Genomic DNA, 113,818 nt, shown 5'->3' with positions numbered 1-113,818 from the left:
CGGTTTTGGAGCAGTGGCTTCTTCCTCACTGAGCGGCCTTTCAGGTTATGTCGATATAGGACTAGTTTTACTGTGGATATAGATACTTTTGTACCTGTTTCCTCCAGCATCTTCACAAGGTCCTTTGCTGTTGTTCTGGTATTGATTTGCACTTTTCGCACAAAAGTATGTTAATCTATAGGAGACAGAACGCGTCTCCTTCCTGAGCGGTATGACGGCTGTGTGGTCCTATGGTGTTTATACTTGCGTACTGTTGTTTGTACAGATGAACGTGGTACCTTCAGGCCTTTGGAAATTGCTCCCAAGGATGAACCAGACTTGTGGAGGTCTATAATTTTTTTTCTGAGGTCTTGGTTGATTTCTTTTGAAATCTGTCTGTAAACAATTGTTGGGAAAATTACTAGTGTCATGCACAAAGTAGATGTCCTAACCGACTTGCCAAAACTATAGTTTGTTAACAAGAAATTCGTGAAGTGGTTGAAAAACGAGTTTTAATGACTCCAACCTAAGTATATGTAAACTTCCGACTTCAACTGTATATATACATATAACTATGTTACATACTTTAAAAGGGTCAGCATTGCTTTGACTTTAGTGTCCTGTGGTTATCCCCCCCCCCAAAAAATGTAGTACTGTGTTTACTGGTGATAGGTGGAAAAGCCTACAGGGATCTATGGAAGAGCCCCCATTGGCATGAAGGCCATTCGTTGGCTTGGTTTGAATAACACAAGACTGCTCTCTACTGGCAAACATGGTGTATTGCAATAGACAACAGGTTCTTGAGATAAACAAGGTTGGAAAAAAGTTTAGTTCATACAATTCACTGGGTGTATGCTTTTGTGTGAATAAGAACCATCATAGCATAGACCTGCAATAATATGTTCCCTATTGTTAAAGAGTACATCACTGTATTGTTTTCCTAATGTTAAGAAGCATTCCCAGTCACTAATCAAACTTTCTGATGAGAGGATATTGAAATAACATTGTTTAGTTAACCTTTATTTAACCAGACAAGTCAGTTAAGAACAAACTCTTATTTACAATGACGGCCTTACACGGCCAAACCCTAACGACATTGGGCCAATTGTGCCCCGTCCTTTGGGACTCCCAATCACGGCCAGTTGTGATACAGCCTGGAATCGAACCAGGGTCTGTAGTGACCCCTCTAGCACAGTGCCTTAGACCCAGAGAAGACATAGGTAGTAGCCAAAGGCTGATGAGTAAGACATCACACATGGTTTGATGTGTGAGACAATCCTGTCTGAAGTCACAGAGAAGAATGCATCTCTCGTCACGGGCAAGTCAACACCTGCATTTGGAGTGACTGCTCTGTTGACTGTTTTTTGTTCTATCTCAGCCAGGTGAGATGATGACGTACTGGGACAGAAATCACAAAACCAGACAGGATCTGAAGTCTGAACCACAGCTAGGGATTTTAGGTTCAGTGAAGACAATTATCTTAAATCTTAAAAACACCAGAATCGTATTGTCTCTACCCACCAGGTGGCGTGTAGTAACAACAGGTAGGATTATCTGAGAGGATCAGGAGACAACTGTAATCCCTACTAATCCTGCTAAGAATCCCAGGGATTTTAATGTTATGTTTGTATGGGAAACAAATGAATGTGTGGGGGTATAGCCAATGATCATTGGGTATAGCCCTAATGATCAACTGGTTTATAAAGTCAGATATAAACTAACGTGAGTCGTCCACCTTAAATAAAAATAACAATAATTGACCCTTTATCAGATCACTTTATAAAACTCATGATTAAGCTGCTGACTTAATTTTCTTATATAGGATTATTGAAGTATTCAAAGTGCAAATTTTAGGACAGTTAAGAATAAAGTGTTATGTTATTATGGAAACATTATGATAGCCTATTTGAACTGAGTCTCAATTGCAGTAGCCTATAATAGGCAACTCTGTAAACGTGAATTTTCCATGATCTCGGCGCAGTCCTTGCTATTTGATAAAAATCACAACATACCTTACATATTTCAATATTTCTGTGTGCCTGTCATAGCCTATGAGCTGACAATGCGAACTCTAAAACGTATGCGTGACAACGAAACACTCTTGAGAATAAAACAAAAATGATACTTTCAAGTGAAGAACCACAGTTTGTAAGATATAAGGTAAATTAACGCAACGTGAAATATACAGGAAATTAACAAATCAAGACCTTTGAAAGAGGCAAAGATTTGCCGAAAAAAAGTCTACACAAAGAAATTCGTCCAAATTCCAACACATGCGACAGCTTCCTTTCCCTGACTCTGCGTCTGAGGTAGACAAGACTAATCTTATAGGTCAACGATCTGAATTCGGCCTTGCCTATAGGCTGACGGACATGTCACATATCAGTTCTTCCGCTATCGAAAGCTGAAGACGCAAGACAATCTTTGACAATTGTTAAAGTTCATGTTGGCGTTTACAAAGGCATTGAAGAGACATAGAAGGTATGTTGAATGTCGAAGATAAACTTTTATATTATTATAATTGGCCAGACACTCGAATCTGCACAGCTACGTTGTAATAACTCCTATAATTGTTTGTCCTTAAATGACTATGGCTTTTCCTCAGTAGCCTATACAATTAAACTGAGAGAAGTAAAACATAGAATGAATGAACATTGATGCTCAGTACCTGAACTAAACGAAGAGGAGTTTTATAGCGTCTTCAATGTTTTTACACTTTCAGATTTATCTGAATGATTTGGGAAAGTTCTAAAATATCCTGAATCATAGCCTATAGTCAAAGATTGGCTGATATAAATATCCCATCATATTTGATTCATGCTTTATTCTGGTTTCTCTGTTTTATGTATCCTGATTTGGCAGACATACTAGTCTGTCCTTAATGTACTGATCTGAACCAGGCTATACGACGTGAACCAGGCTATATGACGTATACCAGGCTATATAACATGTACCATGCTATATAACGGGAACCAGGCTATATGACGTGAACCAGGCTATATGATGGGAACCAGGCTATATAACGGGAACCAGGCTATATGACGTGAACCAGGCTATATGACGGGAACCAGTCTATATGATGGGAACCAGGCTATATGACGTGAACCAGGCTATATGACGTGAACCAGACTATATGACGTGAACCAGGCTATATGACGTGAACCAGGCTATATGACGTGAACCAGGCTATATGACGGGAACCAGGCTATATGATGTGAACCAGGCTATATGACATGTACCAGGCTATATGACGGGAACCAGGCTATATGACGTGAACCAGGCTATATGACATGTACCAGGCTATATGACGGGAACCAGGCTATATGACGGGAACCAGGCTATATGGCGTGAACCAGGCTATATGATGTGAACCAGGCTATATGACGTGAACCAGGCTATATGACGTGAACCAGGCTATATGACGTGAACCAGGCTATATGACGTGAACCAGGCTATATGACGGGAACCAGGCTATATGACGGGAACCAGGCTATATGACGTGAACCAGGCTATATGACGTGAACCAGGCTATATGACGTGAACCAGGCTATATGACGTGAACCAGGCTATATGACGGGAACCAAGCTATATGACGGGAACCAGGCTATATGACGGGAACCAGGCTATATGACGGGAACCAGGCTATATGACGGGAACCAGGCTATATGACGTGAACCAGGCTATATGACGTGAACCAGGCTATATGACGTGAACCAGGCTATATGACGTGAACCAGTCTATATGACGGGAACCAGGCTATATGACGTGAACCAGGCTATATGACGTGAACCAGGCTATATGACGTGAACCAGGCTATATGACGGGAACCAGGCTATATGACGGGAACCAGGCTATATGACGTGAACCAGGCTATATGACGGGAACCAAGCTATATGACGGGTACCAGGCTATATGACGGGAACCAGTTTATTTGACGTGAACCAGGCTATATGACGGGAACCAGGCTATTTGACGGGAACCAGGCTATATGATGGGAACCAGGCTATATGACGTGAACCAGGCTATATGACGTGAACCAGGCTATATGACGGGAACCAGGCTATATGACGGGAACCAGGCTATATGACGGGAACCAGGCTATATGACGGGAACCAGGCTATATGACGGGAACCAGGCTATATGACGGGAACCAGGCTATATGACGGGAACCAGGCTATATGACGGGAACCAGGCTATATGACGGGAACCAGGCTATATGACGGGAACCAGGCTATATGACGGGAACCAGGCTATATGACGGGAACCAGGCTATATGACGGGAACCAGGCTATATGACGTGAACCAGGCTATATGACGTGAACCAGGCTATATGATGGGAACCAGGCTATATGACGGGAACCAGGCTATATGACGTGAACCAGGCTATATGATGGGAACCAGGCTATATGACGGGAACCAGGCTATATGACGGGTACCAGGCTATATGACGTGAACCAGGCTATATGATGGGAACCAGGCTATATGACGTGAACCAGGCTATATGATGGGAACCAGGCTATATGACGTGAACCAGGCTATATGATGGGAACCAGGCTACTGTATATGATGTGACTGAACAAGTCTTTTCTACAGTCTTGTCTATTTATTGTCTGGTGATGTTTATCTAACATATATAACATCACACAGTAGCATTTTACATTGTAACATTGTGCCAACAAATAGACAAGAGCACACGCCTAGACAAGACTACACGCCTATCTTATCCAATTGTTTTGATGTATCACAGATGGGTAGCTAGTATTTCATTAAGCTGTCAACGTAAGGTCCGAAATTAGATTAGACTTTATGGGAATAAACCAGTAGGAAATCAATGAATTATAATGACTTTGTAGAAGGTGTTTTTTATTTGTAATAGCACTGACATGATACTGAAAATCAAATTATTGCACAGCACACCCCACACAGACAGCATGCTGTAGACTTAAAAAATGACTGTCAGTTATCACTTTGTAATCTGATCGAGTCTCTTGATACATCTCTTTATACAAGGAGTTGTCTGTTGTCTGTTGTGACCCACAGTGACTGACTGAGTCATTCAGACAGTGTGCAGCAGGCCAAAGGGATTTCACTAATTAGTCCCTGGCATCTGCTATTTGTGTGCTATGAGAGAGAAAGAGAGAGGGAGAGAGACAGAGGGGGGTGGGGGGGTGGGTGGATGGACAGACAGACAGAGAGCCTCCGAGGTTCAGTCAGAAGTTTGTTACATGGGGAACATGGCTGACTAGGCTTAAAACAAACAAGGATAAAAGGGATTATAGACGCAGGCAATTCTTTAGGAAGCGGAAATGAACGAGTGTGGGAATATTTGGATTTCCCATGCGTTCAATAACATGCCCATGCTATATATTTGAATAACACATTACTAGTGAGCTTACTTTCAGTCATGTGTTTTCAAGAACAGGAGATTATAAAAAATCATTTTAAATGAACAGGTGGCGTTTAGTAACGTGTGAAAATCACATGTAGGCTATATCTGGCCTAACGTGTTTCAAATACAATAAGAACACATTTTCAGACAGGTTACAAGCGGCTGTGAAATTAGCGAGGCTGTAAAAGCAGACTGAAGGAGGTGGGGATTTCAATTGGCATGCTAGCCATGTGGTCAGAACACAAACCAAGCCATGAGGGTCTGGAGAAGACCCATCTACAGATCATAGATCTTCTACGGTACATTGTGTGCTTGGACCTGGGATGAAACTGCCAGAATGAACCATAATGTATTAGAGTAATAACTGTGTGATTAGATTCAGATCAAGCCATGCTATTTCTGCTGATGCATCCTTTTCTACTGTCCCAGAGCTCAGAAAAGTGAATTGATTCATATCCCGTAGAGTCTAGAGTCAGACTATGTCCATTCAGATATTTCAAGCGACTAGTTATTGGGATGCTGGGAGAGCTTCATAGCCCCCATGATGCTGTACAGTAGCTGCTCACAATCAAAGCCCCCTGGGCTCCCATCTCAATATGCAATGCTCTGAGCTCCGGCTGGCCCCTCCTGATGACTTCACGATGTGGAAACTTCTACTGGGCGACCACAGAACTCGTATAGGAGCAGGCCTGCTGAATGCTTAGTGGTCAGAGCTGGGGGACTAATAAAGTCGAGAGACTGAGGAAGGCAGATTATACGGAGGGTATTAGGTCTTCTGCTTTTGCCGTGGTTAATCGGATATGGGAATGCTGATTGTGGGAGGTGACACTATTGTTTAGGAGTTGATTAGGTGTTTTTCCTGGTCAGAAACAACTGGCCCTATGAACATAGGTTCATCAGCATATAAGATAAATTATTTTCAAGGATCATCCTATATAACTACTGCTGTACACACCTTTTCTATTCATATACTGTCCATACTGTCTTTACACACCATTATATTAGGGCTGTCCCCGACTAAAACAAATCTTGGTCGACTGAGAGTCGTTTGACTTTCGACCAATCATTGGTTGAAATTTTAGAACATGCATTTTCCATATATAGACACACCCTATGTTTGAATAAAATCATCTAGGCTACTGAGCTTGTCTGATGCTTTAAGCACTGCAATTAAAAATGCACACACACAAATTACTAAAGAAGGAGCCAGAGATCAATATAGACTAACCAGAAGAAAAAACCTGTTCCCGACCCTCCTCCTCCCGCTGCCCTCTGCTGCTGGGCTTCGCAGATTCGGCCGTTAAAGGCGCTGCATTGTCATTCTGCCGTCTGCATTGGCCATGCAGCATTTAGAGTGATGCGGCCTCTGCAGAAGTCAGGGCATTCATACATCTTGCACTTCACTGAGCAGCACAGAGCTGTTGTGAAGGAAGTTGTCAAAGGAAGTGAGTTTGTGTTTATACAGGACATCCCGCCCTCACCTACCGTCAACCAATCATGTCAATCCAGAGCTATAATTGCCCTCCTCATTGTTAAACATTTTTCGAGGCGCACGGCAATGTGATACGGAGCTCAATTTGGCCTCTGCATGCCTCCGGACTCCTCGCAATTGCATCACACCATCCATATGACGCTTTCGATCACATTTTCGGATCAAGCATAAATTGGCTCTTACGCTCCTGAAGTTGGCTCTTGCTCCACTAATAGGCTATGCCAGCGGTCAGAAACCTTTTCCATTTGGAGTGCCAAGTTATCGTACCATTTCTACTGATCTGCGTGCCAGTCATGATTTCCATTTGCACTTTTTCATGGAACAGTTTCATTTCATTTTTAATAAAGTTTTCATATCTCAAAATCAGTATCATGTGGTTAATCAATATTTGATCTAATTTAAAATTATACAAATCTAAAAGTAACTTCTATTGCCATTGCCAATATGTAAAAATAGTCTACAGTGGCAAGAAAAAGTATGTGAACCCTCTGGAATTACCTGGATTTCTGCATAAATTCATCATAAAATTTGATCTGATCTTCATCTTCACAACAGTAGACAAACACAGTCTGCTTAAACTAATGACACACAAACAATTGTACATTTTCACGTTTTTATTGAACACACCGTGTAAACATTCACAGTGTAGGGTGGAAAATGTATGTGAACCCTTGGATTTAATAACTGGTTGACCCTCCTGTGGCAGCAATAACCTCAACCAAACATTTTCTGTAGTTGCGGATCAGACCTGCACAACGGTCAGGAGGAATTTTGGACCATTCATCTTTGCAAAACTGTTTCAGTTCAGCGATATTCTTAGGATGTCTGGTGTGAACTGCTCTTGAGGTCATGCCACAGCATCTCAATCGGGTTGAGGTCAGGACTCTGACTGGGCCACTCCAGAAGGCGTATTTTCTTCTGTTGAAGCCATTCTGTTGTTGATTTACTTCTGTGTTTTGGATCGTTGTCCTGTTGCATCACCCAACTTCTGTTGAGCTTCAATTGGTGGACAGATAGCTTTACATTCTCCTGCAACATGTCTTGATAAACTTGGGAATTCATTTTTCCGTCGATGATAGCAAGCTGTCCTGGCCCTGAGGCAGCAAAGCAGCCCCAAACCATGATGCTCCCTCCACCATACTTTACAGTTGGGTTGCGGTTTTGATGTTGGTGTGCTGTGCCTTTTTCTCCACACGTAGTGTTGTGTGTTCCTTCCAAACAACTCAACTTTAGTTTAATCTGTCCACAGAATATTTTGCCAGGAGTGCTGTGGAACATCCACATGCTCTTTTTCGAACTTCAGACGTGCAGCAATGTTTTTTTGGACAGCAGTGGCTTCTTCCGTGGTGTCCTCCCATGAACACCATTCTTGTTTAGTGTTTTACGTATCGTAGACTCGTCAACAGAGATGTTAGCATGTTCCAGAGATTTCTGTAAGTCTTTAGCTGACACTCTAGGATTCTTCTTAACCTCATTGAGCATTCTGCGCTGTGCTCTGGCAGTCATCTTTGCAGGATGGCCACTCCTAGTGAGAGTAGCAACAGTGCTGAACTTTCTCCATTTATGGACAATTTGTCTTACCGTGGACTGATGAACATTAAGGCTTTTAGAGATACTTTTGTAAACATTTCCAGCTTTATGCAAGTCAACAATTCTTAATCGTAGGTCTTCTGAGATCTCTTTTGTTTGAGACATGGTACACATCAGGCAATACTTCTTGTGAATAGCAAAATCACATTTTGTGAGTGTTTTTATAGGGCAGGGCAGCTCTAACCAACATCTCCAATCTCGTCTCATTGATTGGACTCCAAGTTAGCTGACTCCTGACTGCAATTAGCTTTTGGAAAAGTCATTAGCCTAGGGGTTTACATACTTTTTACAACCTACACTGTGAATGTTTAAATGATGTATTCAATATGAGCAAGAAAAATAAAATTTGTGTGTTATTAGTTTAAGCACACTGTGTTTGTCTATTGTTGTGACTTAGATGAAGATCAGATCAAATTGTATGACTCATTTATGCAGAAATCTAAGTAATTCCAAAGGGTTCACATACTTTTTCTTGCCACTGTACATAAAGCCAACAAATAAAAAACATTGCAGCCCGCAGGTGGAAAATATCCTGATAAAAATAAATATCCTATAAATCACATTGGCTACACATGGCCTGTCTGCGAGGAACTTTAAATATTGTATCAACTATCAACTTGGTCTGGCCAGAAGCTCTGCTAGCCAACTTGCAACACTGTATAAAATATTCGGGGCCCTCAGAGTTTCCCGTGCAGACAAGTAATCAAGTAGGCCTATTTTATGACGTTTCCACCGGATCAGAGACGGACATTTTTCCCCTTTCATGCTGAGTGGTTATCGGAAGGGAGAGAGCTGGAAAGATTTTTCAAATAGGCTACATTGAGGAACTATTGTCATTTTCAATGGATGTAAAAACAGACTTTTGTTTATTTGCGCTCTGCAAACAACGTGTCCACTCCTACAATGTCAACTGTAAGATGTAATAATAATAATAATAATATATTGAATGCATTAACAGAAATTACTGTAACCAAACAAACATTGTAGATGAGAAATTATGGTAATTAATGGTAAATGTACTACTGGTGATACTGGTGTGAATCAGACTGGTGTCTCATGTGCCATACATTTTTTTATATATACATTTGCAACTGCTCGACTAAAAGAATCTTGGTCGACCAACAGCCTATCAATCAAAAAATCGACCAGTCTACTAAATGGGGTCAGCCCTACTGTCACGCCCTGACCTTAGAGAGCCTTTTTTATTCTCAATTTTGTTAGGTCAGGGTGTGACTTGGGTGGGCATATCTATCTTTCTATTTCTTTGTTGGCCTAGTATGGTTCCCAATCAGAGGCAGCTGTTTATCGTTGTCTCTGATTGGGGATCATACTGAGCCTGCAGAACTTTACGTTCGTTTTGTATTTTCTTTTTTTTGTCGGTGTTTATCAAATAAAAGAAAGATGTACGCTTACCACGCTGCACCTTGGTCTCATTCCAACATCGAGCGTAACAGAAGATCCCACCACCAAGTGACCAAGCAGCGTGGCCAGGAGGAGCCGACATCCTGGACATGGAAAGATATCCTGGACGGTAAGGGATCCTGGACGTGGGAAGAGATCCAGGCCGGAATGGATCGCTGTCCATGGGAGCAGATGGAGGCAGCGAGAGAGGAACGGCGAGGAAAACAGGAATCAAGGAGACGACGGAAGCCCGAGAGGCAGCCTTGGGGGAGGCACATGGGGTGGCGAGCGGAGCAAAGGTGGGAACAAGAACCAACTCCCCGTAATAACGATGAGGAGTTGGTCACGGTTCAGAAACCATGCTTTGCAGAGATACGCAATGTGTCTCCAGTGCGCATCCACAGCCCGGTGCGTTCTGTGCCAGCTCCTCGCACTTGCCATGTGAAAGTGAGCATCCAGCCAGGACGGGTTGTGCCGGCTCAGCGCTCCTGGTCTCAGTACGCCTCCTCGGCCCAGGATATCCTGCGCCGGCTCTACGCACTGTGTCGCCAGTGTGCCTTCACAGCCCAGTGTGTCCTGTGTCAGCGCCGCGCATTCGCCGGGCTAAAGTGAGCGTCCAGCCAGGACGGGTTGTGCCAGCTCTATGCTCCAGACCTCCAGTGCGCCACCACGGCCCAGTATATCCTGTGCCGGCTCTATGCATCCGGCCTCCAGTGCGTCTCCCCAGCCTGGTACGTCCTGTGCCTGCTCCATGCACCTGGCCTCCAGTGCGTCTCTCCAGCCTGGTAAGCCCTGTGCCTGCTCCACGCACCCAGTCTCCAGTGCGTCTCCCCAGCCTGGTACGTCCTGTGCCTGCTCCATGCACCTGGCCTCCAGTGCGTCTCTCCAGCCTGGTAAGCCCTGTGCCTGCTCCACGCACCCAGTCTCCAGTGCGTCTCCCCAGCATGGTACGCCCTGTGCCGGCTCCACGCACCAAGCCTCCAGTGATGATCCATGGCACGAAGCCTGCAGTGATGATTCATGGCACAAAGCCTCCAGTGATGATCCATGGCCCGAAGCCTGCAGTGATGATCCATGGCACGAAGCCTGCAGTGATGATCCATGGCACGAAGCCTGCAGTGATGATCCATGGCACGAAGCCTGCAGTGATGATCCATGGCACGAAGCCTGCAGTGATGATCCATGGCACAACGCCTCCAGTGATGATCCATGGCACAACGCCTCCAGTGATGATCCATGGCACGACGCCTCCAGTGATGATCCGTGGCACGGAGCCTCCAGTAATGATCCGTGGCACGAAGCCTGCAGTGCCGATCCATGGCACAGAGTCTACAGCGACGGTCGGCAGTCCAGAGCCTCCAGCGACGGTCGGCAGTCCAGAGCCTCCAGCGACGGTCGGCAGTCCAGAGCCTCCAGCGACGGTCGGCAGTCCAGAGCCTCCAGCGACGGTCGGCAGTCCAGAGCCTCCTGCGGGGGTTCCCAGTCCAGAGCCTCCGGCGACGATCCACGGTCCGGTTCCACAGAAGTGGGGGGAGCCTCAAGCGCAGCGGGGTCTGCGTACCGCACCGGAGCCTCCACTGAGAGGAGATGCCCACCCGGACCCTCCCCTATAGGTTCAGGTTTGCGGCCGGAGTCCGCACCTTTGGGGGGGGTACTGTCACGCCCTGACCTTAGAGCCATTTTTATTCTCTATTTTGTTAGGTTAGGGTGTGACTTGGGTGGGCATATCTATGTTTCTATTTCTTTGTTGGCCTAGTATGGTTCCCAATCAGAGGCAGCTGTTTATCGTTGTCTCTGATTGGGGATCATACTTAGGCAGCCTTTTTTCCCACCTGTGATTGTGGGATCTTATTTTTGTATAGCTGCTGTGAAGCCTGCAGAACTTTACATTCGTTTTGTATTTTCTTTGTTTTGTCGGTGTTCATCAAATAAAAGAAAGATGTACGCTTACCACGCTGCACCTTGGTCTCATTCCAACATCGAGCGTAACACCTACATTATATACACTGAATAAAAATATAAACGCAACATGCAACAATTTCAAATAGTTCACAACTTTGACATCAGCAAACCGCTCGCCCACACGACGCCATTCACGCTGTCTGCCATCTGCCGGGTACAGTGGAAACCGGGATTCCAAGAGTGTGCAAAGCTGTCATCAAGGCAAAGGGTGGCTACTTTGAAGAATCTAAAACAGAACATATATTTTGATTTGTTTAAAACTTTTTTAATTACTACATGATTCCATGTGTGTTATTTCATAGTTTTGATGTCCATACTATTATTATTCTAAGTAGAAAATAGCAAAAATATATACACACACACACACACACTTCGTCAGGGTGTTCCACAGGGGTGCTGGCCCATATTGACTCCAATGCTTCCCACAGTTGTGTCAAGTTGGCTGGATGTCCTTTGAGTGGTGGACCATTCTTAATACACACGGGACATTTTTTAGCGTGAAACACCCAGCAGCATTGCAGTTCTTGGCACAAACCAGTGCGCCTGGCACTTACTACGGTACCCCGTTCTAAGGCACTTGAATCTTTTGCCTTGCCCAGTTACCCTCTGAATTGCACACATACACAATCCATGTCTCAATTGTCTCAAGGCTTAAAAATCATTTTTAACCTGTCTCCTCCCCTTCATCTACACTGATTCAAGTGGATTTAACAAGTGACATCAATAAGGGATCATAGCTTTCACCTGGATTCACCTGGTCAGTCTATGCATGGAAAGAGCAGGTGTTCCTAATGATTTATATTCTGGACTCATTTCTTTCTTTTTGCTTTTTGGATTTTGTGTGTATTGTTTTGTGTTGCTAGGTATTACTGCACTGTTGGAGCTAGAAACACAAGCTTTTAGCTGCACCTGCGATAACATCTGCAAACTTGAGTGTGTGACCAATAGACTATTATTTAGTGTTATTTTGTCAAGTCTGACAGTCTCTTTCCAACTTACTAATAATATCCCAATGAGCTCACCATGAGTTTCTCTAAAGTCTTTTAAGGATCCCATTGCTTAGTGTGATACTGAATGAACTACACTGATTCCAAAGCCTGGCCTGCATGTGTTGGCTGGCCAGAGTGTGGTTGTATGTTTGAGGTGTGGATACCACAGTGTTGTCAACAGACCCAGGGCAGCTGCACCAAGTAAAGAATGCATGAAGCCTGCAAAGAGACCACAATGCATCTCAAAAATTCTTTTAACCACTAATTCTAAAGGGGTCCAAACAAAAGTTGGAGGGAGAGAGGATCCCAAAGCACAACTTGTTGAGTCTCGATATGAACGAATATGGGAATGAATGAGGGCAAACAGCTCATTGTCAGTTACTTAATATATTTTTGACAACTATGTGAAAAATCTGTATATATACGGATTGGGACTGAGAGTTTCCGTCTCTGTCTGCTCACCATATGTTGGTGTATTGGTATTTGGTATTTTATTAGGATCCCCATTATCTCTTGCAAAAGCAGCAGCTACTCTTCCTGGGGTCCACACAAAATCAAATCAAATCAAATGTATTTATATAGCCCTTCGTACATCAGCTGATATCTCAAAGTGCTGTACAGAAACCCAGCCTAAAACCCCAAAGAGCAAGCAATGCATGTGAAAGAAGCACGGTGGCTAGGAAAAACTCCCTAGGAAAAACTCCCTAGAAAGGCCAAAAACCTAGGAAGAAACCTAGAGAGGAACCAGGCTATGAGGGGTGGCCAGTCCTCTTCTGGCTGTGCCGGGTGGATATTATAACAGAACATGGTCAAGATGTTAAAATGTTCATAAATGACCAGCATGGTCAAATAATAATAATCATAGTAGTTGTCGAGGGTGCAACAAGCACGTCCGGTGAACAGGTCAGGATTCCATAGCCGCAGGCAGAACAGTTGAAACTGGAGCAGCAGCACGGCCAGGTGGACTGGGGACAGCAAGGAGTCATCATGCCAGGTAGTCCTGAGGCATGGTCCTAGGGCTCAGGTCCTCCGAGAGAGAGAAAGAAAGAAAGAGAGAAAGAGAGAATTAGAGGGAGCATATTTAAATTCACACAGGACACCGGATAAGACAAGAGAAATACTCCAGATGTAACAGACTGACCCTAGCCCCCCGACACATAAACTACTGCAGCATAAATACTGGAGGCTGAGACAGGAGGGATCAGAAGACACTGTGGCCCCATCCGATGATACCCCCGGACAGGGCCAAACAGGCAGGATATAACCCCACCCACTTTGCCAAAGCACAGCCCCCACACCACTAGAGGGATGTCTCCAACCACCAACTTACCGTCCTAAGACAAGGCCGAGTATAGCCCACAAAGATCTCCGCCATGGCACAACCCAAGGGGGGGCGCCAACCCAGACAGGAAGACCACGTCAGTGACTCAACCCACTCAAGTGACGCAGAACATGAAACATAATACAGAATGACATAATACAGAACATCAAAAGACAAGAACAGCTCAAGGACAGAACTACATGTGTGTGTGTGTGTGTGTGTGTGTGAGGCATTTGTCTCCACATGTATGACATTCACAAGCTCCTCACAAAGACAAGTGAACCATGAGAGTGAATGGCAAATACAGTGCTTTTCTCTCAATTTACCAACGCTTTCAGCTTTTATTAACGAAGGTACTGGGCCTGGTAAATGCATCCAGTGTTTAAATAGTGGACCTCTTTGTCACGTCCTGACCAGTATAAGGGGTTATTGGTTATTGTAGTTTGGTCAGGACGTGGCAGGGGGTATTTGTTTTATGTGGTTCGGGGTTTAATGGGATATGTATTTATGTAAGAGGGGCGTTTGATTTATGTGTTCCGGGGTTTTTGGGTAATGTTCTTGTTTTGTATTTCTATGGTTTTCTATGTTGTGTATTTCTTTGTGTTGGCCTGGTATGGCTCTCAATCAGGAACAGCTGTACATCGTTGTTGCTGATTGAGAGTCATACTTAGGTAGCCCTGTTTCACCGGTCCCTTGGTGGGAAGTTGTGGTTGCATAGCTGTGTGTTTTAGCCTGCAATCCTGTTCTTTCGATCGTTTTCTTGTTTTGTTTATTACGTGTTCAATAAAAGTCTTTGAGCACTCAACCCGCTGCGCCTTGGTCCACTACGTACGACGACTGTTACACTCTTAGATTGAAATGTTGCCTGATATCCAAGTCTTTGCCAGATTTGTGCTAATTTCTGCACTGTTAAACGTTTATTCAAAATCTATAGTAATCCACAATGACTGTCACGAATCCCACCGAAGGCGGCTCCCCTGCCTGTTCGGGCGGCGCTCGGCGGTCGTCGTCGCCGGTCTACTAGCCGCGGCTGATCCCTTTTCCTTTTCTGTTTGTTCGGTCTTATTGGTTGCACCTGTTCCCTGTTTAGTTTCTTGATTTGTGTTTATTTAAACCTGTTAGGCCCGCCCAGGTTTGTGCGGGATTATTTAACTGTTTGTTATTGGATGTGCTGGCTGGCGCATTATTTCTCTACGGAATGTTTTGCCCTGTGTTTTTGGGCTGGTCTACTTTGTTACGCGCCCTCTGTTTGTAGGCGTGACCGTTTTGTGCCGGAGAAATAAAGACGTTATACTTACCCTCTGCTCTCTGCGCCTGACTCCAACCACCACTCCTAGGAATCCCTGACAATGACCCACAGGACTCAAGGGTGCTTTAACTTAAGTACAGTATTGGCCATGATATCCAAATATCTTGTTCATACACAAAGAAAAAAAAAACATTTTCATCTCATGCACATAACTTCCGTGTTGTTATATTATAATGTATTGACAGTGTATGTCATGGTACTGACCCAGCTCCTCTCCCCGGCATGCCCATAGGAGTCCCAGATGAACATGGAGAGCCTGAGCAAGCCAGAGCTGCTGATGCTGTTCAGTGTCCTGGAAGGAGAGCTGGAGGCCCGTGACCTGGTCATTGAGGCCCTCAGGGTAAGAGCTATCCTTCTCCCCAGTCTTTTCCCTTGTTTCATTTCCAGGCAGGGCCCCAATACCCCTCAATGATGCCACCCATTGACTATAATGTGAGGTCTTAGATATAGAGATATAACTATGATTTATATTTATGTCCAAGGAGTTTCCACGAAGCACATGAAACAAACGAGAACATTGGTTCGAGTTGCGCATTCTGTTAACTGACAAGAGGACTGAGAGATAGCAGGTTGGGCAGGTAACATGTAGCTAGAGTGGAGCTACACCTGGGAGATTGCAGGTTGGGCAGGTAACAAGTATCCTACAACACCGCTTCTGACACTCGTCGGATGTGGCAGGGCTTGAAAACTTTTACAGACTACAAAGGGAAACCCAGCCATGAGCTGCCCAGTGACACGAGCCTACCAGACGAGCTAAATGCCTTTTATGCTCGCTTCAAGGCAAGCAACACTGAAGCATGCATGAGAGCACCAGCCGTTCCAGACGACTGTGTGATCACGCTCTTGGTAGCCAATGTGAGCAAGACCTTTAAACAGGTCAACATTCACAAAGCCGCGGGGCCAGGCAGATTACCAGGACGTGTACTCAAAGCATGCGTGGATCAACTGGAATTTTCAACTGGCAGTCTTCACTGACATTTTCAACCTCTCCCTGACTGAGTCTGTAATACCTACATGTTTCAAGCGGACCACCATAGTCGCTGTGCCCAAGGAAACAAAGGTAACCCTCCTAAATGATTACTGCCCCGTAGCACTCACGTCGGTAACCATGAAGTGCTTTCGAAGGCTGGTCATGGCTCACATCAACACCATTATCGGGGAAACCCTAGACCCACTCCCATTCGCATACCGCCAAAAAAGGTCCACAGATGATACAATCTCTATTGCACTCCACACTGCCCTTTCCCACCTGGACAAAAGGAACACCTATGTAAGAATGCTGTTCACTGACTTACAGCTCAGTGTTCAACACCATAGTGCCCACAAAGCTCATCACTAAGCTAAGCACCATGAGAGTAAACACCTCCCTCTGCAACTAGATCCTGGACTTCCTGACGGGCCGCCCCTAAGTGGTAAGGGTAGGCAACAACACATCTGCCACGCTGATTCTCTACACTGGGGCCTCTCAGGGGTGCGTGCTTGGTCCCCTCCTGTACTCCCTGTTCACCCACGATTGCGTGGCCAAACACGACTCCAACACCATCATTAAGTTTGCTGATGACACAACAGTGGTAGGCCTGATCACCGACAATGATGAGACAGCCTATAGGGAGGAGGTCAGAGACCTGGCAGTGTGGTGCCAGGACAACAACCTCTCCCTCAAGGTGAGTAAGACAAAGGAGATGATCGTGGACTACAGGAAAAGGCGGGCCGAACAGGCCCCCATTAACATCGATGGGGCTGTAGTGGAGCGGGTCGAGAGTTTCAAGTTCATTGGTGTCCACATCACCAACGAACTGTAATGATCCAAACACGCAAGACAGTCGTGAAGAGGGCACATCAACACCTTTTCCCCCACAGGAGACTGAAAAGATTTGGCAATGGTCCCAAGGTCCTCAAAAAGTTATACAGCTGCACCATCGAGATTATCCTGACCGGTTGCATCACCGCCTGGTATGGCAACTGCTCGGCATCTGACCGTAAGGCGCTACAGAGGGTAGTGCCGTCAAAGACTCCAGTTTCCAAAGTCATAGACTGTTCTCTCTGCTACCGTACGGAAAGCTGTACCGGAGTGCCAAGTCTAGATCCAAAAGGCTCCTTAACAGCTTCTACCCCCAAGCCATAAGACTATGCATAGGCATAGTCTTATGCATAATCTATGCATAGGCACTTTACCCCTACCTACATGCTACTACCTACTACAAAATAACTTGACTAACCTGTACCCCCGCACATTGACTCCCCTTGTATATAGCCTCGTTTATTTTTATTGTGTTACTTTTTATTTTTATTTTACTATTTTTACTTTAGTTTATTGAGTAAATATTTTCTTAACTCTTTCTTGAACTGCATTGTTGTTTAAGGGCTTGTAAGTTGGCATTTCACAGTAAGGTCTACACCTCTTGTATTCGGAGCATGTGACAAATAAAATGTGATTTGATTTTAACAAGTAGCTAGAGTGGAGCTTTACCTGGGAGATAGCAGGTTGGGTAGGTAACAGGTAGATCGAGTGGAGCTGTCACGCCTGCTCCCGCTCCCCGTCATCATACGCACTTGTTTCAATCATTACGCGCAGCTGCGCTCATTGGATTCACCTGGACTCCCTCACTTCGTTGATTGCCCCTGCATATATGTCTGCTCCTCTGTGTTGTTCCCTGTAGCACTGTAGCATTGTTTGTCGTGTCGTGTTTATGTCCAGACGCTGTTCCTGTTCCGTTGCATGTCCGTCTAAATTAAATGGTTCACTCCCTGTACCTGCTTCTCATCTCCTGTGTTGGTTCCTTACATAATGATACTACCATTACAAGAAGCATCAGGGAGTTTTTGGGGGTTTTGTTTTGTTGGTGACGTCAGACCTGGGGGCCGCCACCGATGTAACCAGGGGGTGCCTAAGTTGGCTCATCGGGCCGTCATGCCCTAGCTGGCGCGAGAGATTTCCTTGCCCCAATTGGCTCAGCAGGTTCTCCTCTCACGTCATGCTTCAGCCGGCTCGTCGGGCTCTGAGTTTCCCCTCTCCCGTCATGCTTCAGCCGGCTCGTCGGGCTCTGAGTTTCCCCTCTCACGTCATGCTTCAGCCGGCTCGTCGGGCTCTGAGTTTTCTTGTTTTGTTGGTGACGTCGGACCCGGAGGCCGCCGCCGATGGAACCGGGGGTGCCTAAGCTGGCTCGTTGGGCTTTCACGCCCTAGCTGGCTCGAGAGGTTTCCTTGCCTCGGTTGGCTCAGCAGGTTCCCATCCCACGTCATGCTTCAGCCGGCCCAGGGGGCTTCTACTCCGCAGCGGGATCATTCGGCTCGCCCAGGGGGGTCGCCGGCTGGCACCCCTAAAGGGGGGAGGGGTACTGTCACGCCGGTACGGTCACGCCTGATGTACTGCCACAACGCTAGCCACTTAAGCCAATGTATGTCCATGTGCCTGGGATGAAAGGCTATCTGGCTGTGGAAAGAGTATCCTTTATCTCTCTGCAGTCTGAGGATTGTCTCTGGCTATTAATCCACATATTCTACTCATTCACATACTGTACAAAACGTGGCGTACAGACAACAACAGAATTCAAATCTGCCTAGACTTCTGGGCTCATCCTAATATGTCGTATTGAGAACTGAGTGCATTACAAAGTAACCTGGGTAATATAATAAACTATACCATATCCAGGTGAACAGAAATGTCAGAAATCAAGGCCCCCGAAGAGCATTCTTGTGTTGTGTCTTGAACTCATTCCAGACATCTACTGGGCACTGGCCATCTAAGGCAAGGCAATTTAGTGCACCCTGCTAGGTGGGTGGAATATGACTACTGCAGTGTGATGGGTGGATAGAAGATGACTACTGCAGTGTGATAGGTGGGTGGAATATGACTACTGCAGTGTGATGGGTGGATAGAAGATGACTACTGCAGTGTGATGGGTGGGTGGAATATGACTACTGCAGTGTGATGGGTGGGTGGAATATGACTACTGCAGTGTGATGGGTGGGTGGAATATGACTACTGCAGTGTGATGGGTGGGTGGAAGATGACTACTGCGGTGTGATGGGTGGGTGGAATATGACTACTGCAGTGTGATGGGTGGATAGAAGATGACTACTGCAGTGTGATGGGTGGATAGAAGATGACTACTGCAGTGTGATGGTAGATAGAAGATGACTACTGCAGTGTGATGGTGGATAGAATATGACTACTGCACTGGGATGGGTGGATAGAAGATGACTACTGCACTGGGATGGGTGGATAGAAGATGACTACTGCAGTGTGATGGTGGATAGAATATGACTACTGCACTGGGATGGGTGGATAGAAGATGACTACTGCAGTGTGATGTGGATAGAAGATGACTACTGCAGTGTGATGGTGGATAGAAGATGACTACTGCAGTGTGATGTGGATAGAAGATGACTACTGCAGTGTGATGGTGGATAGAAGATGACTACTGCAGTGTGATGTGGATAGAAGATGACTACAGCACTGGGATGGGTGGATAGAATATGACTACTGCACTGGGATGGGTGGATAGAAGATGACTACTGCAGTGTGATGTGGATAGAAGATGACTACAGCAGTGAGATGGGTAGATGGAAGATGACTACTGCAGTGTGATGTGGATAGAAGATGACTACTGCAGTGTGATGGTGGATAGAAGATGACTACTGCAGTGGGATGGGTGGATAGAAGATGACTACTGCAGTGTGATGTGGATAGAAGATGACTACTGCAGTGTGATGGTGGATAGAAGATGACTACTGCAGTGTGATGTGGATAGAAGATGACTACTGCAGTGTGATGGGTGGGTGGAATATGACTACTGCAGTGTGATGGTGGATAGAAGATGACTACTGCAGTGTGATGGGTGTGTGGAATATGACTACTGCAGTGTGATGGGTGGGTGGAATATGACTACTGCAGTGTGATGGGTGGGTGGAAGATGACTACTGCAGTGTGATGGGTGTGTGGAATATGACTACTGCAGTGTGATTGGTGGGTGGATGATGACTACTGCAGTGTGATGGGTGGGTGGAAGATGACTACTGCAGTGTGATGGTGGATAGAAGATGACTACTGCAGTGTGATGGGTGGGTGGAAGATGACTACTGCAGTGTGATGGGTGGGTGGAAGATGACTACTGCAGTGTGATGGGTGGGTGGAAGATGACTACTGCAGTGTGATGGGTGGGTGGAATATGACTACTGCAGTGTGATGGGTGAATGGAAGATGACTACTGCAGTGTGATGGGTGGGTGGAAGATGACTACTATGTGAGAGGGAGTGTTGGAGTGAACAAATAAAGAAAGGCCTTAACTGGAGCGGTGAGAATGTGTGACTTAACTAAATCACCATGATCTGTTAACCCAATGAGTCCCACCGTAACGCCGGCGCATTTTGGACTGCTAACCCTTTTAAAATATTGAGCTACAGACTTCTGGGTTGTTGGATTCGTCAATTTCTTCTGTATCCATAGATACCAACCATTCATATGTGTGATCGACGGGGGCTGAGCTAGAGCGTTGTTTGTGAGACAAAGGAGAATCCCAAAGGGGCCCGGGGCCGAGTCTGAATGGTTTGAGCTTCAAACGGAATGGTTTGAGCTACAAACTATTAAAAGCTGAGACTGTCACAAACACTCACGTTTTTCTCTATGACACTCACAAGGTACACAAGAGTCGTTAGAAGGTAAGGGGTTCTTCTACATAGAAGATTGTAGGAAATCCCAGGACATAGTGTCTATAATACTGTATTAAGCTCACAAATAAGCTCACAAACTCCACACAGTTGGCACTGACTAGTTGGATATTAATTTCGCAGTGAGCAAACCATTTCTGTACTTACAGCATTCATATAAATTCATTTTTATCAGGTTTTTGCTTTGGCGGACCTTCTTTTTTTATTGACATTTGTCAATAAAACTCATGAATGCAATTATTTATGTCAAAATTGTTTTGTGTTCTTCTTGTAGCCCTGGTTGTCCTGAAAAGAACATGGTCAAATACTTAATTGTGAGGCTAAATATAAGGGTTGGACATGCAGATAAATGAAAAGACGATTTTTGCTTAGATCTCAGGACTGATAGGGTTAACTCAATCCTTGTTTGCCTCAGCAGTAGTCTTTTGTGGCCTGCAAACACAAGATTTAGTTCTGAGAACCTCAGTATTGTACACTGGAATATGGAATCCCTTCTCACTCTCACTTGAAAGAAAAATGAACAACATTACAATGGATCCCACAGTTACTCAAAGTGAGAAAGGCTTAGACTTAGAGGGCTCGACCACCGAGCAGCTTTTCATCTTTTGGTTTTCAACAGATTTAAGTGTGTCAAATTACTGTGTCAAAGAATTCTGTGTCAGGTAGCATATGAACTCTCACCAACATTTCGAGCAAGAGATCATGTGAAGAAGTCTCATTGCTCAGGGCACTCAGTCTCATACTACAGTCAGGAGAACTATTCAGTACGTGGTTCTACAGAGCAGCCACAAGCTGCCACTGATGTGGAAACCTACTGTATGGTGGTGTGTCACTGTCAGCCACAGAGTGTTTTCCTATTTCCATTTAGTCTGAAGGGTTAAGGTTTGTTAAGTTTGTTTTATTCCCGTCTTGTTCCTCATTTCTTATAATAGCATGATTTGCTGGGAAATGAAGTTGAGTTAATGTGATTATATAACAGATATTTCTGTGTTCTGTTTATACGATATTTGATGATGGCTAAAGCTTTGCTCACTGTTAACCAGTACACATCCATGACTCATCTTGCCTGCTTCTCCTTATGCTGTGGCACGAATTATAATGTTGTACCCTAGCGATGCCCATATTTGACACACATTGGGGAAAAAATACTTTCCCTGGTTACTGTAAGAAGCACAAAATATGACTGCCTACTTTCGGGCCTGTTAGCATGTTAGCAGCGCCACATTAGTGCAGGAATGACTGAATAAGCATTGGTTGACCTGGCTGTTAAACATAAGCTACTTCAGGAATGTGTTTTATGTCAGTCCTCCTCCTCAATTGCACCACTGGAACACCAAACCTCCTCCCTGTGCTTCGTATGTGTGTGTGTGTGTTTGTGTGCATGTGTGTACTCCTTGTTTACTCTATGAGAGGTGACAGGTGTTAGAGCAGTCCCTGAGAGAGCTGGAACAGACAAGGCCTGAATGGATGACAACAACGGTCGGAAGACTCATTCAATCCGTAGTGGTGAAGATCCGCTTTGTAGCGCGATTGACAATTAAAAGCAATGTTCAATGTTCCCGCGGTCGCAGAGACTGCATTCACGGTAAACGCTGCATATGTCAGATCAATTGGAAATTATCTTTACATTTTAACGTGGATCTTCGGTGATACTTTGGCGATACAGATTGAATCCAGCCCTTAGTTAGCTACAGCACATACAGCTCTGGAACCAGGCTTGGCGTTTGGTGCAGGGACCAGGCTTGGTGCTTGGTACCCTGTAAACGCTCAGGCTTGGCGCTTGGTGTGTGGACCAGGCTTGGCTTGGCTTGGTGCTTGGTGCAGGGACCAGGCTTGGTGCTTGGTGCGGGGACCAGGCTTGGCGTTTGGTGCAGGGACCAGGCTTGGTGCTTGGTACCCTGTAAACGCTCAGGCTTGGCGCTTGGTGTGTGGACCAGGCTTGGCTTGGCTTGGTGCTTGGTGCAGGGACCAGGCTTGGTGCTTGGTGCGGGGACCAGGCTTGGCGTTTGGTGCAGGGACCAGGCTTGGTGCTTGGTACCCTGTAAACGCTCAGGCTTGGCGCTTGGTGTGTGGACCAGGCTTGGCGTTTGGTGCAGGGACCAGGCTTGGTGCTTGGTACCCTGTAAACGCTCAGGCTTGGCGCTTGGTGTGTGGACCAGGCTTGGCTTGGTGCTTGGTGCAGGGACCAGGCTTGGTGCTTGGTGCGGGGACCAGGCTTGGCTTGGTGCTTGGTGCGGGGACCAGGCTTGGCGCTTGGTGTGTGGACCAGGCTTGGCTTGGTGCTTGGTGCAGGGACCAGGCTTGGTGCTTGGTGCGGGGACCAGGCTTGGCGCTTGGTGTGGGGAGCTTCACTGGATTGTTGTATTGTAATGTGGGAGAGTGAGGATTGTTCACCGTCTCTCCTGGGTCACACATGTCAGATACAGGACCAGGGTATTGGGTCATTGGTCAGATACAGGACCAGGGTATTGAGTCATTGGTCAGATACAGAACCAGGGTATTAAGTCATTGGTCAGATACAGGACCAGGGTATTGAGTCATTGGTCAGATACAGAACCAGGTTATTAAGTCATTGGTCAGATACAGGACCAGGGTATTGAGTCATTGGTCAGATACAGGACCAGGGTATCGAGTCACTGGTCAGATACAGGACCAGGGTATTGAGTCATTGGTCAGATGCAGAACCAGGGTATTGAGTCATTGGTCAGATACAGGACCAGGGTATTGAATCATTGGTCAGATACAGGACCAGGGTATTGAATCATTGGTCAGATACAGGACCAGGGTATTGAGGCATTGGTCAGATACAGGACCAGGGTATTGAGTCATTGGTCAGATACAGAACCAGGGTATTAAGTCATTGGTCAGATACAGGACCAGGGTATTGAGTCATTGGTCAGATACAGGACCAGGGTATTGAATCATCGGTCAGATACAGGACCAGGGTATTGAGTCATTGGTCAGATACAGGACCAGGGTATTGAGTCATTGGTCAGATACAGGACCAGGGTATTGAATCATTGGTCAGATACAGGACCAGGGTATTAAGTCATTGGTCAGATACAGGACCAGGGTATTGAATCATTGGTCAGATACAGGACCAGGGTATTGAGTCATTGGTCAGATATAGGACCAGGGTATTGAGTCACTGGTCAGATACAGGACCAGTGTAATTGGGTCATTGGTCAGATTCAGGACCAGGGTATTGAGTCATTGGTCAGATGCAGAACCAGGGTATTGAGTCATTGGTCAGATACAGGACCAGGGTATTGAATCATTGGTCAGATACAGGACCAGGGTATTGAGGCATTGGTCAGATACAGGACCAGGGTATTGAGTCATTGGTCAGATACAGAACCAGGGTATTAAGTCATTGGTCAGATACAGGACCAGGGTATTGAGTCATTGGTCAGATACAGAACCAGGGTATTAAGTCATTGGTCAGATACAGGACCAGGGTATTGAGTCATTGGTCAGATACAGGACCAGGGTATTGAGTCATTGGTCAGATACATTGGACCAGGGTATTGGGTCATTGGTCAGATTCAGGACCAGGGTATTGGGTCATTGGTCAGATACATTGGACCAGGGTATTGGGTCATTGGTCAGATTCAGGACCAGGGTATTGAGTCATTGGTCAGATACATTGGACCAGGGTATTGGGTCATTGGTCAGATTCAGGACCAGGGTATTGGGTCATTGGTCAGATTCAGGACCAGGGTATTGAGTCATTGGTCAGATACATTGGACCAGGGTATTGGGTCATTGGTCAGATTCAGGACCAGGGTATTGGGTCATTGGTCAGATTCAGGACCAGGGTATTGGGTCATTGGTCATCATGACTAGCTGTCAGGCACTAGACTGTGCCCACTGTGTGTTTCAGAGTCATGTCTTCTGTCTCACAGGACTCCTGTGCTTTCCTGCCTCTCCAGATGTTCTATCCTTTTTGATCTGCCCTCTCATATCCCAACGGACCAGATGGAATAACAGCATGAATAAAACTTCACAGCCTCTGTATACCAATCAGTGGAGGCTGGGGGAAGGAGGCAAAGGAGGATGGGCTCATTGTAATGGCTGGAATGGAATAAATGGAATGGAATCAAACATGTGGTTTCCATATGTTTGATACCGTTTCAATTATACCATTCCAGATATTACAATGAGCTATAGCTCCTCCTCCTCCGCCATCCTCCTCTGATCCCAATGGATAGATATTAGAAATTACATTGGCTTTTGTTTGGTTCCAACCTAGCAGATACATGCCTGACTCTACTAGCTAATAATCTTGAAGAGTTTGACTACTTAAGGTGTGTTTAAAAAAGCAAAACAAAGCAAAAGCCTGCCCAGCAGAAACAAAAGTGACCGTCAGCGGTTAAGAATGGCCATCCCTGGTGATCAGCCATTGATCCTCTTTGTTACTAGACCAGTGCCTTGTTTCCCTACAACCACTATATTGACACTTCCTAGGTTCATTGCAGCTCAGAAGCAGTCGCTGAAGTCACCTAGACTCCCATTGTTCCCTATGCACTGGTAGAGTAAAACAGAGGTCTAGTCAGACCTGGCCCTGGCCCCAGCAGCAGCCACAGCTGTCCCAAACCCTGTAAAAGCTCTGACTGAAGACAGACACCATCTGTTGCTTCTTCCTCTCTCTCTACTGCCCTTTCCTCTTTTGCCTGCTGCCTCTCTCCCTCTCTCCCCCTCTCTCACTCTCCTCCTACTCCCTCCCCCTCTCTCTACTGCCCTATCCTCTATTGCCTGCTCCCTCTCTCTCTCTCTCTCTCTCTCTCTCTCTCTCTCTCTCCTCCTAGTCCCTCTCTCTCTCTCTCTCTCCTCCTACTCACCCTCTCCCTCGCTCTCTCTACTCCTTCCTCTTTTGCCTGCTCTTCCTCTTTCGCTCTCTCCTGCTCTCTCTCCCTCCCCTCTCCCCATCTTTCTGGTAGGGATAGGAATCCCCACCCCCATAGAAAATATGGTTGATGTTTCTCTTGGCATGTAATGTTTGCAGCTCTGGCTGACTTCCTGTTTAGCGGGCAGTGGAGTGGAAGGAAGATTCCTGCAGCAGGCCTGAAGGGAGAAAAAGAGCAGCATGTAGAAACTGAAAAAGAAACAGATTATGTATTTTAAAGTTACTGGGAAGCCAGGTTAAACTTGTGTATAGTACATGTTTATAGTGCTAGTTAGCGAGTGTCTGATGATGAGATTGGTTGATTTTCTTACATAGTTACAAAACTGTAAAATATCTCCAGTAAAGAGTGTGTTTATTTAGGTAGAATCTTAAATGAGCATCACAGTAAGAGCTGACAACCATCATCCTACACCATATAGCCCATGTTGACACATACAGTCTACACCATATAGCCCATGTTGACACATACAGTCTACACCATATAGCCCATGTTGACACATACAGTCTACACCATATAGCCCATGTTGACACATACAGTCTACACCATATAGCCCATGTTGACACATACAGTCTACACCATATAGCCCATGTTGACACATACAGTCTACACCATATAGCCCATGTTGACACACATGCAGTCTACACCATATAGCCCATGTTGACACATACAGTCTACACCATATAGCCCATGTTGACACATACAGTCTACACCATATAGCCCATGTTGACACACATACAGTCTACACCATATAGCCCATGTTGACACATACAGTCTACACCATATAGCCCATGTTGACACACATGCAGTCTACACCATATAGCCCATGTTGACACACATACAGTCTACACCATATAGCCCATGTTGACACACATACAGTCTACACCATATAGCCCATGTTGACACACATGCAGTCTACACCATATAGCCCATGTTGACACACATACAGTCTACACCATATAGCCCATGTTGACACACATACAGTCTACACCATATAGCCCATGTTGACACACATACAGTCTACACCATATAGCCCATGTTGACACATACAGTCTACACCATATAGCCCATGTTGACACATGCAGTCTACACCATATAGCCCATGTTGACACACATACAGTCTACACCATATAGCCCATGTTGACTAACATACAGTCTACACCATATAGCCCATGTTGACACATACAGTCTACACCATATAGCCCATGTTGACTAACATACAGTCTACACCATATAGCCCATGTTGACACATACAGTCTACACCATATAGCCCATGTTGACACACATACAGTCTACACCTTATAGCCCATGTTGACACATACAGTCTACACCATATAGCCCATGTTGACACACATACAGTCTACACCATATAGCCCATGTTGACACATGCAGTCTACACCATATAGCCCATGTTGACACACATACAGTCTACACCATATAGCCCATGTTGACACACATACAGTCTACACCATATAGCCCATGTTGACTAACATACAGTCTACACCATATAGCCCATGTTGACACACATACAGTCTACACCATATAGCCCATGTTGACACACATACAGTCTACACCATATAGCCCATGTTGACACATACAGTCTACACCATATAGCCCATGTTGACACATACAGTCTACACCATATAGCCCATGTTGACACATACAGTCTACACCATATAGCCCATGTTGACACATACAGTCTACACCATATAGCCCATGTTGACACATACAGTCTACACCACATAGCCCATGTTGACACACATACAGTCTACACCACATAGCCCATGTTGACACACATACAGTCTACACCATATAGCCCATGTTGACACACATACAGTCTACACCACATAGCCCATGTTGACACACATACAGTCTACACCATATAGCCCATGTTGACACACATACAGTCTACACCATATAGCCCATGTTGACACACATACAGTCTACACCATATAGCCCATGTTGACAAACATACAGTCTACACCATATAGCCCATGTTGACAAACATACAGTCTACACCATATAGCCCATGTTGACACATACAGTCTACACCATATAGCCCATGTTGACACACATACAGTCTACACCATATAGCCCATGTTGACACATACAGTCTACACCATATAGCCCATGTTGACACACATACAGTCTACACCATATAGCCCATGTTGACACATACAGTCTACACCATATAGCCCATGTTGACTAACATACAGTCTACACCATATAGCCCATGTTGACTAACATACAGTCTACACCATATAGCCCATGTTGACTAACATACAGTCTACACCATATAGCCCATGTTGACACACATACAGTCTACACCATATAGCCCATGTTGACTAACATACAGTCTACACCATATAGCCCATGTTGACACACATACAGTCTACACCATATAGCCCATGTTGACACACATACAGTCTACACCATATAGCCCATGTTGACACACATACAGTCTACACCATATAGCCCATGTTGACACACAAACAGTCTACACCATATAGCCCATGTTGACACACATACAGTCTACACCATATAGCCCATGTTGACACACAAACAGTCTACACCATATAGCCCATGTTGACACACATACAGTCTACACCATATAGCCCATGTTGACACACAAACAGTCTACACCATATAGCCCATGTTGACACACATACAGTCTACACCATATAGCCCATGTTGACACACAAACAGTCTACACCATATAGCCCATGTTGACACACATACAGTCTACACCATATAGCCCATGTTGACACACATACAGTCTACACCATATAGCCCATGTTGACACACATACAGTCTACACCATATAGCCCATGTTGACACACATACAGTCTACACCATATAGCCCATGTTGACACACTTACAGTCTACACCATATAGCCCATGTTGACAAATATACAGTCTACACCAGTGTCTCTCAACCCTCCTCTGCTTCCTCAGGCGCAGCACAGAGACACCTACGTGGAAGAGCGGTATGGGAAGTACAACCTGAGCGACCCGTTCCTGGCTCTGCAGAGGGACAGCGATGCCTTGGGAGGGCAGAGCTCTGGGTTCCACCAGGCTGCAGCATGCTCCAGCCCCCTGGCTGTACTCAAGCTGGTGGTCACCCACTGCAGGAAGATGCAGGAGAAGATGCTGGCCCAACTAGCTGCAGCTGAGAGCAGGCACAGGAAGGTAGGTCTGGCGCTGGCGCTGGTGCAGTGGCTGGAGCTGGGGTTGGGACTGGAGCTGGGGCTGGGGTTGGGACTGGAGCTGGGGCTGGGACTTGGGTTGGGACTGGAGCTGGGGCTGGGGCTGGGGCTGGAGCTGGGGTTGGGACTGGAGCTGGGGTTGGGACTGGAGCTGGGGTTGGGACTGGAGCTGGGGCTGGGGTTGGGACTGGAGCTGGGACTGGGGTTGGGACTGGAGCTGGGACTGGGGTTGGGACTGGAGCTGGGACTAGGGTTGGGACTGGAGCTGGGACTAGGGTTGGGACTGGAGCTGGGACTGGAGCTAGAGCTGGGTTTGGGACTGGAGCTGGGGTTGGGACTGGATCTGGGGTTGGGACTGGAGCTGGAGCTGGGGTTGGGGTTGGGACTGGAGCTGGGACTGGAGCTGGGACTGGGACTGGGGATGGGACTGGAGCTCGTGATGGGACTGGAGCTGGGGTTGGGACTGGAGCTGGGACTGGAGCTGGGACTGGAGCTGGGACTGGGGTTGGGACTGGAGCTCGGGTTGGGACTGGAGCTGGGGTTGGGACTGGAGCTGGGGCTGGAGCTGGGGCTGTGGTTGGGACTGGAGCTGGGGTTGGGACTGGAGCTGGGACTGGGGATGGGACTGGAGCTGGGGTTGGGACTGGGGTTGGGACTGGAGCTGGGACTGGAGCTGGGGTTGGGACTGGAGCTGGGGTTGGAGCTGGAGCTGGGGTTGGGGCTGTGGTTGGGACTGGAGCTGGGGCTGGGGTTGGGACTGGAGCTGGGACTGGGGATGGGACTGGAGCTGGGGTTGGGGCTGGAGCTGGGACTGGAGCTGGGGTTGGGACTGGAGCTGGAGCTGGGGTTGGAGCTGGGGTTGGAGCTGGGGTTGGGACTGGAGCTGGGGCTGGGGTTGGGACTGGAGCTGGGGTTGGGACTGGAGCTGGGGCTGGGACTGGAGCTGGGACTGGAGCTGGGGTTGGGACTGGGACGGGTTGGGACTGGAGCTGGGACTGGGGTTGGGACTGGAGCTGGGGCTGGGGTTGGGACTGGAGCTGGGACTGGGGTTGGGACTGGAGCTGGGACTGGGGTTGGGACTGGAGCTGGGGTTGGGACTGGAGCTGGGGTTGGAGCTGGAGCTGGGGTTGGGGCTGTGGTTGGGACTGGAGCTGGGGCTGGGGTTGGGACTGGAGCTGGGACTGGGGATGGGACTGGAGCTGGGGTTGGGGCTGGAGCTGGGACTGGAGCTGGGGTTGGGACTGGAGCTGGAGCTGGGGTTGGAGCTGGGGTTGGAGCTGGGGTTGGGACTGGAGCTGGGGTTGGGACTGGAGCTGGGACTGGAGCTGGGGTTGGGACTGGAGCTGGGACTGGAGCTGGGACTGGAGCTGGGGTTGGGACTGGGACGGGTTGGGACTGGAGCTGGGACTGGGGTTGGGACTGGAGCTGGGGCTGGGGTTGGGACTGGAGCTGGGACTGGGGTTGGGACTGGAGCTGGGACTGGGGTTGGGACTGGAGCTGGGGTTGGGACTGGAGCTGGGACTGGGGTTGGTACTGGAGCTGGGGTTGGGACTGGAGCTGGGGCTGGGACTGGGACTGGGGTTTCGACTGGAGCTGGGGCTGCAGCTGGGACTGGGGTTGAGACTGGTGATGAGACTGGGGTTTAGATGCCAACCCCTCCACTCTTGATTAGATTAAAGATAAACTAGCTGGCTACCAAAGCATAACTAATCAGGAGGGGTTATTTTCCACCTTGACTCAGGGAAGTATTTAGTGAGCAGAATATCCTAACCTGAGAACTGATCATTTCTGTGTCTCTGTCTCCCCCCTGGGGTTGTGTCAGGCCATTGCAGATCTGGAGGAAGAGAGGAGAAGGCATGCAGAGGACACAGCCGAGGGCGATGATGTCACTTGCATCCTGGAAAAGGAGAGGGAACGCCTGTTGCAACAGGTAGAGTTAACATCAATATCTGAGTGATGGTAACTGCTATGGGCTATTTAGTTTTTATCCGTTGTAACCTATTCTATTCTGTGCCTTTAGCTGGAGTTTGAGCGAGGCCAGTTGTGTCGTCTGGAGAAGGAACAGAAGAACGTCCTGGAGCAGCTGGAGGAGGAGCGGGTGCAGCACAAGCAGCTCTCCTCTGCCCTGGCCAAGGAGTGCAAGTGGGCCAGCCAGCGGGCACTGGAGGAGGGCCACCGCCTGGCTGAGGCAGGCCGTAGGCTGGAGAAGGAGCAGGGGGAAGTCCTTGCCCTGAGGGCTGAGCTGCAAGAGGAGAGGAGGAGGGCCCTGCAGATGGAGGCCAGGGTGGAGGAGCAGCTGGCTGAGTTCGATACGGAGAGGGAACAGCTCCGCTCCTGGCTCAAGAAAGAGGAGGCCCAGTGCTGCCAGCTGCAGGAGCAGGTGGAGGCCCTGAAGAGAGAGCTGCAGGGAGAGAGGGGAGCTGAGGAGGAGAAGAGAGAATATCCTGTGGACACCAGTGGAGGGTCACCACCACCACCTCCACACCCCAGCCAGGCAGAACGGGACGAGACTGAGGAACCTAAAGTCAACGGGCACCATGACTGCCCCAGGGAGGAGCAGGTGCCAGCCCTTCCAGACAGATTGGGCCAGGACAACTGCAGTGAGAACAGCAGCTCTGTCCTGGGGTCCCCTGCCCTCCTGACCAAAATTCTATCCCCCTGCAGGACGGGGCCCTCCTCTGTCACCTCCTCCCCCTGCTCCTCTCCTCAGCTGGCCACCAGCCCCAGCTACCAGTCCTCCTACCAGGTAGGCATCAACCATCGCTTCCATGCTGCTCGCCACAAGTTTCAGGGCCACACTGACCCAGAGCAGCAACAGCAGCAGCAGCAGGGTGGAGGAGGGGGTGGTAGCCTGCCTCACTCCCCCAGAGACCTGTCCCCAACCCCCAGCCCATCCCCTGAGCCTGTCTCTGTCCCTGTCCACAGCCCGGCCAAGCAGCTGGCCCGCAGCACCGTCACCCAGGTCCTGTCCCGCTTCACAGTCCAGCAGGGGGCCAGACCTCCACCACCCAACAGCTCTCCCTTTGGCACTGACTACCGTAACCTGGCCCTGGCCCCCTCCTCCCCAGTCATCCCCAGGGCCTCTGGTGCTGCTCTGCCTCTGGGGGTCAGCTCACCTACCATCCCCCGAGCAGAGAGGGGCAACCCGCCCCCCATCCCCCCTAAGAAGCCTGGCCTGGCCCAGTCTCCAGCGTCGCCCATCCCTGGTACCAGAGCCAACCACTTCCCTGAGCTGTCAGGAAGCTGTGGCCTCACCAGCAGCCAGGAGAATGTTAAAGAGCTGGATATGGTGGTGTCCTCCACCAGCTAGTCTAGCCTGCTACTGGGTGCTACTAGCGCTGTGTTCTTTTATACTGCTCACACCTTTGTATGCAGAGAGACGCTCCAAAACACTGTCAAGTTAAATGTATTTATTGGAATTTTTTACATGCGGTCCATTTCATTCTTCTATAGCACTATACACTGAGTTGACAAAACATTAGGAACACCTTCCTAATATTGCGTTGCATCCTCTTTTAGCCCTCAGAACCGCCTCAATTTGTTGGGACATGGACTCTACAAGGTGTCGAAAGTGTTCCACAGGGATGCTGGCCATGTTGGCTCCAATGCTTCCCACAGTTGTGTCAAGTTGGCTGGATGTCTTTTGGACCATTCTTGATACACACTGGAAATGTTTGAGCATGAAAAACCCAGCAGTGTTGCAGTTCTTGTACCCCGTTCAAAGGCACTTAAAACTTTTGTCTTGCCCATTCACCCTGTCCATGTCTCGATTGTCTCAAGGCTAAAACATCCTTCTTTAACTTGTCTCCTCCCCTTCATGTACACTAATTTAAGTGAATTTAACAAGTGACATCAATAAGGGATCATAGCTTTAACATGGATTCACCTGGTCAGTCTATGTCATGGAACAAGCAGGTGTTCCTAATGTTTTGTACACTCACTGTAGATATATTTGTATGTATCCATTTTTTGCTTTCTGAATCGTAATAAATAAAATAATAATAATAATAATAGCATAAGTTTATTCAGTAAAATGGTGAAAAACAGGCAAAATGCATGTCAGTTGCTGCGTCCAGTCATGGGACAATCAAACCTATCTCTGCACTACTTCTAATCAGGGTTGGGCTCAATTCAGGATGTTGGAATTGACTCCCATTCAACTCATGAGTTGAAATTGAAATTGAATTGGCCATACCCCACAAGATGTAGAATTTAAGGGAGTGACAGGAAGTGGAATTTAATTCAGTACAATTCAAAGAAATTCCACTCAGTCATAGAACATGAGAGTTTCATTGAATCTGACAGGTCACATTTCCAGACACCAAATAATATATCACTTTTCTCTGGAAACAGTGTTCATATACCTTCTTCACCTCTGTGCTTAGAATAGCCAATTATATTTCCACCAAGCATTTCATTTGTTTGGCTTCTTTTTGAAGGCCTCAGGGTCAACTTGATGGATAAACTAATGCATTCTGGGAAATGTATTTTCTCAATATTTAACAACATTTAAGTGATTAATGAAATACAGTTTGTCCTGAAAATCAATTGTTTCAATAATATTTTATATTCATGTATATAATGGCATGTTTAATGTACAAGATGTACAGTATATTTGTATAGACTACACCCAATATAGAATAGGCATTTGAATTGCATTGAATTTCCCTGAATTCAATTCTATTTCCTTTCATTCAAATTAAAATTGAAATTCTGTATCCTGTTTACTACTTCAATTCAAATTCAATTCAAATTCAGTAATTGTATTGGAATTCATGAGACGTTCTCAATTACATTCTGAACTGAGTCCAACACTGCTTATAATAAAGCATCTGAAATTGAGTTAGTTAATATGCATATCTCTAAATCAGGATTTGGATTTAGCGTACTTTGTTGTTCTGGAAATACTGAATAAAATAAGAGAGTTTATCCTGAACTTCAGAGTTTAACAATGAAACTGGCCGGCTTATAAACACGTTATATTTCCTAACGTGGCACATGATTTCAACATTCTGTATCTTCAAGTCTTGATCAGTTGACAATATGTATAATGTATACAGTATTATTATTAATATAATGTATTATGTGTATAGTAATTACTATAAAATATATATATATATATTCTCTCATACCAATGGTTAATTTGGTTTTTATATGGTACATCAGCATTAAATGTTACCTTAGTATATCACTTGACTGTCAGGACTGGTAATCAGCACTGCTGCATGGTTTAGTAAGACAATCAAGTATTATATTATAGTTATAGTATTACATAGAATTTACTGTATTATAATTTGTGTTATTTACCCCATAGCTATTCTGGCAATGATGAGGGGGTAGTTGTGGAGGAAAATATCAAAGTATTATACATCATAAAAATGTAATATATTGTATTATCGTCACTTAATTATTTCTGCTTGCATTTGCTGTTCATTTCATTGAATATGATCTTAAAGGTCCAATGCAGACATTTTTATCTCAATATCAATGAATTACTGGGTGACATTTAAGTACCTTACTGTGATTGTTTTCAATTAAAATGTTCAAAGAGAAACAAAAAATTGCTTCTTAGCAAAAAGCAATTTCTCAAGCAATAATTTTACAAGGACTGTCTGGGAGTGGTCTGAGTGAGCGGCCTAATTGGACTAGCCTAATGGGAGGGACATGTAACCTGAAAACTAGCTATTGGCAGAGAGGGCAAACTCTCTTTGTTGTTGGTCTATTAATTATACCGCCTGGTGATGTTGCCAGGCAGTCCAAAACCGAACCCATGCAAAACAAGCTGACATTTCAGGCAGTCTTCTAAAACAGCTCTTACACTTAAAGGGCACTATCATAATTTTCACAATTGCACAGTATTATTCCAACCTCAGTGTGGAAATATACACTGTAAATATAAAAGTATGTGGACACCCCTTCAAATTAGTGGATTTGGCCTTTTCAGCCACACCCGTTGCTGACAGGCGTAAAAATCGTCTGTCCTTGGTTGCAACACTCACTACCGAGTTCCAAACTGCCTCTGGAAGCAACGTCAGCACAATAACTGTTTGTCGGGAGCTTCATGAAATGGGTTTCCATAGCTGAGCAGCCGCACACAAGCCTAAGATCACCATGCGCAATGCCAAGCGTCGGCTGGAGTGGTGTAAAGCTCACCACCATTGGACTCTGTAGCAGTGGAAACACATTCTCTGGAGTGATGGATCACGCTTCACCATCTGGCAGTCCGACAGATGAATCTGGGTTTGGCGGATGCCAGGAGAACAATACCTGCCCCAATGCATAGCGCCAACTGTAAAGTTTGGTGGAAGAGGAATAATGGTCTGGGGCTGTTTTTCATGGTTCGAGCTTGGCCCCTTAGTTCCAGTGAAGGGAAATCTTAACGCTACAGCATACAATGACATTGTAGATAATTCTGTGCTTCCAACTTTGTGGCAACAGTTTGCAGAAGGCCCTTTCCTGTTTCAGCATGACAGTGCGCCTGTGCACAAAGCGAGGTCTGCACAGAAATTGTTTGTCAAGATCGGTGTGGAAGAACTTGACTGGTCTGCACAGAGCCCTGACCTCAACCCCATCGAACACCTTTGGGATTAATTGGAAAGCCGACTGCAAGCCAGGCCTAATCGCCCAACATCAGTGCCCGACCTCACTAATGCTCTTGTGACTGAATCGAAGCAAGTCCCCTCATCTAGTGGAAAGCCTTCCCAGAAGAGTGGAGGAGGCTGTTACAGCAGCAAAGGGGGGACCAACTCCATATTAATGCCCATGATTTTGGAATGACATGTTCAACAAGCAGGTGCTTTTGGCCATGTAGTGTATGTATACACAGTGCAATTCACAGCACAATTCTATTTTACAGTACTCAAATTATTATGTATTGTACTGCATTGCATAACCTTTTAAACTTCCATGCATATGATTATGATGTTTTTTTTATACCATGCTAATCATATGATTTGTTACAGTATTATCCATGATGGATATAAAATGAGTCCGCTCACTTCCTCGCCCTCACTGTATCTATTTATATATCTATTGATCAATAACCCTGGTCTGGTAGTTTCCAACGCACATTAAAGGATCTGACCATGCTTTCCTGTTTTTACTGGTTGTCCATTGCTTTCTTCTGGTCTATGAGAGAATGTCAATTGCATTTCCTTGATTCCTTGCGTCCTCTCTCCTCGTGTCATTCACAAAAACCATTGGCTGAGAAAGTCATAGGGGCGGGAACTCTAACCTTCTGATCCAATGGATTTTGAGAAGGAGGTGACGAGAGAGAAGGTGAACAATCAAGCAAATGCATGCAATTGAAATTGTTCCTCTTTTGAATCCCACTGATTGTGGCCCTATCCAGCAGGTGTCACTGTTTCATTACGTAGCAGGCAAAGGTACTCACTCTCGCTGTCTCTGGTATAAAGCCCCCAGCCAGCAGATAACACTGGAAAATCACTGTGTACACACACCTCTACTACACACATAATGAATAGCGCTCACTCTAATCACAGCCAACAGAAAAGGATTGGACTTAACAGCTCTGGTTAAAGTTAAATAAAGGTTAAATGAAAATAAAATATATAAAGTTGTAATTACCACACCACTTACAACTTTCCCATGAATAAGGCACTGATGCTTCAACCCAAAACATGCATGTTGTATTCTTCTGGTATGTGTTCGTCTTTTGGGTGTTGACAAAATCAAGAGTAGCACAAAGGCAGCCACCAGCTGTTGTGAAATTGCAAATAAAATAAAGAACAGGAAGGCCTCTACACTGTTTATGCTCCCAATTCAAGCGGTGAATCTTTTCTGTTCTTCACATGTATTCTTTATTAGCCCAGCACCTACGTTTTTTAAGGATTTGAGTATGACCACAAACTTTTCAATTGAAATAGTGTAATTTTTTTTTCAACTTGTTTCATACAATCTGTGGTTCGAAATGTTACAGTGAAGTAGATGTATACAATTTCTGTCTCATCCAAAGTCAGTCCATTAGTAACCCAGCGCTCCGTTGCTCATATTCAACATGTCTCCTATATGGTCCAACATGTGCCTTACTATGGCCCGGTATCTGAAGCCAAAGTTAAGTCATTTCAGAGTGAGTGACCTTATGAAGTGTGGAGCAGGTCAGCATGCGCTGACCAACCGACCGGGGTAGCAGACCCGTTCCTCAGCAGACAGGCGGTTCCTCCTCTCCTCTCCTGCCTGCATGGGAACAGAGCGGGTCACCTCCCCTGCTCCACTCACCTCATTAACATTCCTGTGTGGGACAGCAGGGCCGCATTGCGAGGCCAACACAGACATGTCTGGCCTCCAGCAAAGCTCTCTCAGTAAACACAGTCCCTGGATGATGAGCTGTGAGTGGCCACATCTGAGCTGCTGTGACAGGCTAGGGCTCAGGCAGGTCCTATCTGCCGGCCCGGGCTGAGGGCAGCTGAAGGCCAGAGCGGACGCAGACTAAGCTCCCATGTCTGATGCCAGCCCATCACTTGACCTAGAGGCATTTTACTGTCCTCTAAGACTAGTTTGCTAATGAAGCACTTTTTCTTAGAAAAGAAAGTGGTTCTTTAAGTAGAAATAGCACTAGAATAGCACTATGTCTGTTACCACCACAACCAGGAGGTTCTACAACAGACTATGCTGTAAATCGTTGTGGTACAGCATGAGAGAGCCAAGGGATGTACTGTAGCAAGGTACAGTAATAAGACATGGAGTAGTTAGTAGGATGTGATATGATATCATCCTCAACTACCGGTAGGTATGTTGGACAAGGTGTGAACAATATTCATGCCAGAGAGGTCAAGGTGAACACATTAGCCATTGTGATTTACAGAGAGAATTTACAACCCCTTCACAGACCTCCAACCACAAACTATCCTGAGTGACTGTTCGCACTGTCCCGACCCTGTAAGAGGAGATCTATTAACACGCCGAAGGAAGTGACACGCGGTAGAGGCTGGCTATGTCATCATCCAGGCCAGGACAGACATCTGATGGGACAGGCACAGTCTCTCCCCTGCCACTGTCCTCCCGTCCAAAATTAGCCTGGACCATGAGCCTGGCCCAGAATAGGAGGAATGGTCGCATTGTGGCATGGTGCTGAGCGCTCAGACTCCACAGCTGGAGCGTTCTAGACAGGGGGCCCAGTGGCCCATCACCTGCTTCCTGTAAAGCAATTTGTTATAGAGTTGTCACTGTAAAATCTACAGCCCGTCCGGGAGGTAAAGAAAGACAGGGTCACACGTAATGAGGACACCGCAGCCTCGGTCTGGCTGTGACGTAACCAAAGGAAGGACAAACACTTCAAGCTTAGCCAGTAGCTGTGGGTAGACACATCTTTTTATGTACAGTGAAGCATGTATGCTCCGTGTTTTAGAATAAAAAGATTTGTGAGGCCAAAAACAACCGTGATGTGTCATGTCATATAATTAAGCAGACAATAATTTCATTAGGCTTCTGAATCCCCCTGCTCCCCTGACTCCCAGGAGAGACACATACTGCGCCTCAGCTGTCCATGTGTTGGTCATTTTAGGTCACTACCAGCATCACCTCCACTGTCCATGTGTTGGTCATTTTAGGCCACTCCCAGCACTACCAGCATCACCTCCACTGTCCATGTGTTGGTCATTTTAGGCCACTCCCAGCATCACCTCCACTGTCCATGTGTTGGTCATTTTAGGCCACTCCCAGCACTACCAGCATCACCTCCACTGTCCATGTGTTGGTCATTTTAGGCCACTCCCAGCATCACCTCCACTGTCCATGTGTTGGTCATTTTAGGCCACTCCCAGCACTACCAGCATCACCTCCACTGTCCATGTGTTGGTCATTTTAGGCCACTCCCAGCACTACCAGCATCACCTCCACTGTCCATGTGTTGGTCATTTTAGGCCACTCCCAGCACTACCAGCATCACCTCCACTAACCATGTGTTGGTCATTTTAGGCCACTCCCAGCACTACCAGCATCACCTCCACTGTCCATGTGTTGGTCATTTTAGGCAGCTGCTGTATTGTTGTTTGACCTTTACTTAGGTCTCTGACTAATGCTTCTGGATTTGTGCTGATTATTATGACCCAACACATTCACACATGCTCCCATTGTCCAGCAGCCTCTTCGCTAGCTGCTCACACATAGCACCTAGCAATTACAAATGAACTGTGATAAGTACAAGGCCAGGAGTGTCCTTGAACATAGCTCTTTGTTTCCACATTAGCCAGACGAGCTGATGAGTACTATCAGGCCAGAGTCATGTCTGTAATGAGAGTAGGATACCATGCACTTCCATTGAATAAAAATATGCTGTGAACCTAAACTGTGATGTTGAGTACTGAGTCGGCCACTGGGTGTTTGTTTGACAGGTAAGTGGCTGTAAGTCAGGAGAAGTCCATGGATCTGACCTGAAGGTCAGGTTGAGTTTTTCATGACCAGACCTAACTGAGTACAGCGGGCCGGCAGCGACAGAGCTTCTCTGCTCTTCTTCTATATACAGACCCAGTATATACACTTCTTATTCTATATACAGACCCAGTACATACATTTTATATTCTATATGCTGACCCAGTACATACATTTCTTATTCTATATGCTGACCCAGTACATACATTTCTTATTCTATATGCTGACCCAGTACATACATTTCATATTCTATATGCTGACCCAGTACATACATTTCTTATTCTATATACACACCCAGGACATACCTTTCATATTCTATATACAGACCCAGTACATACATGTATTATTCTATATGCTGACCCAGGACATGCATTTCTTATTCTATATGCTGACCCAGTATATACACTTCTTATTCTATATACAGACCCAGTACATACATTTCATATTCTATATGCTGACCCAGTACATACATTTCTTATTCTATATGCTGACCCAGTACATACATTTCTTATTCTATATGCTGACCCAGTACATACATTTCATATTCTATATGCTGACCCAGTACATACATTTCTTATTCTATATACACACCCAGGACATACCTTTCATATTCTATATACAGACCCAGTACATACATGTATTATTCTATATGCTGACCCAGGACATACATTTCTTATTCTATATACACACCCAGGACATACCTTTCATATTCTATATACAGACCCAGTACATACCTTTCATATTCTATAGATAGACCCAGGACATACCTTTCATCTTCTATATACACACCCAGTACATACATTTCTTATTCTATATACACACCCAGGACATACATTTCATATTCTATATACAGACCCAGTACATACATGTATTATTCTATATGCTGACCCAGGACATACATTTTCCTGACCTTAAGGTTCAACTTCTCTTGTTTTTTCCCTCTCAACCTTTATGATCTCCTGCTCTTCAAATAAATACACCTCTACATGTTCTGTTTTGACCACAGTCTCTTCTCAAGAGTTATCAAGATGACCATGCTACAAAGAAAAACACTTACTTTATCCTCACAATTGATATGCTAAATCCATAAGGTATTTTCTCTAAAGTTTGAAGGTTATATAGGTGAGGTTACTGTATGGGTTAGGGTTAGGGGTATAGCGTTTAAAATCATATATTTGAGAGACAGTGTACTCCGTCCTTTGTAGTAGACTATGGTCTAATAGTGAAGGGAAAACAGTCAGTTGCACAACTGAATGTGTCTTCCGCAGTTAACCCAGCCCCTCTGAATGTGTGGTGGGCTGCCTTAATCGACGTCATCAACGTCTGGGGAGCAGTTGTTGTTGGCGGTTAACTGTCTTGCTCAAGGGCAGAAAGAACGGCAGATTTTTCCACCTTGCTGGCTCAAGGATTCAACCCATCGACCTTTTGGTTATTGGCCCAGCGCTCTTAACCACTAAGCTACCTGCCACCCCATGATGACAACCATTCACTATCAAAGGCATCCAGCTGGAATCCAATGGCAGGCCAAGCATGTGCTGAAACAGCTAACCAGGCCAGGCCAAGCATGTGCTGAAACAGCCAACCAGGTCAGGCCAGGCCAAGCATGTGCTGAAACAGCTAACCAGGCCAGGCCAGGCCAGGCCAAACATGTGCTGAAACAGCCAACCAGGCCAGGCCAAGCATGTGCTGAAACAGCCAACCAGGTCAGGCCAGGCCAAGCATGTGCTGAAACAGCCAACCAGGCAGGCCAGGCCAAGCATGTGCTGAAACAGCCAACCAGGTCAGGTCAGGCCAGGCCAAGCATGTGCTGAAACAGCCAACCAGGTCAGGCCAGGCAAAGCATGTGCTGAAACAGCCAACCAGGCCAGGCCAGGCCAAGCATGTGCTGAAACAGCTAACCAGGCCAGGCCAGGCATGTGCTGAAACAGCCAACCAGGTCAGGCCAGGCAAAGCATGTGCTGAAACAGCCAACCAGGCCAGGCAAAGCATGTGCTGAAACAGCCAACCAGGCCAGGCCAGGCCAAGCATGTGCTGAAACAGCCAACCAGGCCAGGCCAAGCATGTGCTGAAACAGCCAACCAGGCCAGGCAAAGCATGTGCTGAAACAGCCAACCAGGTCAGGCCAGGCCAAGCATGTGCTGAAACAGCCAACCAGGTCAGGCCAAGCATGTGCTGAAACAGCCAACCAGGTCAGGCCAGGCCAAGCATGTGCTGAAACAGCTAACCAGGCCAGGCCAGGCCAGGCCAAGCATGTGCTGAAACAGCCAACCAGGCCAGGCCAGGCCAAGCATGTGCTGAAACAGCCAACCAGGTCAGGCCAAGCATGTGCTGAAACAGCCAACCCCCCCAGATTATGAGGCCTTTCAGTCTATCTCTATGTAGATACCAAGTTCCTAGTTAATGATGTGTCAAAGCATGAAAGCTTGACCTCTCATAGTTGAAGGTGCCCCAAGTAAAACTTTCTCCAGCGCTTGGTGTGCTGACACAATGAAAGTCCAGACACATACCTGTTTTACTCCCACATCATAGTTTACAATGCTATGTGCCAAATGTAAAATATCTAGATGAGGCAAGTTGATGTCATCTCAAGAAAATCAAGAGATGAGAGTAGTTACTGATGAGATTTATGGTTAATATTCACCTTTTTGCCTTGTTTAAGCTCTTGCATGTGCACTAACTGCCTTACAATACACTGTCAATAATGGTCTGTTTATTCAGTCATTTCTGTTTAATTGGTCATTTCAGATACATTTCATAGGCCTAAGCAGTGTGCAATGTCATCTCCTAAAATAAACTACAGATTGTGTGGTCCCAGCCATCGCACCATGTGGTCCTCATAGTAATGGTTTTTGATGGGCTTAACACAACACCATAATGCATATGTAAGCAGTGAAATATGTTACAGTTTTGAGTTGTTTCTTAGATTGCTATGTATTTGTATAACACATATAGAAATGTATTTGATCTATTAGTCTGTGTTTCATGAGGAAAATAGTGGCAAAGGAAATGGAAGGCAATGGGATGAAAAGGACACCAACACCAAACAACATGAAACTAGAATTTCACCACTTTCATCCATCCATAAATTACTGAACTCATTTCTATAGTTTTAATTTGGTTGGAGCCAAAACATAGGCATTGTATTATTGGTTATGGAACGCGCAAAGAAAAGGGAGCGCTTATTTTATGCATGGTCAATTCTTACCTGAGCACATAAAAAAATAGTTATTAAATATTTAATTCAATCATTTCCATATGACTTAGTTAAGTTCATGAAAAGTCATTGAGATGAAAAAGTACTTGGTTCATTTCCTTCATAGGGCACATCGAGACGCGTTATCATCAGTCAATGAGAGGTCACCCCTTTACATTTCTGTGTATTAGGTAGTTGTTGGGAATTGTTAGATTACTGTTATAGATGTGTGTGTATTAGGTAGTTGTTGGGAATTGTTAGATTATTGTTATAGATGTGTGTGTATTAGGTAGTTGTTGGGAATCGTTTAGATTACTTGTTAGATATTACTGCACTGTTGGAACTAGAAGCACAAGCATTTCGCTACACTCGCATTAACATCTGCTAACCATGTGTATGTGACCAATAACATTTGATTTGATTTGTAAAATTATTTTCAATATGGGGATCACCAATATAAACGGCTATGTAAAGTAGATAACTTTCACTTGTCGATATCTAAATATAACGTCCCTGACCTCACCGTGCACATACCGGTGTTTGTAATTGTCTAACAAAAGGGGGGCATGGACAGCTGACGTGCTGGTGCAGTGTTTAGTCCTGCGGCGCATCTTCAGTCCCGACTGAGAAGAAGACCGCGGCGTAGCTATCTGTCTCATCCTCGGACAGATGAGTGACTGACTTTACCTACCAGGGACAAGCAGGGGTTTCAGTGCCATCTTTTTTCACAGTCTGTGATACCTGTGTTTGGGTTTGCAACTTCTTCAGTTTCACCTGTTATTCACGTCGAATGTCAAACAAATAGCCTTGGCTACAAAAACAATACGCAACAACGAGGAAAAGTGTTATCGTTGGCCACCCGAACATCTGGCTGGACATTTGTGACAGTTTCTCAGAAGATTTATCTTCATTTGATTTACTTTTACCAGATTGATTTTTGATGAGCACTGCCTCGTCTCGAATAAATCAGAGACAAACAATGGCATTAATGAACTGACAAGATATCAAATTAGCCTTTTGAAACAGGATGGATAGAATTGTTCAACTTCTATAGATAGGCAGGTTTCACCCAATTATGAACAGCAAACCATCGCCCAGGACTTGTATTCTTCATTTTATATTGTATGCCATCTGTTCATGAAAATAGAGATGTTTTGTTTCTTCAAACCCCGAGGATATTCCAGGACCAGGACTGGGTCTCGAAATGGGACAATATCCCGACACTCCTCCAACTCAACCTCAAGGCTATACTTTACCTTTATTCTGCTGCTTCTCATCTTCACGCCTAGAGTGGATTCTTCCTGGTGGTGAGTGCTTTCTTTCATGTGCGCTTGATCCTGCTGAAATAATCATATCGTTTCTATCCAAGATTACATCTTTCATTTATGTCTAGGAGAGCTCTGTCATTGATATCCAAGATTAGATCTGAGTTTCCAGTGGTTTTGGATGACCAGTTGTCTTCTAAATGAGCTAATTCTAGAATATTCCAAGACCTTGCAAAAGCTAGCCCTATTTATGTTGGCTATTTAGGAGTCGAAAATATAATTGCGGAGAAATCATATTGCCTAATGCATATATAATGGATAAATATGAATGTAAGAAATAAAGACATCATTATAAACTCATCATTAAATATGCGAAACGTCTTGAACAAAGTCAAGATCAAATGTAAAGCATGTTTGGATTTCAATTAAGGATTTAGGGAAATGGTTTAGGCCTACAATCAAAAATTCTGTAATAATAATAATAAATTTTGTAAGAGTATATTCTGAGTAGGCTACATTTGCTTTTCACTGAAACCTGAGTTCATGTCTATGTTTATCCCAAGCCTGAGATTGCCAATTATGTCTTGAGAGATTTGAATTATTCTCGGGATGCAGGAGATGGGAACAATAACAAACACTAAATGATAGGCTATATCACTATTATGTGGCAATTGAAACACATTCAATTTTCAAATAGTTTAACTCAATACACTCTTTGAAGTCTATACCTCCATCACACCTTAGAATTAGACTTATACCCTGCTGGAAACTGTAAAGAAATCGCAGCCAACTCCAATTCAAACAACCACAGGGGGATGGATGTGTGTGGATTGGAGTTTTAAAACATCAATACAAAGAACGGCACACTGTGTTCATGAAGATACATGGACTGAGGGACTTTCCACTATCAATCTTGCATATTGGAAATGGCAGATGCAGGCAGCGGTGCATGAAAAAGTGTTCCTTGATGATTTATCTTGAGGGTAAGATCCCAGGGTGTATAAAGGAAGTGCCTACCTCCAACACTCCAATCTTACTGCGCAAAACATGATACATCAGCTTTTGGCTAGGGTCAAAATCTTCATTTTCTATTCTGTTTTTATAGTTGAACTAGTTAAAGTGGATTAAATAATTCAAGTGGGCTCAACTCAAAAATTCATTTTATGTAAACAACACTGAGGAATTGCATGACTGAATAAAAATAAGGCAGTGGGTGTAATTAAAACAGTGACTTGAGGCAGAGCGGGGAGACATGGTAGCTCTCTCCAGACCAAGGGTCTAAATATGATTTATATAGTCCAGTTTTTTTCTCTCATCATGATCATGATCATTCAGATAAGCAGCAACGTGTTCTCTGGTGTTCTGGACTGATTGTCCTCCCTCCAAACTACGTGTTAGGCGTAGAAACAGTCAGGGTCTTTTGGCTCAGCTCTCTACTCTCTCTATGGAGAGAATAAACACTGTGTCTCTGCTCTGCTTTCCTGCTCAGGCTCTGGCAGCAGGGAATGAAGGCAGATTGTTGGGGGGAAGGGACAGGGACAGCCATAACTGGAATGAAAACCCTTTTCTGTTGCTGTCTCAGTGGCACGACACATAATGTAGCTGTGATTAAGCCTGGTAGTAATGATGTTCGGTCATCGTCGGGAGCGGGAAAGTTAGAGGAGCATGCCAGCTTATAGGAGACTGGGGACTTATAGGAGACTGGTCACTCATAGGAGACTGGCGACTTATAGGAGACTGGTGACTTGTGGGAGACTGGAGACAGGAGAATGGAGTCTTATAGGAGACTTATAGGAGACTGGACATTTATAGGAGAATGGAGACTTATTGAAGCCTGGATTCTTATAGGAGAATGGAGCCTTATAGGAGCCTGGAGTCTTATAGGAGACTGGAGACTTATAGGAGACTGGAGAATTATAGGATACTGGAGTCTGATAGGAGACTGGAGTCTGATAGGAGACTGGAGACTTATAGGAGACTGGAGACTTATAGGAGACTGGAGACTTATAGGAGATTTATAGGAGACTGGAGACTTATAAAAGACTGGAGACTTATAGGATACTGGAGTCTTATAGGAGACTGGAGTCTGATAGGATACTGGAGTCTTATAGGAGACTGGAGACTTATAGGAGACTGGAGTCTGATAGGAGACTGGAGACTTATAGGAGATTTATAGGAGACTGGAGTCTTATAGGAGACTGGAGTCTGATAGGAGACTGGAGTCTTATAGGAGACTGGAGTCTTATAGGAGACTGGAGTCTGATAGGAGACTGGAGTCTTATAGGAGACTGGAGTCTGATAGGAGACTGGAGACTTATAGGAGACTGGAGTCTGATAGGAGACTGGAGTCTGATAGGAGACTGGAGTCTTATAGGAGACTGGAGTCTTATAGGAGACTGGAGTCTTATAAAAGACTGGAGTCTTATAGGAGACTTATAGGAGACTGGAGACTTATAGGAGACTGGAGTCTTATAGGACACTGGAGTCTTATAGGAGACTGGAGTCTGATAGGAGACTGGAGTCTTATAGGAGACTTATAGGAGACTGGAGTCTTATAGGAGACTGGAGTCTTATAGGAGACTGGAGTCTGATATGAGACTGGAGTCTGATAGGAGACTGGAGTCTTATAGGAGACTGGAGTCTTATAGGAGACTGGAGTCTTATAGGAGACTGGAGTCTGATAGGAGACTGGAGTCTGATAGGAGACTGGAGACTTATAGGAGACTGGAGTCTTATACGAGACTGGAGTCTTATAGGAGACTGGAGTCTTATAGGAGACTGGAGTCTGATAGGAGACTGGAGTCTTATAGGAGACTGGAGTCTGATAGGAGACTAGAGTCTTATAGGAGACTGGAGTCTTATAGGAGACTGGAGTCTGATAGGAGACTGGAGTCTTATAGGAGACTTATAGGAGACTGGAGTCTGATAGGAGACTGGAGTCTGATAGGAGACTGGAGACTTATAGGAGATTTATAGGAGACTGGAGTCTTATAGGAGACTGGAGTCTGATAGGAGACTGGAGTCTGATAGGAGACTGGAGACTTATAGGAGATTTATAGGAGACTGGAGTCTTATAGGAGACTGGAGTCTGATAGGAGACTGGAGTCTTATAGGAGACTGGAGTCTTATAGGAGACTGGAGTCTGATAGGAGACTGGAGTCTTATAGGAGACTGGAGTCTGATAGGAGACTGGAGACTTATAGGAGACTGGAGTCTGATAGGAGACTGGAGTCTGATAGGAGACTGGAGTCTTATAAAAGACTGGAGTCTTATAGGAGACTTATAGGAGACTGGAGACTTATAGGAGACTGGAGTCTTATAGGACACTGGAGTCTTATAGGAGACTGGAGTCTGATAGGAGACTGGAGTCTTATAGGAGACTTATAGGAGACTGGAGTCTTATAGGAGACTGGAGTCTTATAGGAGACTGGAGTCTGATATGAGACTGGAGTCTGATAGGAGACTGGAGTCTTATAGGAGACTGGAGTCTTATAGGAGACTGGAGTCTTATAGGAGACTGGAGTCTGATAGGAGACTGGAGTCTGATAGGAGACTGGAGACTTATAGGAGACTGGAGTCTTATAGGAGACTGGAGTCTTATAGGAGACTGGAGTCTTATAGGAGACTGGAGTCTGATAGGAGACTAGAGTCTTATAGGAGACTGGAGTCTTATAGGAGACTGGAGTCTGATAGGAGACTGGAGTCTTATAGGAGACTTATAGGAGACTGGAGTCTGATAGGAGACTGGAGTCTGATAGGAGACTGGAGACTTATAGGAGATTTATAGGAGACTGGAGTCTGATAGGAGACTGGAGTCTTATAGGAGACTGGAGTCTGATAGGAGACTAGAGTCTTATAGGAGACTGGAGTCTTATAGGACACTGGAGTCTGATAGGAGACTGGAGTCTGATAGGAGACTGGAGTCTTATAGGAGACTTATAGGAGACTGGAGTCTGATAGGAGACTGGAGACTTATAGGAGACTGGAGTCTTATAGGAGACTGGAGTCTTATAGGAGACTGGAGTCTGATAGGAGACTGGAGTCTTATAGGAGACTGGAGTCTGATAGGAGACTGGAGTCTTATAGGAGACTGGAGTCTTATAGGAGACTGGAGTCTGATAGGAGACTGGAGTCTGATAGGAGACTGGAGTCTTATAGGAGACTTATAGGAGACTGGGGTCTTATAGGAGACTGGAGTCTTATAGGAGACTGGAGTCTTATAGGAGACTGGAGTCTGATAGGAGACTGGAGACTTATAGGAGACTGGAGTCTTATAGGAGACTGGAGTCTGATAGGAGACTGGAGTCTTATAGGAGACTGGAGTCTGAAATGAGACTGGAGTCTTATAGGAGACTGGAGTCTGATAGGAGACTGGAGTCTTATAGGAGACTGGAGTCTGATAGGAGACTGGAGTCTTATAAAAGACTGGAGTCTTATAGGAGACTTATAGGAGACTGGAGACTTATAGGAGACTGGAGTCTTATAGGACACTGGAGACTTATAGGAGACTGGAGTCTTATAGGAGACTGGAGTCTTATAGGAGACTGGAGTCTTATAGGAGACTGGAGTCTGATAGGAGACTGGAGTCTTATAGGAGACTGGAGTCTGATAGGAGACTAGAGTCTTATAGGAGACTGGAGTCTTATAGGAGACTGGAGTCTGATAGGAGACTGGAGTCTTATAGGAGACTGGAGTCTGATAGGAGACTGGAGTCTTATAGGAGACTGGAGTCTGATAGGAGACTGGAGTCTTATAAAAGACTGGAGTCTTATAGGAGACTTATAGGAGACTGGAGACTTATAGGAGACTGGAGTCTTATAGGACACTGGAGTCTTATCTGAGACTGGAGTCTGATAGGAGACTGGAGTCTTATAGGAGACTTATAGGAGACTGGAGTCTTATAGGAGACTGGAGTCTTATAGGAGACTGGAGTCTTATAGGAGACTGGAGTCTTATAGGAGACTGGAGTCTGATAGGAGACTGGAGTCTGATAGGAGACTGGAGACTTATAGGAGACTGGAGTCTTATAGGAGACTGGAGTCTTATAGGAGACTGGAGTCTTATAGGAGACTGGAGTCTGATAGGAGACTGGAGTCTTATAGGAGACTGGAGTCTGATAGGAGACTAGAGTCTTATAGGAGACTGGAGTCTTATAGGAGACTGGAGTCTGATAGGAGACTGGAGTCTTATAGGAGACTTATAGGAGACTGGAGTCTGATAGGAGACTGGAGACTTATAGGAGACTGGAGTCTTATAGGAGACTGGAGACTTATAGGAGACTGGAGTCTTATAGGAGACTGGAGTCTTATAGGAGACTGGAGTCTGATAGGAGACTGGAGTCTTATAGGAGACTGGAGTCTGATAGGATACTGGAGTCTGATAGGAGACTGGAGTCTGATAGGAGACTGGAGTCTGATAGGAGACTGGAGTCTTATAGGAGACCATGTCACACTGTATGGCTGCTTCACTGCACTCTGTGTTCCTATTCCAGTCTCAGTGGTCAGGGGTCACTCTTAGTTAACTGTGTGGACTCTTACCTGTCTGTGAAAGTGCTTCTGAAGATCTCACGTTTCATAACACTTTTATGGCATGTTTCACAGCGTTGGATTACAATGAAGTGGGACAGAATGGTTAAATACACACTTTGTAAGAATTCCTGCTGTTCAATAGTCAATTAAACTGACGATGAATACCCATTGATTCTTGAAGAATATAGCTTGTCACGCATCTGACTGAACCTGACTTCACAATATACAGTATCTTGTCCTTCAGAAAGAAAACTAGATAAAAACACATTTGTTTTTGCATAATAATCGTCCCTGGAAGTTTCCCTGGCCTCCCACTGACAGTGCACCTGTCTCTCTGATCTGCAGGTACATTGGAGCCCTGGGTGCACGGGTGATCTGTGACAACATTCCAGGCCTGGTGAACAAGCAGCGCCAGCTGTGCCAGCGTCACCCGGACCTCATGCAGTCTATTGGGGAGGGTGCCAAGGAGTGGATCCGCGAGTGCCAGCACCAGTTCCGGCACCATCGCTGGAACTGCAGCACGCTAGACCGAGACCACACCGTCTTTGGCAGGGTCATGCTGCGCAGTAAGTCTGTGTGTCCTCGTTTGCGTCTGTGTGTTTCCATGTGTGTGTGTGTGTGTGTGTGTGTGTGTGTGTGTGTGTGTGTGTGTGTGTGTGTGTGTGTGTGTGTGTGTGTGTGTGTGTGTGTGTGTGTGTGCGTGCGTGCGTGCGTGTGTGTGTGTGTGTTAAGAGGTTTAGTATTCGACCACTTGAATCTTGGATGTAACATTCACTACATGAATTTGATACAGTACATACAAGTGATGGATTGTTGTAGACTATTACAGAACTATAACGGGGCCGCTCAGTTTCCTTTTAGACTTACAGACATCCCAGCCTTAAAGGGAAATGTCCAACAATATTCAACTTCATGTTCATCATCTCCAGCACCACTCTAACATCAACATACGTGAAAATGGCATGTTTCTATGTTTTGTAGTAAAAAAGATAGAGGAATATGTGTTTTTCCAATGACATCATCGGTGTGCATCGTGTGATTTTTACCAATTATGAGGAGTCATTGCCTACTAATTGTCTAATAATTGCCTACTAATTGCCTACTAGTCTACTGATTGTCTACTAATTGTCCTGTTATTGTCTACTAATTGATTGATGTCATTGCAAACACAGATCTTCCTATATCTTGTTTTCTACCAAACATAAAAACATTATATTTTCACATATGTTGATGGTGTGAAATTTCCCTTTAAGGGTATATGCATGTTATATACATATCTCAGTTCAACACTTCATACAACAGTTTATCATCTCTATGTACAGATGCGGTCAAATATATTGGCACCCCTTGCACTTTACAATTGAGTGCAATGTAGCAGAATATTCTATTTTCTCTTTTCAATGGAATGGCTATTTTTACCCTGTAAGCACCTGCAACTTACCACAGGTGAGATAAATTACACAGTAAACGAGATAACTTGCCTCCAACCCAATGAATTTCAATTTTGAATAATTTCACAATTTTTTACTATGAAGTGAAAAATCGCAAATTCAGTTTAGGTCATTTTTTCTTGGTCCAGCATAAATCAAACAAATACAAAAAATGTGAATATCAAACGTTTTTTCAATTTCAACTTCTTTTAGAAGAAATAGATAATCGTGCAAGGGTTCTGTCTGCAATAAAGCCCTTTTGTGGGGACAACTCATTATGATTGGCTAGGCCTGGCTCCCCAGTGGGTGGACCTGGCTCCCAAGTGGGTGGGCCTATGCCCCCCAGGCCCACCCATGACTGCGCCTCTGCCCAGTCATGTGAAATCCATAGATTAGGGCCTAATTTATTTATTTCAATTAACTGACTGGACACCTGGTGAAACTAAGGAGTATTTAATACTCCTCAGTTTCATCAGCTGTCCAAGTGGCTGGTCTCAGACGATCCCGCAGGTGAAGAAGCCGGATGTGGAGGTCCTGGGCTGGCGTGGTTACACTTGATCTGTGGTTGTGAGGCTTGGATATACTGCCAAATTCTCTAAAAAGATGGAGGCGGCTTATGGTAGAGAAATGAACATTCAATTCTCTGGCATCAGCTCTGTTGGACATTCCTGCAGTCAGCATGCCAATTGCACACTCCCTCAAATCTTGAGACATCTGTGGCATTGTGTTGTGTGACAAAACTGCACATTTTAGAGTGGCCTTTTATTGTCCCCTATACAAGGTGCACCTGTGTAATGATCATGCTGTTTAATCAGCTTCTCAATATGCCACACTTGTCAGGTGGATGGATTATCTTGGCAAAGGAGTAATGCTCACTAACAGGGATGTAAACAAATGTGTGCACAACATTTAAGAGAAATACGCCTTTTGTGTGTATCGAACATTTCTGGAATCTTTTATTTCAGCTCATGAAAAATGGGATTATGTTGTGTTTATATTTATGTTCAGTAATAGTTTCACCTTGTCCAGGAATGAGGAGAGTTGTAGAAAGTTGGTATTCTCTGAAGACAGGTAGCAGATAGAGAGATCCACATGGTGATGTCTAAACAGTAATAGGAGATGTAAATATTTGGGTAGATGTTTCTGGCAGGCAGACAAAGCCGTGCTCCCTGACATATCGCCTGTGTTCTGGTTCATTGCGTGAGGAGGAATGACAACTAGAGGTGGGTGCGAAAAGCAGACCAAATAACCCTGAATCTGCTCTCCTCTCAGATGAAAAGATACCTAGTGACTGAGAAAGCTTCCATCTGTGCAAATGAAAAGGTGAAAACGAGAGGCACCTTAAATGGGCTGCTGGTAGCCATGTTTCTTTGTTCTAGCTATCCACCATAGGCCTGCTGTACATGGGCGGATTGTACAGGAACATTGTACAGAGACAAACATGCCCAAGTTCCAAGGACCGTAGACACTGTTTAAATTCAGATTTCATGGGATATAGTGCACACAAACAGATTTTAATCAAATATAGGCATGTTTGTTTCTGTGCAATGTCATCTGGACTATGCAAGTCGAAAGCTTTCAGTTGGGCATATGTTAGTGTTCAAAGCATGAAGTTGGCTCTAGACTGATGTAACTACAGGTTAACGACATGATTACTACAACAAAACAAACTCTGCTAGTATAGTGTAACCGCCTGTTTAAGACTGACTTTGTTTTGCCTGTTTAAGACTGACTTTGTTTTGCCTGTTTAAGACTGACTTTGTTTTGCCTGTTTAAGACTGACTTTGTTTTGACCAAAACAAACCAAAGAGAAAACAGCTCCAGCCTCACTTCCACCAATTCAGACCATCTATTTCTATTGTGAATTGGCCTTAACCAGGGACGGCCAGCTCTGTTCCATGTGGACTGTCTACGGTTTTTCCTACTCTTCAACTTGGTGATTGATTATAGAACTGAGAAATGAGGTGTGTGTATTCTCAATCCATTCAATCAATTCCATAATAAATGACATTCATGAATCAGGGAGTGGAGACAATTCCAACCACTGAATCCTGCAAGATACTGTTCTTAATTATACAACTACCTTTTTTTGCCAAAGCTGAGATGCCGCAAAAAAAATGTTGCCCACGCAACAGAGGTCTATATTGGTCCACTAATACAGGACTAGTAAAGGCCCAGTGCACTACTTTTGTGAAAAAGTATATTTTTCAATTCATTTAAACTTTTTTAATAAAGTTATTATTATTTGTTAAAAATTCTGGGGGTGCTGCACCCCTACTTCCCACAGCTATGGGAACACATCTGCCATCCCTTCCTTGACCTTAACAGAGGCTATATAACGATGACATCTTCTAACACATAGTCTCCTCCATCCTATCACCCCAGGTAGCCGGGAGGCAGCGTTTGTGTACGCCATCTCCTCGGCAGGCGTGGTGTATGCAATTACCAGGGCCTGCAGCCAGGGGGACCTCAAGATCTGCAGCTGCGACGCCCAAAAGCGGGGCCAGGCTAGTGACGACAGGGGCGAATTTGATTGGGGCGGCTGCAGCGACAACATCAACTATGGCATCAAGTTCACCAAGACCTTTGTTGATGCCAGAGAAAAGATGGTGAAGGACGCTCGGGCACTGATGAATCTACACAACAACCGCTGTGGACGAATGGTGAGCAATGGCGTAGGGGTTAAGGGGCATTATACTTTTGAAATGTGCACTGTGATGCATCTGGACTTGATACACACAGCTAACTGGCTGACAGGCAGTCCCTTTCAACTAACAGAGCATGCTATAACTACTGTGTAACAACATGGTTACTACAATGGAACAGACATTGCTGGTAAAGTTCAAGCCACTGTTGAACAGACGTTCTGTAAATGCTCCAGAATAGTGACTGTACTGGGTTGGTCACAAGTGAGCCTGTGTCTTAACCACCAATGACATTATCCAACCATTTCAATTTCAGGCAGTGAAGCGCTTTATGAAACTGGAGTGCAAGTGTCATGGCGTCAGCGGCTCCTGTGCCCTTAGAACCTGCTGGCTGGCCATGTCGGACTTCCGGAGGACCGGAGACTACCTCCGGAAGAAGTACAACACGGCCATCGAGGTGACCATGAACCAGGATGGCACCGGGTTCATGGTGGCTGACAAGGACTTCAAGGGAACCACCAAGAATGAGCTGGTGTATGTAGAAAACTCCCCAGACTACTGCCTCATGGACAGAGCAGCAGGTGGGTCAACTCAAGCAGTTAAAGGTGTTAGGTAGGGCCAGGAGTTTTTCTTCAACACATGACCTGACAGAAAAACACAGATGTTTTAGCAATGGCTAAGAGGAAATCTCTTTATGCAAAAATGTTAGTATATGATTCGGAATAATATCACATTTAGTCATACATAGTTTGATGGATGTTATTCAAGTACTTATCACCAAATGTATATTTTGCCATCAGAAACCTAGTTGCTCTGAGTCAAGGGTGTTACCCAGAAGGTAGATAATACAGCGGCCTACTCCTCAAATACGTCTATGAGAATACCAGACTCATCTGCCGAAGGCCTGCATACCTGCATAGCTTAGAGTTCAATTATTTGACCTTTAACTTCTTTCTAATTCCAACTGTGTTTTCTCTGCCTTGGTAATCTCGGTTTCTCACGCCCCTCATGTCCTATCCCTTCAGCAGAGAGTTCAAAGAGCTCTAGAACAGCTAACAGGCTCTGGTTATGATACTTTGGATGTATTGTGTGTTACTGGTATCATCCTCATCTCTGTTAGACCTATGGTTATAGGTTGACACATAGTGAACTGATGTTAATTAAGAAGAGAAGCTACACTACGCCCCTAGACTACTTCAAGGTGCAGCAGGGCTGATTTTAAAGGGCTTATAGCTCTCTTCTCCGCTAATCTCTATTGTATAGGAATTTACACCCTAAGGATACAACAGGGTAATTTTTTTTTTAAGCTCCACTCCCAAATGCTCAAGGGGAATACCTCCACTCACACCCATTCTCACACCCCTTCACTCACGGGCCAGCTTGTCTTTAACCATGGCGTCTGTCTTGTGCCCTCTCCAAAGGCTCCCTGGGAACGGCAGGGAGAGTCTGCAACAAGTCTTCTAGAGGCACAGACAGCTGCGAGGTCATGTGTTGCGGACGGGGCTACGACACAATGCGCGCCAAGCGAGTCACCAAGTGCGAGTGCAAGTTCAAGTGGTGTTGCGCCGTGGAGTGTAAGGACTGTGAGAACACTGTGGACGTTCACACCTGTAAGCCCCACAGGCGACCCGATTGGCTGGACCAAACCAGACGCTGAGGCCCATTCTTTCAAAGGACGTAGCAGTGGCCAGCTGCATTGTGGGATATGTATTTCCTACCCCTGACTCCTTTCGGACCTCCATTACCTCTGACAACCCCTTCTAAAGTGACATCCTAAAGAACCTTTCCCAACTTGGTTTGGATGGTGCAGTACTGTATGGGACTGTTCTGTGGGAAGGCTGTCTAAGAGAATGGTTGGGTTGGGAAAGGGGATAGTTCCTATTTATGTTTTTGTTTGTTTGTGTTGATCGTGTGCTGCTGAGGACACTATTTTTCTACAGACATTCATTCACACAGTATATGTTGTGGAAATGCAGAACGGGACATTGTACTGTGAGCACACCAGAGATTGAGTTAGGATTGTTGGCTGGTGTATGTGTTGTTGTTTTTTTGCTTTGTTTAAGTCTATGTTCTCTTTCTAAATCTGTGGTCACTATGTTCAGTGTTTCATTGGCCTTACAATAGAAAGAGATGAAGAACTGAAATTGTACTCTGCTTGATATAATGGAAAGACTGACTTGTATTCAGTTGTTAGGAGTAAAAGTGCAGAAAGTCTAACGATCAATGTTTACCGCGGGCCAGAGAGCTGCTCTATAGACACTAATGTAAAGTACCAGTCAAAAGTTTGGACACACCTACTCATTCAAGGGTGTTTCTTTATTTTTACTATTTTCTACATTGTAGAATAATAGTGAAGACATCAAAACTATGAAATAACACATATGGAATCATGTAGTAACCAAAAAGGTTTTAAACAAATCTAAATATATTTTATGTTTGAGTTGCCACACTTTGCCTTGATGACAGCTTTGCACACTCTTGCCATTCTCTCAACCAGCTTCACCTGGAATGCTTTTCCAACAGTCTTGAAGGAGTTCCCACATATGCTGAGCACTTGTTGGCTGCTTTTCCTTCACTCTGCGGTTCAACTCATCCCAAACCAATTGGGTCAATTGGGTAGAGGTCGGGTGATTGCGGAGGCCAGGTAATCTGATGCAGCACTTCATCACTCTCTACCTAATGGTCAAATAGTCCTTACACAGCCTGTAGGTGTGTTGGGTCACTGTCCTGTTGAAAAACAAATGATAGTCCCACTAAGCACTAACCAGATGGGATGGCGTATCGCTGTAGAATGCTGTGGTAGCCGTGCTGGTTAAGTGTGCCTTGAATTCTAAATAAATCACAGACAGTGTCACCAGCAAAGCACCCCCCACACAATCACACCTCCTCCTCCATGCTTCATGGTGGGAACCACACATGCAGAGATAATCCCTTCACCTACTCTGCGTCTCACAAAGACACGGCGAATGGAACCAAAAATCTCAAATTTGGACTCATCAGACCAAAGGACAGATTTCCACAGGTCTAATGTCCATTGCTCGTGTTTCTTGGCCCAAGCAAGTCTCTTCTTATCATTGGTGACCTTTAGTAGTGGTTTCTTTTCAGCAATTTGACTATGAAGGCCTGATTCCCACAGTCTCCTCTGAACAGCTGATGTTCACACGTGTCTGTTACTTAAACTCTGTGAAGCATTTATTTGGGCTGCAATTTCTGAAGCTGGTAACTCTAATGAATTTATCATCTGCAGCAGAGGTAACTCTGGGTTTTCCTCTCCTGTGGTGGTCCTCATGAGAGCCAGTTTCATCATAGCGCTTGATGGTCTTAGCGACTGCACGGATTGACTGACCTTCATGTCTTAAACTAATGGCTGTTTTTGCCATAATATGGACTTGGTCTTTTACCAAATATGGCTATCTTCTGTATATCATCCCTACCTTGTCACAACACAACTGATTGGCTCAAACGCATTAAGAAGGAAAGAAATTCCACAAATGAACATTTAACAAGGCACACCTGTTAATTGAAATGCATTCCAGGTGACTACCTCAATAAGCTAGTGGAGAGAATGCCAAGAGTGTGCAAAGCTGTCATAAAGGCAAAGGGTGGCTACTTTGAAGAATCTCAAATATAAAATATATTTTGATTTGTTTAACACTTTTTTGCTTACTACATGATTCCATATCTGTTATTTCATAGTGGTGATGTCTTCACTATTATTCTACAACGTAGAAAATAGCAAAAATAAAGAAAAACCCTGGTATGAGTAGGTGTACAAAATTCTGACTGTTACTATAGCTAAATACGGAGCAAAGAAATTCATTTAAACAAATGTTTCTGTTATAAGAGTTAAGTGAAACAAACGTTGTCGACTGAGATGGATAGTATGTCTCCTCTCTCTTCAGTGTGACAGGTACTCTTACAGTATGTGCTATCAATCTATTATTGTACGTGTTCCTAAATGGATACGGTGTGATGGATGGGAGCTGTCATCTCTTATTATTTATCACTGGTTTCCAATTACTGAAGCTGCTAGCTTCTAATGTGTATTCAGAAAGTATTCAGACCCCTTGACTTTTTCCACATTTTGTTACGTTACAGCCTTATTCTAAAATGGATGAAATCTATTTTTTTTATTATCAATCTACACACAATACCCCATAATGACAAAGTGAAAATAGGTTTTTATAAATGTTTGAAAATGTATTACAAATAAAAAACAGAAATACCTTTTTTACATAAGTATTCAGACCCTTTGCTATGAGACTTGAAATTGAGCTCAGATGCATCTTGTTTCCATTGATCATTCTTGAGATGTTTCTACAACTTGATTGGCATCCCCCTCTGGTAAATTAAATTGATTGGACATGATTGGGAAAGGCTCACACCTGTCTATATAAGGTCCCACAGTTGACAGTGCATGTCAGAGCAAAAACCAAGCTCTGAGGTTGAAGGAATTGTCCGTAGAACTCCGAGACAGGATTTTGTCATGGCACAGATCTGGGGAATGGTACCAAAAAATGTCTGCAGTATTGAAGGTCCCCAAGAACGTAGTGGACTCCATCATTCTTAAATGGAAGAAGTTTGGAACCACCAAGCCTCTTTCTAGGGCTGGCCGCCCGGCCAAACTGGGCAATCGGGGGAGAAGGGCCATGGTCAGGGAGGTGACCATGAACCCGAACCTTCCAGAAGGACAACCATCTCTGTGGCTCAGTTGGTAGAGCATGGTGTTTGCAACGCCAGGGTTGTGGGTTTGATTCCCACGGGGGACCAGTACGGGGGAAAAAAATGTATGAAATGTATGAAAAATGTATGAAATGTAAGCATTCACTACTGTAAGTCGCTCTGGATAAGAGCGTCAGCTAAATGACTTAAATGTAAATGTACCAATCAGGCCTTTATGGTAAAGTGGACAGACGGAAGCCACTCTTCAGTAAAAGACACATGACTGCCTGCTTGGAGTTTACCAAAAGGCACCTAAAGGACTCTCAGACAATGAGAAACAAGAATCTCTGGTCTGATGAAACCAAGATTGAACTATTTGGCCTGAATGCCAAGTGTCATGTCTGAAGGAAACCTGACACCATCCTTACGGTAAAGCATGGTGGTGGCAGCATCATGCTGTGGGGATGTTTTTCAGCAGCAGGGACTGGGAGACTAATCAGGATCAAGGGAAAGATGAATGGAGTAAAGTACAGAGAGATCCTTGATGAAAACCTGCTCCAGGGCGCTCAGGACCTCAGACTGGGGCAAAGGTTCACCTTCCAACAGGACAACAATCCTAAGCACACAGCCAAGACAAGTTTCTGAATGTCCTTGAGTGGCCCAGCCAGAGCACGGACTTGAACCCGATCAAACATCTCTGGAGAGATCTGAAAATAGCTGTGCAACCTGTCAAAGCTTGAGAGGAACTGCAGAGAAGAATGGGAGAAACTCCCCAAATACAGATGTGCCAAGCTTGTAGTGTCGTACCCAAGAAGACTCAAGGCTGTAATTGCTGCCAAAGGTGCTTCAACAAAGTACTGAGTAAAGGTGTCTAAATACTGATATTTAAGTCGCTCTGGATAAGAGCGTCTGCTAAATGACTTAAATGTAAATGTAAATTTCAGGTTTTTATTTGTAATATATTTGCAAAAAATGCTAACAACCTGTTTTTACTTTGTCATTATGGGGTATTGTGTGTAGAATTTCATCAATTTTAGAATAAGGCTGTAACGTAACAAAATGTGGAAAAAGTAAAGGGTCTAAATACTTGAATCTCCCAAGTTATCGTTCTCACTTTGGGGCACTTTTATTCTGCATCCGTATGCAACTCTACAGCCATTTCACTTTCAGGGTTGTGTTGTAGGCTACAGGTTGTTCTGACTGATCTGGGAGAAATTAAGTATTTTCTTAAACTAGTCCATGATGTTACACAATGTAGAGGAGCTGAGAACCAGAATTGAACATTAAAATCAACATTCAGAAATGCATGTAGGACACAAGATTGAACAAAAGCAGTAAAATCCATGTGATGATCATAACTACTTTTTAAGCTGAATGAGGTGTCAGTTTATGTTAAAAAGATCAACATTTTCAAATGTAAATGGTAACTGATATGATTTTAATGCAATGTTCTCGAACGGTTGGGAGTGGTGGGCCAAGTTGTATTGTAATGTTAGTTGAAGGGTTATTGTCACCTTGGGAAGACCCCAAAATACCACACGTGTTCTATATTAAACCTTGTTGATCCTTCTGTCATTCACATCAGATTTCTTCCATCCTCATACTGCTGCCCATGTCACTGAGATACAGGAGCTGATATTCACTGAATGTAGGCTACTCCACACTGTTCTTGAGTAATTCATTAAATTCAAATGGATTAAAAAATCCTCCAAATGTCAGCGCCAGACTCAGCATTCGCCAAATCCGTGGTGAAGGCCCTCCAATTACAACAGAGTACTCCTCACCAATGCCAGAAGTTGGAATTATTTCTCTATTTCATAGACTTTATAAACAGGGGATATTATGCAGACTGTTTTCTTTACACAGAGCATTATTGTAAAATGATTAGTCATATTAATCACTTTCGAAAAAAGCTTTTATTGGTCTCTAAATCTTTTTAAAGGGCAGTGCAGCTGTGTCCTTGTGGAAATGTCCTGCCAAATCTCATATAGTGAACATGGAACAGGAAACACCTGCCTTTCTCACATCAGTCTTTTAAAATAACCAGCTTGTCACTGCCTGCATTCTCCTCCCATCATAGTGATATCTAATGGGCATCTATTTAGTGACAGGATGATCATTCTAAAATTGTCCCAGGGGAAAGAAAGTTGAGTGTGGAAGACCTCAATGCACTCAGTGACCCAATAAAAATAAATAAGTACAGTTAGTTTACATGCAAAAACATCTTTATCAGTATGAATTATTGTCATTTCTATTTAATTACTACAGAACGTTACTGGGGGCCTCTGTGGTTCACTATGCACTCCTTGCCAAATCTGTCATAAATTCAACACGATATGAATCATAGCATATTGTCGTAAACCCATAGTCAATACGCATCCCACACCTGGTCCCACTGCGTAGCGATCTAGGGGGCTGCTTTAGAGTTGGGTGGTGGGTCAGTGTTTGGTTGAGCCATGTCCTTGCTACTTACCTGTCTGTCCGAGCCGACCGCAGTCCACACAGTGCAGCATAGCAGCAGGCTTAGGGTCAGTGCCAGTGATAGGTCCCTGGGGCAGATTTATATACGTGACCTTCAGGGACATGTATGGCAAAGTTCCCAGGCGAGGTTCATGGTCTATTAACACGTTCGCTGTCCGGGTGAGATTACCGGGCTGGCGGCAGAGGATTAACACATGAAAACCCTTATCTAGTGAGTCAACTGTCAAGAATGCGTCTCTCGCCAAGTTTTTGTGTAACTGTCTGTTGCTGTAGAGACGATGAACAGAAGATGGATACGAAGATAGATAGCGTCTGCTCAGTTATAGGCCAACCCTTTTTACACGAATGTGCTGACCCAGGCCAAATCTTGCTTGACCTAGAACTAAAGTCTTGTGTAATTAGTCAGATGCTCGATTATGTTCTGGGCCGAGAAGAGATTGGAACCGGAACGGGGAGATCCACCCTGTCTCTTTGCAAGTTACGGGCAAGTCTATAGGCCAAATAGCCCCTCCCCTTCCGAAATTCAAAAGATTTTAACACCTGCGAAATAGTGAATGGTCCAAAGAACCGGAAGTAATGCTGCTGGTTATCTCATGCATGCCGTTGTATCATGACAGATCTGTGTTACCATTTATGTTTATGTAGTCTGTCTACGAGAGATTAACCTGAACCACACTGTGCTGGCTCAGATTTCTTGTCTCTTCCAGTACAGTTCCAGCAACTCTAGTGAATGTGAAACGAGGCCACCTTTGTTTGACTCACTAGTGTGACAAGGATTTTATTCTTCCTGCCATTTGGTGGATTATTAGCCTGGCCCCAGATCTGTATTAAACCAACACCTCTCACTATTTTTGTGTTGCCTACATACGCAACAGACAAGAATTTGCTAAAGCACATACAGATCTGGGACCAGGCAAGTGGTTTATCTTATATGCCTCAGTCTGTCTACCCCGCGGTAGTTAGCTTACCCTCTCCTCTCCAGCTTCTGACCTCTGATTAACAGAGTTGACTATCCGGGCCGGCCAGCTCCTGTATTGTTTGGTTTTTAGATGAGGTGATACCAGGTATATACAATAAATTATGAGCTTCATCAAAGGGACTTGGGTCCCACATCAGCCCATCCAGTCTCCATGTGCAGGAGCACACTAAACGTCCATCTCTATCCCACCACATAGCCTCCGCAAGTCCCAAACTAGTTTTGTAGTTTTGAGAGTATAGAGAACAGTAGTTTTGAGAGTATAGAGAACAGTAGCTTTGAGAGTATAGCTACTGCCATCTGGGGGTATGGAGTGTGAAGTGGGATTTTGTAGTAATGCTTACCCAATCCTTTCAGATATACACAAATACCTAGAGGGGATAAGGGTTGTTTCAAACCCCCCACTTTGGTGTTGCAAGCACTAACCCTAACCTAAGCACCATGCTCCAAGCCAATGAGTCATGGTAACCACTCTCTATAAGTCTCTGTGTATCTCTACTGACAAAGACAAAGTGGCTGTTTGTGTATCTTTATAGGGGACCGATGAGAGTGTTTTGTCCCTGCTGTTGTTGTCACGGCCCCAGAGTCTGAGGAACGTTCACCAGCAGTTTGTTGGTTCAAACACAAACATCATCATTAGTAACTGTCACAAACCCCTGGACCTGATACAACTTCAATAAGTGGCCAACTTCCTCTAAGCACCAAACTGCAAGTATAAATGTAAATATAACAGTTGAACAACCCCTAGTCTAGTGTTAGGAGATGGGCTCTCTTTCACGGTGTGGGGGAAAGGGAACATTGATGTGGGTCATAACGTCAAAGCAGGTTTTCGTTCAAACACCAAATACAGCAAAATGGTAAGGACGTATAATGTAGGTACTCTCAGCTTGTCTTACATGTATGTTCACTGTCTAGGGCAGGGCTGCCCAACCCTCTTCCTGGAGATCTACCGTCCTGTGGGTTTTCAGTCCAACCCTAATTTAACACACCTGATTCTACTAATTAGCTGCTCAACAAGACCTTAACCAGCTGAATCAGATACACTAAATTAGGGTTGGACTGAAAACCTACAGGACGGTAGATCTCCAGGAAGAGGGTTGGGCATCCCCGGTCTAGGGTAAACCATAGGGCCTAGGCCACACCCCCAAAACATACAAATCAGTCTTTAATCTGTTTTTTAAATTTATTTGTTCACAAAGTACAACAAAAATTCAAACACAAACGCATTAGATTTACATTCAAGAACCAATTTATTGTGAGCTATCTAACTCATATGGTAGTAAGGTCAAATATTAGGACTTCTGTCTTCAGCATTTCATCTTGTTATTCTGGACTATCACAAATATAATCCAACAGTATGGAATTAAAATAGTGTACAGTAGTTACACCCAGATAGTGTACAGTAGTTACACCCAGATAGTGTACAGTAGTTACACCCAGATAGTGTACAGTAGTTACACCCAGATAGTGTACAGTAGTTACACCCAGATAGTGTACAGTAGTTACACCCAGATAGTGTACAGTAGTTACACCCAGATAGTGTACAGTATAGCCAGGTAGGAGTGTTGATGGCTCTGACACATAAGTTGAATGAAAGTAGCAAACCAATTATAAGTGCTGTTCAAGCACAGTGCACAAATATCATATTATGCAAACAGCGCCGGATTACCGAAAGGGCACGTGACAAAATGTGTAGAATTGCATTATAAAACCGCACATGTTGAAATGCAGAAAGTTAGCTGTATTCTCCTCCCAAAATATATATTTTTTGGGGCCCCGAGGCCCAAAATGCATTAGTCCGGCCCTGGATGCAATGCACTACCAGCAACCAATAAACAGTCAGCTCTTGCTGCCATCTTTACGCATAATTGGGTTTATGTATGCTAAAATACATAATACAGTTGAAGGAATTAGCAAATGAATGAGCGGGTTCTGAAACCACTGTGTGCCGAAACATTGGTTCATCAATACAATACATATCTGGGAGTATTGTGAGAAATAGCTTTTAATTTCATCAAGCCGCTTAAATCCAATCTGTCTGTTGAGCCAGTGAGGCACAAAAGGCCCTTTATGCTATTCATGATCAAATATCGAGTCCTGCCACAATATATACTGTAGGCTATTGACTAGTCTTAGATCATGGTTCAGAGTATTTGTTGTTGAGGCTTCGGTGAAATCACAGTGATTCAAACATAGCGTCCTGTTGTGATTGGCTGATTACACCTGAGCAATACGAGTTCACTACAACTCATAGAGGACCTGGAAACGCAGCGTTCAGTTATGTGATTGGCTGTGAGTGATGCCATGACTACCCATGCCGTAACCGGTCATAATCCCACTTACATGTTTATGCTACGTTTGAGGGGGCGCAGGTTGCCAGTGATATAGCGCGGAGGTGGCATGCTGTAGCAACAACTGGCAAAACACTGCAGGCGTTGTATACACTACAGACAGAGTGAAGCAGTAAATCAAGGATCTGTTTTTAGAAGTTCTCACAAACTTAAACTCTACCCCATAGGATGACTATATACCATAAAGGCTATGCTTTGTTTTAACCCATCTGAACTGGCATGACACACATACCTTATTCCAGAGCCATGTATTTAGATTTTTTTTTATTATATTGTTCTAATTCTAGACATTGTTACATAGCATTATAGACATATTTCCCATGTAATGTAAATGGGCCGCTAACATGGCTGCCATGTATTGTTGTCTCATGTAAATGCATCATAAAGCAGAAACCACAATGTCCCAACTCTCTAAATACATGGCTCTACCTTATTCTAGTGAACATGAATGTGTCTGTTCAGACATGCGATCGTGGAAAACAGGCCTTCTAGTATGCTTTTCTATATATATCCATCTGTCTCCTGCTGCACCAGCTAACAGACAATACATTTGGCCAGATATTATGAATAGCAACACTAGAACTAGGGTTGCAAAATTCCAGGAACTTTCAATAAATTCCATGTTTTTCCCAAAATCCCAGTTGGAAGATTCCCAGAATCAGTAGGGGAATAAGGAGGAAATCTGGAATTCTACAACCAGGATCTCAGGAAAATCTGGGAATTTATCAAATGTTCCTGGAATTTTGCAACCCTAACTAGAACAGAGGGATACTACTTCCAGGAACTGTAGTGTTAGCCTTCACAATAATGAAACATGAACTAATAATACATTTGTTTCAGCACTTAATTCATAACTGTATGAGAGATTGACGTAATTTAGAGGTGGGACTTGGAAGTAAAATGTAGGTTGAAATACTTTCTATTTACCGTTCTGTGTAACTCAACATAACTTCAAGTTCCTATAATAATAATAAACGAATAACTGCGTGAATATCTGGTAAATGTTTACTTTAAAAACCTGGCTTCTTTAGCAGTTGCATCTCTGAGTTGCGTCTGGATGTTGATACAAGACTAGGCCAACATAATCAGTACGAAAACAACAAGTGTGTGTGCACGCTGAAGACAGGAGAGCAAACATTTCTGTCTGTAGTTTTGGAGTGTTGGTGTCTGAGGGGTGTGTACATGTACGTGTGTGTGATGGGGTCAGATTCGAGTCAGCTGATGCCAGAAACTGGACGGCATGAAGCTCTCCATCTTGTCTGCGAAGAAACCCAGGGGTGTGAAGAGGGTGCTGAAGAACTGAGGAACAAAACAAAGTTATTTCAATACACGGCTTCAATAGCCTACAACCCATCCAGAGATGGGGATATACGGTTCTATATGGGAAAAAATATGATTCTGAGATAATTGGCTGATTCCGAACCCTCATTGGTTTGAATGGTGTCAGCAATTTTTATGTTGTATTCTTTTGAAGTTAACAACATGAATTGGGGGTATTTAGAGCACTATATAGTTGGGCTCCCGAGTGGCGCAGCGGTCTAAGGCACTGCATCTCAGTGCAAGAGGTGTCACTACAGTCCCTGTTTTGAATCCAGGCTGCATCACATCCAGCCGTGATTGGGAGTCCCATAGGGCGGCGCACAATTGGCCCAGCGTCGTCCGGATTTGGCTGGGGTAGGCCGTCATTGTAAATAAGAATTTGTTCTTAACTGACTTGCCTAGTTAAATAAAGGTTACATATAGGGAGGAGAAATGAAAGTGAGACTACCAGCAGAAGCATGGCGACTTGTATTGAGGGCAGGGGGCACATTAGAATGTACCCTTCATCTAAGGCTGAATACCAGAGCTTGCATCACTACTACACCCTAGGGACCCAGGTGTAATTCTATAAAATTCTCTCCCAAAACAAATAAGCAAGTAGAGAGAGGAGACCCATAACCCTTGCTGAGGCCTCTCCCTCTCCAGCTTAACCAATAGAAATCATCCACGATCACACATCTGAAAAATGTTCAACCCCAATAGTTCAATCCACCATAAACAACACTTTGTGTTTATGAAGCAATACATTCGCGAGGTGAACAGATGGTTTTGACAGGATATGGGAAGCAAGACCACAGCATTGTTCTAGTATGTGGAACTATGGCCAAGCATGCCATGTAATGGGTCTCTCTTTTCCAGTTCCAACCCTCACTTAATAGATACACAAACTATGGCTGGGTGGCATCCAGATGTTCATACCTTTCTTGTACCATACTGGGGTATACGTATAGGTGCCTGAGCAATGGAGCAGCTGGACCCACACTTTCAAAATAGGGTTGCAAACGTATGTTTTTGCACCCACACTTTTTTACCAGAAAATGATCATGATGTATTGGGTAATGTCATTTTCAATGATTAGTAATGTTTTAAAGTAGTCTGTATTAAAAAAGATATGTCCATTTTATATATGACACTGTATAATATTTAACAGATTGCATTTTGGGCTCCAGAGTAGCGCAGCGGTCTAAGGCACTGCATCTCAGTGCAAGAGGCAACAGTCCTTGGTTCGAATCCAGGCTGTATCACATCCTGCCATGATTGGGAGTCCCATAGGGCGGCGCACAATTGGCCCAGCGTCGTCCAGGTTTGGCCGGGGTAGGCCGTCATTGTAAATAAGAATTTATTCTTGACTGACTTGCCTAGTTAAATAATTACCAAAATGATGATAATACAATTTGAACCCCGTCCCCGTCGCCTCAAGATAAATGGTATTGACCAATAGAAAGTCTTGCTTCACTCCTGCTCTGTGATAGTTGAGTAAAGTTAGAAAGCACTAGTTACACCACTGGTGTTCAATACGACCTGCAGAATATTGATTTCAATCTATTTTGTTGCGATGTCGTTTCCTTTGTATTGTTGTTTCATGTCAGAGTGTTTGGTCCAATGGTGTTGTTACATATCATTTTCATTGTATAATTTCCTGGGTGAGTCCCATATGCCAGCGCACTGTGGCCGCTTCAGAGTTACAATGTAGCAAAGCTTTGTCTGTATGCACCTATGCCCAAAGTAAAAAGCACAGGATATTTGTATCACGATAAAACAGCTCTGCTTGGTTTGGTAACTAATTTTGACCAAATAAGCAATTTAGACCCTCTTCTCATCGAATATGTATGGTGCTGAGACAAGTTAAATTTAAACATGTTCATGGAGACAGCGCTTCAAACAATGGCACCAAAAAAAGTCCATGTCGGAGTTAAAGCAGAACATCAATTAGTGTGCTTGCTGAGACTACACTTTTGTTATTACTCATACTTTTCATGTTTATTCTGTTTATATTCTACTCACAGTGGTTGTTGTTCAAAAAGGCCACTATTAAACAGAATTACAATTATTTTTTAAAAATTGATAGTAGTTGCAGGCTACAGATTTGTTCAAACGTAAAACCCTTTAATTTTAACTCATTTTAAAAAAGGAAAGATTCTCAAGGTAGGCTACAGTAGAAAGATTTTTGTTCTCATAATTCAGATTCAGTGTTGAATAGTCACATGTACAGGATTGCAGGTGTGATTGCAGGGTACAGTAAGTAAAAATAAAACAATGAAAATGGTATTACATAAAACAACAGAAATAGCACTATATACATCATAACTGTAGCAATGATTCATGAAATCAGTAATGAATAAAAAATGCATGGTTCTAAAAACCAAACGCAATTACATTACGTTGTTTCTATTCATCAAATTAGGCCTACACAATAACAAAATATGCAGGCTGTAAATGAGTAGCTTGTGAATAAATGTTTTAGTATTGAATGGCCTTTCTGAAAGAAAAAGTGTCGGAGAACCCTGCTCTCTCTCAAACTGCTTAAATATGACCCATATTACAGGAGCTACATTTTATTATTTCTATTGCAGATTTGGTGACTCAATTTATTTATTTATAATAAACTTCCCAGTCCAAATTGGTTGTTGATCATTGTTCGACAACCATTTGCAGGTCTTGCCATAGATTTTCAAGCAGATGCAAGTCAAAACTATAACTCGGCCACTCAGAACATTCACTGTCTTCTTGGTAAGCAAATCCAGCGTAGATTTGGCCCTGTGTTTTAGGTTATTGTCCTGCTGAAAGGTGAATTCATCTCCCAGAGTCTGGTGGAAAATATACTAACCCAGGGTTTCCTCTAGTGTTTTGTGCTTAGCTCCATTCCGTTTCTTTTTTATCCTGAAAAACTCCCCAGTTCTTAACGATTACAAGCATACCCATAACATGATGAAGCCACCACTATGCTTGAAAATATGGAGTGGGACTTAGTAATGTTTTGTATTGGATTTGCCCCAAACATAACACTTTAATTCAAGAAAAAAGTTAATTGCTTTGCCAATTTATTTTGCTGTATTACTTTAGTGCCTTGTTGCAAACAGGATGCATGTTCTGGAATATTTGCATTCCTTCTTTTCACTCAATTATGTTAGTATTGTGGAGTAGCTACAATGTTGATCCATCCTCAGTTCTCATATCACAGCCATTAAACTCTGTAATTGTTTTAAAGTCACCATCATGGCGAACTCCTGAGCAGTTTCCTTCCTCTCCAGCAACTGAGTTAGGAAGGACGCCTGTGTCTTTATTGTGACTGGGTGTATTGATACACCATCCAAAGTGTAATTGATAACTTCACCATGCTCAAAGGGCTATTCAAGGTCTGCTCTTTTTTTTGTATCTACCAATTGGTGCCCTTCTTTGCGAGTCATTGGAAAACCTCCCTTGTCTTTGTGGTTGAATCTGTGTTTGAAATTCACTGCTCGACTGAAGTATTCATTCAAAAATCATGTTAAACAATATTATTGCACACAGTGGGTCCATGCAACTTGTGACTTGTTAAGCCCATACTCCTGAATTTATTTGTAGTTTCCATAAGACAAGGGTTGAATACTTTCTGACTAAAAGACATTTCATCATTTCATTTATACATTTGTAAAAAAAATAAAAAAAAAATAACATAATTCCACTTTGGCATTAAGGTGTATTGTGTGTAGGCCAGTCAGAAAATATCTCAATATAACATATTTTAAATTTAGGCTGTAAAACAACTAAATGTGAAAAAAGTCAAGGGGTGTGAATTTCTGAAGGCACTTTACATACAGCGTATTCTGAAAGTATTCGGACCCCCTTTCCTTTTTCTACATTTAGTTACGTTACAGCCTTATTCTAAAATGTATTAAATTAAATGTTTTCCACATCAATCTACACACGATACCCCATTATGACAAAGCAAAAACAGTTTTTTTTTTTAAATATGCAAATGTATAAATCTTCAAAACAAGAAATACCTTATTTACATAAGTATTTGCTAAGAGATTTGATATTGAGCTCAGGTGCATCCTGTTTCCATTGATCATCCTTGAGACGTTTCTACAACTTGATTGAAGTAAATTCAATTGATTGGACATGATTTGGAAACCTGTTTATATAAAAAAAAACAAGCCATAAGGTCGAAGGAATTGTCCGTAGAGCTCCGAGACAGGGTTGTGTCACGGCACAGATATGGGGAAGGGTACCAAAAAATGTCTGCAGCAGTGGAGGTCCCCAAGAACACAGTGTCCTCCATCACTATTAAACGGGAGAAGTTTGGAACCACCAAGACTCTTCCTATAGCTGGCCTCCCGGCCAAACTGAGCAATCGGGGGAGAAGGGCCTTGGTCAGGGAGGAGACCAACCCGATGGTCACGCTGACAGAGCTCCAAAGTTCTTTTGTGGAGATGGGAGAACTGTCCAGAAGGACAACCATCTCTGTAGCACTCCACCAATCAGGCTTTTATGGTAGAGTGGCCAGACGGAAGCCACTCCTCATTAAAAGGCACATGACAGCCCGCTTGGAGTTTGCCAAAAGTCACCTAAAGGACTCTTAGACCATGAGAAACAAGATTCTCTGGTCTGATGAAACCAAGATTTAACTATTTGACCTGAATGCCAAGCGTTACGTCTGGAGGAAACCTGGCACCATCCCTACGGTGAAGCATGGTGGTGGCGGCATCATGCTGTGGGGATGTTTTTCAGCGGCAGGGACTGGCATTCGAATCCAAGATGGCGTAGCAGTCAGATGTCTTTGTCCTGTCGTGTCCCTTGTATATATCTTTTTACATCTTTTTCTTCGCATATCTTTTAAAAATATTTTCCTAAACCTCAACTTCTAAATACTCTCCTGCAACCCGCCTCACCCAATGTGGCGTGGATCAGTTTTTTTTCCTAAAGTATTTCTATTTACCTCAGATCTGGAATCCTTCAACTGAAGCTAGCCAGCTAACTACCTACCAGCTATCAGTCAGCAAACCATTGCTAGCGGTCATCAGCTAACCTTTAGCTCGGAAAACTCTCGCCAGTTCAAACAACATGACTCAAACCAGAGCACAAACGGACCTATTATTATTATTATATATTTTTTTTCTCCCCATATCCCCGGATTCCTACCGCAAACTCTGAACATTTTCATCTGGATCTTCGCAACTAGCTAACCGCAATCCCGGGTGACTACTCCTGGCTAGCGTTTCCATCCCGGAGCAAGCACCAATTAGCCTGAAGCTAGCCCGGCCAGGGCTCCTGTGCTACCACCGAAGCCCACTCCTGGGCTACAATATCCAGACCACTTCTACTGCCGGCACGGGGCACGGAACCCCGCCGATCCTCTACGACTGGAATACCAAGATAATCTGCCCATGGATTCCAACAGGCCCCTCAGGCGCGACGTCCGCTGAAGGCCCATTCTGCTAACCACGGCCTACTAGCTACCTAGAGCTACTTGGAACCCTACTAATTCCACAACTGGTCTATCGACGTCACCGCACGAAGAGGCGGCCCCATCGCGACGTCCCCCAAAGGCTACCTTGCTAGCCCCAGTCTGTTAACTGCTAGCTTGCCTGCCCTGGTCTGCTAACTGCTAGCCCCGGTCTGCCAACTGCTTGCTTGCTAACCCGGTCTGCTAACTGCTAGATTGCCAGCCCCGGTCTGCTAACTGCTAGCTTGTTCTAACTGTTAGCATCGGCCTGCTAACTGTCTGAATCGACCTGTCCCCAGTCAGCCCAACCACTCACTGGACCCGTATGTTCACTTGGCTACGCATGCCTCTCTCTAATATCAATATGCCTCGTCCATTACTGTCCTGGTTAGTGATTACTGTCATATTTCACTGTAGCGCCTCTAGCCCTGCTCAATATGCCTTAACCAACCATGTTGTTCCACCTCCTACATATGCGATGACGTCACCTGGTTTAAACGTCTCGAGACTATATCTCTCTCATCATTACTCAATGGCTAGGTTTACCTCCAATGTACTCACATCCTACCTTACCTTTGTCTGTACACTATGCCATGAATCTATCCTATCGTGCCCAGAAACCGGCTCCTTTTACTCTCTGTTCCGAACGTGCTAGACGGCCAGTTCGTATAGCCTTTAGCCGTACCCTTATCCTACTTCTCCTCTGTTCCTCTGGTGATGTGGAGGTTAATCCAGGTCCTGCAGTGCCTAGCTCCACTCCCACTCCCCAGGTGCTCTCATTTGTTGACTTCTGTAACCGTAAAAGCCTTGGTTTCATGCATGTTAACATTAGAAGCCTACTCCCTAAGTTTGTTTTACTCACTGCTTTAGCACACTCTGCCAACCCGGATGTCTTAGCCGTGTCTGAATCCTGGCTTAGGAAAACCACCAAAACCCATGAAATCTCCATCGCTAACTATAACATTTTCGGCCAAGATAGAACTGCTAAAGGGGGCGGTGTTGCAATCTGCAGAGTTCTGTATTATTATCCAAGTCTGTACCCAAACAATTCGAGCTTCTACTTCTAAAAATTCACCTTTCCAGAAACAAGTCTCTCACTGTTGCCGCTTGCTATAGACCTCCCTCTGCCCCCAGCTGTGCCCTCGATACCATATGTGAATTGATTGCCCCCCATCCATCTTCTGAGCTCGTGCTACTAGGTGACCTAAACTGGGACATGCTTAACACCCCGGCCATCCTACAATCTAAGCTTGATGCCCTCAATCTCACACAAATTATCAATGAACCTACCAGGTATAACCCCAAATCCGTAAACACGGGCACCCTCATAGATATCATCCTAACTAACTCGCCCTTCAAATACACCTCTGTTTTTTTCAATCAAGATCTCAGCGATCACTGCCTCATTGCCTGCATCCGTAATGGGTCTGCAACCAAAGGACCACACCTCATCACTGTCACCTAAAACACTTCTGCGAGCAGGCCTTTCTAATCGACCTGGTCGGGGTATCCTGGAATGACACTGACCTCATCCCGTCAGTAGATGATGCCTGGCTATTCTTTAAAAGTGCCTTCCTCACCATCTTAAATAAGCATGCCCCACTCAAAAAATGTAGAACTAGGAATAGATATAGTCCTTCGTTCACTCCAGACCTGTCTGCCCTTGACCAGCACAAAAACATCCTGTGGCGTTCTGCATAGCATCAAATAGCCCCCGTGATATGCAACTTTTCAGGGAAGTTAGGAACAAATATACACAGGCAGTTAGAAAAGCTAAGGCTAGCTTTTTCAAACAAAAATTTGCATCCTGTAGTACTAACTCAAAAATGTTCTGGACACTGTAAAGTCCATGGAGAATAAGAGCACCTCCTCCCAGCTGCCCACTGCTCTGAGGCTAGGAAACACTGTTACCACCGATAAATCCACTATAATTGAGAATTTCAATAAGCATTTCTCTACGGCTGGCCATACTTTCCACCTGGCTACCCTTACCCCGGTCAACTGCCCGGCACCCTCCACAGCAACCCACCAAAGCCCCCACAGTTTCTCCTTCACCCAAATCCAGATAGCTGATTTACTGAAAGAGCAGCAAAATCTGGACCCATACAAATCAGCCGGGCTACACGATCTGGACCCTCTCTTTCTAAAATTATCTGCCGAAATTGTTGCAACCCCTATTACTAGCCTGTTCAACCTCTCTTTCGTATCGTCTGAGATTCCCAAAGATTGGAAAGCTGTCACGGTCATCCCCCTCTTCAAAGGGGGTGACACTCTAGACCCAAACTGTTACAGACCTATATCTATCCTACCCTGCCTTTCTAAGGTCTTCGAAAGCCAAGTTAACAAACAGATTACCGACCATTTCGAATCCCACCGTACCTTCTCCGCTATGCAATCTGGTTTCAGAGCTGGTCATGGGTGCACCTCAGCCACGCTCAAGGTCCTAAACGACATCATAACCGCCATCGATAAGAGACATTACTGTGCAGCCGTATTCATCGACCTGGCCAAGGCTTTCGACTCTGTCAATCACCACATTCTTATTGGCAGACTCAACAGCCTTGGTTTCTCAAATGATTGCCTCGCCTGGTTTACCAACTACTTCTCTGATAGAGTTCAGTGTGTCAAATCGGAGGGCTTGTTGTCCACACCTCTGGCAGTCTCTATGGGTGTGCCACAGGGTTCAATTCTCGGGCCGACTCTCTTCTCTGTATACATCGATGATGTTGCTCTTGCTGCTGGTGATTCTCTGATCCACCTCTATGCAGACGACACCATTCTGTATACTTCTGGCCCCTCTTTGGACACTGTGTTAACTAACATGGCCTCCAACTGCTCTTAAACGCAAGTAAAACTAAATGCATGCTATTCAATCGATCACTGCCCGCACCTGCTCGCCCGTCCAGCATCACTACTCTGGACGGCTCTGACTTAGAATATGTGGACAACTACAAATACCTGGGTGTCTGGTTAGACTGTAAACTCTCCTTCCAGACTCACATTAAGCATCTCCAATCCAAAATTAAATCTAGAGTCGGCTTCCTATATCGCAACAAAGCATCCTTCACTCATGCTGCTAAACATACCCTCGTAAAACTGACCATCCTACCGATCCTCGACTTCGGTGATGTTATCTATAAAATAGCCTCCAAAACTACTCAACAAACTGGATGCAGTCTATCACAGTGCCATCCGTTTTGTCACCAAAGCCCCATACACTACCCACCATTGCGACCTGTACGCTCTCGTTGGTTGGCCTTCGCTTCATACTCGTCGCCAAACCCACTGGCTACAGGTTATCTACAAGTCTCTGCTAGGTAAAGCCCCACCTTGCGCTCCAGCAGGTATATCTCACTGGTCACCCCCAAAGCCAATTTCTCCTTTGGTCGTCTTTCCTTCCAGTTCTCTGCTGCCAATGACTGGAACGAACTGCAAAAATCTCTGAAGCTGGAGACTCATATCTCCCTCACTAGCTTTAAACACCAGCTGTCAGAGCAGCTCACAGATCACTGCACCTGTACATAGCCCATCTGTAAACAGCCCATCTATCTATCTATCTATCTACCTACCTACCTACCTCATCCCCATACTCTATTTATTTATTTATGTTGCTCCTTTGCACCCCAGTATCTCTACTTGCACATTCATCTTCTGCTCATCTACCATTCCAGTGTTTAATTGCTATATTGTAATTACTTCGCCACCATGGCCTATTTATTGCCTTAACTTACCTCATTTGCACTCACTGTATATATACACTTTTTGTTTTCTTTTGTTCTACTGTATTATTTACTGTATGTTTTGTTTATTCCATGTGTAACTCTGTGTTGTTGTATGTGTCGAATTGCTATGCTTTATCTTGGCCAGGTCAAGTTGCAAATGAGAACTTGTTCTCAACTAGCCTACCTGGTTAAATAAAGGTGAAATAAAAAATAAATTAAATTTAAAAAAAAAAATGGGGGACTAGTCAGGATAGAGGGAAAGATGAACGGAACAAAGTCCAGATAGATCCTTAATGAAAACCTGCTCCAGAGCTCTCAGGACCAGGGGCAAAGGTTAACCTTCCAACAGGACAATAACACTAAGCACACAGCCAAGACAATGCAGGAGTTGGCGCAGCCAGAGCCGGGACTTGAACACGATCAAACATCTCTGGAGAGACCTGAAAATAGTTGTGCAGCAACGCTCCTCATCCAACCTGACAGAGCTTGAGAGGATATGCAGAGAAAAAAATGGGAGAAACTCCCCAAATACAGGTGTGCCAAGCTTGTAGCGTCATAACCAAGAAGGCTTGAATACTTATGTAAACGTGTTCAGTTTTTTTATTTGTAATACATTTGCAAACATTTCTAAAAACCTGTTTTTGCTTTGGCATTATGGGGTAGTGTGTGTAGATTGATGAGGGGAAAATAAATGTAATTTGATACATTTTTGAATAAGGCTGTAACTTTCCAATGCACTATATGAAGTGGGTAAAACAGTATGTAAACATAATTAAAGTGACCAGTGTTCAATGACTATGTATATACAGTGGTTCTTCCTTTAAAAGTCGTGTCGTACTGCAGCACAGCTTGCGGGCTGCCGCAGAATTCTATGGCACGTTATTTTAGTGTCAGCCATTGTTGCCATTAATGCTAGTTTGACCACCAGAGGGCATCTTTGAGAAGCATTTGACTGTTTTTAATACTGGCTGTACTAGAGAATTTAAAATTATTTTTGTAAAAACATAGTATATGGGATTGATTTTAAGGAATTTAGCTTAATTAATTTGATTAATATAATGGTGTTTCTATTCCAAGAAAAACAAATTATACATCTGACAGACAGCGCCTGATTCAGTAATACTAAACAAGGATTAGATGGAGGCAGATGTTATAGGAAGAGCCATGGATGTATAGCTGAGGGAAAGGTGGGAAGTATCTGGGCAACTACAGTACCTGTTATTTAGCGAGAAGAAAATAGGAGAATAAGAAAGAGAGAACAAGTTTTAACATGGTGGGGTGGGGGGGGAGTGGTGACTGGCTTTCAAATGTTGGCGCTGTACAGCGTGACCGGTCGGGAGTAGGGTACTAAGTGACTGCGAGTGAAGAGCAAAATAATCCAAAATAATCCTAACAGCGCGAAACGGTGCTGAAATAGTTGACTACACTTTGGGTTTTCCAGTAAGCAACAATTTGTTGCCTTCATTAGCCTACTTTATTCTTAAAAGAACTCCAGCACAGAGAAGACTAAGGAGCCCTAAATAATTAAACAATAAAGCGATTGAATTCACAAATGCATTTGACTGTTTTTAATATTGGCCATCAACCAAAAACACAGCATCTACCGTGGTAAAAAAAAAAATATTTCAAAATACATATGTTTATTAGGCTACTGTGCAGTCTGAGAAGTAGCCTAACATAGCCTACAGTACATAGTAAACATGGTAACGCCACACAAAAACGCACAAATTCTGCAGAAAAACATGTACATAATATGCACAAATTTAATGTGAGATTGTGCACAACTCTTAGGGCAACATAAACATGCATAATCATAGTTTTTGTCAAAATTGCTCAAGCTCTTTACATTTGGTTGGGAATCATTGATGGACAGCAAAAAATAATCCTAACATTTCCACACCCTACCTGTAGGATAACCAATACCCAAACGGAGATTCAGTGAAAATACAATTTCATTGATTTATCAAGACCAGTCCCCATGCTTGTCTCAGAGCAGCGCAAAACGGTGCTGAAATAGTTGCTTCAAATCCTATTATAAACAATTGGATGACTTTGGGTGTTCCAGTAAGCAACAATGTGTTGCCTTCATTAGACTACTTTATTCTTAAAAGAACTCCAGCAGAACTCCAGAAGAGAAAGGAGCCTTAAATAATTAAACAATAAAGCGATTGAAATCACAAATTACATGTGACTGTTTTTAATATATTGGCCATCAACCAAAAACACAGCATATACCATGGTATTCCATTTCCAGCGAGACTATTCAAGCCATCGACTCACTGATGGTTGAAGATGATGAGCAATCGGCAAAGGCAATCTGGAATCTGCTGGCATCACTGCACAACATCAACATCGCTCTAATCACAGTTGAAGAAACTTAAGTGGACTTATGGAAAGGCTCTGTAAGAGATATATATATATCTATATATAAAATGTGTTTATTTTTCTATTTATTTCCAGAACCTTAACCATGTGTGTTCTCTTGTTTTGTACTGTTCTGTAGTTTCGACCCAATGATTCGTGACAAACTGCAAAACCCTTTCGGATTTAAGTATAACTTTTGTATGACTGACGCCTTTAGTGAGAGTTCTAATGCTTTAATATTTAATAATTTCTGCCCTCTGAATTCATATTCATTATATAAATAGGCCCATGATTGATTTCTCAAGACCAGACCCATGCTGTCATTCAGTGATATTTATTCCCATAGTAATTCATTATGGATCCACTAATATATTTAAAGTCCCTAAACTCGGCAAGAGTCTATTATCCTGCTGATAGTTGAAATAAACATCTGCATTTTGAAAGAGTATTTTTATCATTATTTTATTAACGAAAGTATTAAGATGTTGATTAAGAAATACTGTACAGTATATGCTTTACCCGACATTTTGCAGTTGCATGATGTTTGTAGTTAGAAATGTAAAACTTTAGAGTACTTACTACATTGTAAATTAGGGGGATTTTTTCCCCCCACACCTAGCCCGAGCTATCCTTTTGTAAAGGTTGAAGAGTCTATTGTCCTGCTAATAACCCATCATGGAAACGTTGTTTGCACCCATAGGTTTTAGGCCTGCAGTAGGCTATAATAATCCATGCCTTCTGGGAATGTTTAAAAGTCCAAAAGATATGGGTGGAGTAAGAATTTTGGCTGTCAGAAGTACTAAAACCAACTAATGTCAGCCTTTAAATGCTTTATTATCCAAATGTTTAAAGTGCGTGTGGGCGACAGAGAGCATGCGTTTGACTGTTTTTAATATTAGGGCTTTCAGGAGGAGCGGAAAATTGAGTGTCAATTCATAAACCATATGCCATGGAATCAGTACATTAAAAATATCTATATGGCACTGCTGTCAATATTTTGGTCCTTAAATGAAACTGGTATATATTTTTTATTTATCACAATTTTCTTTAACCAATTTTGGTCTTTAATGCAGGGCCGACAGACAAGTTCCTTACTTTTTTTTTGCAACCAACTTTCTATGGCTTGTTTAAAAAATAACAATATTTTGGAGATGATTTCGTTTCAAGCGAGCAATTGTAATCGGAATAAAGGTAAAAAGGCCATTCTTGAACATGGGGTGAGACATTCTTACTAATTTGTCAATAAAGCCAGTTTGTTATTAATTTCTGTTTTTAGAGGGAGAGAAACCAAAGGCCCACCGTGGCTATTTTTCAAAAATCATCAGTCCACATGTCAAGTGAAATAACCCCATTGTTTTACCCAAATCCTCTCTTAACTCCAGGACCACCGGCAGTTTTGTTGTTGTTGCCTGATGCAGGACTCTAGTGCCAGAGGAGACTCTCAGACTGAAAACGCCTCCATTAATTGCCACAGTTTAGACTACCGATAGATAAGCGTTCTAACTCCCCCTTGTGATAGTGTGGTGCAATGACAGAATGCCACCATCTACCACTAACGGTCGCGGCATAAGTTTGTAACTTTTAAAAGAAGAAAAACTGTAGGGCAGCAGTCTCTAAGGTGCAGAGCAGAGTACCGAGTGGTAGCCAGCTAGTAACAGTGACTACGTTCAGGGCAGGGTACTGGGCAGAGGCCGGCTAGTGGTGACTATTTAACAGTCTGATGGCCTGAGATAGAGAGACTGAAAAACAGATTCTATGCACCTGTACGGTCTCCTCCTTCTAGATGGTAGTGGGGTGAACAGGCCGTGGCCCGAGTGGCTGAGGTCCTTGATGATCTTCTTGGCCTTCCTGTGACACAAGGAGCTGTAGATGACCTGGAAGGAAGGCAATGCGCCCCCGGTGATGCGTTGGGCTGACCGCACCACCCTCTCCAGGAGAACCCTGTGGTTGCGGATGGTGAAATTAACGTACCAGGCGGTGATACAGCCCAACAGGATCCTCTCAAAGGTGCATCTGTAGAAGTTTGTGAGGGTCTTAGGGGCCAAGGTTGAAGAGGCGCTGTTAAGCCTTCTTCACCACTGTCTGTGTGGATGGACCATTTTAGGTTGTCAGTGATGGGCACGCAAAGGAACTTAAAGATTCTCACCCTTTCCACTGTGGCCCCGTTGTTGTGGATGGGGGTGTGCTCTCTCTGCTGTCTCCTGAAGTCCAAGATCAGGTCTTTCGTTTTGTTGACGTTGAGGTTGTTTTCCTGGTACCACTCCACCAGGGCCCTCACCTCCTCCCTGTAGGCCGTCTCGTCATTGTTGGTAATCAGGCCTACCACTGTTGTGTCGTCAGCAATCTTGATGATTGAGTTGGAGACGTGCGTGGACACGCAGTCATGGGTGAAAAGGGAGTACAGGAGGGGGCTGAGCATGTACTCGTGTAGGGCTCCTGTGTTGACGATCAATGTGGGAGAGGTGTTGTTGCCTACCTTCACCAACTGGGGTTGGCCTGTCAGGAAGTCCAGGATTCAGTTGCACAGGGCGGGGTTCAGACGCAGGGCCCTGAGCTGAGTGATGAGCTTGAAGGTCACTATGGTGTTGAAGGCTGAGTAGTCAATGAACAGCATTCCTATTTTTTTGTGTGTATTTTACCCCCCAATTTCATGATATCCAATTACGATCTTGACTCATCACTACAACTTCCCAACAGGCTCGGCAGAAGCGAAGGTCGAGTCATGCGTCCTCCGAAATATGAGCCGCCTAACCGCACTTCTTAACACTCGCCTGCTTAACCTGGAAGCCAGCCGCAACAATGTGTCGGTGGAAACACCGTTCAACTGACGACCGTGGTCAGCCAGCAGGCGCCCGGCCCGCCCCAAGGAGTCGCTAGAGCGCGATGAGCCAAACCCTCCCCTAACCCGGACGCAATCCTATGGGACTCCCGGTCACGGCTGGTTGTGACACAGCCTGGGATCGAACCTTAACTAGCCTCTCAAAGCACTTCATGATGACAGGAGTAAGTGCTATAGGGTGATGGTAACTGAACTAAATGACTGTCGCTTATCTTGGGTACAGGAACAATGTTAGACATCTTGAAGCAACTGAGGACAACAGACTGGGATCGTGAAAGATTGAATAGGTCCGTAAACACTCCAGCCAGCTGGTCTGCACATGCTCTGAGGACGCGGCTCAGGAAGGCAGCCTTGCGAGGGTTAACATGCCATAAATGTCATACTCATGTCGGCCGCAGAGAACGAGATCATAGTCCTTGTTAGTGGCGGTGGCCCACGTTGGCGGCTCTGAGTTTTCCTTGAAGCGGGCGAAGGTGGTGTTTAGCTTGTCCCTTTATAATCTGTGATTGTCTGGAGTCCCTGCATCATACGCCTCGTGTCCAAGCCTTTGAATTGCGACTCCACTTTGTCCCTGTTGTTGCGCCTCAGATTGCCTTATGGAGGGCATAGCTGGTCTGTTTGTATACTTCCATGTTCCCAGTCACCTTGCAGTGGTTAAATGCAGTGGTTCGTATTTTCAGTTTTGCACAACTGTTGCCATCTATCCACTTTTTTTGGTTCTAATCGTGACAGTGGGAACAACATCCTCTATGCACTTCTTGATGAACTCAGTCACCGAGTCAATGTGTACATCAATACAATTCTCAAAGGCAGCCCGGAAGATTTCCCAGTTCGCCTGATCAAAACAATCTTGAAGCATAGATTACGATTGCTCAGACCAACGTTGAACAGTCCTTACCACTAGTACTTCCTGTTTAAGTTTCTGGCTAATGGAGGGGAGGAGCAAAATGGAGGCATGATCTGATTTGCCGAAGGAAGGGGGGGGAGGCAATGCCTTATAGCCATCCCGGTAGGAGGAGTAGCAATGGTTAAGAGTGCTCGATGAGCGAGTAGCACAGGAGATGTGTTGATAAAACTTTGTTAACCTTTTCCTCAGATTTCCTTTATTAAAGTCCCCAGCTACTATAAATGCGGCCTCAGGATATGCAGTTTCCAGTTTGCACAAAGTCCAGTCTGAAAATCATACCGTTGGTATTTCAAAATGTATATGGTATACTGCCCAAGCCTAACACATACACACACACACTCCTTAATGAAGTAGAAGAAATTGTGCAAAATACACAGTCTCAACCTACAGCAACAACACCACACAATATGATAACATAGGCTAGTCTATGCCTACTACAACAATTGGAATGTATAACGTCTATACTTCATGTCAACATATCAGCCCAATTGATGAAGATTTTAAGATATCTGCTTAATTGATCAAGGTTTTAAACATATCAGCCCAATTGACCATGGTTTTTCCACATTCAGGTAGACAACATTATACAAGACTGCAAAGTTCTGACTGCAAATTTTCATCTTGAGTGTGGTCTTCACACATTCCTTGCTGAAGTGTATTTTGGCAAACTATTTGCTTGCGTTTATAAAAACAAGCCTTTTGGTAAACATTTCAATAGTCACAGGTCTACAGACACGTCCACCCAGACACAAACAGAACAGGGTGTCATGACCAAATGCATAGCTGGAGCCCTGAGTTGGAGATCATTTATTTGGCACACCTAAGAGAGTTAAGCAAGTGCGTAGCACGCACCCCTCAAGCTTTAGGGCGCCCCAAACGGTATTGAAAATCATACTGTGTGTCGGTATTTCAAAATAACCCGGTATACGGTATATACACGGTATACCGCCCAAGCCTACACACACACAATCCTTAATGAAGTAGAGGACTGTAATGAGGAAATTGTGCAAAATACAGCGACGACAGCACACAATATGATAACATAGGCTAGTCTTCATTCCTAGTACAACAACTGGAATGTATAATGTCTATACTTCACGTTAACATATCAACCCAACTGATCATGGTTTTAAGTTATCAGCTTAATTGATCATGGTTTTAACATATCAACCCAATGGGTCATGGTTTTAAGATATTAGCACAATTTCTTATGGTTTTAAGATATCAGCCCAATTGATCATTGTTTTTCACATTAGGTAGGCGACATTATACAAGACTGCAAAGTTGTGACTGCAAGTTTTCATCTGGAGTGTGGTCTTCATACATTCCTCGTTGAAGTGTATTTTGGCCAACTATTTGCTTGTGTTTATAAAAACACGTCTCTTGGTAAACATTTCAATAATCAGAGATCTACAGACACGTCCACCCAGACCCAAACAGAACAGTGTGTAGTGACGAGGAGTCAGATGTTTCAAAGTGTTTAAAGACACTCAATCAGATAAGAGTTAGAAGGAAACAACTTTCTCTCTCATCATATCACTCAGTCACCTACAGTGCCTTGCAAAAGTATTTATCCCCCTTGGCGTTTTTCCTATTTTGTTGCATTACAACCTGTAATTTAAATTCATTTTGATTTTATGTAATGGACATACACAAAATAGTTGAATTTGGTGAAGTGAAATGTAAAAGAATTACTTCCAAAAATTCTATGAAATAAAAAACAGAAAAGTGGTGCATGCATATGTATTCACCCCCTTTGCTATGAAGCCCCTAAATAAGATCTGGTGCAACCAATTACCTTCAGAAGTCACATAATTAGTTAAATAAAGTCCACCTGTGTGCAATATAAGTGTAACATGATCTGTCACATGATCTCAGTATATATACACCTGTTCTGAAAGGCCCCAGAGTCTGCAACACCACTAAGTGAGGGGCACCACCAAGCAAGCGGCACCATGAAGACCAAGGAGCTCTCCAAACAGGTCAGGGACAAAGTTGTTAAGGAGTACAGATCAGGGTTGGGCTATAGAAAAATATCCAAAACTTTGAACATCCCATAGAGCACCATTAAATCCATTATTAAAAAATTGAAAGAAAATGGCCACACAACAAACCTGCAAAGTTAGGGCCGCCCACCAAAACCCACAAACCAGGCAAGGAGGGCATTAATCAGTGAGGCAACAAAGAGACCAAAGATAACCCTGAAGGAGCTGCAAAGCTCCACAGCGGAGATTGGATTATCTGTCCATAGGACCACTTTAAGCCGTACACTCCACAGAGCTGGGCTTTACGGAAGAGTGGCCAGAAAAAAGCCATTGCTTAAAGAAAAAAATAAGCAAACACGTTTGTTGTTCACCAAAAGGCATGTGGGAGACTCCCCAAACATATGGAAGAAGGTACTCTGGTCAGATGAGACAAAAATGTAGCTTTTGGCCATCAAGGAAAACGCTATGTCTGGCGCAAACCCAACACCTCTCATCACCCCGAGAACACCATCCACACAGTGAAGCATGGTGGTGGCAGCATCATGCTGTGGGATGATTTTCGTCGGCAGGGACTGGGAAGCTGGTCAGAATTGAAGGAATGATGGATGGTGCTAAACACAGGGAAATTCTTGAGGGAAACCTCTTTCGGTCTTCCAGAGATTTGAGACTGGGACGAAGGTTCACCTTCCAGCAGGACAATGACTCTAAGCATACTGCTAAAGCAACACTGGAGTGGTTTAAGGGGAAACATTTAAATGTCTTGGAATGGCCTAGTCAAAGCCCAGACCTCAATCCAATTGAGAATCTGTGGTATGATTTAAAGATTGCTGTCCACCAGAGGAACCCATCCAACTTGAAGGAGCTGGAGCAGATTTGCCTTGAAGAATGGGCAAAAATCCCAGTGGCTAGATGTGATTCAAACCCCCCCAAAATCTATTTTTAATTCCAGGTTGTAAGGCAACAAAATAGGAAAAATGCCAAGGGTGGTGAATACTTTCGCAAGCCACTGTACGTCTGAATACTGAAAACATCATCCATCCTCCATAACATGGAGAGAGTTACAAAGCACACATCGAATTAGGCTAGTCTCTACTGACCAACTGCCACCAATGATCTACAGAATAGGTAGCCCAAATTTGACAGTATTTTATGTTTTTTAATAATAAAAGTTCTAAACTTGCTTTATGAGTAGTGTGTGACCCTAGTGTGGCAACACATACATTCTAAGTGATTTGAAATGGGTCTTTCTCCATTCTGATTGTTTTATACTGTTCAATTGAATTTCCTGCATTTCCATACATTTTTGCATTTACTGCACTTATTTGAGGTAATTTTCACACTGCCATGTAAGGCTGCATGATATGGGGAAAAAAACTAGGTCTTATTTTTAACCAAATATTGCAATTGCAATTTGACTTGCAGTTTAGGTCAAAACACCTGGGTGAACTGTAGGAATCATGGAAATAGAATAATCATTATAATTCTATAGTTAGAATATAATAGTGGGCACTTTGAATACAATGTTGTTTGACATGACAATTAATGAAAATGCCAGGCAGGAGTTATTGTGACAGGGTAGGAACCAAAGTGATGGTCAGTGTTTCCTAGGGGACCCTATAATCTTTGGCTGTATTAGCTAGCTACGTTTGCTGTGACTCAGTACATTTATTAGCTAGCTAGCCAGCTAACTAACGATTAGAATTAGCGGCTAACACGATTTAGCTTAGCTAAGAAAAGACAAACTAGATGTTTGCAGATGTAAGAAACAAAGTGTAATTATAGAACGCGTGTGGATTCATATTAAGCAAATGTCATCAAAATTGTTGCATGTGCTTCATTGACGATGCAGACTGAACGCAAGTGTCTGGTGGTCAAGCAACAACAAATGCGCTCCTTGAGTGATAGGGGACGGGGCTAAGTATGTGAGGAAAGCGGCATGGAGAGAAAGAGAGAGCTGAGGGGGATGACTCAAGTTTTTTTTAAATGTTTTTTATTTAACTAGGCAAGTCAGTTAAGTCCTTTTTTTTTTTTTTTTTTTACAATGACGGCCTACCCCGTCCAAACCCTCCCCTAACCCAGACGATGCTGGGCCAATTGTGCGCCGCCCTATGGGACTCCCAATCACGGCCTTTTGTGATTCAGCCTGGAATCGAACCAGGGTCTGTAGTGACACCTCTAGCACTGAGATGCAGTGCCTTAGGGCTCCCGAGTGGCGCAGCGGTCTAAGTTGTAGCAGTGTAAACAATAAAAATGTAACGTTACACACGGCATATCACATTTAACAAACCAAACATTCAAATACAGTTATAGAAGGTAAAGTAAAAACCCAAACCGGTCCGTGCATCAATACCGGTATATAGTAAAATACGGTATACCGCCCAGTCCTAGTTGAGGACAGCTATGGCTACCATGTAATGTGACTAGGAGTAGATTACAGCTGTCATGTAGTGGGAATAGGAGTGGATAAGAGGAAGCCAGGGGGCGGTTTTCCTCAGAGAATGGTGGGGCCTGGCCGTTCTTCCCTCCAGCCTCTGAGGCTTTCATGTAGTGCCTCTCTCTATCTGGCCCTAACACAAACCAGGCTCTCCGCCGCACTGCAAAAACCAGGCTCTCCGCCGTGACGTAAAAACCAGGCTCTCCACTATCTAGAGGTAGCCTTTCCCATAACAAAAGTCTGAGCATGAGACGGTCTCTGAGGGCTTGCTTTTACCCAGACTAATAGCCCTGCTGTGTAAAGTGAGAGCTAATAAACAGGGCCACTGTAAACAGAGGATTAGCCTAGTGTGAGAGAGGGCCTAGCCAAACAAGCTAAAAACAGAAACACAGAGCCACACGTGTCTTATGAATGCATAAGAAATGGGACTAAATCACATACATCAAAACATGGTGGTCTCATGTTTCATGAGCTGAAGTAAAATATAACAGACATTTTCAATACCCACAAAAAACGTATTTCTCTCCAATTTTGTGCACAAATTTGTTTACATACCTGTTAGTGAGAATTTCTCTTTTGCCAAGATAATCCATCCACCTGACAGGTGTGGTATATCAAGTGCACCTTGTGCTGGGGACAATGAAAGGCCACTAAAATGTGCAGTTTTGCCCCACAACACAATGCCACAGATGTCTCAAGTTGAGGGAGTGCGCAATTGGCATGTTGACTGGAATGGAATGTCCACCAGAGATGTTGCCAGAGAATTTTATGTTCTTCATTTCTCTACCACAAGCCGCCTCTCCAACGTCGTTTTAGAGAATTTGGCAGTATGTCCAACCGGCCTCACAACCGCAGACTACGTGTAACCACGCCAGCCCAGGACCTCCACATCCGGCTTCTTCACCTGCGGGATCGTCTGAGACCAGTTATCCGGACAGCTGATGAGGAGAATTTCTGCCTGTAATAAAGCCCTTTTGTGGGGCTAAAACTCATTCTGATTGGCTTGGCCTGGCTCCCCGTGGGTGGACTTTGCCCTCCCAGGCCCACCCATACCTGTGCCCCTGCCCAGTCATGTGAAATCCATAGATTAAGGCCTAATGAATTTAGTTAAATTGACTGATTTCCTTATATGAACTGTAACTCAGTAAAATCATTGAACTTGTTGCATGTTGCGTTTATATTTTTGTTCAATGTATTTCCAGCAACTAACCTAGTCATGACTGTTGTAAAGTTCTGCCTACGGCCTAGTATGAAATGCAGTCGTAATGGTGAGGCGGCATTGGCACGCACTAACTACGCTCTTAAGCTCTTGATGGTTGCTAGGCAGCGCCCACTACTACTATCCTCCTGCCAGTTCTAAACTTTGCGAGGCATGTCACTTCACCTGTCTCTTCACATAGTCCAACACATGCACTGTTTTCTTAACCACAACTGGATGGATCCATAAATAATTACTGGGGGAATAAATATCAATGGGTGATGTAAATATTGGAATGAAGTAGGCGAATGCAAGTGGAAGGCAAATTGTTGCGTACTGAATCTCCTAAAGTCATCCAAATGTTATAATTCATTTGAAGCAATAGCCTGCCCGTGTGTTCACTAGTTCAGCACCATTTCGTGCCGCTTTTAGACAAGCGTGGAGAGTCATCTTGATAAATCAATCAATGTCAGATTTGTATTTTTACTGAATCTCTGTTTGGATATAGGTTAGGCTACCATTAGGCTGTGGAAATGTCTAGTTGGCTCATTCATTAGCACTGATCAGAACATTTTGTCAGCATGTTATGTAGTTTAACAAGTGGATTGTTTTTCACTTCACTCACAGCCGCTTAGTAGCCTAGGCCTACACGAGACCAAAAGCCTGTACTTGTCTTAATCAATCAATCAATGGGATTTTTTTTCTCACCTATTCTCCATCTGTATATTTGGTTAATTCTCTGGCTGGCAAACAAGTGGAGGTGGTAGCTCATCTATTCGTTTACTCATCTATCACTGATCAGAAACATTTAGCATGCAATAATGTAGTCTTAATCAAGTGTAGGCCTATTGTTATGCTCGATCTCGTAAAGGCAACTCCAAAAGCCCGCAGAGGTTGTGGAATAGAAACAGGACTCAAATGCTTTTGAAAATATAGATTGCTATTATTTTCTATCGGTATCATGATGAAGATATTCTCAATGTAAGACCCTACGTCTGCTCCCTAACAAAGTGAATGCGAGGGTAAGAAACAGATGAAACGTGGATTTAAAAAAATTAAAAACATGGGCTTGTTTCAAAATATCCCTTCTTTATATGACAGCGGTTCCAAATGTTGCCGTGACACAAAAGTTGTGTGGGAAAAATATGATTTGTATTTCATTCTGTTATATTTCATTATATTCTTAACCTGTTCGGGCTAGGGGGCACTATTTTCACGTCCGGATGAAAAGCGTGCCCAAAGTAAACTGCCTGCTACTCAGGCCCAGAAGCTAGGATATGCATATAGAAAACACTCTAAAGTTTCTAAAACTGTTAAAATAATGTCTGTGAGTATAACATAACTTATTTGGCAGGCAAAACCCCAAGGACAAACCATCCAGGAAAAAAAAAATTGAGGTCACTGTGTTTTCAATTAATTTTCTATGGGAAACTATATTTATGAGGCACCTGGTTGCAGTTCCTATGGCTTCCAGTAGATGTCAACAGTCTTAAGAAATTGGTTGATGTTTTTCTTTAGAGAAATTAAGAAGTATGGCTGTTCTCTGTGAGTGTCAAGCCAAGTGGACTCTATTGTGTTAGCTCGCTCCACGTTGATTTTAATCGGCTATTGAACACAGTATATTCCGTCTTAAAATGTATCGATTATTTACGTTTTAGGATACCTGAGGAAGGATTAGGAAAGTTGTTTGAAATGTTTGGACCAAGTTTACAGGTAACTTATTAGATAATTTGTAGTCATGTTGGGCGAGTTGGAACCGGTGTATTTCTGAATCAAATGCGCCAAATAAATTGACATTTTGGGGATATAACAAAGGAATTTATTGAACAAAAGGACTATTTGTGATGTTTCTGGGACATTTTGGAGTGCCAACAGAAGATCATCTTCAAAGGTAAAGCATGAATTATATCACTATTTCTGACTTTCGTGTCACACCTCCCTGGTTGAAAAATGTTTGTCATGCATTTGTATGATGGGGCGCTGTCTTCAGATAATCGCATGGTTTGCTTTCGCCGTAAAGCCTTTTTGAAATCTGACACGGTGGCTGGATTAACAAGAAGTTAAGCTTTATTTTGATGTATTGCACTAGCGGAACATCTAGCCGTAACAGGTTTTAAGACCTGCCTAAAACACATTAATAAATGGATTTCTTTGTAATGGTGTATATTCAATGGATTTATTCAAATATATGTCCACCCACATTGGCACACTCCTAAACGTGCCGGCACAAACAAGGTACATATAAAAGGCTTGTCCCGGAAAGAATGTGGTCAAAATGGGACTGTATGAATTTGGCTCTAAAAAAACATTGCCAGATTTTTTTTATTTTGGCAACATACCGTTAAGTCTGTCTGTCAAGGTTATACAGTATATGTTGCATTGTGCTATCAGCTGCTTACACACTCTTTCGGCCACCATGTATGGCCATAACGTCAAGGAAAAGGGGGCAATTGGACTGCAGTTTTCTTTGCTTTTGATGTTTAACTGGCATTGTGCCCTAAGAAATTGAGCCTGGGCTGGCCTGGGAACAGCCAGAATGACTGAGTGGAGGTGTTAGCCTGTTGTCGTAGTGACAGGCACTATCATCCTGAAGCTGACCCTCCTGACAGGGTGCGGCTCTGTGGAAAACTGGCATCATCAAAGCAAGCTACATCCTCAGGTCTGATATACTATCCAAGTACAGTGCTGCTGAACTGAGGTGTCGTTCGCCTGTTCTGAACCAACTTTTCTGTCTTTCCCACGAGACTTGGAACTGGCAATGCAAGACTAGCCTGTTAGACTATTACTATCCTAGATCTAAACTAGTACCCAGAGTGGCCCTCCTAGCTGTTGATCCTTGGATGGTCTTCAAGTCCTGCTATCCAATAAAGTGAACTACTAACTCCCTGGCTGGGACAGAGCTAAGTTGGAGATGCTGCCATGCAGTACAGTAAAGGAATCTAATTAGACAATTGATTAGGCTATATTTAATTCTCACACCTTTGAGACAAAACAGCCCCATGAAATAAGATCATTAATCATGTTGTTGTAGTAGTGGGGACAGTAACAGTACTCTCTAAAAAAATTACTTTAAGGAATATGTTTTGATATCTTTATTTTAAAATGTTTATGTTCAGTTCACATAATATAATTTAAACGTATGCATTAAGGTGTGTAATAGAATATACTTGTCAAAAATGTGTGTAGATGTTAATAAATGCATTTTTATTTCTTCCAATATCTTTTTTTACAATGGAGGAGTACCAAAATGGCTGCTCGATGGCTTCAGAACAGCACCCCTTGTAAGTGATCTATGGTATATACACATTATTGCATATGTCTTAATAATTTAATTGTTCCCATTAAAACGCTAACTTCTAATGTAAACAGATCCATTCCGGTATCAAACAATATTAATGGTATTTTCTATACTAGGATACGTCAATGCCAGAACTCATAAGACCTGCAACTCCTTAGAAAGTTGATCACAGAATAGGTAGAGGTGTTGCATGCTTCCCAACCGAAACACTTTGGTAGAGTTCGTGCATATATTATGACGCCATTTTGTGATGTTTTTGTTCGTTTTGCATTTTGCTGAGTTTTTTTCTCTCGGCTGTTTGGTAACACAACCTTTTTGAGGGAGGCAAGCCGAAGTTAAGAGCCAAAGTCCACGCCCCTTCATCAGTTATTGGTCAACAGTAGGGATTCTTCAAAAAGTCTTGTCATTCAACGTGAGACGACTCATTTTCATGCAAGTTTATTAATTGAAAAATACTGCAGCTCACTGGTCGCACTAAACATCTAACTAAGATGTAAAATTGCACGACTAAGATTTCTTGAGTTATCTTAGCCTCTCTAGGGTATGTGGGACGAAATCGTCCCACCTACTCAACAGCCAGTGGAATCCCGTGGCGCGTTATTCAAATACCTTAGAAATGCTATTACTTCAATTTCTCAAACATATTACTATTTTACACCATTTTAAAGACAAGACTCTTGTTAATCTAACCACACTGTCCGATTTCAAAAAGGCTTTACAACGAAAGCAAAACATTAGATTATGTCAGCAGAGTACCCAGCCAGAAATAATCAGACACCCATTTTTCAAGCTAGCATATAATGTCACATAAACCCAAACCACAGCTAAATGCAGCACTAACCTTTGATGATCTTCATCAGATGAAACTCCTAGGGCATTATGTTATACAATACATGCATGTTTTGTTCAATCAAGTTCATATTTATATCAAAAACCAGCTTTTTACATTAGCATGTGACGTTCAGAACTAGCATACCCACCGCAAACTTCCGGTGAATTTACTAAATAACTCACTATAAACGTTCACAAAAAACATAACAATTATTTAAAGAATTATAGATACAGAACTCCTTCATGCAATCGCTATGCCCGATTTTAAAATAGCTTTTCGGCAAAAGCACATTTTGCAATATTCTGAGTAGATAGCCCAGCCATCATGGCTAGCTATTTTGAACCCCACCAAGTTTGGCCCTCACCAAACTCCGATTTACTATTAGAAATATTTGATTACCTTTGCTGTTCTTCGTCAGAATGCACTCCCAGGACTCCTACTTCAATAACAAATGTTGGTTTGGTTCAAAATAATCCATAGTTATGTTCAAATATCCTCAGTTTTGTTCGTGCGTTCAAGACACTATCCGAAGGGTGACGAAGGGTGACGCGCCCGACGCGTTTCATGACAAAAAAAAATCTAAATATTCCATTACCGTACTTCGAAGCATGTCAACCGCTGTTTAAAATCAATTTTTATGCGATTTTTCTCATAAAAAAGCGATAATATTCCGACCGGGAAACCCTGTTTTCGTTCAAAGACAGAGAAAATAAAAACATGGTGTCGCCTCGTGCACGCGCCTCAGTCTCATTGTTCTCTGATCGACCACTATCTAAATGCGCTACTGTTTTTCAGCCAGGGGCTCCAAAGGCATCATTCAGCGTTTTGCCGCCTTCTGAGAGCCTATGGGAGCCGTAGGAAGTGTCACGTTACAGCAGAGATCCTCAGTTTTCAATAAAGAGAGTGTAGAAGCCCAAGAAATGGTCAGAGAGGGCACTTCCTGTAAGGAATGTTCTCAGGTTTTTCCCTGCCATATGAGTTCTGTTATACTCACAGACACCATTCAAACAGTTTTAGAAACTTTAGGGTGTTTTCTATCCAAAGCCAATAATTATATGCATATTCTAGTTTCTGGGCAGTAGTAATAAACAGATTAAATCGGTACGTTTTTTATCCGGACGTGCAAATACTGCCCCCTATCCCCAACAGGTTAGATGAATTCTGAATATTTTGAGGAAGTGTATACTGGCTATGGCGCCTCAAACTAGACAAACAGTAGTAATGCAGATTTTTCTCATTTTTCAAGCAAAGGTCTTTTTACGGAGTATGTGAGCACACTCGTTGGGTTCGGCTAGCCGAGTTCAGTTAGGTGCCAGACTAACTGAAGCATGCTGATGCCTTTAGCCTGTTGTCATAGTGACAGGCACTATCATCCTGAAGCTGAACCTCCACATTCCCTGGAGACCCTCCTGACAGGGTGTGGCTCTGTGGAATACTGGCATCATCAAAGCAAGCTACATTCTCAGGTCTGATATATTATCCAAGTACAGTGCTGCTGAACTGAGGTGTCGTTCGCCTGTTCTGAACCAACGTTTCCGTCTTTCCCATGAGACTTGGAACTGGCAATGCAAGACTAGCCTGTTAGACTATTACTATCCTAGATCTAAACTAGTACCCAGAGTGGCCCTCCTAGCTGTTGATCCTTGGATGGTCTTCAAGTCCTGTTATCCAATACAGTGACCTGAACTACCTGGCTGGGACAGAGCTTAGTTGGAGATGCTGCTTCTGTGCTGTGACATTCATGGAATTTTGGAGGACAGTTATTTGTCAGTCAAATGACCGCAGGTCACCGTTATAATTGTCCGTTTTTTTATTTAAGACGCACATTCTTCCCCCCACCTCCGCTCGACTGCAGGGAGGGGGACGTTGCCTAGGAAACCAAAGACTTGATTGCTACAACACCTTGCTTGCTTCAACAAGGAGCAACACCTTTTCATCACGTTGTAAAGAGTCCATGTTACCGCGGAAATGGACTCAACAGCACAAATGTCCGGCCGTCCCGTCGTCAGTCAGATGCTCGTTCCAGTTCATTTTTTTCATACCGGTTATGACGGATATTTTATTTTCATTATAGTCTTCATCCATAACTGTCGGATACACAATTATACGGTCATTGTGCCATCCCTATTCTGCGCCAAGTCATGCAGTACTCTTGAAATCTACAAAAGGATATGGTTAGGCTACATTTCATTCTCAAACCTTGGAGACAAAACAGACTCATGAAATAAGATATTAAATCATACAAGATTTTGGCTAGATTGCTTAACTGCGGTGCACAACAAGTTGATGGAGAGCAGCAGTTGAGGTGTAGGGAGTGAATGTGCAGTGAAACACACCGGCGCCTCGACCACCAGACCCAGGCATCCCATGAGCCTCGTTGTTGACAGAGACGAGAGGCAGCGACTACACCAGAGGTCAACCGGGTCAGAGTACATAATAACATGCATACAACCAACGGTGTATAAACCCTGGATTGCTGATGCTATGTGTATTTGGCAATGAGAGGCACGGAAGCCATGCATACAACATGTCTTAATAATTGAATTGTTCCCATTAAAACTCTAACTTCTAATTTAAAACAGATCGAGTCCAATATCAAACAATTATTCTAGGATCAGTGGAAGAGAAGTGCAGGACTTACTGCTTTGACAAAGACGCCCATGAGCTCAGGGAACTGGTGTGTGAGCATGGCCAGCATGGCAGTGAAGGAGCAAAGGCCCGCTGTGAAGAGGATGAAGAAGGGAAGCTCTTTCTTCGGGTACACAGACACCTCATGGAAGGCTGCAGAAGAGAAGGAGAGTGAGAGAGGTGGGGTGGGGGTAGAGGCACATATCATGAGTGGACAGCAGAATTGACCATTGCATTGAGTATCCTGTATAGTAGTGACTTGTCCTACTTACTCGGCAGCAGTTCCCGATCTGCTGTTTCTGTGCACCCAGGGTAGGGGTAAAACAGGTGACCCTTCTCTAGAGGGTAGGGAATTATCCGAAAAGCTGCAGGAGAGAAATACAGAAAAAAAACACATCAATGACTTTTAATGCGAGTGCATAATCCTTTAAATAAATCAAAAAAATAATCAATTAACCCACTAATTCATCAATCAATCAATGTCCTACACCTAGTACGTACTGCCTTCCCAGGTGCAGTGCAGCAGGTTTAAGGCTCCCTCGGCCCTCTTCCAATGCTGCAGGTGAAAAAAGGCGTAGGCCACCGCCTCGCTGTCCCCCCTCTTCAGGATGTGTTCTGGAGGCAGGATCAGACTCTTCATCTCTAATAAATACTAGACAGAGGGAGACAGGATCAGACTCTTCATCTCTAATAAATACTAGACAGAGGGAGACAGGATCAGGCTCTTCATCTCTAATAAATACTAGACAGAGGGAGACAGGATCAGGCTCTTCATCTCTAATAAAAACTAGACAGAGAGGGAGACAGGAAAGTAACACCAGATAGATAACATTATAGTCAAAGGCATTTACATCATAGTTATTTAACAGACACTGTGTGTGTGTGTGTGTGTGTCTGTGTGTGTGTGTGTGTGTGTGTGTGTATGGCGGCGTGGCTGTGGCGTTAATCCCCTCTGAACTGGTCCCCTGGGCTGTGGAGGCCGCTGGGGCCATTGGCGTTGGGCCTGCTGGATTCCCAGGCCGCCTGCCTCACAGGACTATGAGTCTCAGTCTGACACTTTGGGAAGGTTACCATAAAGCTAATCCTGTCTAATCCCCCCCATGGTTCCAGGCTCAGCCAACCAGCCAGCCCAGTGCAGAGCAGCCCAGAGCAGAGGGGCGCACCCAGGGGCAGGAAAGGGAGACAAGCCCCAACCCTCTGCTCTGCTCTTCTCTCAGGGACAGTTAGGTGGTGGTAGCTAGCTGGCTACAGTGTGAATGTGGTGGTGATGGGTATGCTTGGAAAAGTGTTCAAACGTGTTCTGCACACACTGCTGTGTTTTGACTGCCAAGTCGTGCGACTTTCAGTTCCTCTCCAAAGTTGACTTTAACGTGGGTCAGCACTTACTGCAAAAGGGTGCTGTTCATTCTCTATACTGTTACGAGCAGCACCTTTACCCAGGTATCCCAGTGTTTAATTAGAGGGTAGAGGTGATGTTTACCAAAGCATTTGACTGGCAGCTGTCCTGCCTGGCATAAGGGCGGGTAACACCCCCCCAGCCCATCCCCAGTCACCAGCCCATCCCCAGTCACCAGCCCATCCTCAGTCACCAGCCCATCCCCAGTCACCAGCCCATCCCCAGTCACCAGCCCATCCCCAGTCACCAGCCCATCCCCAGTCACCAGCCCATCCCCAGTCACCAGCCCATCCCCAGTCACCAGCCCATCCCCAGTCACCAGCCCATCCCCAGTCGCCTCTTTGATGAAGAGATTGAGTTTCATTGACACTCCCCTTTTATCTTGGAACACTGATGAACTGGAGTTTAACTCATAAGCCTCCCTCAGATTTTAATCTTCAACATTTAGCACAATGGAACACTTCGACAATAATGACATCATCTAGCCATCGTCTCATTGGCTCACGGTGCTGGTGAGGATACAGATTACCTCTGTGGCGCTCTACCATGTTAGGTCACCCTCAGGAATCTGTGGACGGTACTGGACAGATGCCGAGCAGGAGAATGATATTGACCATAGACACTAATCTTAGGTCAGTTTTGAATGGTTCCATCCGATGATTAGGGTCTGGTGAAGGGAAGCTGATCCTAGATCTGTGCTAAGGCTTCTTCCTGCTAGAGTCAGTCTATAACTACTACTCTCGGTCTCAGGTGTTGCGTCACACCTGCTACTACCTATGTGAAGCCTCCATCCCCCTGAATCCTGAACAAGGCTGAGGAGGCCATCGCCACAACACAGACTACCAGGCACAAAGCTGCACACTCCAAAGGCGTGAGGAATTGTTACCATAGGAGTGTGCTAAATTTAAAACACATTCAGGTGTCTTTAACACATGACCAGCAGGCTGCCCTCGGTCCGGTTGCTCAACCTTTCTACCGTACCTTGGGGTAGAAAGCGCATGAGAGAGAGGGAAAAAGAAAGGGGGAGAGAGACTGATTGGGACAGACAGGCTAAAGAGTAGAGAGGTGGAGCAAGCGTGGCGGTTGAGCACTGAAACAGCTGGGTGTGTGGAGCATTTAGTGTCGTCTGCTCATGTGATGTAGCGTGATGTCCATATATAATCCCTTCAGGCCTGCTGCGATTCTGGCCCTAACACTCCCCACGCCTGAACCAGAATACCCAGAAATCCTGCCTTCATTAAACTGCCCTTCCCTGGCTGGGTAGCTGGCTGGCTAGCTGGGGGGCTGGCTGGCTAGCTGGGGGGCTGGCTAGCTTGCTGGAGTGTGGGGGGGGGGGGGGGTTTATCTGGCTGCTGAGGGGTCACGTTGCCAAGGTCAAGAAACAAATTGGGGGGGATGGGGAGGGGGGGTCTTACTCGTTGATTGAAGCGGAGAATGTGGGGAAGCTGCTGGGAATGGAAGCCCACCCACAACAGAGCCAGAGCAGCTTGCTCCAGTCCAGTGAACCACTGGTATCTGTATGTGAACACTGGCTGCTGGGCAGAAAACAGCCCACGCCAGGCATGCCTCAGGCTCTACGGCTACAGATGCACTCACTGACCATTTAGACAGACATAGACAGCGCTCCCCTGTGAAAGAGATACAGAAGATCTCAATGGGACTCAACTTGATAAATAAAGAAAGACAGGTCTGACACAAATAAATGGAAATAATCCCACTAACTGCAAAATTTCAGTCAACAACAGCCAAAAGCTTTCACTATAAGAACATTAGTGGAGTCAATGAGGTGAGTTGACACGGTGAGGCCACAGAACGTGCTTCACTCCCGAGAACACTCCAACCGACAACTCTTTACAGGTTGTCACATCAACAGCGCTGCATGTCAGCGGCCATTTTGACAGCACAGCTGAGTTCCTCCTCCTCGGGGTGTCTCGGACTCAGAGTTCAGCCGGTCTGTCTGCCGGTCTATTATGAGACGTGAAGCCCATGTGAAAGACTGAAGGAGAGGCTCTGCTTCAATGGGACAGAGGTTGACAGATAGAAGAGATTAGTCTCTCCTAGCTCAACGGTCTAGGGTATCACCAGTTGAAAGCAGAGGTACTGTAGATGTGAACTATCTCTGGGATCACTACTTTATAGTCTGACCCGCCCTGAGTGTATGTCAACGCCGTGGGGGGGGGGGGGGGGGGGGGGGGGGCGGCTGACACTCAGGATGAGGGCCCTGTCATCAAAGCCTGGATCAAAGAGCTGAGTTTCCCCCTCTCTGCCTGTGACTACCACACATTGCAGCTCACACACACACACACACACACACACACACACACACACACGCGGAGCGCACAGGATGCAACACACACAGACTACATTTTGCTGTAGGGGGTACTGCGACCTGTGTGTGTGTGTGCATATGAGTGAGTGTGAGAGAGAAAGAGTGTGTTTTAGTATGGGACATCCAAGCCTAATCCCTGTGGGAAGAGATGTGCAAGAATTGTTTCTGTCCGTCTACTGCAGGGAGAAACATCAGAGAGGCAGGGGGCCCCTTGTTGTCGCCCAGAGCCCAGACCAGAGGCCAGACAGATGCATGATCAGGGAGGGTGCACTTCCTGTTCAGTAGGTAGAAAACATTTTGAAATTGGGGATGTACTACCTGACCTTGTGAAATAATAACATAGATTTGTATTTTCCATTGCAAAAGATTTTGCTACAATGTGCCATACTGAACACGACCCAGATCTCCCTATGAACTCTTTATAGTTCATTGATAGATAGCCATGACAACGGAATAATAATTAGACTAATAGTGTCTCCTTTAGTAAAATCCACTAAGTGTATGGTACCATGTTCTTCTGTGCAGCAGAGAGAGAGTAGTGGCTCACAGGTCCAGTCCTGACTTCAGCAGCTACGTTTACTATGCAGTGCAATATTGACACCTGCTGGCTAACATAGGTCATTACAGGTAATACAATGGAGCACAGTCAGCTCACTTCAGGTTGAGAAGTTGATGATGCCCTCTCTGCAGCTATCACTCAAGAGGAGTATGGCGTACAGAGACAACTAAATAGCTATCACATGTGTGTGTAAAATATGAGACTTTGCTGAAATAAAGCGAACTGTATATACAGACAATGTCGTATATCAGTCGTATTAACCCCACCATTGGTTCAGGTCAGGAGTTAGATAGGATACGCTAAGATGATCCTAGATCTGTACATGTCTCCCCACTAATGGTTAAGGTTAGGATTTGGATTGGGTAAACTGATACTAGATCTGTACATGTCTCCCCACTAATGGTTAAGGTTAGGATTTGGATTGGGTAAACTGATACTAGATCTGTACATGTCTCCCCACTAATGGTTAAGGTTAGGATTTGGATTGGGTAAACTGATACTAGATCTGTACATGTCTCCCCACTAATGGTTAAGGTTAGGATTTGGATTGGGTAAACTGATACTAGATCTGTACATGTCTCCCCACTAATGGTTAAGGTTAGGATTTGGATTGGGTAAACTGATACTAGATCTGTACATGTCTCCCCACTAATGGTTAAGGTTAGGATTTGGATTGGGTAAACTGATACTAGATCTGTGACTGAGGGTCTGGACTGACCTTTGGTACATGTGGGTTAAACTCCACGGCTCTGTGTATAGCCTCCACAGCATTCATCTCTGCAGTGCTCAGGCCCCGCCGGGATGCTGCCTCAGGAGAAAACCTGGGAGATAGAGAAAGAGAGAAGACACACCCATGGTAAGACACAGGAGTCAGGACAGCTTTAAGTAGGAGATATCATGCACTTCAGTCACAAATAGGGGGTTTGATGTCCCACAAACATGTCTTAAAGATTAGTCTGACCTAAAAAGACAGATGCATCCATGTCAAGTATAGATCATACTGTTTGTTAATATCTTAAAAATGTTACATTAAATCTCCTTTCTGTCTTTCCACAGGGACATACTTCTCTGATACAGCCCGTGCTTTCAGCAGTGCAGATGTGTAGCATATAGTGGCTGACTTTGGCAAGCTGATATCTACAACGAGAACACATGATGGTTATTTCACTTTAAACTCAAACGAGGAGTCTGGAAATCATGAGTATCAAAATCAAATTTGTCACATGAGCCGAATACAGCAGGTGTAGACCTTACCGTGAAATGCTTAATTACAAGCCCTTAAACAACAATGCAGTTAAGAAAATAGAGTTAAGAAAATATTTACTACATAAATTATAGTTTAAAAAAATAATAATAAATAAATAAAAAAATAACAATAACGAGGCTATATTCAGGGGGTACCGAGTCAACGTGCGGGGATACAGGTTAGTCGAGGTCATTTGTACATGTAGGTAGGGGTAAAGTGACAAAGGACTGGTTCAAAGTTGTAGTAGTTAGTTGGCTTGAATCCTGTTTTGCTGATGTGGTCCTGCATGGCTCAGTTGGTAGCATGATGCTTTCAACGCCACGATCATGGCTTTCATTCCCACCGCCTGCCACAGACTCACTACTGTCGCCTTGGATAAAAGCATCTGCTAAATGGCATATATCTTACCGTCGTATTTGGCAAGGACTGCTTGTACATCAGCATAGGCCTGCAGCTCCAGTAGTGCCTCCAGGAGGTTTTCATGTATATTCAACATTCCCAACAGTGGGAATTCTTTCATTAACTGGGAGAAGTAAGGAACAGTGAGTGAATATAGGAATCATAAAAATGGCAGGACTAACCAGTATGAAAGGAGCATAGAAGAGGACTAAAGACAGGACTACACAAATCAGGGCTATGTTCAGTAGTCAAACGTTCATGAACGTTGCAGATGGAAATTCTTCTAATAGAGCCGACATGATTCCTTGTCATTCTACATGTCAGAGGCATGTTTGTTCTACATAGCATATTTCTATCCAAAGGTTCCAAAATGTTGAGTCCTGCTGAGTGCACCCCAGGGCCTCCAGTTCCACAATACTTCTGGTTGTTCTTCTATTCTCTTAACAGCGACTGGTTCAGACCTGGGACAACATGTGTGTGAACACTCCCTCTAGCCAATCAATGACATCAGCTACTAGGGAGCAAAGAAAAGCAGCCATAATGCAGAATTCAAGGCCCTGATTTGAACACCCCTGATTAAGGAAATGCCAACACTCACATCTCTCATCATTTTCACTGCCTCCTTGATGCGTCCCAGCTTGCGTGCACACATGGCCAGTCTGCGTTTGATGTACACCAGCAAGTTGATGTCTTTGCCAGCTATGGAAGAGAGGAAAATGAATACATTTAATTATAACAATCGCATCCCTGACTAATTCTTTGAAACTAAGGGTCAGAGGCCTGAGGCTTGTGACGGGGTCCTGTACTCTCTGTTCTCTCTTACCACTCCGCAGGGCTTGTTTAAACAGCCTCTCAGCCTCTGTGATGGTGGTGGCTTCCTCCTCTGCCAGTAGCACATAGGCAGCAGCACACCTAAAAACCACAGGAAAGACATTTGCTATGCAATCTAGTTCATAAGAATATACATACTTGTTTTACTGAATGAGAAAATTAATTTGGGATTTTCCTGAATGAGTATACAGTCTTAACAGAAACTGAAACGGTGGAACTCACTCGTGGTTCATCTCTATGGCCTGGTAAGCTGCTCTTATCCGGGCTTGGGGATTCCTCTCCCTCCAGGCCTTCTGCATAACTGTAACAGGCCAGAACCAGACAACAAATACTGTACTGAATGCATTACAGAGAGATGGATCCAGAAACATATCAACACAGGAGGCCGATGAGGACCAAAGCAGTCTTTCAAAAGGAATTAAAGTGTTCTATTCCTTCGCAGACATTTACACTTTGGCTAACACTTTTCTATGATATTCCAATTAAAAAGTTTGGATTCTAACCAGTATCTTCAGCCTTGATTTGCTGAGTGTCACCAGTGAAGAAAGTCTGGTGGTCTTGAGCAGACAGGTTCATATCGTAGTACGTCAAAGGCTCCTTTCCAGTCACCCAGGTGTACCTTTAGATGGGTACAGTACAACATGAAGACAGTATTAGGCTGAAGTACAACATGAACATGGACAGTGTTAGGCTGAAGTACAACATGAACATGGACAGTGTTAGGATGAAGTACAACATGAAGACAGTATTAGGCTGAAGTACAACATGAAGACAGTGTTAGGCTGAAGTACAACATGAAGACAGTGTTAGGCTGAAGTACAACACGAACATGGACAGTGTTAGGCTGAAGTACAACATGAAGACAGTGTTAGGCTGAAGTACAACATGAAGACAGTGTTAGGATGAAGTACAACATGAAGACAGTGTTAGGCTGAAGTACAACATGAACATGGACAGTGTTAGGCTGAAGTACAACATGAACATGGACAGTGTTAGGCTGAAGTACAACATGAACATGGACAGTGTTAGGCTGAAGTACAACATGAACATGGACAGTGTTAGGCTGAAGTACAACATGAACATGGACAGTGTTAGGCTGAAGTACAACATGAACATGGACAGTGTTAGGCTGAAGTACAACATGAACATGGACAGTGTTAGGCTGAAGTACAACATGAACATGGACAGTGTTAGGCTGAAGTACAACATGAACATGGACAGTGTTAGGCTGAAGTACAACATGAACATGGACAGTGTTAGGCTGAAGTACAACATGAACATGGACAGTGTTAGGCTGAAGTACAACATGAACATGGACAGTGTTAGGCTGAAGTACAACATGAAGACAGTGTTAGGCTGAAGTACAACACGAAGACAGTGTTAGGCTGAAGTACAACACGAAGACAGTGTTAGGCTGAAGTACAACATGAAGACAGTGTTAGGATGAAGTACAACATGAAGACAGTGTTAGGCTGAAGTACAACATGAAGACAGTGTTAGGATGAAGTACAACATGAAGACAGTGTTAGGATGAAGTACAACATGAAGACAGTGTTAGGATGAAGTACAACATGAAGACAGTGTTAGGATGAAGTACAACATGAAGACAGTGTTAGGATGAAGTACAACACGAAGACAGTGTTAGGCTGAAGTACAACATGAAGACAGTGTTAGGATGAAGTACAACATGAAGACAGTGTTAGGCTGAAGTACAACATGAAGACAGTGTTAGGATGAAGTACAACACGAAGACAGTGTTAGGATGAAGTACAACACGAAGACAGTGTTAGGATGAAGTACAACATGAAGACAGTGTTAGGCTGAAGTACAACATGAAGACAGTGTTAGGATGAAGTACAACACGAAGACAGTGTTAGGATGAAGTACAACACGAAGACAGTGTTAGGATGTGGGGTCTCATCCTACCTGCTGTATTCTGCTCCTCTGAATAGATTTAATGGATTCCTCCAAACTTTACACTCTGCAAAAGACAGTGTCATTGTATCATTACTTTGTTACATTGATGGCCTTGCAAACCTGAATCACATATTCAACCCATGGCCATTTTAGTTTTCTGTTGCAAAATGGGGAAACATTTTAGTTGGTGAAATGTTTACCTGAGACACTGGGTCTGGGCTCAGCCTCTCCGTTGACTGAGGAGAACAGGCCAGTGGTCGTGCTGCTCTCCACCCCACCTAGGAGGGGTCGCAGATGACTAACAGACACCTGCTCGATGAATGAGGTTCCATACTTACGGAAGTACCACCACTCAAATATCTGGGGGCAGGGGATTGTGAGAGTCATACAGAGAGCAATGTACCGGTACACAAATCTTCTAAACAATTTATTTGATTATCCACATTTCCAGATGTAGTGTCTACAATCAAACTACAAATAACTCTGTGATCATTACAACTCACCAAGATTAGGCCAGAGATGAGAGAGGATGTTCCAGTGAGTGCCACATAGAATTTAGGGGTCAGTGTATTCAAGAACACAGATGCTGAAACAACAATGAACGCTATGTTAGATCAAACGCATCGCATAAAAATGAATGACACTTGCCTAACAGGGATTCACACTGTCCACTCTGAAGGTAGCTAGTAGCTTGCTGATCATGCAGAGCCCACCACACTGACAGTTGCTGACTGAGTCAGTGTGTACTGTAGCTAGCCACAGTAGTGATGTTGAAGTACCATGACCATATAGCTAGATGAAGATATAGCTAATGTTATGTAACAAGCTAATAGACACACTGACAAATACACTTCTGCGTGGTGGTTAGAGCGTTGGACTAGTAACCGAAAGGTTGCTAGATCGAATCCCCGAGCTGACAAGGTAAAAATCTGTCGTTTTGCCCCTGAACAAGGCAGTTAACCCACTGTTCCTAGGCCGTCATTGGAAATAAGAATTTGTTCTTAACTGACTTGCCTAGTTAAATAAAGTTTAAAAAAAAATGCAATTCAGGCTAGCATTATGCATTGTTGAATTATGTTAGCTAACGTTAGGTAGCTGGCTAGTTATGTACAAGCGTAACATTAACAGCTAGCTAAATTAGCTAACGTAGATAGCTAGTAGCCACATTAGCTAGCTAATATGTCTCGCTACCATTCAATAAATAAACCAACCTGGGATATGTTTTGTGCAATGTGTTGTCATACAGTTATCCAGCTTGCTGTCAAACTTTCAGTTCCTCCACGGTCTCTCGATTTCTATTTGCTAGCTCGCTAACGTTAGAAGGCAGGCTGGCTAGCTAGCTACATTGCATTCGCTAGCTAGCCCACTCGTAGAAAGCTAGCGTTAGCTAACTCACCTGAGGTAAGAGTGTCCTGCAGTTTCAAGGGGCTTCGCAGAACATAGATCATAGTTAAAACCATAGCAAACCAAACGGCACATATGTATGTCCATGACCAGGACAACCATGATTTTAATTTATCTGTAAATCCAAGAGATTGAGGATTACTGCTGGTCGCGTCCTCCATGTTTTTAACGGATGGCTGTGCTGTAAACAGAGGAATCATGTGCCAGTGGTACTGTCAAGATCCGCTTCCTCACTGTCCGCTGCAGTCAGTCGCGGATCAGAAGAGGTTTGTCTCATGAGCCAAGATGGCCGATTTCGAAGAACAGCTCACCGAGGAAGAGAAGGTATAGTCTTGAGAAGCTTTGCTCATTGTTTTACGACGTTTAGTAAATTCGGTTGTTTGTGTCCTTACTCAAATATTTTGGCCGCAAAAAAATGTTTGCTAAGCTACAACTAGCTCGCTAAGCTAACACTACATTCTAGCTACAGTTAGCGAACAAACTGACACGGGAATACATTGTATCACCTAGTTAGATACAGTAGCTAGATACAACTCCATACATCATGCTAAAATATACCATACACAAGAAGCAGTTTGCTTACTGCTTAGCTAGCTAGCTAAAATGTTTGTAAATGTTAGCCATGTTCCTTAGCCAAAAATGAGCTAGTACAGTATGTGCCTTAGCACAGTCAAGTCTGACTTTAGCTGGGCTTTGCCACATTTGGGCTTTTGCACGGTGGCTAGCTAACATTACAATGGCAATTGTCCCCCCGAGTCAGGTAGTTACTATCTAACAATACATGATCATACAATTGTTCATGGGTTATTTGCAAATAGCTTTAGTCTAAAACCATATTATTAACTAACGTTAGTTAGCCAGAAAAGGCCACTACTTCCTGTATTGATTGCAACAGCCTCCACACCCTGCTAGAAACAACTCTGAATATATTAGGCATACTTTATAATCACATTTCTGTCTTGGGATGGCCCCTGGCCTATTGACTGTAACGCATTACAACACAAACTTTCGATTGACCAATTATTTGGTATAGGAATCATTGAAGTCATGATTTCATGAAAAAGCCCACAAACACATAGAACCCTATTCACAAGACTTCTGAAGGTCAAAAGTGATTGTGGGCATTTTCCACCAATTGAGATTGAATCACCAAAAACGAATCAACGTTAATATGAGAGCTTGGGTTTGACCATTGTTGCTGTCAGCAGCATGCAGATAGATACATGTTTGAGGCTGCCTACTGGTGTCTAGCATTCCTGCCACTTCAGTGGCAGGCCCACAGCAGGGATGCGGTCAGATGCATGTACAGACCAGTAGAATGGGCATAGGTATTTTGTAAATACAATACTTAGCATGGGAAGGAACAGTGTTTGGGAGCATCTTAACTGTATGGCAACAGCACACAGACACACACACACCAGAAGTTCCAGAACCTGTTGGTAGTGTTTACAATGTCCTAGTGAAGTGTTGCAAAAAATACTTGACTTTTACTGTTGAATTAAGCTGTGTATCCCACACAACCTTTGGGTCTGTTTCTGGACATGAAGACATGCATTAGGGCCTAAAATACTGACGTTCTGCGTACTGATTTCAGTGCAACTCTAGACCTTCAGGTTCAGGGAACCCCTAATGAAGATTGCCTAACCCCCCCCCCCTTCACTGTTTTTGGTTCTGATCTGACACCACATGCTTACACATGCATTACAGCTGCTAAGAAAAGCTCTTGCCGTCTAAGGAGTGGCGTGGGCAGCGCAGAGGTAGGCTAGTCAGGAAGCCAAGTTAGTCACCGCTCTCTGCTTCACCCTAGTGGCCAGTGTAATAATGACTTGGCTGCATAATTACACTGTCTCTGGGTCTCATATCAGTGGTAGAAATATTCATATACTGCATAGGCAATATCTTTTCAAGTTTTATTGGTCGTGTGTACAGGATACACATGGTATGCACCATCCAATGAAATGCTTACTTGCAGGTCTCTTCTCGACAATGCAACATCAATAAGAGATAAGAATATGAACATAAAGCAAATGGCTCGGTAGAATAGAGTAAACATTTGATCATATAGTACCAAAAATGTACCTTTGGCACTCGGGTGTAAAAGCTGTCTGGCCAAAAAGTGGATAGTAGCCTATTTACCTCGTATTTTCTTTCCCTCAGGTGCGCATTGCGGCTAATTTTGTCGTCCATGCTCCACCTGGAGAATTCAATGAAGTTTTCAACGGTGAGTGTGCTTAGAAATCTTATTCTTTGTACTGCTTGTTTATTTACCAATACACTTGATTTGTTATATAGTCTGTTAAGACGTTGGCAATCTCTTGATAAGGCAATCTCTTGGTTTCAGATGTGCGGCTACTGCTCAACAATGACAATCTTCTCAGGGAGGGTGCAGCACAGTGAGTAGTATTTTATTGATTTATTTACTGTATTGTTGTGCATATATGTGTTAACTTGCTGTATTTTGTTTTTTTCTACATTGGAAAACAGTGCCTTTGCCCAGTACAACATGGATCAGTTCACCCTTGCCAAACTTGAAGGGTATGATGATCAGGTAAGATTTTTTTAAATTATTATTTTAAATTATTATTTCATCTTTATTTAACCAGGTAGGCAAGTTGAGAACAAGTTCTCATTTGCAACTGCGTCCTGGCCAAGATAAAGCAAAGCAGTGTGACACAGACAACAACACAGAGTTACACATGGAGTAAACAAACAAGTCAATAACACAATAAACAAGTCAATGATACAGTAGAAAAAAGAAAGTCTATATACAGTGTGTGCAAAAGGCATGAGGAGGTAGGCAATAAATAGGCCATAGGAGCAAGTAATTACAATTTAGCAGATTAACACTGGAGTGATAAATGTGCATATGATGATGTGCATGTAGAGATACAGGTGTGCAAAAGAGCAGAAAAGTAAATCAAATAAAAACAGTAAGGGATGAGGTAGGTAGATAGGGTGGGCAATGTACAGATGGACTATGTGCAGCGATCGGTTATTTGAGCTGTGACTCTTTTCCAGCTGTTTTGAGTCTTGTTGGTTTCATACTGTGATATATACACTGAGTGTACAAAACATTGACATCTTCCTAATATTGCGTTGCATCATCCCCTTTTGCCCTCAGAACAGCCTCAATTCGCCGGGGCATGGACTCTACAAGGTGTCAAGCGTTCCACAGGGATGCTGGCCCATGTTGACTTCAGTGCTTCCCACAGTTGTGTCAAGTTGTCTGGATGTCCTTTGGGGGTGGTGAACTATTTTTTTCTACACACGGGGAAACTGTTGCGGGTGAAAAACCCAGCAGTGTTGCAGTTCTTGACACAAACCGGTGCGCCTGGCACCTACTACCATACCCTGTTCAACGGCACATAAATCTTTTGTGTTGCCCATTCTCCAACTGAATGGTACACATACACAATCCATGTCTATTGTCTCAAGGCTTAAAAATCTTCCTTTAACCTGTCTGCTCCCCTTCATCTACAATGATTGAAGTGGATTTAACAAGTGACATCAATAAGGGATCATAGCTTTCACCTGGATTCACCTGGTCAGTCTTTTTCATGGAAAGAGTAGGGGTCCTTCATGTTTTTTACAGTCGGTGTAGATTGAACGCATCATTCAAATATTTTTTTTTCTGGATCAAAAGGTGGCTTAGGTGGTGGGCGCGGCAGGGGGCATGGCAATGGTTGCCGTTGCAAAATTTTGCAATTTTAATGCTCCCCAAAACATTTTTAAGCCTGGATTTCTCTGAATTTCTCCATGGAGCCAAGATAAATCTTTGCAATTTTAAAGCACATTTCCAGGGATTCTACATATTCTGCAATGGAACTGAGAGAGAATTTCACAATGTTATTTTCCTGTGCATTTTGCCATGGCTAATGCTGTGTTCCATTGCTCAGACATAATAGCAAAATCAATACTGTTAAAGTCATTGTTTTTGGATTTCACTTCAACTGACTGTCTAGCTTTTATCTTGGTAGTTTTAGTTCTCAAATATTATAATATAATAAAAAATATAGGTCCATTATCTTTTCTACATTATATCTGGTTTTAGTCATTTAAATTCACACTAAAAGCGATTTTGCTGAAAGCGTTTTTCCATCCCGAAAGTGTGTGTATATATAAACTTTTTTCTAATTAATATATATATATATCACACACATTATATAACAAAAAAAAAACATTTTTACAGTTTGGAGTTTTTATGGCAGAAAAATCCCTGTGATCAATGCAGCAACTGAGGACCTCTATCTGTGTCCCTGTGATCCATTTCCCCTCCAGGTGCTGATCACAGAGCATGGAGACCTGGGCAATGGCCGCTTCTTTGACCCCCGCAACAAGCGGTCATTCAAATTCGACCACCTGAGGAAGGAGGCCAGTGACCCCCAGCCCCACGAGGGAGATGCAGCTCTCAGACCCTGGAGAGACGCGTGTGACAGCGCCCTGAGGGCCTATGTCAAGGAGCACTACCCCAGCGGCGTCTGCACTGTACGTCCTGTCTTTCACCTGCGCGATACAATAACGTTATCTTTAAGATGAGCATGTTAAACAATGACAGGACCTTGTTTTATTTATCACAGGTTTATGGGAAAACTATTGACGGCCAGCAAACCATAATTGCTTGCATTGAAGGTCATCAATTTCAACCAAAGAACTTCTGGTAAGTGTAGTCTCATGGTTACCAATAATTTATTTATTTAACCGTTAATTTATCAGGGAATGAGTATACTAAAATGTGCATTTTGAAGCATTATACTGTATGTCCATTGTTTGTATTAAAATGTAATTCTGTCTATAATAGTGCCTTTGACATAACGCAAATGCACTATAAATTTGGGAAAGGACTAATATTTGATTTCTGTTCTCAGGAATGGTCGTTGTAGGTCTGAATGGAAGTTCAGCATCTCCCAATCTACAGCTCAAGTCGTTGGAGTCCTCAAAATACAGGTAGGCTAGTAGTGTCCATCGCCAAGGGTTGTCCACCATTTTGTCCGGCTGTCTAAAAGCCTGTTCAAAGACAACTGGTTGGGCACAGGTAGCCTGCAGAATGTGAGCTTGCGAGATCAGGATGGTTCGTATGAGGCTAGGGCACAGGCCCATGCAAGTTAAATTGATGAACTGAAAATGGATATTGTTTTGTCATATTGTATATCGTCTCCCTCACCCGCCATCTTGTGGTTGCAGGTGCATTACTATGAGGATGGAAATGTGCAGCTGGTCAGCCACAAGGAAGTACAGGAATCCCTCACTGTAAATGTGAGTTCCCCTTTCAGTAGGATATTCTGGACCTGAACATAAGCATTCAAAGGAAGAAGGGTGTAAAACCTTTTCCTGGTTTTACAGAAATCCTGGTTGTAGAATTCCGGATGTCCTGCTTATTCCCTCCTGATTCCGGGAATCCTCCAAAATGTATTGCATGTTCCAGGAATTTTGCAACCCTAGTGCTGTTCATTAGTGCATGAGAAGTAGGATGAAGTAAAATAACAAGTGAAATGTCCTTTATCATAAAGAGAGATGGTCTTCAATCTGTCAAGTTTACAGGCAATTCAATTGTCAAAGGCATTCATTTTGATATTTGCTTTATTAGTCCTTTCTTTGGTGTGAAAACTCTTCCTCAGAGGCGTGACACTCGGTTATATTGTCTTGTTTTGGCAGAGTGAGACTCAGACTGCAAAGGAGTTTGTGAAAATCATTGAGGATGCAGAAAATGAATACCAGGTATGCAACATGTTTCCTCACAGTAATATTAGCATAATTAGAATAAATCAGTTTAATGGGGGGCAGAGTCTAAACATTTGTTTTCCTTGTTTCCAGACGGCCATCAGTGAGAACTACCAGACCATGTCTGACACCACATTCAAAGCCTTGCGCCGGCAGCTTCCTGTCACCCGCACCAAGATTGACTGGAACAAGATCCTCAGCTACAAGATTGGCAAGGAGATGCAGAATGCTTAGAGGACAGTGTCATTGTTACTGTGTTACTGCAAAGACAGAGAGGGTAGGGGAAATCAGGAAAAAAGGCGTCAAAGGGGAATAAAAATGATACTCTATTCTGTCTTTCTTAAAGAATGCCACGGTTTGATTTGGTGTATGGAGTTGGTATGCTTTCTTCAGGCGCGTTAGGAGGGATGGCTTCATTATAAGAGGACATTTTGGGTTGTTTAGCTCTGGCTCATTTGCAAATTTTTCATTTGAACAAAATGCCTTTAGTGACACTGAAAGTTTGGATTACATGGGTCAACCTCGCTCTCCCACACCGATGCTTAAAAAAATCATATCCTCATACCCCTCATTTGGTTGACTTTGTGTCTGGGGGCCACAGGTAGTAATCCGTTTAAGCCCATTTCGTAACCTACTATGGCCGGGATTCTAACAAATGCAGATAAACGACCCGATGCATTGTGGTTAATCTTTAAAGGCGATTTCTGACTGAGCTGCCGTCCGCTGCGTGATGTCTGGGAAATTGCCTTTAAAAGCCTATCGCTGTGCGCATGTCGTTGGATTGAATCATGACCTATATTTTATATAGGTCTTGGCCAATCTATCTGTAACCCAAGGTCTCCTCCAAGTGAGGTGTATACTCCTTAATGACTAAATTTAGCACAGCCTGCAAGCTTTCCCGTTGGAAAGAGATGTACTTGTACAATGGTTTAATCAGGCCTAAACAAGCAGAGCACCATCAGTATCCACTATCAGTGATTAGGCCAACTTAATATATAATATACATATATTCCTCCTTACCTCCCACATGCCTTCCTTTAGCTTTTTGCTATATTTTTTATACAAAATGTAAGAACATGTATAATTCAAAGGAATAAAGAAGTTGCACCAAATACTATGCTGTAACTATTGTGATCATTAACCATAAATAGCATTTTACTTACCAGTATGTAGAAATATGCTGATTGGGAAATAATCTGATTTGGTGCCAAATGTGTATTTGTGTGTAAATACTGGCTAGCACAGCAAAAAGTAAAAGGGACATTTGAATAAAGAAACAGATTATTGTATATCACTTTAATGGAGCGCACCTTAAAATGCGCCTCTTGACGTTTTGCATCGGTATATTTCATCTGCATTGTCTGTACATTTTGGGTCGAATGTGTAAAACTGTGTTGATGGACAAAAACACAATTATTCTCTGCTTTCAGTCCCTTTCTCTGAACACTTCGATATGACCTTACCTTCATTATACCGGCATGATAAATCTTATCTTCACATGCTGTTGTGCTGCTTTAGTGAAAACATTTACAGGCCATTTTAGATTGTAAAATTTTTTATTTGAGGTTTTCAACATGAAATATGACTAAATAACACAATTCACAGAACAAGAGGTGACAGACAACACAATCAGTTATCTTAGAATACTAAGCACAGAATGTAGAACTCCATGTTTTAGATCAGACATAAGTTATTTGCATTGTGTCACATAATTTGCATTATGTGTCACACCCTGATCAGTTTCACCTGTCCTCGTTATTGTCTCCACCCCCTCCAGGTGTCGCTTGTTTTCCCCAGTGTATTTATCCCTGTGTTTCCTGTTCTTCTTGTATGTTTTCAAGTCAACCAGTGGTTTTCCCGTTCTCCTGATTTTGGATTCTCCTTTTTCTAGTCCTCCTGGTTTTGACCCTTGCCTGCTTCTAGACTTTGTACCTGCCTGCCTGATCATTCTGCCTGCATTGACCACAAACCTGTCTGCCACTCTGTACCTCCTGGACTCTGATCTGGTTTTGACCTTTTTGCATGTCCACAACAATTCTCTTGCCTACCTCTTTGGATTAATAAACATTGTAAGACTCCAACCATCTGCGTCATGTGTCTGCATTTGGGTCTCCCCTTGTGCCTTGATATTATGAGCGTTTTCTACACACAGTTCCACTGCTGCAGTTGATGGGATTATCATTAAATTAATGTGAACATAAAGACTGATGAGCATATTTGTTTTACATAAAAGTTTGTCATTCAGCAGACACTCCTATCCAGAGCAATTTACAATTAGTGCGTTCATCTTAAGAAAGCTAGGTGGGACAACCACACATCTCAGTCATATTAAGTACATTTTTCCTCCAAGCTAGTCGGGGGAAAGAGTCAAGTGCAAGTATTAGAAGGCATTTTTTTGGTGGGGGGGCTGTGGGATTATTTAAGATGAAGAGGTGGGGTTTCAGATATTTTTGGAAGATGGTCAGGGACTCTGCTGTCCTCACTTCAGGGGGAAGCTGGTTCCAGCATTGGGGTGTCAGGACAGAGGAAAGCTTTGACTGGCCTGAGCAGGAACTGTACGAAGTGTTGAATCTTGCGTCGGTTTAAATATCAACTCATACATCCTGTGCCATGGAATCAGTGTATTTATTTTCTTCTCAGCTATTTTACAATCTGTATAGCACAGCGGTCCACATCCTGGTCCTCAAATGGAACTGGTATACTGTCCTATTTCTGCCATTATTTTTTCTCTGCCAGTTTTGATTCTTTGTATTGGGCAGACAGACCAATTCCCTACGTTCTCCCGCTGCCTCCTCCATTTTTGGGGTATTGCTGTAATCAATTGGTTGTAATTGAGTCTGTGTTACGTTCCCCAGCAAGAAAACCAAAAATGTCACTCACTATAATGGTGCCGGAGGGCTGCCGTTTTATGGGCTCCTAAACAACCGTGCAATTTTCATTTTATTTCGCATTGTTTGTAACTTTTGTACATAATGTTGCTGCTACCGTCTCTTATGACCAAACAGAGCTTCTGGACATAGAAGTCTTCTTTAATGAGTCGGATGAGAGGGATTTACTCCAGACACTCAACAAAGTCCTCATCCACGTCATTCACAGGAGAAAGAGACGGAGATATCGAGGACAAAGGTCGGGGTGCCTTGTAAGGATCCAGCTGCGAGTGGGTAGTCTGCCTTTACCATCGGTCCTATTAGCCAACGTACAATCATTGGATAATAAAATAGGACAAACTACAAGCACGTATATCCTACCTACAGGACATTAACTGGAATATCTTATGTTTCACCGAGTCGCGGATGAACGACGACATGAATAACATACAGCTGGTGGGTTATACACTGTATCGGCAGGATAGAACAGCAGCCTCTGGTAAAACAAGGGGTGACGGTCTATGTATATTTGTAAACAACAGCTAGTGCACGATATCTAAGGAAGTCTCAAGGTTTTGTTCGCCTGAGGTAGAGTATGTCATGATAAGCTGTAGACCACACTATTTATCAAGAGAGTTTTCATCTATATTCTTCATAGCTGTCTATTTACCACCACAAACTGATGCTGGCACTAAGACCTTACTCATTGAGCTGTATACGGCCATAAGCATACAGGAAAACGCTCATCCAGAGGCGGCGCTCCAAGTGGCCAGGGACTTTAATGCAGGGAAACTTAAATCCGTTTTACCTAATTTCTACCACCATGTTAAATATGCAAAAGCATATTTTCCTATACCGCTTCAAACAGTTGATGACAGCAGAAAAGCCTGGCATCAGAACGGAGTGACCATTCTCTCCTTGTGCCTTCAACATCTTCTTTTTAAACATACAGTATACAAAATACAGTATACAAAATACAGTATACAAAATACCGTATACAATATACAGTATACAAAATACAGTATACAAAATACTGTATACAAAATACCGTATACAAAATACTGTATACAAAATACGGTATACAAAATACCGTATACAATATACAGTATACAAAATACAGTATAACACAGTTCATGAATCTTCTTACATCTATGATGTGTGTTAATATTCGTCTTCGTTCGCTGTTATGGGGCAGAGGGCGATACCATATGTATAAATTACATGTACATAGCATAACACAGCATCACATAAAAACAATAGAAACAATATATTTTCCCCCTCAAATCTGCCTTAAATGTTATGTCTGTGTTGCAGCTAAACAGAGTGGATTATTCATGCCACATCCTGGCATTTGCTCCATCTAACAGTGCATCAGACCTGCTGTGTGAGAGGTTACTGGGTCACATGACACCCACTGTGTATTCCGTCTCTACACCAGCAGCAGAGACCTCAGCAATGAGCCCCAAAACCCTCCTGGTGAGACTCTTGTGTTTTAGAAAAATACAGGTTCACACATATTACATGACATTGTAAATGCAATAGAATTAAAGTCCACAGAGAAGAATGCAAGTCTCAACAGATTTTCAAACTCACTGACATTTCACTGTGTAATGTCTCCCGATGTCTCTCCCTCTAAGAAACACTGTAACTGAGACTCGAGCCAGGTTAGCTTTGTGTTTCCAACGAAGGAGGTTCTGGTGGGCTACAAGGATACCATCAACACACTGGTGACAACAGGAAGGTACGGTTCACTTTTACAGTAGAAAGGCCTAAGGGATTTAAACTGCTCTAAGAACGGATTTGCATTGAGTCATTACAGTAGTTGTTACATTGTTCTTCAAATTTGGAGTGTTTAATAGTCACATGTACAGGTTTGCAGGTTTGATTGCAGGGTACAGTGAATATCTTATGTTCCAACATGCAGGACTGAGTGAAATAAAATAATGAAAATGGTAATTAAATAGAAATAGCACTATAGACACTGAGTGGACAAAACATTAGGAACACCTTCACAATATTGAGTTGTAGCCCCCTTTGCCCTCAGAACAGACACAATTTTTCAGGG

At 43.9% G+C, this 113,818-nt stretch overlaps 4 protein-coding genes across 4 annotated transcripts; 3 read left to right on the top strand and 1 right to left on the bottom strand.

Moving 5' to 3' along the window:
- The first annotated feature begins 2,370 nt into the window (after window positions 1-2,370).
- Window positions 2,371-32,850, top strand: LOC115207438 (CTTNBP2 N-terminal-like protein). Its single transcript, XM_029774510.1, has 5 exons — window positions 2,371-2,460; window positions 15,665-15,772; window positions 28,962-29,195; window positions 31,035-31,142; window positions 31,233-32,850. The coding sequence occupies exons 2-5, from the start codon at window positions 15,674-15,676 to the stop codon at window positions 32,520-32,522; spliced, it is 1,731 nt and encodes a 576-aa protein (XP_029630370.1). The 5' UTR covers window positions 2,371-2,460; window positions 15,665-15,673; the 3' UTR covers window positions 32,523-32,850.
- Window positions 32,851-43,440: 10,590 nt separating this feature from the next.
- LOC115207437 (protein Wnt-2b-A-like) lies at window positions 43,441-55,987 on the top strand. Its single transcript, XM_029774509.1, has 5 exons — window positions 43,441-44,101; window positions 49,933-50,153; window positions 53,403-53,680; window positions 53,979-54,243; window positions 55,084-55,987. Exons 1-5 carry the CDS (start codon window positions 43,932-43,934, stop codon window positions 55,317-55,319), a joined length of 1,170 nt encoding a protein of 389 aa, XP_029630369.1. The 5' UTR covers window positions 43,441-43,931; the 3' UTR covers window positions 55,320-55,987.
- A 6,963-nt stretch (window positions 55,988-62,950) lies between these two features.
- Window positions 62,951-103,391, bottom strand: LOC115207435 (suppressor of tumorigenicity 7 protein-like). Its single transcript, XM_029774507.1, has 15 exons — window positions 103,161-103,391; window positions 102,268-102,350; window positions 101,965-102,124; window positions 101,774-101,828; window positions 100,351-100,466; window positions 100,070-100,148; window positions 99,840-99,928; window positions 99,615-99,715; window positions 99,026-99,140; window positions 98,436-98,508; window positions 98,090-98,192; window positions 93,589-93,739; window positions 93,360-93,452; window positions 93,101-93,240; window positions 62,951-65,431 (listed from the first exon to the last, which is right to left on the bottom strand). Exons 1-15 carry the CDS (start codon window positions 103,366-103,368, stop codon window positions 65,336-65,338), a joined length of 1,662 nt encoding a protein of 553 aa, XP_029630367.1. The 5' UTR covers window positions 103,369-103,391; the 3' UTR covers window positions 62,951-65,335.
- Window positions 103,366-109,998, top strand: LOC115207436 (F-actin-capping protein subunit alpha-1). The gene is made up of 10 exons (XM_029774508.1): window positions 103,366-103,492; window positions 105,326-105,389; window positions 105,510-105,561; window positions 105,653-105,716; window positions 107,447-107,653; window positions 107,746-107,825; window positions 108,034-108,112; window positions 108,350-108,421; window positions 108,821-108,883; window positions 108,980-109,998. The coding sequence occupies exons 1-10, from the start codon at window positions 103,454-103,456 to the stop codon at window positions 109,118-109,120; spliced, it is 861 nt and encodes a 286-aa protein (XP_029630368.1). The 5' UTR covers window positions 103,366-103,453; the 3' UTR covers window positions 109,121-109,998.
- The last annotated feature ends 3,820 nt before the right edge of the window (window positions 109,999-113,818 follow it).

This window comes from Salmo trutta, chromosome 14, assembly GCF_901001165.1.
Source record: "Salmo trutta chromosome 14, fSalTru1.1, whole genome shotgun sequence".
Lineage (NCBI taxonomy): Eukaryota > Metazoa > Chordata > Actinopteri > Salmoniformes > Salmonidae > Salmo > Salmo trutta.
This window is presented reverse-complemented; position numbering and strand designations above follow the sequence as displayed.

What these genes read in the sequence shown, in the direction of transcription:
- LOC115207438 (XM_029774510.1), top strand. Translation starts at nt 15,674, where the DNA reads ATGAACATGGAGAGCCTGAGCAAGCCAGAGCTGCTGATGCTGTTCAGT. An exon ending in CTGAGAGCAGGCACAGGAAG is followed by an intron (nt 29,196 to 31,034) that starts GTAGGTCTGGCG and finishes GGGTTGTGTCAG; the next exon opens with GCCATTGCAGATCTGGAGGA. An exon ending in GGGAACGCCTGTTGCAACAG is followed by an intron (nt 31,143 to 31,232) that starts GTAGAGTTAACA and finishes CTGTGCCTTTAG; the next exon opens with CTGGAGTTTGAGCGAGGCCA.
- LOC115207437 (XM_029774509.1), top strand. Translation starts at nt 43,932, where the DNA reads ATGAAAATAGAGATGTTTTGTTTCTTCAAACCCCGAGGATATTCCAGG. An exon ending in AGAGTGGATTCTTCCTGGTG is followed by an intron (nt 44,102 to 49,932) that starts GTGAGTGCTTTC and finishes TCTGATCTGCAG; the next exon opens with GTACATTGGAGCCCTGGGTG. An exon ending in TGGCAGGGTCATGCTGCGCA is followed by an intron (nt 50,154 to 53,402) that starts GTAAGTCTGTGT and finishes CTATCACCCCAG; the next exon opens with GTAGCCGGGAGGCAGCGTTT.
- LOC115207435 (XM_029774507.1), bottom strand. Translation starts at nt 103,368, where the DNA reads ATGATTCCTCTGTTTACAGCACAGCCATCCGTTAAAAACATGGAGGAC. An exon ending in GCACGGGCTGTATCAGAGAA is followed by an intron (nt 98,193 to 98,435) that starts GTATGTCCCTGT and finishes TCTATCTCCCAG; the next exon opens with GTTTTCTCCTGAGGCAGCAT. An exon ending in TGGGCGTCTTTGTCAAAGCA is followed by an intron (nt 65,432 to 93,100) that starts GTAAGTCCTGCA and finishes TTTGTTCCTCAG; the next exon opens with TTCTTCAGCACCCTCTTCAC.
- LOC115207436 (XM_029774508.1), top strand. Translation starts at nt 103,454, where the DNA reads ATGGCCGATTTCGAAGAACAGCTCACCGAGGAAGAGAAG. An exon ending in CTCAGGGAGGGTGCAGCACA is followed by an intron (nt 105,562 to 105,652) that starts GTGAGTAGTATT and finishes ATTGGAAAACAG; the next exon opens with TGCCTTTGCCCAGTACAACA. An exon ending in AGGAATCCCTCACTGTAAAT is followed by an intron (nt 108,422 to 108,820) that starts GTGAGTTCCCCT and finishes TTGTTTTGGCAG; the next exon opens with AGTGAGACTCAGACTGCAAA.